The sequence below is a fragment of the Zonotrichia leucophrys genome, chromosome 3 (genome assembly GCF_028769735.1).
Source record: "Zonotrichia leucophrys gambelii isolate GWCS_2022_RI chromosome 3, RI_Zleu_2.0, whole genome shotgun sequence".
Taxonomy (NCBI): Eukaryota; Metazoa; Chordata; class Aves; order Passeriformes; family Passerellidae; genus Zonotrichia; species Zonotrichia leucophrys.
This window is the reverse complement of record NC_088172.1, coordinates 107,800,867-107,945,045: the sequence shown is the minus strand read 5'-3', so window position 1 is coordinate 107,945,045 and position 144,179 is coordinate 107,800,867. Positions and strand designations below refer to the sequence as shown.

The following is a 144,179-nucleotide window of genomic DNA, read 5'->3' as shown; positions in this document are numbered from 1 at the left end:
ATGTCTTTATATACTCCAATGCCCTTTCAATGTTTCATGCATTATATTTGTAGGTATATATCTTCTATGTGTGATATAAAGGGTTCAGGCTAGTTGTGCTAAAGAGAAAACAACTAGATGTTATTGGAATATTGCTTTGTGCCCAAAGCTGTGTGAGAGAAAAAAGCAGGATAGATTTTTAAATGGAGCAGTATCACTTATGAGTGCAATTTGCCTTTTTTAAACTGCTTAACCATCCTAAGAACTCTTGTTCTTCAGAGATAGTGAAATAGGGAAGCACAACACATAGGCACAAACGGTTTAGACAGATAAATTAAGAAAAGCAATTAGCAGGCAGGAAACACTCAACACCAGTTCATCTTCTAAACTCCAGTGTTGCCTTCACCCTCTCACACAGCAGTAAATAGGAACAGAGCCAGACACACTGGGTTTAAAGGTTCAAACACTTCCTCCTCCCCTGCCCAACAAAGAAGAGAGATGTCCAAAATATTTCCAAAGCAAATCACGATGGAGCCAACCACAAGAACATCCTGCCATTTCACAGTGGCTTGTACCAAGCCAGTCTCACTGTTTTCCCGGTGGAACAGGGAGCAGAGTCACAGTGCATTCTTCAACCTCAGCCCAGTCAGCCTTTTACAGCCTCAGGAATCTCTGGATAATTGATGACCAGCTGGCCTCTGTGGCTATCTAGGAGATTAGCAGTGTACTGGCAGGAGGGTGAGAGCCCTTTGGATCACCCTCCATCACAGATCTCTTGTTGTGATCGGTGACAAGGTTGAAGATGGACTTGTCCTCTGCATGGTGCTGCTCCACCATGAAACAGGCCATTGGAAATCCAGGAGGACAACACCAGTGTTTTTTCTTACTTTCTGACAGCTTGGTTTTCTCCAGTGCTTTTCAAGACCTTTCTCTTGGCTTTCTTAAGAGTGTCTTCCAGTTCAAATGCCCCATTTCTAAAGGGGGCTTATTAAAAAGAGGGAAATAAGCTTTTAACAGATGCTGATAGTGATAGGAAATGGAGAAATAATTTTGAACTAAAAAAGAGGATTAGATTAGATCTAAGGAAGAAATTCTTCTCTGTGAGGGCGCCAAGGCCCTGGCACAGGTTGCCCAGAGAAGCTGTGGATTCCCCATCCCTGACAGTGTCCAAGGCCAGGTTGGATGGGGCTTGGAGCAGCCTGGTCTAATGAAAGGTGCCTATGCCCATGGCAGGGAGATTGGAACTGGATGATTTTTAAGGTCTCTTCCAACCCAAACCATTCTGTGATTTTGTGATTATTTACAATACTCTTCATTGCACAGATGCTGGGGCCAAGACCACAAAAAGTCTTGGGTGCTTAACTTGTCCTAATTATCCTTCTAACATCCAAATCCCTGAATTACCTCCCACCTAACTTTGGAGGTGCCTCCAAGGCACCATCAGCTGTATTCTCTACATTTGCCACAAATCCCTCCTCCTGGCACTGCTAAAAAGCAAACAGTCTAACATGTGTGTCATTTCTAAATGCTGCCAATCCCTTTTTAAGGGTACAGCTGTATCTATCCAGGAAACTACTCAACAGTGGGGAGGATGGGTGAATAAGGAAACTCTAGCTCTCCTTCAACACAACTTGGTGTGAGATATCCCTCTGTGACACCACTGGGATGGACCTGGCAGGAGCACAGCCCTCTGCAGAACAGCATGAGACCTTAACTTCATACTATTATTCAGACAACACTGTCCTATATGTGGCTTTCATACCATTATGACACTCCTTTTATACATCTTCATAACTTTGTGAACTTAACCATTCAGGCCGAAATTTTACAAATTTTACAAATGAGGTACACCTGTTTACAAAACAGAGCCCAAGGAAAAACAAGTTCCATTGTCTCACAGTATAAAACTCAACAGAACACAAATAGGTGTTTCATTAAAAAATTCTCCTATCCCTCTTCTCCAGAGCAGGGATTTGGAATTCAGCAAGGGGCTTACCCTACTGTCAGAGACATGCCTTTTCCTGCGAAAACCTTCTCTGCTGAAATTACCCAGTGAAATTATCCTATGAAATGAGCCTTTGGGAACTCTGAGGTCGCACACACTCCACAGAGACTTTTTTTTCAAGTTTAACAGCTTTGGAGTTTCCTTCAGTCCTGAGCCAAATATGAGTTTCTAGATAATTTGCTGCTCTTGGCTGTGGAAGGGGTGCTGGTAATGCTGGGGGAGCACGGAGACGAGGGATGCTTCTCGTGTGCTCCCATTGCTCCTCCTGCTGGAGCTGAGCAGCATGAGGGAGGTTGCTGGGGAGGGAGATGGGTAAAGCACCAGCTGTGTGGGCATAACTAGGGAAAGGGAAAAGGGTTGTCCATTAAGGCTTTTCCCACAATTACTGAAGTTGGCAATTTATATGATCTTTAAAGGAAAAATGTGCTTTCTGTGCAAGCTTTTTAAGCTGTCAGCTGAACAAAAATAAGTAATTCTAATTGCATGGGGAGACGTAAGCACAAGTATTCCCAGCACCAATAGCAGGCATCTCAGCAAGAAAGCAGATGGGGCCTCTTACACCTCTCTTTTCTGTCCATGTAGTCCCTTACTCCATTTCTCCACATCCTTTTGAGAGTTATGGGACTGCCACATTGCATCTCCTGGATCTTGAGGCTTCTGATCCTGAGCACTGGATGAGACCAAGATGGTTTGGAAGACACAGGATTTGATCATTTCATTATAGAGTCACAGAATTGTATAGGTTGTAAAAAGCCTCTAACAACCTTGAATTCAACAATTAACCCAGCAATGCCAAGCCCACCATTTAACCATACCTACATGACTTTTTTATCACTTGCATAGATCTTCTGCACATGGGAAAAAAAACGAAGACTGCAAAAGCTACCTAAACTGTGGCTTTTCCTAATTTCATGCTTGCCTTTGAGACCTAAAGCTCTTGAAGAATAGATAGATGTATTCATGTGTTTATATGTAATATCCATTTTTCCCAGCTCATTTGTGTCTGGAATAACACAGACACCAGACTACCTTGTGCGAAAATGTTCAATATCCCAGGTAAAAATACTGTCAGAAATTGGCATCTGGCTATGGGCTGCAAAGCTGAGAGAAACCCCAAAAAGGAAATCAAGGAGAGTTTCATTAATCCAGTTGCTCAATAACCTAATGCAGTTTCTCAAAGCCTCAGTGGTGGATTCCTGTCTCCAGGCTCTCTTGTGGTCAAGTAAGTGTGAGGAGCCACAAATGACAGCATGTTCTTGGCAGCAGTGTGCTGGCCTTGCAAGTCCTGCAGGACTCTGGTTCTTCAGGTCTTCAGGTTTTCATTCACCACAGAAGTAAAAAGGGCATGCACATGATTTTCTAAATTTTCTTTCCATCTCCTGTACTTCATGCATATCCTCTGGTTCATACGTGTGTGAGTCTGAGAATGAAAGAGGAAACTGACGGATTTATCTATTTCACATCACTTTTCAGTAATGTTATTAGATGGGAAATGAAAAAAAAGAGAAGAAAACCTATCAAGCAATGAAAAAGCATTTTTAGAAATGGAGACAGTAGACAGAACTGAAAAAACCTGTCTGAAATGTCATAAAATTTTATATGGACATAATTGAAATTTCTCAGCAAATCCTGAAGGGTACACATTTGTTATACATAGTTGTGACAGGGTGGCAGATGGCTGGATTCACTTTGAATTTCACTATAGTGGTTTTCTAAGTATCTCTCACCACTAGAAGACACAATGTCTGAAGTCCTTCCTAATTGTAAAGGTAAAAGATTTTGTGTTGGACACCATGTGAGACAGACTTGCTTGTTGAGATTCCTAGTGAAAGGAGGTGTTCAAAAATCACTCCTGGCAATTGGGAGAGGAATAAAGCACCATTGCCTCACCTCAAGAGCAGCTCTTCACCAGGCTGTGCAGGGCTGCTCTTTGAGTTACTGAGTAAAACAAGCTCTTCCACAGCTGGAGAATACCAAAGCTTCCTCTAGAGCTTTAGTGAAGAAAAACAGGTAAAAATGAAATAATACTTAAAGATCAAAGTGAAAATCCCACTCCTTTAAACTGTGTCTTCCCAGACAGGGATACATAACTGAAGTTAAAACTTTTTTGGGAGACAGGAAAATTCTAAACTTTGCTTGGGACAGTTCAAAAGTTTTATGAACTCGGACACAAAAGGTGCAGACAAGGAACAAGGAAGGATAAACAAAAAGTGATAAGCTTGAAATTCAACAAGAACAATTTAGATTTGACTAGAGAAGAAACTTTTTAAAGCTAAGAAAGTATATTGCTTAGTAATTTTAGTTTGTCATTACAGGCTGCTTTTTAGAACATGCAAAAATGTCAAGAACAACATGGATTATGTTCATGTTGTCAACATCATGAAATCTTTTCCAGACTTCCTGATTTAATATTCCTTGAATTCTGATATGTCACGTGCACACATGTAAAACTACCTTTAAAAGACACCAGTAAGGTTACAAAGCACGTTTCAAAACATTCATAGAAATTAGACTTTATGTTTTTCCTATCTTTTGCCTCTGCACAGATATGTGATGAGATGGCAGCACTATCATTGCCTGACTGCCATTTCCATGAGGAGCAATGGCACTGGGGCTGGACTGGACAGGCATGGGGACTAAATACCACGTGTCTTTCTATTCCAGACCTAAGTGATAATTGAAGGGTAAACTGACTTTTGCAGTCCATTACCAACAACTGTTCTGGATGTGCTGTCAAATCAGCTTTTTTTCTGCTGGATGTTACAGTGGGATGGATTGAAGACCAGTTTTGGAGTTGGTACAAGTGAAATTGTGCTGCATCCCTTTGCTGATGATGATGAGACCAGAGGTGTTTAATGAATAAAGAGACTGAAGAGATGCTTCAGATGTAGACCTTTTGCTTAGGTAGTTTTTGATTTGGATCTCCTTCATCAGAGCTTAGGCAGAGATCACCAGGTCTACCATGATTGTCCTTTCTTTGGGACAGGTCAAAAAGACCACTGTGTCCATAACTTGTATTTGTAAGAACACAGATTTGTTCGACTGTCTAAAATAAAATGCCTTCAAAAGGAGAACTTCTAATTTTTTTTTCTTCCAGCAAGAGAAGAATGAATCAGACTACAGAATCTTGAGGGTCTTAACAGTTTGCTGGGCAAAATTTTTGAAAGATTTAATCATGTATCAGTATTGTTTCGGTCAAAACAGTAAAGGTGCAATAGCAATTCTGATATATCTCGATAAATCTTCTAAATTTGAATGTGTGTGAAGATTGCATTTATGGTTTCACAACCAGCTAGAATCTGTAATGCCTCGGAGGAACCACTTTGTCAAAGTGATGACTGCTCAGATGGTTGGTTATAATTTGAATCAACACTTCCCCAGATACAGAGATGAAGAAGACATCATAATAATTGTCAAAAATTTATGATCTCAGAATTAGTGGCTTAATTCCCCTTCTGCAGCTATTAGCTCCTTTTTGTTTGCAACTCCACTTCTGCACTCTGCTTCATTTGATGCAAACTTAATAAGCAAATCCTCCATTTCTTTTTCTGCTCCTTAATGTTACATGTGCAGTACTAGACACAGGAGCCTTGAGGAAAAAAATGCATATTATTAGATAACTAAAGACTATCATATTTTACAGTGCCAGAAGGCAACATTTGGAACTTGATTGACACCCTTAATTCTGCCATTTATTAGCTTTTAAGTGCTTGATTCTACAACTATAAAATGTTCTTTCAGGTTGGTTGGATTGTTTATTTCTTTATTTTGAAATGTAATATCCAAGATCCCAAAAAAAATCCCATTTTCCCTTCCCCTGCATGGCTCATCAGGTGCCACCTTGCCAGCATTCACGTGGGAAGGACTGGGCTCTATTGACGCAGACGGTGGACCAACCTCTATTAAAGATAAAAGAGAAAGCAGCAGTGAGACTAAACTGTCCTCTCCTACCAGAGATTTGTGGAGGTGAGAAAACTTCACCAGCAATTTTCACAGACATTTACTGACTTCAAAGGAATAATGAGCAATAGAAATGCTGGGAGTCATCCAGACTGCAGTGAGCACAAAACCAGGGCTCATTCCTTCTTCCTCTTCCTCTCTTACTTCTCCCAGTCTCCTCCCTACTTCTGAGTATTCCTAATCCTATCCTTCTACGCCAGACAGACTCAAATACAGCTGCTCAACTCACAGCAGAAAAATATCAGGAGTCAAATTAGGCATGTGGGCATTTAATGATTCCCTGGATGGACAGATTGAAGAACAGCAAGACAGAAAAACAAATAGATAAAAACTCCTAAATATGTAGCACAAGCAGAGGTATGCTTTTTCTTGACCTGTAAAATATCTGATCTCAGACTTCATATTCTCACTGTGTCCAAAAACTGCATTAAAATATTTAGGGATGCATTATACTAAATTTACAAAATCTGGAGTCAGCACTTGTTCACACACATCAAAGCCCCATGTAAACATGGGTACATTTGATTCTGTTGTACAGATGTTAATGACTTTTTTTCTGTAGAGGTTTACTTTTTGGTCACTCACGTGGTAGGGAAGATAATTCTCAAGAAGCCCAGTAAGTAAATTCAGGAAGGCCCAAGGAAGTGGGTATTGTCATCTGTTAACTACCATGTTGAGCTTTGAAGTCAGGAGAAGCCACAGTGCTCACCACATGGCCATGGTTAATTTTGAGCGGTAATGTCTTCCTCCAGATGACATTATGTCAACCACTGTAATAATGTGCTCTCTCTAGCTTTGAAGGGTTTTTTTTCTGATCAGTGCCTAGGATTTTATCGGAAGAGTCATGGACCTTGGGGGAACAATTGCCAAAAACTCATTTTGAAATTTTGCAGGATCAGATTACTGTGGTGGAGAGAGGGTGAGAGTCCAAGGCGACTTTAGACAAATCTGTCTAACTCAGTTTATTTGATACAGGTTGTACAATTGCACAAAGCTTTATTTCCCTGTCAATAAGAAAATAATGTTGCTTAATAACAAGAAAATTATATGGTGTTATTTCAGCTCAACAGAATGAATCTTGTAGCAAAATCTTTTTTGCCTTAAGATAGAATATTTCTATTAATATGAAAGAATAGTGTAAAAATGTTTGTGAGAAAGATATTTTATGAATGACTAAACATTTGTCAACTCTTTATTACTCAGGTATCATGTACTGACAATACCAGTGCTCTAATATTTCATATTCTTTACCTTTTTATCCTTTGAGTAAATCCTTTTCAGTAAAAAGAAATTATCTTTCAGATCTGTAACAGTTATGTAATTAAATTAGCTGAATTAGATCCTCATTATCTCAATTAAAATATGATCCAGAGCTAATCAGGCCCCCTGTGTATCATCCATTACTGTATTACTCTTACAATACTACTTACCCATGATCAAACAGCAAAACCATGAGATGACCAGAAACTGAATTTATGTCTCCAATACCGAACTCCAATGCCTTGACCACAACATCATCATTCTCTTAAATTGGTTGCATTTGGTTTTGGTTATCCCAAACCTCATCAATGAGGTTTTGCACAAGCAGAAAAGAATCAGCATTGGGCTAAAAGTAGCAGCCAGTGGGAGTTTTCCAATCCTAATGGTTTCTGTGGGCTTGAACTGGTATTAATGAGGGCAGGACTTGCATTTCTGCTACTTGGCCCACAAAAGGATTTCAGTATGCAGAGCTTGAGAGGTAGGAATAACAGGAAAAAGATGGTCAGGATATGGATTTGTGCATGTCAGCTATTTGGTCTTTTTGTGCATTTCTTTTTCCAGGGAAATGATCAATCATTCCTCAAATGAACTCATCTCACATCACCTTCATTACTATAAGAAGTGTTGCTTATTGTTAAGAGTAATTCACACGTAATTCACGTGTTTCAGCCAAGGCCTGCCTGAGACCCACATACAGAGGCTCTCCTCAAGCTCAGGTGGTTTGTGGGTGCGGAGAGTTTGGATTCCAGCCTAACCGCCTTCAAGACACATGCTCTGGCAATCTGAGGAATTAACAATTTTTAATTTAACAGATCTTGGTAATTTGCACCTAAAAACGACCTGAGAGAGATTTTGGTGGGTTTATACTTATTTTTAATAACCACAGAAGCTCAGAATTCCTGAATATCAAAATTCATGTGCAAGTTTTCCAAGGCAGAAAAGTGAGATGATGCAGATAGCTGACTGAGGTAACTTAATTCATGGCAAAATTAAAGGAATGTAGTAAAGTGATTCAATAAGCAAAGAATTTAGAACTAACATGTAATTGGGGCCACTCAGTAAGTTCAAAATAACCTGATTCTCTTTTGAACCAACACATTTGGTCTATAAAAATATCTTCTGAGACATATGAGGTACATAGGCTTTTGCAAGGTCAGTTGGGTGTGTCGTCATTCTCCTGCAACCATGAACTTTGCACAGTCTCAATAGCACAGAAGTAAAATGAATTAAGAAATTATTAGCTAAGAGATGTCAGAAATAGTAATGTCAACAGGAAATTAGTTTTTAATAGGGTACACCCCCTGGGCTCCTACAGGGGTTGGTATTGTGTCATGTCATCCAGTGCTTTGATCATTGTTCTGAGAACAAGTATAAATATTGCTGTTCATACAGTTTTCAGATTGCACAAAGTTTTCCAGGTGGCTAAATAACAAATGAAGACTAAGCCTCAATACTGAATGAATTGGATCAGTCAGTAACCTCACCCCAATCAAACAAGAGATGTTTTGGCAGGTACAAATGGAAGTATAGCTCCAGAAATAAGTGGTTTAAACAGTGCAAAAGATCTCCAGACCAGCAATGGGTGCTTTTCTAGAAAATACAGATAGTTACATTAAAGGTATGATTTGTCCAGGCAAGATGTAGGTCAGATCACATTATTTCCAAATTTTCAGTTTTAGATCACAAGAACCAAGTTAATCTGACCACAGGTGTACATTTCTCCACAGAAGCAGTCACTCTGGACTCTGTAATCACAGACTCATAGTACCATGGTTTGGGTTGGAAAAGGCCCTCAAAGATCATCCAGACCAACATCCTTTCCCTGTGCTGGGATATCTTCCACTAGAATGGATTGCTCAAAGCCCCATCCAACCTGGCCTTGAATACCTCCAATGATGGAACATCCACAGCTTCTCTAGGCAAGTCATTTCAGGGTCTCACCACCTTCATCACAAAAAAATTCCTCCTTATGCCCAGTCTAAATCTCCTTTCTTTCAATTTAAAACCATTGCCCCTTGTAGACACGGTATACAGACAGTGGTAACAAGTCTTTCTCCATTATTCTTATTATCCCTCTTTACATATTGAAAGGACACGATAAGTTGGAACCTTCTCTTCTCCCAGCTGAACCACCTCAGCTCTCTCAGGGGGAGATGCATTTTAAACCCATGATGATCTCTTCCAAATACAGATAACAAAACCAGACTAGATTAAGCAATCCCCAAGGAATCTTATTTCTTTCCTTTGTTTCTAGTAGATGCCTGGGCTAGAGTCCTCAGTGTTGCTTTCTAAAGTTATACAAGGTAAATCCCACCTCAGGTGAGAACAAAAGAAACAATTCCCTGTAAGTCATGAGACACTAACATATCTTTTACTAAATTATACCTTCAGAACAGCATAAATCAGCAATAGCTCAATTCACTGTTAAAAAAATGACAACTTATATTGGAAGATAGTTTGAGAAATGATAAAAAAGTCCAGTTTTCAAAACCAGTTTCCCAGTTTCACAGTGTGCTTTTTGAATCACAGACTGTGTACCCCTCATATTTCATTTGTATCATGATATTGCAGATTGAGTGCAACGGTGTTTTTGCGGTAGTAATGCCATCAGTTTTCTCTTAGAATCAATTCATAAAAGTAAATTTCAACAATAACATCAATGTTTTCTGGTTGGTGGAGAGTTCAGTGTGTCTTTATCACAAACTCAACCACATCTGTCCTTCAGGCAAGTCTGCTGACATTTCCAATGACGAGGAAGGGAGAAAGGCAGCCCTGCTCACCCCTACGTGTCTGGCTTGCCTCCCTGACGTGACATCATTGCTCATGCCCTACTCCAGCATAATCGAGCAGGTCAGTGGTTATTCCAAGCTTCACCCATTCCAGATTCCACCCTTAACCCTCCAAAACGAGTCTTTTATAGTTAAATGATTCACTTATTAGGTAAAATAAACACGAAACTAATGTCAAATTAAAATAAAGCGAAGTAGCATGAAGTTAAATTCAGGCTGACACTGAGCAAACAGTCTGGCTGGAATCATTATACCCCTTTGGAAACAGGCACGGATATCGGAGCATGGATCCAATTAGTTTCAATTGGGAGGACCCTTCCTGTTCCTGTCTCCCTGAGCTTCAATCTCACAATTTAGATGTTATTTTAGAGCCAGGGACAACTGTCCTGCAGTTGCCATCTACAGGACCTCAAGAAACCTGCAAACTTTCTTCTGGGCTCAAGACAACAAAGTACTGAAGCAAAGCATGTCATTTATCCTTTGAAAAGATCTTCAAGACCTTCAAGAGGCCTTGGCTTCTATGAAAACTTGGAGAGAAAGCAAACCCAAGCCAGGTTCACTAAGTGTAAGCACTGGTCTTCGTGTCTGGAACCAACAGAGGGGCCAATATACAGAGACAAAAAACGAGGGGAAAGGGATGTGCAAGGGCTGCTCTGCAGCTGTCTCAGAGAAGCACTGTACCACTCTTTCTGGCTGACTTTTATTAATTGTGATCCACAAGGGGTTTATTTAGAGGCACTACCAGACCACCTACATCTGCTTCTTGGCTTTTCCGGTACTATCCCTTACCTCAGCCCAGCAGAGGCACAATGACACACAAAGTGATGTGAAAGAGCAAGTCAGCAGCACTGGTCAGACAGCTCTCCCTTGTTGAAGTTGTGGTATCATATAGGGAAAACACAAAACCACAAAATTAACTTGGTGGTGCCAAGTGAAAGTCAGAGAGGAACTTTTTACAAGGATAGGTAGTGATAGGACAAGGGGGAATGGCTTTAAACTGAAAGAGGCCAGGGTTAGATTGGATATTGAGAAGAAATTCTTTATATGAGGGTGGTGGGGCCCTGGTACAGGTTGCCCAGGCAATCTGTGGCTGTGCCATCCCTGGAAGTGTTCAAGTATTGGATGTCACTTGGAGCAATCTGGTCTGGTAGAAAGTGTCCCTGTCCATGGCAGGAGGGTTGGAATGACAGGATCTTTAAGGTCCCTTTGGACCCAAACCATTCTGTGATTCTGATTCCATGCCAGTTCAGGATATGTTGGACACAGGACTCTTTACTGAGTATGGCTGCTGTTGGTACCACTCAAATACAAACCCAGAAGCGGAAGGAAGCACATTTCCCCAAACTGAGCTTCCTTGAGCTCAGTGAAACAACATTTTTCAGGCCGAAATGGGAGAACAATTCCTAGTGGCACTTGTAGATTTTACACCACTACAGAAACCATGCCCAGGGTGTGCACAGTGAAAGGTTCATCCACATTTGTTTGCAAACATTCCACCACCCTGAGAACTGGAAGTTCCTGCCAGCTATGTCACAAGAGGCAACATTTTAATATCCCGACCCAACAGAACCCAGGAACATCTCAGCAGCTACCTGTCACAAGGCAGCTGTGAGCACCCCAGGTATGTGCAGCTCCTGATTCTGCACGCAGTGAGAATCAAAAAGAGTGTCAGGATGTAATTTCAAATACCTAGGTCTTTATTTATATTTTATAAAGAAATGTGGATGTTGAACACCTTTTATTTTATTCAAATTCTTTGTAAAATCTGAAAGAAAATCAGACAATATTTCTACTGTGGGTAAACTCCTATTTTTCTTCTGATTTCTGTGTATTTTGTGGCAAGCAGTTTTCATCTCTCTCTCTCTGCTATATCTGGAATTACCAATGCACATAAGTGTGTTATCTACACACTTAAATTTCCTTTCAGCCCAATAAAAAACATACATATATTTTTTATTAATACACTGTTGAATTTGAAAATTGGGTAACAGTCATTAAAAAATAAAAATCAAAGCTGATATCACCATTTCTGCCAAGTCAGAGTGATCCAATGAAAGCTTGGCATAATCAAGGGGTATGAATTCTTCCAAACATTCATTACAATCTTTAAAACAATCCCTCATCCAAAAAGCTGATACAGCATCAGTCATCACTCCCACAAAGCATTAACAAAAGAGGTATAAGAAAAGGCAAAAGCAAGAAGTTCTTATTAAAATTCATGCAAATGGGGCAAGAAAAATCTTAACCTTCTTTTTGCTATACTTGCTGTTCAAATATGACAGCTGATGTTGTTTACTTAGGCTTGTACAGGTTCAGTATTCTCTGGATGGGGTCATCAGCTTTTCAGCAGGACACTTCCCATCCTGGCAGTGTGTCACAGGGCTCGGGCCATGCAAATAACAGCCATGCCTAGACAATTCTTGAGAAATAAACCCAGTAAGATGGCATTGCTGTAGAATTTCTCCCTTTCTGTCCCTGGAGAAGCTGATGATCTGTCTCAGCGTTTGGCAGCTGCAGGTCAAAACTACAAGCATGAATGAAAAAAGCTGGGAGGTAAGTTTGGCTGGATGTGAAAAAAGACATGAAGATATTACAATTTGTAGATGTCTCCAGTTACTATTTCATGTAATACAGCATTTCATCTCTTAGTACTAAGAATGTTGTAGAAAGAAACATTTAAGACCTCTTTTCATTGTCATCACACTGTAAGCAAGCTGAGCAGACACTCTGGCAGTGTAAATGTGCTCCCATTGACCTCACAGAAATCCGAGATTAATAAGAAATGCTTCTGGAAACACCACCTTGAAGACACCCATGAAGAAAAACACTGCTCATCTTCTTCCCAGTAATGCATTTTTTACATTTGTTGGCCAGAGAAGCTGTGGGTGCTCCATCCATGGAAGTGTCCAAGGCTAGTTTGGATGGGGCTTGGAGCAACCTGGGATAGTGGAAAATGGCCTGCCCATGGCAGGGGGTTGGAACAAGAGGATCTTTTAAATCCTCTCCAACCCAAAGCATTCTGTGATTCCATGACTCTGTGATTTCCACAGCCTTCCCTGGCACAAGGTGAAGTGCACAAATGGGAATCCCTCCTAATGTCTGCTTTGCAGCAACAGATTGTGCCCATTCTGGCCCCTTGAATTTTGTAAACTGTGCAGTCTCAGCACACTGGCTACTGTTTTGTATATTAAATTGTTGGGGGGTGGTATCAATAAACAGCTGCATGGTCAAATTAGTACTGTTTACTGTCAAATTAACAAGGAAAGTGATACTTTCTGCTCTTTGTTTATAACCCTGCACAGTTGGCCCTGGCATCAGAAAGACTAAATGAAAATGGACAGCTCCTGATGGTAGATGGTCTCTGAGATCAAGCAGAAGGGAAATTTTGTTTGTCTTATAAGCTAAACAGTATCTTTTCAGGTTCATGTGCTCAGAATAACAGCTATTCAGCTGCACCAGCTGTTTTGTATTTCACTGCTAATTGTGTGTCTCATTCCTTGCAGGTCATTGTTTGATTGTTGATGTTCACTCAGGATAAAGGAACAGGAGTCCAGAGCACATATGTGTGCATGAGGTAGAAGAACAGGGAGATGTTTAAATTCCTGGATGAAAGTTGTATACAGCTGTAGGTTTTTTTTTGTTGTACTGAGCTTTGGAAGATAGGCCCTGGCCTTTCAGCACAGTCTCTGAGCTCTGCTTTTGGAAAGATGGTGTAAAAACAATGTCAAACACTTGTTTGCAACAGTTATGTGATACTGCACCCACACTGAGGGTGTTTTACTCCAAAAAATGCCTCAAAAAATCTACAAACAGACTTTGAGTCTAAAGAAATCTGAGCTCTTCAGTCAAAATGTAAATTTTGAACAGAACTGAATAATTGCTTTTATTAAAATATCTACTTTAATAAGGAAACTTAATTTATTCCAGCTGACCCTCTCTTTAGGTGTGGTCTATACTATTTGAATCATGAAGATGTCACTTCTTCACACTGCTTCTTGCCATTCACTCCCTCTTCTGCCTTTTCTCCCTTCACCTTGCCAGTTACTGAAATTTCTCCTATAATAGTTTATTTTCTATACTCCTTTCACTCAGACAGAAATATAGAAAGGATGTTGTCACATAGCAAAATAAAAATAAATGGCCATAAAAAGCAGGTACAACCTTTGTTTATGATAGATTTTCCCCTAATTTTACATTATTTGCCTTATTGTCACTTCAAGACAGGTTTATGCAAGACACTTGCTGTTGGTGTACCCTTCTCTTTAATCCAAAAATAATTCTACCATGTATTTTCAAGAGTATAGTTATGAGAGCTGTGTGGACAGCTTTCTAGAGCTGTATTTCTTGCCAGAGGAGACAAAACTTGGAGACAGTAAATATACAGACTGTTTGCATGCTTCTGTTAAATGCTCTGAAACTATGTGAATGAGTGTGGCATAAATGCTTGGATGCATTAAACCCAAAATGCAGCTCTTCGCCATCTCCAGTTAAAAGCCTTTTGTGGTGATATCATGTTGATAAGAACTTTGAAATGCTATAAATAGGTAGATAGGATCTCTAAAGAATGTGTTTGAGGTTATTCTAACTCATCTATCTCAAGAAAAAATTCACTGCAGGCAACATTTGCAGACCACATAATGTTTGGCAAACAGCTAAAACAGTAAGAGGGGTCATTGTTCCAGAGGGGCAGTACCACAGCTAGGCATGAAAGGTGGGATGAATCACATCCAAAGTGCTTTCAGGACACAGTTAGACCTGTGCTGGGAATCTGAGCTGTGTTTTAGTCACTGCAGGTTTCATCCCAACAGTCAGTGAGGCTCATCTGGCCGCAGGCACCCACATCTGGCCAGAAGTTCTTTGCCCAAGGTTCCACTAACCAGAGCAATAAGGTTTTGACTAGAGTGGGAGTCAAGACAAATAGTTCACTGGTGGATATTGACATATGTAGACACCTGAAATAATGAGCTAAGGTGGCATCTAAGTAGCTTTCCTATGTTCCTTGTGCAAGAGATGGAGAGGACTGATCCTCATTCCACCCTGAGACAACTGTAAAGTAACAGGTAGGATGCCATACTCCACTAAATTTTGGATGGATGGATGGATGGATGGATGGATGGATGGATGGATGGATGGATGGAGGAAGGAAGGAAGGAAGGAAGGAAGGAAGGAAGGAAGGAAGGAAGGAAGGAAGGAAGGAAGGAAGGAAGGAAGGAAGGAAGGAAGGAAGGAAGGAAGGAAGGGAGGGAAGGAAGAAGGAAGGAAGGAAGGAAGGAAGGAAGGAAGGAAGGAAGGAAGGAAGGAAGGAAGGAAGTGGCGGAAGGAGAGTGGCGGAAGGAAGTGGCGGAAGGAAGTGGCGGAAGGAAGTGAAGGAAGGAAGGAAGGAAGGAAGGAAGGAAGGGAGGGAAGGAGGAAGGAAGGAAGTGGCGGAAGGAAGGAAGGAAGGAAGGAAGTGGCGGAAGGAAGGAAGTGGCGGAAGGAAGGAAGGAAGTGGCGGAAGGAAGTGGCGGAAGGAAGTGGCGGAAGTGGCGGAAGTGGCGGAAGTGGCGGAAGTGGCGGAAGGAGGAAGGAAGGGTGGAGGAAGGAAGGAAGGAAGGAAGGAAGGAAGGAAGGAAGGAAGGAAGGAAGGAAGGAAGGAAGGAAGGAAGGAAGGAAGGAAGGAAGGAAGGAAGGAAGGAAGGAAGGAAGGAAGGAAGGAAGGAAGGAAGGAAGGAAGGAAGGAAGGAAGGAAGGAAGGAAGGAAGGAAGGAAAGAAAAAATTGATTTTTCTTTTTTATTACAAAACAGCATGATGTATTAAGAAACTATATGGTGATCTTTACTGGCATTCTTAGAGAACAAATGATAATGTGCTATAAAGCAAGATATCAAACCAGGATCCTATAAATTGAATTTTTTCCTGTGCTTTCATCTGGATGTTTAATGATTTACTTCTGAATCAAAAGCCTCTGTAATACTATTCCTTCAGTGTAACACTTCACAAATGGCTAAACTTCAGAGATAACTGAAGCTACTTCTGAAAGTTTCTGGACATTTTTAGGCTGATGAAAATGTGGAAACACAACAGCAAAAGGTGCCCAAATAATATACAACATACTTCTGTTAAACCTTGAACATGGTGTCTACTTTATTTTACTCTAACAGCATTTCTGTTATGTGATGCCAGCTAATGCAGGGCAACTGTAAAGTCAAAGAGGATAAAGGAAATCACTTTTTCAAATTTGTGCCAGACTCTTTCAAAAGACAACTAGGAATGTCGCAGAAGTGATCAAAGGCAAAAGAGCCTGCCAGGCTTTATTTACTCTCTACTCTCTGTCTGTTGGGGATTGACATTTTTTATATTTTTGTTTCTTTTTTAAAAACAATAGTTTAGACAAATGTGTCTAGACTGACGGTAGAGCAAATGTGACATTAATTATGGATTCTTACACAGTGGCTCAGCTCATGTGGGCAGTTGCCAGTTCCCAGGGAAACAAGAACTGCCAGGCTGCCAAACTGGAAATAGCTGCTCATCTTACCATGGCCCCACCTCAGAGGGTGACTGGTATCAGATGTTTGAGAAGAGGCAGCTGGCACATGGACCTGGGCAGCTGCAGGGCAGCAGAAACAGAAATGTTCTGCCATATGTCCAGGTGTTAATGGAGAGGAGCCTGCAAGGAGATGGATTTGTTCTGACAGCTCTGCATGAGGTACCTCAGATCCCATCATGTGCCAGGTGAAAGACAATTGGGCTTGGAGAAGATTTTTGTGCAAATATGGAGAGGCTTTGTTAGCACCCAACCAGGCCCATTTAGTGAAATCCCTGAGTCTGATCCCACAGGATTGGTTTGCTCAGGCTTGACCACACAACAACAGGGACCCAGGCATTAGGCAATATTGCAGATCTTTTGCAACAGTGGAAAACATCTTCCTTGCTGGGGACATCTTCCTTTTTGGGAAGGCTTTTGTGCTATTCTGACTCCATTTCCTTGGTGGCTCTGAATAAATGTGCTGTCAGCTAATAAACTAATGTCTTTCATGTCTCAGTTTCTTCCAGGTGATGGGTCTGATATTCAAGCATTTTTTCAATAATAACAATGATAATTAATAATAATTAATAACAATAATGAAGTAATAACCTTGTGTTTTGCTCTGCTGAAAATTGTACTATTTCAGCTTTTCTCCCTTCATGATAACCCTTCTCTTGGTGACATCAGCAAAATACAGAATTATGAAATCACAGAAGGATTTGGGCTGGAAGGGAACTTAGAGACCATTCAGTTCTGAGCTCCTGACATGGACAGGAGCACATTTCACTGGACCAGGTTGCTCTAAGCCCTGTTCAACACTTCCAGGGATGAGGCATTTGCAGCATGCCTCGGAACCTCTTCCAGAGCCTCACCAAACTCATCATTTCTTCCAAATATCTAATCTAAACACACCCTTCTTCAGCTGAAAGCCATTTTCCCTTGTTCTATTACTCCATGCCCTTGTGAAAAGTCCCTCTCCAGCTCTCTTGTAGGCTCCTTCAGGTACTGGAAGAGGCTCTAATGTTTCTACGGAGCTTTCCCTTCTCCAGGCTGAACAGCCCCAAGCTCTCTCAGTTTGTGTCCATAGAGGAGGAGCTCCAGCCCATTGATCAGCTTAATGGCTTCTTCTGGACTCATTCCAAGAGGTCCCTGTCCCCCTTGTGTTAAGGACTCCAGAACTGGATGCAGCACTCCAGGTGGAATCTCACAAGAGCAGACTGGGAGATCTACAGGCTTTTATGCCAAAATGACCTATGGCCATATTAAATGTGCTCATTCTTAAGAAATGGTTTGTCACAAGCATAATTCTTGGAAAAAATCTGATCCAATAGCCTCCTTCTAGCCAAACACATAACTTTTCTCAAGGCATTCAGTATTTATTTCTGTTGAGCTGATACCTTACAGATCTTTCAGCTGATTCATATTTGATCACTGATGAGCCAGCACATATATTCTGAATTCTTGTGGAATTTTAGGAGCACACAGCAAGATACAAACACATTGTAATAACATGACAATCTCATTTAGTGTGGAACATATTGCTGACCATACTCAGTTTATGCATAAAAGTCTGAGTTGTATTAGTGTCCCAGACCAGGTTCTCAGCGTCTACACAAGTTTATAGGTAATGCGTTATCAAGAAAGGTATTTTTTAATATTTGAGCTCATTAATGAATCTAAAAAACAAATGTAATAAGAGAAAGAGAGAGAGAGAGAGAGAGAGAGAGAGAGAAAGAAAGAAAGAAAGAGAAAGAAAGAAAGAAAGAAAGAAAGAAAGAAAGAAAGAAAGAAAGAAAGAAAGAAAGAAAGAAAGAAAGAAAGAAAGAAAGAAAGAAAGAAAGAAAGAAAGAAAGAAAGAAAGAAAGAAAGAAAGAAAGAAAGAAAGAAAGAAAGAAAGAAAGAAAGAAAGAAAGAAAGAGAAAGAAAGAAAACTATAGGCAAATTTTTCTGTCTTTTAACAAAGACTCAGCATAATAATTTTTAGAACTTGCCAGTGACACAACCCATTATTGGTTTGCCCATATTAAAAACTTCCTGGCTTTATATTTAATCAAAAATAGTTCTGACTGGCAGAAGTGCTGAAGGCTGTAACCTTCTGGTTATCCACAGAACTAGAACAACAAGGGCAGCAGGGCAACCTCTCCTCACCCTGCCTCTTCATGCAGTGTCTGTTCTCCCAGAGGGTCCAACTCTTCCCACTCAGTCCAGGGCTGTTTTGCTGAGTCTGACACCAAAACTGTGCGACTGAGTTTCCTGTAGGGATGCCAAGGATGAAACCAGAGGCAATGTGCAGCCACAAAGAATCCCTTAAAACATAAGACTCAGAAAAATGACTCAGACTGGATGAGGAAGCCAATTCATACAGATAACTACTCTCTGCAACACTCAGGCTAGGGTGAAAGAGGTGGGTGAAAACTCCTGCCCTGTTATTAAAAAAGCAATTTCCCTGAATTCTCCCTGAATTGAATTCTCCATTGCCTTAAGTGATCTGCTGGTAAAAGTGCAGCAGTCAGCTCCCCTGGTGCCAGAACCACAGGCGCTGGGCACGGCCCAGCACCGCGCGCTCTCTGCAGACGGCGCAATTCCCAAAACTTCTAATTCCACACTTTTTGAGAGGTGTAAATACATGGCCACTGAAAGTAGGTGGGGTGGGGACAGACCTTACTCTTCCCTCCTGTGTGTATTCAACATGGAGAGGCAAAGGTTATGGGGAGATCCCGTTGGAGCTTTTCTGTCCTTAAAGGGGGCCCAAAAAAAGAGGGAGACTGGCTTTTAATTGGAAAGATAGAGAGAGGACAAAGGGAGAATGGCTTTAAATTTAAAGAGAAGAGATTTAGTTTAGATGTTAGGCAGATGATCTTCACTGTGAGGCTGGTGAGGCCCTGGCACAGGTTGCCCAGAGAAGCTGTGGCTGCCCCAGCCCTGGAAGAGTTCAAGGCCAGGTTGGACAGGGCTTGGAACAACCTGCGATAGTGGAAGGTGCCCCTGCTACTTCATCTTTAATATCTGTTGGTGTTCATGCTGAACATCAATTCATGGTTCTTTTTTCCCTAACACACACATAAAATCAGGATGCACAACCTTCCATTGGAGGATCCATAGTGCAAAGGCACTAAGCCCATTAAAAGCATTTATTTCATAAAAATAACAAGCTAGTGCCTGGTGTGCAAGGAACTATCAAGAAGGATAGCAAGAAGGTAGGACCCCCTGGGTAGACCAAGATCTACCCAATGACAGTAAAAGACATTGAATGACATGTTGAGCTTCCTGAGTAGCCAGATTCCCTTAAGTGACCAAATCCTCCTAGGTCCACATTTGGACTTACACTGTCCACCTTCCAATTTATTTTTTTTAATTTCTAGGAGAATATTCATTTTCCATTACATCTTGAGTAAAGGCAAAAATCCTCTTTTTCAGCTGAATGCATAAGTAACAACATCACATGGATTAAGGAAATGAAATATCTGCCATGCTGTTCCCACTGTGCACAGTTTTATCCATTTACTTAAACTGGTTCAGCTTCTGCCAGTAGTCAAATACTTACCATGAGTGCACAAAAGGAATACAGTGACTTTCCATCTACCTCCATTTTCAAGATGTTTCCTTAACCATGTACATTTAAGTAGGTGGTATTGTCCCATGGATTCATGGATTTTTCATTGGTGAAGAAGCTGTAGATATATTCTAGATATTCTGTATTTAAGTACTTGTTTTATTAATGTTTCTCTGTGCCTCAGGTCCCTTATTCTTAAGCATTAATGCATCCTAGCACAAGGTAGTACAGTAAAATTAATCAGCTCTGTTTATTTAGCAAATTCCAAAACAGAAGTGATATTCAACATTAATAAATGTGCATGTAAGTCTAACTTGAATTTCCAAGAATGCCCTACAGAACTAAAACACTGCAAAATAGTGGATTGGGTGTTATTTGAAAGGGAATTAAGATTTTTTTTTCTTTTCCCTTTAATTTTAAACAATATTTTTACAGGCTTTTATAAGTTTCTGGTAATTTCCCTGGTTTTGTTCATTCCTAGCTTTTTGTGTTGAACAAGGTCTATGTTTTGGGTTAACATATTTTGCTTTTCCCTTTTCAGTATTTTTTCATTGAATTGGTCACTTGTCATGAAAAGTGCTTATCTTTCCCCATCCTTAATGTGATAAGAAACGTCTATGAGACAGCGGACAACAGGCATTTTCATACCTTTGTATTTTATAAAATTGGTCTTTTGAAACAGAAAATCCCTTAAAATACATAGGATGCAACGTCAGATTTGGGGTTTTTTATTTTATGAAAACTTGGTTTCTTCATGGGGATGAGTCTGAGGCTGTTGCTGTGAATTATATGCTTCAAGCATCCAAAGATTTTGAACACTCACTGCCAAATGCCATAATTTACTATTAATTTCTTTTGCCTTCTTCCTGCTCCATGAATGACTGCTCCTGATACAGAATGGCTCATACTTAGCATGAACAACACATGTGCAAGACTGAACACTCATTGAATACACACATTCCCTGTGAAAACATGGGCAAAGGCACAGCAGAGAACAGCAGGGGGAAGGGAATATTATCTAAGTTGTGAGAGGGAAAAGAGCCAAAACACAACAAAAGGAACCTCTTGGATGGTGAGTCCAGGGGAGGAAGGTGTGCAAGCCTCTGTGTGGGATCTCACCAGCACCAATGGGATACTGACGGCCCAGGCTCAAGGCCCACTGAGACCCTTGGAAATCCCTCCTGTGCTGGATCCCTGCCCTCTCTCCTTGACCCCCCAGCCCTATAGCTCTTGTCCCAGGCCTTCTTTGCTGACTTTTTGCTCAGCTAGCTCAGCTCATTTAATTACCAAAAGATACATCCAACAAAAATGTGTGCAAATTAGCCATTTCCTGCCATTTTATAGTGGTAGCTCAACTCACACAGACATTGGATATGCAGAGGAGCCACCCAAGGGAAGATGCAGGACCCTGGTGCTTGGCTGTCCCATGGATTCCACCCCACTACCTACAAAAATCTGCCAATAGTTGTTTGTGATGGATAAATATTGATGGATAATATGGTTACATATTTTACTTTGTTTTGAAGACAAACAAATTCATGACACCCATATTAGTACATAAACATGGGAGCAATGCTTCCCTGGATGTCCAATGTCCACACTGCTAAATTCTCCCCAAAAGTGAGAAGCTGCATCTGGACAACTGCTGGGAACAGTCTGAGCTCTCTGTTGGCTCCCAGATCACAACTGGGCCCTGCTGGGATCGGGTGAGAAGCATATTGGGGAAAATTCTGGCAATTCAACAGCAGAGACAACAAAGGGGCTGCACATGAAATGCTCCTTGGCACTGGTTAATCTGTCAAAATAGGTGAAGACACTGTGTCTCTTATTAAAACAAACAAAACAAACAAAACCAAGAAACAAACAAACAAAAACCCCACCAACAGCATCAGCAACATAAAAATATGGATCAACCAAACCCACTACTGCTTCTCAAGACACTGTGGGCTCCATCCAATTTTGTTTCCAGAACCCCTCCTAACAGGATGCCTTGAGCCAACAAGGTATTTTCTCACTAATTTGTTCTATATTTATCCCAGCATTGAGTAACCGATCTTTATCGATTTCTTGCCCTTTGTGAGAGTTTTGTTCCATCTCCCCATCTCCTCTTTGTATCAGATGACCCTGCCACATAAACATTTCCCAAACACTCCCAGCATGTGCACTGTAAGTTGTCATTTCTTGAGTTCAGAGCTCAGGACTTATTTTTAATGCATATTCAGGGTGTGGGGGAAGGAGAGAAAAGGGAAATTTTACAAAGAGAATTTATTTCTTTTTCACTAGAACTAGTCCATATTAATTCCAGTTGTGCTGATGACAGAAAAATTTTTCTTGGTGTTGCCCAGGAGGCTCTTGCAGACTGCAGAGTATTCCACTTCTTGGTTGTAGACCAACACAACCTCACAGAACACAGAGATCTCTCTTCACAGCTTTCATCTGGCTCAGCCCTGATTTGCAGAGATATCAATAAGAGCTTTTCTCCAGGCTTCAGTGGGAATGTCTACAGCTCTTGCCCAGTTTGTTTCCTACTCTTCAAATCTTGCGCTGCTGCCTCTGGCACTGGAGGGACAAATGTGTTCTCAGTTATCCCCTAATCACTGGCCTATGGCACTGCAATGAGACGACGTTTTGGGGGACTGGAGCAGAGTTTGTGCCCTTCAGAGGGGTGTTTCAGTGAGTGGAAGCATAGACACTCCTGGGGTTTGGCTGTAACATCTGCTGACTGCCCAATCCAGCCCAGTACTTCAGCTCAGGCCTCCCCTCCCCCCAATTTGTGTGTACCTGAGATAATTCTCACTTGACTCCATCCATCATGAAGCTGAATGTCTAGTCTGAGATGGTCCTGAGATGGTCCTCTGGAAAAGAACAGAGCCTCCCTTCCTAGGGGGATGTGTCTGCAACAAGAAAGGCAAACAGCTTTGTGAGGGGCTCATCTCACAGCACTGATGGCATATACACCTTGGTCTGAGGCAGCCAATGTTAGATGAGGACAAGCCCATCCCAGGGTTTTGGTGTGAGCCCTCGTCTCAACAGGGTCACACCAAGGTGCACTGGGCTCTGTAGAGGCCACACACAGCCCTTACTGATATGGTAGTTCCTAAAGATAAATAAAAACTTTAGTTCCCCTCCAGCTCCACATCTCTCTTAACTAAGTGATTCTCATGGTTCATAGAATCATTCACATTGGAAAAGACCTCTAAGATCATTAAATCCAACCCAGCACTGTCAAATCACCTCTATCAGCACCACACCTACATGTCTTTTAAGCCCCTCCAGGGCTGATGACTCCACCACTTCCCTAGCCAGGCTGTTCCAGGGCTTGATAACAAAGTACTACAAATAAATTAGCAGACTGGTGATTCACAGGTGCAAAAATTCTAAAACAGTTTAATATTTTTCTGCTTTAAGTTTTATGCAGAGTGGAATACCACTGTCCTGGTAGGACACATCCAGTGCTGCTGCCTGAATTAATTGGAAAATCTGTCCCAGCCTGTAGATACCAAATGTAAGAAATTCAGCTCTTGCATCTTTAGAAAAACCAGGCCCTTGCATTTCAAACAATTTGTTGTTTATCTCCTCCACAGCTGTCACCTCTTGCAGTCCTACAGGGAGTCAGAAACAATTCAGTGCTAGAAAGTAGTAAATACAGAAGTACAGAGAATTGCAAAGAAAGGACCAGCAGGCCTTATTTTCAGAGCTCATCTTCACTGGTACTGCAGACATGGCATCAATTTGCAGCTCTCTGAGACCCAACACTTGCTATTCACAAAGCTGCTATTCACCTGCTCCTCTCAGCCACTGCATGTGTGTAACCTACACGGCCAAGAGGTTTTTACTACAAAACACAGCAGCTCCTGGTTTGTACCACTCCAGGCTGCCCTTGTGTGAGAAGCCACACAGCTCCTGAGGATGCTGCTGATGGCAAACACCAGGAAGGGGTTGACCACTGGGTGCCACCCCCAAGCCACGGCCCAGCTGGAGAGGAAGCTGCAGGAACCCAGCAGGGATGGATGTGCAGGGTCAGACATCCGGTCTGAGCCAGGAGCTGGTTTATCCCTGCCTAGAGAGCGTGTGGGCATGCACCACATGCTTAAAACAAGGAGAGGATGCTTTGGAACTGGCATCTCCACCACTGCCTTCGGCGCCCCTCAACTATGTTTGCACAAATATATGAGGGGTATCAAGAATTTTATAATGATACTCCCTCGCCCATGGTTCCAGTTAAAACCGCTGTAATAAACAAAACATACAGAGCACATCACTGGCACCAGAGACTATAATTTTCTCTGAGCAGAAGTATTACCAAAAAGAAAAAGAAAAAAAGAAAAAATGCAGGATTTAATCCAATTTAGGAAGAAATCTCTGCAGACCTTTCATTAAACTTCTCAACCATTATTAAAGGAAAGTCAGTAGCCAAAAATTCTTTGATGATGACATTGAATCATTTGATGACAGAGTATTTTGGGAAAGGCTACAGATGCAGATCATTGGTAAAAGCCTTGAGTCCCAGGAAGAATAATCTTTCAAATGTCACAATACTTTCTCTTTTGTGGGGGAAGATTTTTAACTCTCTTTTAAAGTGAGCTCCACCTTCTTTCTGAAATCCTTTGGTTTTGTAGCTATGAGGAAAACAATGTGCAATATCTTTCCTTCTGAAGTCGTGGAAGATCTTGAGTGATGGCAAAGAGAAAGCAAGCACCAAACAAGGAATCTTGGTACTGCAGGGTATAAAACATGCAACTCTCAACCATACTGGGAGCAGAGGTGTTCACTTTCTTATTTTCCTGCTAAAGACATTTCATAAAACCACAATGAAAACACGGGCTACACAGTGAACAATTCATCATCACATGACTAGTCATTACTCAAAATTCTGTTGTCTACATATCTTTATGTTTCAAATGTCCCAAATTATTTATTTTTCACTAATTTTTAGCACCCAGATGTGGGCATTTTAAAGAAACTGCTTTTGAAGGTGCTGGTCAGTGCTGGTGAAGTTATATGAAAGTGCTTCTCTTGCTGTGTCATTCCTGCCCAGTGACACTGACCTTTTAAGTGATTTTGCCTTTTTTTTTTTTCCATTTATATGAACTTCTCTCTCTAAATTCTGTGGAAATGATCCCACTCAGTAAACCAAATGAGCACCTCTTCAAGCAGATGTTAAACTCTATCCCAGCTCAACAGACCATGTAACCCCTTGACTTCAGTCATGGATTTAAGGGTAAGTATGTGCTCATGCATTTTCCCAGGTGGGAGTCAAAGAAACAAAGGATGTGATCAGAACTGCATCTGGCCAGCTTTGATCACCTGCAAAACAAAGCTATGGGCTACCTGTGCCCACCCCTCTGAGACCAAAACAGTGATCATTTACCACAGAGTCATAGAATAAGTGTTTGTGTTAGAAAAGACCTCACAGGTCATTGAGTCCAGCCACTAACCCAGCACTGCCAAGGCCACCACTAAACCATGTCCCCAAGTGACACATCTACACAACTTTTAAATACCTCCAGGAATGGTTATTCCACCATTGCCCTGGGCAGCCTGTTCCAATGTTTCACAACCCTTTCTGTGAAGAAAATTTTTCCTAATATCTAATCCAAACTGCCCCTGAAACAACTTTCCATATCCCCTTATCTTCTTGCATGTTATTTGGGTGAAGAGACCAACACCCACCTCCACAATCTCTTTACACATGGCTATAGGAGCAAGAAGGTTCCCCCCAAGCCTCCTTTTCTCCAGGCTGAGCCCTTTTCCCTGCTCCCTCAGCTGCTCCTCCTCAAGACCTGTGCACCAGGCCCTTCCCCAGCTCCGTTCCCTTCCCTGGACACGCTCCAGCCCCTCAACATCTTTCTTGTCATGAGTTGCCCCAAACTGAACACAGGATTCAAGGTATGGTCTCGCAGCACAGGGGACAATCACTTTCCTGGTCCTGCTGGACACACCATTGCTGAGACACAAATGAAAATGTTCTCCGAGTCCCCGGAGAACAGCAAATGAGTGAAGCAAGCAAGTGGCAATGACTATCAGCCAAACACAGCCCATTTTGGTGCCCTGGAAGGAGCAATTCCTCTTGAGATGCTATTTCACTTAAAAATGTAATTTAATTTTCAAATGCTGAATTTAAATGAGATATTTAACTTTGGTATCCTGGTTAGTAAATTAAGATTAAATGTTTTGGTGGGGTTTTGCATGCGCATCCAAACCAGAAATTTTAATTGGAAAATTTTGACAAGATTACATTTTTTAGTGAGAATTTCCTTTGGGCTGAAAAATATTTTTCATCTGGGATACACATTGCTGAGAAGATCCTTTAACTGAGAGACCCACACAGAAGGTCTATGAGCTGTGCCTTCAAAATTTTGGGAAGTGATGACAGAATTTAGCTGTGCCCCTGGGAGCTCAAGTCACCTGTGCAGCAAGAGGTTCCTGACTAGGTCTCTGCAGGTGATGAACCACGCTTAGGGAAGGACATCAGGATTTCCCTGGCCTTGTTACATGGCGGATGAAAGGAGGAGAGGAGCAGGCCTGTGATGTCCATCCCTTTGGCTGTGTGTTGGCTTGGGCTGGGACAGAGTTAATTTTCTTCACAGAAGCTGGGATGGGGCTGTGTTTTGGGTTTTGCTGGAAGCAGTGCTGACAACACGGGGTTGTTTTTGTAATTGCTGGGCTGGGCCTGCACAACACCAAGGCCTTTTCTGCTCCTCAGCCCATCCCACCAGTGAGAAGACTGGGGGTGCACAAGGAATTGTGAGGGGACACAGCTGGGACAGCTGACCCCAACTGACCCAGGGGATATCCCAAGTCATAAGGTATCCTGTTTCTGAAGAAGGAAGGAAGGGAGGATGTTTGGAATGATGACATTTGTCTTCTCAAGTCACTGTTACATGTGATGGAGGCCCGCTTTCTGGGGTGGCTGAACACCTGCCTGCCTATGGGGAGTTGTTAATGAATTCCTTGGTTTGTTTTATTTGTGTTTTGCTCTATCAATTAAACTGTCTTTTTCTTAAACCACAACTTTTCTTACTTTTACCCTTCTGATGCTCTCTCCCACGCCACTGGGGGATTGAGCAAATGCCTGCATGGTGCTCAGTGGCTGGCTGGGAAACCACCACAGGCTTCTGCAGAGCTGGTGGCACTGAAGGGATAAGGGCTTCTTGGTCAGTATTATTTATCAATTGAATTTTTTAGCCCCAATGCATGGTGGATCTCAACCCTCTGCATGAGATGGGAGGTCATGAGCTAAAAGGGAACATGGCACAGGGAGATGGGGCAAACAGCAGGAAGGAAGAAATGAGATATCATATTTATTCAATGTGTCCTACATGTTCCTAGAAATATTGGAGCACTTGGAGACTCAGAGAGGAGGGCTTCAGAGCATGGTCTGGCTATTTTTTCCTGTAGGACCACCATATGGCAAAAAGGCCCCAAGGAAACATCTCTTTGGCTCTGACTGTGTCTTCCTAACCCACTGTCCCTGAATTTGCCTTGCCACAGCCACCTCTTGTTCCTCTCCTCTTTCTTTCTGTGGAGCAGAAAACCCTCCTGTGAGTCAGGAATGGGAAGGGAGTGATTGTCCTGTTCTTCATATGGTGTCTGGGAGTCAATTAACCTGACTGTTTGAGTGATGACTGAACGTCTCTGGACAATCCTCTCTCTGCAAATGGAGGCTCCAGCACAAAATCTTCCTTTCATTTGGAATGAAATCTTCATTTCCTTTTGATTGCAAATTCGTGGGAGTAGCACAATGGCTAAAGAACTTATAATAATACAAATATGTATTATTTGCATATAGTGTCATATATTGTCATTATTTTATTGCTATTACTATGACAGGATGTCAGGCGGTGTGGAAAACCTCTTTCAAAGCTTACTGGCATTACCTATTGATGATTTGTCACCATCCTTTATGCTTCCCTGTAGTTTTTTCAGAGGAAAGGATTAACTAAATGCTCTGCCCTCACCTCCTGATAGAGCCAGGCAGATTCTGCTCATCCAAACTACTCTGGATAAACACCATCACTGAATCAAGGAGCCCTCAGGCAACCCCTTAACCATGGAGATAGTTGTCAATGTTGTAGCAAATACCTGGGAAAAGGACATTTTCCAGCAGCTCAGAATTTGCTTAGCAAACCAACCTCCATGGTGTTGGTCACAGCCCCCAGGGGCTCTGTAAGTAAAACAGGACCAAAGTGAAGGAGGATCTCTGCCCTCTGCACTGCCCAGGGCTGTGGGTGCCTCCAAGGTCCCACCTGGCCACTGTGACTTGTGGCACTGGGAAATGCAGTCAGTTTAATTCAGGTTGTTCTCTCCCAAAAAACCAAATCATAAAAGTACATTAAAATGTGATTTGTTGAATGGTGACCAACATAACAAGCCTCCCCAGACAGCTGATTTCCCCAGGCCTTCCCTTCATGACAGGCAGCTGGAACTGATAAAGTCATAATTGCCCCTTCCCCTTCAGAGAGCATCATGGGGAGGGGTGGAGAGAAAGCAGCCTCTGTTCTACCTGGGCATAGGACTCTCATGCAAAGCAGATCTTTGGGTGGAACTGGTGCAAGGGTGTAGAGAAAACTTGTATTTTAATCAACAAGTACCACAGATATTTATAATACCTGTAAACACTGTTGTCCCTCTACTTTTCCCAACCCTGGTGCTGCTGGTCTGTCAGGTGCTGGTGAAGAGGATGGATCAGAGCTCCATGCTGTTCCTCCATGGCACAGATGAGCAATAAGTGGTTTGGCTGCCAGAGGAGCCCTGGGATCAGGCTGGTCTCCTAGGAAACAATGGCATTGTTGCCACTGGAACAAACATGCTGGTGGGCCATTTGTGTTTATCTGGTATTTCCATTCTCTGCTGATTAACCCAGCCAAGTGAGGTCTTCATGTGGTAATTACAGCACAGCTCATTTGTGTGTGTTTTACAATGGTGTTGATATAATCCCACTAGAGCACCCCAAGCATGTGCAAGGAGTTCCCACCAGAAATCCAAATAACGCCCCAGCACTGCTGACAGCTTAATAACATGACAAAGTTCAGTCTCGCTGGATGTCAGGGACAGGAATGCAGCTCAGGCTGCTCTGACCTGGAGCTTTCAAAATACTGTACAGTTGAGGCTGAGTGTTTGACAAATAACCTTTTCTTTGCCTGCTCAAATCCATCAGACGCTACCAGGTGCCATGGAGAGGCCACATGCCACTGTTAAAATGTTAAATTGAGTGGCACAGCCATCGAAAGCTCTGAGGAGGGACATTTATCTTTATTATTATTGTTATTAATAATGCAGATATTGCTGTGTGTTGCATTCCAAGGTATTTTTGCAGCACTAAATCATCCAAACGCCCATCGACGGCCCTGATAAATCACACAATAAACCAAAATTCAATACAGCTGTCAGCCCAGACCCTAAGCAAAATCTCAGTGAGCTTAATTATAAAGTTCAGGCAGAGACTGAGCCTGCTTGTGAGGGGACAAGGGGCAGCCTGGCACTGGGACGAGGGGCAGGCTGGCACTGCCACTCCAGGAGCTCAGAAGGCTGCATCAGCCCTGTCCTCCCATCCACGGCATCCCAGCACTGCCACAAGCAGCAAGGTGGGGATAGCTGCTCATGGCAACACCTTTCACTGTTTTCCTCTTTCTGCTCTTTCTACTCTGCTTTACTTCTTCTGATTTATTTTAAGGTATTTCTCTCTCTTTGTATTATTTTTGCTTTTCCTTTTGCTCCTCTCCTTTCCTTCCATCCCTTTTCTTTCCACCATCACTTGCTTTCTGTCTCACCATCCCTTTCTTGCTCTCTCCCTCTTCCTCCCCTCCCACCGCCCCCCATCAAAGCAAGGAAACCGTAACCCAAAGGAAGAACAAGAGTTGAACCTGTGCCAACACAATGGGCCAAGAGGCTACATATGGAACCAGCAAATCACAAAGCCATGAAGGATGTTAGTGATTTAAAGTTATGTATATTGAAGTCTGGATCTTAAAATGAATCCATAATAGTAGAGGTAACTAATGGAGAGACTTAACTGACAGTAAGCAGAATTTTTTTCTCTGACATTGTTATGTTCCCACAAACTCGTCTTTTCCTGTCCCCACCCTTCCCCTGCTCCCCTTTCTGATTAGTTCAACATCCAGGCTGACAATGAAAAGCTAAAGCTGCTGCTTTATGAATAAAGATTTTACCCTATACACCATAAATATGAGTGCTGGTGGCAGAGCAAGGAATCCAACTGGGTCCAGCATCTGTGGGGCTCTCCCCGGGGAGTTGTGCCAGTGGCAAGCGATGGGGAATATTCCCAGCAGAGCAGGCAGGCAGCACAACTCTGGCTGTGGGTGTGACAAATAACCATCTGAGGACTTGGGATGCTGCAGAGATGTGGTGCCAAAGCCAGCTGGTCCCGTGGTGGCTCAAATCCCAGCTGCACTCATTTTCTGCCATCATTAAGAATGACAAGCGAAAACCAGACTAAAGTGCTGCTCAAAGGGAAGGATGTCACTGCACATGTGTGCATGTATGGATAGGTGTGCATATGTGTACAAAACATTTTGCAAAGCACAACTACAGCAAAACATTACTATAATTGAAAAGTCACTCTAGAGTCAGGAAAGATCAAATATTGATCATCTGCCCCAAATTTGCTACATTTTATATGCAAGCTTCAGGGTGGCACTGGGACCTGAGGCAAAAGCTGAGGGGCAGGAGCTTCTGAGCAGTCACAGCTGCATGTGGAACCTAACCCAAATACCTGCCTTTACTCCTCAGTGGATATACATATAAAAATTTATACATTTTTATACACAAATACATAAATATGCATGTGTATCTTGGCTCAGGCCATCTAGTACCCTCCCAAACTAACCTCTGAAATCAACTAACCTCTGGAAGCTCATTAGTCCAGGGGATGTTTCCAACAAGCCATTTGCAGGCAGCTATTCAGTTGAGGAGAGTAAACCAGTATGGACAGGAGCCAGTTCGTGCCAGTTTGTCCCAGAGGCTGGGAGTGATCCCAGTACATTGAGTTTATTGGTACAGCAGTTCCCTGAAATCACAGCACAGTGTGAAAAATCACATCTTTAATAGGTGAAATGTAGCATCTAAAGTGAAAACTCATCTCTGAAGTTTTCAGTCTTGATTCCCCCCACTGTGAAACATCATCCTCTGCCCCTTGGGGACACAAGAAGTGTGAATCTGGTGAATATTTGTGAAGCAGTCACAAACAACACTGCTACAGAGAGCACATGATACCATGACTGTTTTAAAGAGTTTCCTAACAGGCTGAGCAATAAGAAATAAAGAAGGCCCAGCACCACTCTGTGCCAAGAAAACAAATTGCATCACCCGTTGAGGGCATTGACAGGGCAGGAGCTGTACAGGATGTGGTGCATGAGCTGATGAAAGCTGGTATCACAACCCATCTACACCAGGAGTTGGATGAGGATTACACAGTGACCTGAACACCAGCAGGTTCTTCGAAGTCCTTCCCTTGGTACCAATAATGTTCTTTAATGTTGTTTTAACAAAGGATTGAGGGAAGAGGGGCTTCTTGCAATAAGTTCTTTCTCACACTTCCCAATGAATGTACTTCTGTCCACCTTCTCCCAAAACCTGTGGCTTTCAATGCAAGGGAACCACAAGAAAACCTCTCTGTTATCTCTGTTCTAAAATTCAGGAGCATAAGGGTTACAAGGCTTTCGTGTATGCTAAAGAAAACACCCTTTCTTCTTGTTTCTGGCAGTTTAAACTATTCAAACTGCTGCACCTTCTTCCCTATGGCATTAAATTTCCCTTTTGCATTCTGCAATGCTGATTTAGGGAAAAACTCAAAGAGATTAAAGTCCCTGGGGTGAACACACAACACCCAAGAGAGAAGAGTTTTGTTTCCCTCTAGCTACTGAACAACAGGGTGGGTTGGAAATTGGCCACCAGCCACTGGCATGGCCATGCTGGGCTCTGGGATGGTGCAGGAGCCAGTTCCAGTCCTGCTGAGGAGTGACCAGACTGTGGGTTTTCCTTTTCCTCCAGGCTGCTCCAGAGAAAGGCTAGATCCTGTCAGCAGTGGCTGAATATTGGCCAGATTGTGGGGCATGTGGGTATAGCCTATATTTATTTTTTTAAGTATATATTTGTTTGATGTTTTGCAAGCATCTGCTTAAGATTTCTGTGCTTATCTAACAGGAGGAAAGAGGCCATTCTTCCCAAAGCCAATTCAGTGCAAGAAAATGTCATAACACTGCTGGGCCCCTTTGTTTCATCCTTCGCCAGAGGGACTCCACAGTTCCTCTGCTGCTCCTTGGAAAGCCAAGAAGCGAAGGCTGGCAATTAAAGGCATCTGCTGGGCTCATGAAAGGAAAGGCATGCATGAGATATGAAGGATGGATGACACCTGAAATGTCTAAACTCTTGTCTGGCACAGACTGGACTGATTGCAGCATGTCGAGCAGGACATGTGGAGTGTTACATCAGGTAGTCAGATAAAAAAGAAAACCCAAACTAAACCCTCCTTGACAAAGCTTCCCCCCACCCCATTGCTGAAGGAAGAGGTGCCAGCAGCTCCGTGGAGCCCATCAAGGGCTTTATTTTTTTACATAGCAAGCAGGGAGAGACAGCAGTACAAATCCCCATCAGAGAGAGCGATTACCTGGGTAGAAGTGAATTTTCAGAGACTGAATGACCAAAAAAATGACCAGCAGCAGTGAGACATTTCTGTGGAAAGGGGAAAGCTTTGGCTTTGCTCAGAGCAAATGCATAAGGAATGATAAAATAAAGACAGGAAAAGTCATAAGTGAACCAGGTTGTTACTCACCCCATTTTTCATCATTCAGATCTGCAATCACAATCACTTATGCACAAAAAACACTTATTTTACACAGTGCCTAATAGATCTGAGGCACTCAGTTTTACTACTGTCAAACATCACCCACATCACTGTCCAGAGAGCCTGAGATCTGTGTTAGGTTTGTTTGTACAATGAGAGGGGACAGAACTATAGGGAATAATTTTTAATTAAATAAACTACAACACCACCAGTGTCACACATTTTTTGTGTATGGTCAGTAGGTCAAACGTCAAGGGTTGGGGCTTTTGGCAGCCCTCTGTGAATTATTCAGTACTGACCACTGTCAGAGACACTCAACAGGATGAAGCAGTCTCATATCTGTGGTTTTGACATGACAGTGACATGATGGAGCTGTGCAAGGTGTATGTTTTTACAGCAGGGTCCCCATCAGCCACAGCAGTGCACAGCAACCCTCAGCAGCTGAGTGACTGAACAGTGGAGCTGAACTTCCATTCAGGACTGGCTACAAATTAAGCAAAAAAAAGTATTTATTAATTCTTTGATATGTCTGATGGCATTTTTTTCAGATTCCCTGGTTTTCTTTCATGCTTCCACGACTGGAGAGAAAGGGAAAGATCACATCTGCTATGAAGGTGCACCTGGGTGTTTGTACATTTAGGGCTCAGTCCAAAAGCAATCAGCCAAGGCCCTGGATTTCTACAGAGCTGGACAAGTGAAATGGTATTTCAGCACTAGTTTGAGCAAAAACATTAGGCTGGCACTTACCACCATGGGTCTGGAGAATTTGAAACAGATGCCCATTTTTATATCATGCACAACAGCATGAGAGATGTGGTACCAGAGCAATGCAGGACTAGAGAGATGTGACCCATTGGGTTCAATGTTTGGGACCAGAAGAGAGGTTGATATGTAAATTCAAAGAAATCCTGCTTGTTCCTCTCCAGCTGTAGCTGTTGAATGATGAACTCTTGTTGTTTCAGATGGAGTGTGATTCCCTGTCATTTGCTATGAGAGGGATTCTGAGCTTCTGTATCTAAAGCACCTCTGGAACTGGTTTGCTTTGGGGAAGGTAAATTCAAAGTTCTGTGCTGGAATTCAATTGCAATACTTCACATTTGTGTACTGTAATCCCAGAAAGGACATCCTGGAGCCAAGGCACCTAGCCTGCCTGTGGCTGTGTCTAACTTCTCACAGCAGAACCAATATAAGAAATGAGGCAAATGGAAACCTACTTCCTCAAGGACTTTCCCTCAGCCCTGGTATTTTGGGACTTCTTGACTTGGATATCACTTCCAAAGTTTCGTGTTTAACAACACTTATGGATCTATTCTTCAGGAAGTTGAACCCCATACTCATTTTGATCTGCACAGCATCATCCAGTAAAGGGCTCCACAGTTTAATTACACACTGTGTAAAAAGGCTTTTCTTTCTGATTGCTTTAAACTTACTGCTTCATTCTTTCATTAGGAACACATAATCTCTGATAGGAGAAATAGTGAATTTCACCCCTCCATTATTTTATAGATGTATACTATAATCCCACCAGTTCTCATATCCCAATCTTAGAGTAAGGGATGGCTATAGCTGTATTCAAGCTCTGAGCACACATTTGGTTTTTCTGCAGGCAAAGAAAAGTTGCCTGTTTAAAAAAAAAATTAACAAAATTAAACAAAGTTCCACAATAACCCAATGAGAAAATAAACCACTTTTATTCAAATTATAAGGTGTTAATCACTCTTGGAATATAATTATAAACAGCTCCAATTCAGGAAGGTGGGTTTCTTCATTTAACACATACTCATTTGAAGGATACAAAAGAAGTACTTGCTTATATATTCAAAAGCTTAAAATGGAACAATGAGCAGATACCTTTTTGTGTTTAAAAATTAAATTTAACTCTTTCTTCAATAATAAAATATACTACCTATTATACAAAAAGGACAGCATTTTATTCACAGTTGACAGAGTCTCACAATCATAATATTAAACGTGAACTGCAATGACATTTAAAATATATTTTTCCTATTATTACAGATTATGAGGGTTAGAGCAGCACACAAAGGCCCTAATCAGGGTCCTGTCATGTAAAGAGCTGCACATGCAGAGAACAAATACAGAGTTCCTACCCGAAGAGGTTAGGTAGGTTCTAACCTAAAATTGCACATTAAGAGAGGATGTTCCTTGACTGAAAAACACAAATACACAAAGGGATCCTGCCTTGCTTTCTTATCTGATGGAGACCACTGGATACACAGTTACTTTTCACTGTCAAACACTATAAAATAGTTGTTTACAAATAAATTACTTTCATTTGAAACTTACCAGGTCTGAGTTTAAAGGTAATTCCTGATTTCTCCACATGAGTTTCAGACCTTGCTTTTAGCCCAGTACTTCAGGTGGGAGCCGTGAAGAAGCCATCAGCCATTTCTGTGATTAATAACATTTTGGAGGAGAAAACCCAGTCATGTGAACTCAGGTCTTGACCAGTAGCTAAAAATTTAAGTGTCCTTTCAAATGAGCTCTTTTTCGCCTGTATGATGCCCTGAAGAGGTACCATCTCATGGCTCACTGCCCAAATTTTGCCTTTGAATATCAGTGCAGATCTAAGCAACTATGGGTCTGTTGGGGCACAGGTTGCTCACACACTGATAGGAAACTTGTCCACATATCTATTAAGACTTCCAGACTGGTTCCTGCTATCCTCTCTCAGTGGGCTCCCATTCCTCTCTTTCAACCTCAGACCTCCTCAAAGTAACCAGAGTTGTGCTCCAGATGAGTTAGGATTTGAAAACTATTAGGTTTTGGAGGGGCAAAAAGCACTTCTGCTCACCCCCAAATCTTACTATGCAACTTGGTTTTGATCTTCAGGCTTCAGAACTGAAAATGGGTTACAAAAAGAAATCTATTGATAACAAAATCATAATTTTCTAGGAAATACACAGCAGGACCCTTGATTAAAAAAAAAAAAAAAAAAAAAAAGAAAGGACAAAAGGGAGCAAAGGGGGATTCTCATCATAGCTCTGAGGGTTTGCAGAGATGAGGACCTGTTCTCCAGGAATCAAACCACACAACTGTTGGGAATTTGTTCATTGCCTCTGAAAACACAGTCAGGTGTAAAAACTGTCAGGTTTGCACCAGGAAAGAGGGTTGGGTTGTGGAGTGGGGTTTTTCCTCTCAAATTCTTACAGTCAATAATGCCCACCAATTTCCATCACTAAACAACACAACATACTCCTGGTTTCTTTGAAACACAAGGCTTGGACACACAGCAGCATTGGAAATGAGAAGTGAGGCAGCAGCTCGGCAGCTCAGTGCACTTAAGGGAATATTTTTAAGCCATTTAGCAGGAGTTTATTGCTCCAGCACTGGAGGCTTTGAACATTCAAGCACGACAGGGTGTGCATTGTTGTGCCAGAGCTGCCCGCCCTGGGTGTGTGTGGTGTGGGGCAAGGGGCCAAGGGCTGTGTTTAAACGCACCCGCACGAGAAATGCGATTTAGGCAGAACAAAGCACACTCCTGTTGTGCCTCCCCGTGATTATAAAATAGATCTGTGTCATTATAAATAGAAAATGACTGGTGACAAAGATGCTGCTTTGACTCACTTCTGAGGCCAAGCTCCTTCGCTGCGGTTCCGGGTGTCAGAGCAATTTAGCGGCTGCACTGCAGGCAAACGTGTCTGGTTTGGGGTTAGCCAGTCCACATCTCATGATGGCTTAATCTCATTTTAAAACAGCAGGGGATTCACTGGGGTCCTTTGCAAGCATCACTCCCTCACCCAAGGACAGCTCTGAATGCCTTCAAAACTCGCTGTGCCCACTGCAAGGCTCGGATTGCTAAATACCAAATTACCTTGGCCTCTAAGGGACTGCCAAACTTTCAGGGTCTGTGAAGTTGAGATGCTGCTTCCATACAGCTAATGGTGTGGTTCTTGTTTATTCCAGTGGGAACCAAATCAAAGGCACAGAAATAATAGTGCTGTTTCAAAAGTGTAAGTTTTCCTCCTTATGCCACTTTCCATCCCAACAAACTTCACAGTATTATTAAATTAAATAATGCAGATAAATACTCTGAAAATATATATATGTATATGTGTATATGTAGTTTTTATGTTGTAGAGTAGGTAGTTTCAAAAAAAAAAAAAAACAAAAAACCAAACACAAACCCCAAAAACCCAAACCAGAAACTAGAACTGAATCCTCTATTGCAGTATCTGGAATATTCTGCTCATTTACTTCTAAGCATGCTCCTTAAAAATACCTGCAATCTTTCTGCTTCAATAATTTAATCAGAATCCCACTTACATTTGTATTTTATACCACAGTTTATTCCCAAAACTGGAGATAACCTCTCATTTCCTGAAAGCTCTTAAAAACTTTCTTCATGAAAGAGTAGAGAAATCTGCTGCTTGCAAATTCTACTTACTCATTGCTAACTTCCAAACTAAAGTAGTTAATTTAATGAAGGAGGAAAAAAAAAAGGAGTGAAAAAGAAAACTACTAATTTGGTGCCTGTAGCCATTTCCCAAAATCTTCACAATTTATGGACCTAGAGAGACAGGGAAAGAGCAACTTCTCAGCAGTGCAGCAGAATAGGCCAAAATGACCCTGTGAAACCCAAGCAATTCTGGGAATTAAAGGATGTTCCCTCCTGTTATGGTTCTACACTGCAAACTGCTTTTAGGGCTCCCAGTAGTACCCATTAGCAATAGCCAAGCTTTTCTGTTTTAATTTAATTTAATTTCCACCAACAAATTCCACCCTGTGGTGAGAATTGACAGTATCATGTTGAGAACCATTAAAGCATATTTGGATTGTTTTTACTCCATGTATACATAAAAAAAAAAAAACCCACCCTCCTTAGTTTTCTTCAGAGAAGCCACTTCATAATAAGAGTGAGGCAGACACAATGGAGGCATCGTTGTGCTCTGGGATACCACCACAGGGAGTGTGGCTGGAGATACAGCAGAACAAGCCTTGGCATTGCACTGCCTGCACAGCCTGGGCCGTGCTCCCCTCTGAACCCCCCACGGAACCAGAGCAGAGCCTGGCAGCACTGCTCATGCCCCTGCAGTTACCACCTGGTGTCCTTCTTCTGCACTAAGAACCTTTATACCACTCTGCCTCTTCTCCCTGAGTGTTCTCTGCTCTCTCTGCACTCGAAACATCTTCATGCTTATGCCACCTTTGGCTTTACTGGGAATTCCTATTGGGAATTCCCCCACTGGGAATTCTGCCACCAGATTTCAAAGGGAAGAGAATAATAATGCCCTTCATTAATATAGGTTTTTCTGTCATGGCTTTTAGGCCCCTCTCCAGGCAGGCAGGCAGGCAAGCAAGCACTTGTTTAACATTAAGCACATCAATAGTCCCTGTTCACATGCTGCAAGCTAGAAATGCTCATTAGTGCTGGATCATGGCTCCAGCTGAGCTCCAACACTTCAGCCAGGGAGGCAGGCTGGAGGAAAGGTGGCCCTCAAACCTTTCATCAGAGCTGCACCATCACCAATGGAGCAGTTTTGGCTCCTCCAGAGGCTGGTGGGTCCCCTTGGCAGCAGAGGCATGACCCGCTGAGCTGTGACAATGCCACCATTCAGAGCTGCTCAGCTGATGAGCACAGCTCAAATCCACCACATTCAAACACATCCTTGGGAGTGCTTTCAGGATCAGCATCCCTCCAGTGAATGGTGAAAGGGGAATAAGCTGGGGCAACAGGGGAATAAGATGATTGCTGTGGTCTCTGAGAGGCTGCTGGGTCCTGAGCGGGTTACACAGGATTCTTTGGGCTTTTATGTCACATGTTAAAAAATGGACATATCAAGCTCTGATAAACAGAACTGGATGGGGTTTCTGGGCTTTTCTGGGGCTGAGTGTTGTTTGGAATGTGGGACAAGGGAATAAAGCATCTTAAGACTCTCTGCTTTCCCTGCACATGAGCTGGAAGGGAAGAAAAGGGAGCAGGACTCCTCATTTCACTGCTGAGCACTGAGTGGGCTGTCCTAGCTCAGTGTCCAGGCCAGCAGAGCACTCCTAAAAGGAGGGAATGGGAAATCTGTGACTCAGAGGGAACATGTCTACTACCTGAGAGAAACCCCCAGGTAAAGCCATCTTCAACATGCTGCCTTGCTCATGTCTGTGCTGAAATTCAAAAAGTCCAGACTAAACAGTTACTCAACTCTTGGCTAAAGGATCCCAGATGAAAAGACACAATTTTAAAAATTATTTTAATGCTGTTTGCTCCAAAAAAAAAAAAATCATTACCTCCTTCAACTTCTCATCAAGTATAAACCTCCCAGCTTTCCTGCCTCCTCTGGAATTACTAAGTCATTGCAGACATCAAAATTAATGAAGAGATGAAAGATTCAGCAGAGAGGCAAAATCTTACTGGAAAAATAGTTCTTAATATAAAAACTATTCAAGAATAATGGATATGTTTAGAAAAGTAATAAACAAAGACAAATTTCCTGATGCTTAAAAGAATACATGTGAAGGAGGACACAAGACTGAGGGGTTATTTTTTTTTCCTTAAAACACCAATTCTTTTTTTTTTAAATAATGCTTCAATTTCTTTTAAATAATGCTTCCAACCAGTGTTTCTGGTTTTACAGGAGTGTGATTTCCACTGGCTAAAATTTAGCAGTACTTTCAAGTACTCAGCTTATTAGCCAAACTCAGGTGATGCAGACAGGGGGCTTCATCCCACCAGATGGAAGGGCTACACTAAAATACAGTCTCCCCTGAGCACATCCACAAGAATCCTGAGGAAATGGTTATGGCTAACTTGGAGCTGAATCTGAGCACAGACAAGATAGGGAGAAAGGCATTTAGGGGTTAAAATAAAATAAATATATATTTAAAATAAATAGTATGCGCAATTCAGCTTAACTTTCTTGTAGGAAACAAAATTGTCTATTTTCTTTGTGTTAGAGACTGTCACTTCCCTTGGCAGTGGTTTTTCAGCTGCTGCAACCAGAAGAGTAACCAGTAGTTCTATATTCCACACTAGACCTGATAAAGCAGTATCATTATGTGATTTCTATACGAAAAATTGTTTCTTATAATCCTGGTTTAAACAGACTTTAAAGAGATACTCTTTAGTCCTACCTGTGCTGCAAAATGACCTCTTGGCAATTCAAAGAGTTCTAACAGAGAATAAGGGCAACTAATCATGGGAGCCTCAAGAACTCCCATACCACTGCTAATAGAAGAAAAATCAATATTCCTTCCAATATGAATGGAGTGTTGGATTGACTGAGCAGGGAGCTTTGAAATAAATATCTAAGAAATGTTTGGATGAAATGGACATCTTCACAGACATTTGGTCTGCATTTCTGAAATGTAGATGATTAAATCCACATTGTTGGCTTCTTCCCTCTCTGCACTATGTCTTTCTTTACATCTTACAAAAAAATTTATGAACAAAGTTATTGTAAATCTGCAATGTCTGTCTTGTCACTTAGATTCTTTTCAGAAATGCTGCCTTGCCAATGTAGATATACAATTCTTTATGATTAATATTTATTACTTACAATTCTAAATACAATGGAAGGTCACCAAAAATACTCTGCCTAAAAGAGTCTGGAGCCCTTTACAATCTCATTGGTGATGGATCCTGAGCCTTGAGAACTGAGCTCAAAATCTTAGCAAAACACCTTTCTATGTAGGATTTCCAGTATTTCCTGCTTCTGGCAATGGATAAAGCCAAGAAGCACAAAGGTAAGTGAAAGTTACAGATCTGAAAGCATGAGCTTGGATTTCAAACCCAAACAAAGGTCAGGGAATGCCTGAACCTGTCCATGATCTTGGATCAGCCTATAATAGAGTTATGAGTAAAATGCAAAGTTAGGATTAGAGTGAGACTTGGATTCAGACAGAACTGGCACTGTAGCTGAAAACTGCTCCATTTTCCTCTAATTTCTCATATCCATCATTATAGTTTATCTAAATATTTTGGAATACTGTGTGAAAACTGAATATATTTAAGGATTATTTTTAGCAATTTATTAAAAGGAAATTAGCCTGGGGGCTTTTCAATTTTATTATGAAATCTTAAAAAGTTTTTAAGAACATGCAAATCATCTCAGAAAAAGTTCATTTCATTTATAGATAATTTTCTTTTTGATGTAAGCCCAACCATTTTTAAACATAATTTTTTTAAAAAACAGATGCAATTTGAGGTCACTGAAATCAACTGATTGTGATTTGGCCCTCTTCTATAAAAGATAGAGGCAAACATATAAGAGAATTTCAGAACTGTGAGATTCAGCAAAATTGTGAAGATTCTGAGATGAAAATCGGGGCAGAACTTGGTTCACCTGCCTGAGATCTGCTGCATGTTTGGACAGTCTTCTTTTAGGACATAAATATAATAAACAGAAAGCAAGAATCTGCATCTGCTTCTGTGTCTTTTATTCAAAAGTTCAAAGCAACTGTGACTAAGAAAAGCTACTGACTGAAATGCAAACCTGGGAAAAGGCAAATGAGAAAAATGCAGTTTCTGTTGATTGACAGGATCATATCGAGAGTAAAAAAATCCCCTGGACCATTGATCAGAGAGAAGACTTTTCTCTAGGAACAAACTTGCAGAGCTTTGCTAACAACACTTTTCTAAACTGACCGAGCCATCCTGACCCAAGTGTTGAGTGAAAACAAAAAACCAGAAAGACAGAAAGAAAGGATCAAGTCAATTAAGAGAAATAAATAAATAAATAATTGCCAGAATTTTAAAAAAGAAAAAAATAAGAAAATATAATCACAATAATTTCAATCTCATGAAGAAATGTTTTTAACAAGCCACATGTGCTTGTGCAGATACTTCTAATCTCATCAGATTTTTCTGGCTGCTATTAGTGTTCTCTGAGAAAGCTGATTTCTCAGCAATATTTTAAGGAGTGCCAGCCTTTGCCCTCCAGTCTAGCCACTGCTAAAATAGCCCATTCTAGGAGAAGTCTTGGGAGTTCATGGATTTTCTTCCAAGGTTTTGAAAGCTCAGAACAAATTGACCATTGCATGTGAAACAATAGTCAACCACAAACTCTCTTCAGTCAATGAGCAACATTCTGCTCCCAGCTGGGTTAGTGTGAAAAGTGGAATTATCCCACTAAAGCAAAAAGATGGTTTCAGATTGTCATCAGCATCATACAGCACAGCCTGGCTTTCGATGTTGTTCCACTTTCCCAGCTCTCTCACTGCAAACATTTCTGCTGTGAGGTTCCCCTTGGTCACAGCTCACGAGCTTGGGGTTCCCCTCAAATCAGTGCAGCTTTAGCAGCTCTGATCAGAAGGGGAGCCACATCAGGTTACAGCTCAGCTTTATTTTATTTTTAAAACAGCAATAAATCCCTCCACAAACTGAAACCCATGAACCATGTGCTCTCCTGTACGTACTGGAACACATGAGTTTCAAGTGAAAGAGCTGCCATTCTGAATCTGCTGAAAAAATGTGCAAATAATCACCAGTGTAAGCAGATTTGCCAGGCAGACACTGCAGACAGAGCAAAATAATCTCTTTTAGGAAAAAATGCCTAATTCAGAATTGTGGAACCTGGCTGGGTAAGGCCTGGATGAGTGGGATTGAGGCAACATGCAGGGATTTCTGCTAGCACACTTGCTGAATTCCTGGCTGGAAAGATGCCTCTCACTGTGCCAGCCTGCCCTCTCTGAGGCTCTCACAGCAAGCTCCTCCTGGGGTGAGATGCTGAGCACTTGCAAGTGACCCATCTGGAGCCCAAGGCGACGAAAGCGCTTCCCCTGCCTGGAATCCGAGTGCAGCGACAGCTTCCCACTGCTGATCCAAGCTTCCCAAGATAGCAATTATAGAGGAGCTGGCAACCATACAGCCAAGATGACAATATCCTGCGTGGTTTGGTTTGCTGTGCCAATTCCCTCTGTGGGTGCTGGAGTCAATCTGCTGCCCCTGTTATTGCTGTGTCTGTCTGTATCTACCAACCAACAGATCCACTGGGCATTCTGGCACAGGCCCTGCTCTTCCAAGGGCTGCCTGCTCAATTGCTCTTTCATTCTCTTGCTTTAAACATTCAGATCCAACAACACCATGCAAATTTTATGCAGAGTAGCATCTGCAAGTCTGACATATTCACTCAGGCTTCCCCCTCTTGCACCAAGTTAAAAATAAATACCCTATAAACTCCTGGGCCTGCTAAGACAGAAGATGCATTCAGAGAGTTTATTTAAATATAACTGCTAAGAGCATTTCTGCTTTAGGGTCAAACTCCTATTTTTCCCCTCTCTCTCTCCTAAATTTTGTTATTGCCTCAAGGATCTTAATAGAACTGAAGGAAAAAGCCTCCTTGAAATAATCTAGAGAAGAACCATAATCCAGATAAACCACCAAGTTCTATGCGTTCCTAACTCTCTTACCTGAAATTTCAGCTATTTTTAAAACTCTAAAGGATGCAGGTCATGATGTACCCCCAACACAGAACAAGGAACTAGTCAAGCGGACTCATTTCCAATACTGATTGCAAATAATACTAGTTGGGCCAGATCTTGGGTTAGACTTCAAAGGGTGTCCACCTCTACCCCCACCTCCATTCCCCACCCCCCACCCTACCACAGCTGCCTTCCCTTTTCCCCAGGGAGAGGCAGATTTGTCCCTGCCCAATACACTTGGAACAAGGGAAGTCACAAAGATGCCAACCAGACAGCGTAACGATAAAGTACATCTTAAGGCAACAAGGAGCAGAGTCTGTAAAAGGGGATACTGAGCCATGGCTGGGGGCAGTTAGGACTTGCTGAGCCTCTTGGCCACATCTGCGTAGGCTTGCTCGATTTCTTTGTCTGCTGCACAGGTGTTGGTGAACTCATCCCTGCTGTACGCGTTCTTCAGGTACCGCCACAGCCCCGTCATCTCCGCCGGGAACTCGAAGTTGCGGTATTTCTTTGCAACAATCTAAAGCAAAGATAAAACACCTGAAAAAACCCATCTCACAGGGGATGCATCTCCTTCTCCAAGGGAGCATCTCTTGGTCTCTTCTGTCATATAATTCATAGCAAATGAGAGGAATGTTTGGAGAATCAGGGATTTATCACAGAAAAGGCTTAGATGTGCTGCTGCTTGTCCCATATCTTGCAAGGCTGCTGCTTGGCCTAAGGATACTCTAAAGCTACAACCTGGCTACTGTTACCAAATTTCAACTTTTATGGTACTTGAAGTTCCTTGATTTTATCATATTGGGGTTTTGTTTTATTTTTTTTTCAGAAGTCTTAAGTACATCACTTAAACCTGAGACACCACATAAGAAGGGTCTGAATCATCAAGAGCAAGACAGATTTAAGAGAAAGTCATTAGTAATGATTATAACATATTTTCATATTAATTATTATATTTAACATTATTTTTTATATATATATGGTATTATATTTTAATGTATGTAATATATTTTCCTGGTAAATGGTGTCAGAGGATATAACCACCTACAGCTGTTGGAAGGCTGGATCCATATTCATGAAAAGGAAAAATTCAGGGTGGTATGGGTACCATGATTAGGAAACCAAGATGATTTAGCATATATTAGAAACAGGAGCACTGGGATAAACTGAGGGAGAAAATGGTTATTTCAAGACTTGTTAGACTAGGAAATTGTCTATCAAGGCAAATTTTCCATTTCTAAAAACACTTAGGCCCTTATTCAGGAAAATAGTTAAGTGCATACTTAATTTTAAGCACCTGTACAGTCCCATTGAAGTAAATGGGATTAATCTGCACTTAAAGCTAGTTGGTTGGTTAAGTACCTTGCTGGATTGGGATATTTCAGTTTCCCTGTAGGAATATACCATATAGAATAAGCTTGTGGTGACAGAGTGAACTATCTGATAGGAAAGGATGGATTAGCTAATTTAATGAGTGCTTCCAATCTCTAATTTTTCTGACAGTATAAAATTGTTCCTGGGCATAAATTACACACATATGTGCCACATAGTTCCCCTTTATTCTTAAAGCACATGGTAGAGCTGTTCTCCATCTCAGATTTCTTAGGACAGTCATGTTCTCAGAAACAACTGTGATTTGTTTCTATTACTTGGTATAAGCAAGTCCAAATCCTGTCCTAAACTGCATTTAATTAAGCATTCTTGCCTTCCCTGATGCTTCACACGCATATGGGGAAGATAAAACCTGCTGGGCAACTTAAGTCAACATTTTCAAAACTTCCAGCACACATCTTCCATCAAATGAAAAAATAATTCACCCCTTTCTTCTATCTGTTAAATGCTTTTCAGGCAATAACCTATGGCTACGCTTGTCTGAGAAAAATTTTAATTCTCTTTTTACATCTTTCATTTCATCCCTAGGAGACAAGAACCAGTGAGGGGCCACACATTCATTTTGTATTTCTGACTCCAACGTTGCCAATGAAGACAAGCCAGAATAAGCACTAAACCTGTGAGGATATTATCACATTTCTCACCTGGTGACTTACGTGCTTTTTTAATATTTTTTTTTCTTTTTGCATGTGTGCAGTCAGCTCCCAGGCTCAGTTTATGTTTTGGCTCACAGAGCCAAATTAGATGCATGACTTGGCTTTAATTCCTTGCTCACTCGCTTGCCAAGGTCTGCCAGGTACTTGCGTTATTCTAAAGCAACATGTCATCTGATAAATTAAATAAATGCAACATTTAGAAGTCAAGATGATGTACATGATTTGTACTATACCAGCAACCATAGTACATCTGAAATCCTGGACCTTGGCAATGACTTTGATTTGTTAACTTCTCTGTGTGAAATACCAGATGGAATAAAAATTCCCCAAAGAGATGGACTGCTGCTCTTAAGTTACAAATGGGTGGGAACTGACTAAAGTTTTGACATGTTTCTTAAGAGCATTAGGAACTAATTAATACAAAAGACTGCTGCTACTTGCAGCAGGGTAAAAATAAAGAGACAAGACATCTAGAACTTAGTACTGTCTTCACTGCTAATAAGTGATGGGACAGTTTTCCCATGAACTAAGTATAAAGTTCCTTTATTTAACCTGTAGGAAACAGTGAAGAGCAGAACTGTGTTTCAAACTGCTCTTCTAGGCCTTAAGAACTCTGCTGAAATACAGAGAGTACAAAAACCTCGGCTGTGGCACTCAGCTGTCAGAGCAAGGCACATCATGCCAGATAAGGCTTCTTTGATCATCTCACGACATCTTTTACCTTCACAACGTGGAGTTTGGGCAGAAGGTTGCAGTCAGCAAGCGTCAGGTCATCTCCATCCAGAAACTTGCGTTTAGACACTTTTTCCTCTTCAGTGCTGTCTGCATCAATCTCCTCTGGCAGGGGAGTTCTCAGGTAGTCATCCAGCTTCTTCAGAGCCTTCACTAAGCCCCTTTCAAGTGCTTTGCCAAAAAAAGCAAACAATAAGTGATTAGAATTGTTTAGAAATGCTTATTATCAATGGCTATGGTAGTCTTTAGAAAAAAAAGCCAAGAAACAATTTATTTTTTGTTAATTTGTGCTCCAAAGCCAACACAATCCAATGGCAAAGTAGCCCAGCAAAGTACATCTGCATAAAGCTCTTCCTGCCGTGGGAAAAGGGACACAGGGACCTTGCTGTACCATGTCTTCTCCTGACAAACAACAAAAAGCAGTGAAAGAGATCACAGAAGATAAAAACAGCTTGACAAGGTGATATACCAAAAAAACACATATTGCCTATGATACTCTTCTTCTGGTCTGTTGAAAGCCATCACACACGAACGGGAACCCTGTACACTGCTCCTTCATTTTTCTAACCAGCTGCATAGGACTGCAATGAAGCAGAATTTTCTAGCATTACTTCAGCTCTATCAAGTCTTAATTTTACTTCTTTCAACACCCTTGCAGAGTAATTAAAAGCAATAGCAGTAATTCCAAAGATGCTAACCAGAGCCCCATAGAGCTGAAAGATATGCTACAAATGAGATGAGATATTAGCCAATGTTAAAATTCCCATTTAACTCTAGCTCAACTTGGGTGCAAATGCTCTTTTTGAGAGATCTCAAATAGTCTTGCAATGGAGAGGAGACTCCAGACATCTTAATTCAGTTACTGAAGATCATGTCCCACGCTGCTGCTGGCTCCAACTAATTCCAATGTTCAAATGCCATCTAGACCTCTTCGCCAGAGTACAAATTTTTCACCCAGGCAAGGAATTTGTGTTTTTATGCTTCACTGTCAGGACAATAGAAAAGCTTGCTTGCAATTGCAAGTACAATTTCCACTTACAAAAAACTGGATAACTCTGTGCAAGTTTGTGCATTATTCAAACTGCAAATGCTGGGGGGCAAAGAAGGGTCTTTTGTGTTTCTGTCTGAAGGGTGAAAAGCATGATGGAGTCCTGGTCCCCCACAAGTGCCTCAAAGTGCTAAAGCAACATAAATAAGAAACAGCAAGAATTTACAATGTGAAAAAATAACAACATGACTCATGGGCTTAAGGCCAGAATTTTAGCTGGTGAAAATTACCTGCAGTGATTTATACTTGCAGCAGATGTGGCCTGGAGTCATTATTAATGGCATAATACTGTAAAATCTTATATCTCTGAGTAACTTACTGCCACTGAACTTAGGGGAGAGTTACTCAGGTGGTATAGTACTACAAGACCTAAGGAGATAAGTACAAGGACCTATGGATTCAAACTGAAAGAGAGGTTAATTACATGCAAGAAATCTTTTATGGTTGCCCAGAGAAGCTGTGGCCCCATCCCTGGCAGTATTCAAGGTCAGGGTGGACAGGGCTTGATGCAACCTGGGATAGTGGGAGGTGTCCACAGCAGGAGGTTTGCTGTGGTGACGGTCTTTAAGGTCTTTTCCAACCCAAACTTTCTACAATTCTATGGTCCTAAATATATTTATGGACCACAACAGGCACTCGAAAGGGCTGCAACAATCACCCTTCACAGAGAGCCTTGCTGGCCCAGGTAACCACAGGCTCTGCTGTCAGCTGCCCCCGTGCTTTTGGCACAGGGAGAAAGGCAGCATGTCCAGGGCCACTGAGAGAGCAGGAGCTGAACACCACAGAACATGATTTCCCTGCTGCCCTAACATCCATTAAACCTGTGCCAGCAGTGGAAGTCAGATTCTGCCACTTGATGCCTTGCTCCCACTGAAGTCTCTTGGCCCAGCACCAGGGAACCATACCAGCTCTTTTGTGGCTGACTCTGAGACACAGTGGCAAACCCTGGCTTAATTGATTGACTGGAGAAATGACTGCAATCCAACTGAAAACACCCCCGCAAACATAGCAGGGAGGGAAGGAATTTTATTTCTGAAAGCAGAGCATCTAAAGCGACTGAAGTGCTGCCATGCATAAAACAAAAGTGTTGCCATCCCTCATTTAATCAATTCAAATTGAATTTTGACACTGACATTCTGCTGTCAGATGCTGGCAGTGTTGCCTTTAATTGCCTGCAGCTGTCCTGCCTCACAACTTCCACAGGAGGATAGGAACTGTGGAGTGTGGCAGCACTCAAAGGATTTAGCAATCTCTTTTTGGTTTGACCTGTAACACCTGTTGAATAGACAGTTCTGCTTTCTCTTGGTCAGCCTCAAACTGTGTCTTCTTACAGTGTGTTCATGTAGAGACAGTGGACTGGAATTACTGTGATTTTATTCAGTTTTGTTCATCTGGATTTTAGAGAACTGGCTCAACACAGACCACTTTCCAGTATTCCCTTCACCCAGTAGGATTGTTGGTTCTCCAAGTCATCTGAGCAATATTCCAGTGTCAGGAGGATGTTTGATGTTTTGTGTAGGGGATCAGTCAGGTGTGAGCACAGAGACAGCAGCAGCAGCAGGTGAGGTGTGTTTATGTAACTCTTCTGGAACTTATTAGGTTTTGGGGGATTTTTTTGCTCTCATTGCTCTATCAAAGTGCGTCATGGCTGTCCCAAAAAACAATGCCTGGAGTGCATCCTGTTTGTGACAGCAAGAAAAACAACTGTCTGAATTCATAGTTGGCTCTTGCATGCAGCAGTTTTAGGCCAGAAATAAGTGTGTATGTTCAGGGCTCAATACATCTGTGACCCAATTCACAGGCTCTGCTGGAGCCCACAGGATGCTGACACCTCACATTGAAATCACCACAGAGTCAGGACCTTCTTATATCCTGACAGGCAAGAACTGAACAACTACTTGTGACACCAATGACCCCATTTTTTTTAATCAAAACTGTTCTTAGTAAACTAGATCTTAGATCCTAGTAATTTCTCACAACAGCCTGGAAAATAGGAAAATAGTGAATAAGAGAGAACTGCTCTCCTTCCAATTAAATAGTGAAAAAATTTTGAAAAACTAAGAGAATTAAAATCCATAAATTGCCACATCAAATGGATTTTAGGTGTATGGGGTCAGATTTTTAAAGCCTGTTGATGATTTCCAAGGCATTTTTGAAATCCATATTCAAATATCCATGTTGCAAATCCTACTTTCTAGGTGCCCTAACACACTCAGATCTATCTGTAGGATTTAAAATCTTATGTTCCTTGAGAAGATACTCAGGGAAATCCCCACCTCAAACTGGGAGGATGTGTAAAAGAATCTAATTTTCTCTCTTGCCTGGTAGATATTTATGCATTATTTGAAAGGTGAAAAATTGTGAATGGAGACCAGGAAATGACTTCTTCAGAGTAGCCTACAGCTATGGAACTCTTTCCTGAGGAAAGAACTGTCTGGGTTCACATTACTGACCAAACTCAGCTTGGATTAATTCCTTAAACTTGGACTTAATTCTAAACATCCCATACTGTGGCTATTTCATGAAAATCTGGGTGACTCTCTACATTGTCTCCACTGAGAGCATAGGGGAGAGGATGCACTCACCAAGGCAGGGGCCATGTGAACACCAGTCAGCACCAGACTGGATGAAGACATTTAAAAAGATGTGAAGATCTAAAAGGTTCCTAATTCCCCATTTGTGAGGGTACCACCCACAGTGAATTTCAGAAGTGGCTGAGCACCTAATTTCCTTGGCAACTTGTCCTCTGGGAAACATCATTAAAGAACTAAATAGCTTTGCTGATAACAGCTAATGGGTGGGATTAATCTTCCCCAAAGTGAGTAAAATTAAAAGAATAGGTTTGAATTAAACACCCTGAGAGCTTCCTCTCTGTTCAGTGGAGTTTTCTCTTCTACACTTGGTTTTGGTGACCCCTAAATGAGCTGTGGGAGAACTTCTCCTGAAGTGTCTACTCACATCCCTGCATTGTCTTGGTAATGTCAGGGTGGAGGATTCAACATTACAACACCAAGTAGAGCCAGGCCTGAGTATGTGGCTCTGTGCTGCTTTTGAAACTTCTACCTCCAACTCTTCCCCACCCTGCAGACTTTCAGAAGGACCTCAGAGATCCCAAATGTGATCAGCTTTGAGAGAGAAGCCCTGTCATCAGCTTATCCATGCTACAGCTGAAATGTCTGAACTCTTGGAAACCATTTTTCTGGACAGTGGAATCACCAAGCACAAAGGCACCAGCATCATATTGCCTTCGCTGGGATATATTTAATACAACCTCGAATTCCAAGAAATTCTACCCATGTATAGACAAGATCCATGGTGGAACCATCTCTCTCAGCCTTCTCTACTTCATTCTGGGCTACTTATGCAGCCAAAGACAACTTCTAGCAATGACAGTCCTGCCCTGTCATCCCACCAATAATAAACAATAATATTAGTAAAAAACCTTCATGAGCTTTTTGTGATTTTTCTTCTCCCTTCAAAACTAGGATTTTAAACAACTTTACTTAAGAATTCTGAGTTAGAGGCCAGAAAAATAGCACTTTCCAACCTCAAAGCAACCACAGAACACTTAATGAATGTACTACCATCTGTCAAATGCACAGGGTGAGGTTCAATTTAGCTGATGATACCTAATTCACATTGACATTCTGTTTTCAGCAGAAGGTTACTTGATGTTGAACAATGAGATTAACAAATTCTGACATGCACAGAAATACAAATAATGTAACAAAAGTTAATACTGGGCAAAACTGTGCTCTCAGTTACACTGACATAAAAGAGGAGTAACTGCATTGTCAACAAGCTATTCCATATTTACTCCAGTTCAACCAAGAACAGACTTTGGCTCTGTTATTCAATTCTTCAAGCAAAAACTTCCTTAAACTATTAGTCTGTGCAACTATTTCCAGGGGATGGAGAGAAACCCTTGTGCCTTGAAGTACTTATACTACATCTGAACAAAACATTGGAAAATGTAATGCATGGAGCAATCCTGCAAGTCAAGGAGAGGGCCAGATGACAAAGATTCATTAACAGGTACTCAGGCTGAAATTTTGGCCATCGTGAAGCTCATGGAAGTTTTGCTGTTGACTTTAGTGGGATTAGGATTTCTCCAGAAGCTTTTAAAGCCAAAAGAGACTATTTTAATCAGTTAATCTGACCTCTGAAATAACACCAGCCATAAAACTCCCAGCGTCATCGGTCGTTTCCATCTCTGTTTTCTGTGGGTCAAATAAGGCTGAAGCAAAATGGAAAGTAACTCGAAAGTAGTAAAAGAAAAACGGTTTGGAAAAAGTAGAACTGATTCAGACTGCCCACACCCACAGCATTTGCAGAGGTCAGGCAAGGACTCTTTTTCCCCTTCCTTGAACTCCAAATATTTCCTTCCTTGTTTTATGTTGGGACAAGGAGAAACAGCAAAGCAGACAAAGCACATAAACACCAATCTCTGTGGCCTGAATGAGCCACTGGAAGGCAAATCATTCCATCTTAAAATAGTAGCCTAGGAAAAGCTGAATTACCACCAGAGAAGCCTCAATCTCACTTTCTCTATTTCTCTCACTCTCTCACACAGGCAGACTGGCTACCTAAATTTAAAATAGCTAAAATGAAGTGAGATGACTAATTTTTTATGTGTTTGTGCGGAACCTCTTGCAGGTAGGGATTTCATGTGATAGTTATTATGGAAAAAGATTCAAAGCATAGAGGGCACAATCAGAGTATGAAGAACAATAGATTTTAAAGCAAACTGAACATAAAAACCATTTGATTTATGTGAAAAGAGAGCAAAAATAGTTTTTTAAACAAACTTTAAGCAAAAAAAAAGCAAGATTTCTAAACAAACATGAAAACAAGGAAGTCATGTTTGGGGATGGTTGGTTAAGTAAGTCTTGCCTAGACATCCCATAATTTTTGCATCACTTTTTAAATGGTGACAATCTTCAAAATTAACATATCATTTCCAAATTAAAAGGAGAATAACCTTCTGTTTCAAACAGTTTTACAGAAAATACTTTTACTTTCCAAAGCAAGTTATTATTCACAAAATTCCACCCACATTTGCCAATAAATCAGGTTACTCACACCACCCATGGCATTTTTATTAAATAAACCTTTTGTCACAAAACATTTTCTCCAAGTCAAGGACAAATATATGAGGTCCTTTTTCTAAGTGATTATTCCTGTGACAACAAGGCTTCAAAGTGATTGAAGCCCAGCAACATCTTGTCTTTTGTAGCCAACATCAGAAATTATCTGAGGCTGATCTCGGCACAACTGCAAGGTTCTTAATTGTCAAGCCCAGGCAAGTACAACAAACCGTGATCCATGTACAAAAATGAACAATTCCTGCTGCTACCCTGGATCACTGATTGATGTTTTCCCTTTTTACTGCTTTCTTCCACTGCCCTCCTGTAAGATTTATCCTGTAACACACGCAAATGAACTTGGTGAAATACCAATGAGGGAAAAGGGGGAACAGTGCATAAATATTCACAGTCTCAATCAAACCATCTGAGATTTATTTTTCCTTTAAAAAAACAAACCACCTTTCCTGATCACTTCCAGATTCACAGTTTGATATTATATGAGACCCAATACTGTTTTCTGGTAGGAGAAAGGAACAGGCTAAGAAACAGCAATTTAGGTAAGAAAATAATATCATTCCACTAGTCTGACAGTCTGATTAAAAACAAAGGATCCATATTTTCACTCTCTTTTTTCTCCATCCTGCCCTTTTTTTGGTTTTTTTTTCCCCAGTCTGGCTCAACAGAGTATTGTAACTTTAATCTGTATAGATTAATTCTTCTCCATGGAGGAGCTGTGACTGCAATACACATGACCCTGTACTCCAAATTGAACAGTTTACCTTCCCCCCTGGGATTTCAACAAAACCCTTGAGATCTGAGTGCTGCCTTGACTTCTCCTGTTCAGCCATTTCAGAGTTGGGTGCCCTGTCCAAGCTGGTTCTGTAGGCTCCCTCTCTGCTCAGAGGGACTGAGCATCTCCAGAGGGTAATTCCATCCAGCTGCCCGAGACACCTGATTCAGACCAGTGTGACTCACTGCACACATGCCCTCCTTGCTGCATCAATTACAGATGAAACCTAAAGGACTAGCTCAGACTAGACACCTCACTTTCAGGGAGGTGAAGTCAGGCGAGATGAATCCTATATTCCTTTGAATATAATTTCGCAGTTCACCCAAGTGATCTAGGATAATACCTCCCATTTTTTTTTAAAGTTACTTAAATATTAGGGTTTACTCCCACAGGGTAAATACATTGCCCATTTGAGCATTGCAGCATCCTTTCCAGGCATGTTTCTGCCTCATAAAATCCCCAGCTCTGAGCAGCAAATGAGTGGGAGGTCACTGAGAGAGCCATTGGAAATGCAGAGGAGGGCGAAGGTTGTGTGCTCCCAAGCATCCAAGGCATTTAGATGCCTAAGTCTGGGCCAAAGGGAGTTTCTGGGGTGACTCAGCTCTCCTATTAAAGATGTTCCACTCCAGATAAATAATTCAATATTCACTGGAAAAGAGACTTGTGCATGTTCCCACAATAAAGATGAATGCCCACACAGCCTTGTGAAAAAGCCGTGATCTCTGTCTCTGCCCACTTAATGAATCAACAAATACCTTGTGCACACAGAAGAGAAATAAATTAGTGTCTCTTACTCCTCAAATCCACTTTTTCCTGGTTTGGGGTTCTTTTAGGGGACAGAGGCTTATTTTCATCCTCCAGACAAGTCAGAGCTGGGACTTGAAAAGGGGTTTTTTACTCCCAGTCAGTGCTGGGGTGAGCAAACACCAGGAATGGGGTGAGTCACAAAAACACAGGGGTGCATACAGAAACAGCCCCACAACTCTGTTCCTAAAACACCTTTCAGACACTGTCTGAGCCAGGCATAAACAGGGACACACTCTCCATACATGCAGGCACATATATGTTGGCCCGTGTAATTGCAGTGACAGAAATGGAGGTGCTAAGCACCAGGAACACTTCCTCCAGAACTCAGAGGAACATGGAGCTGACACAACTGAGGGATACCCCAAGCACCCTCAGAAACCTGGACACATCAAAAATCTGTTGATTTGCTTATGGGTAAGATTCCCCTTGCCTGAGTTCTAATTGTAAGGTAATTAGTCTGACCTAATTGTTCAAGTATCCCTTATAAGTGGCAATGAGAGAAAGGCACCTCCAAAGGAAATTCTCCCAACTTTAGACTCATATTTTAAGAAAAAATCAAAATGCCCTTTAGAAATGTCTCACTTCATCGATCAGAAATAAGCCAGGACTTTTGAATTACTAATATATAACTTTTAGACAGATTTAGGTGAGATGATCCCACCCTTATCATCTCTCTTCCTTTCTCACCCCATCTACAGACTGATGATGTGGATTGATTGATTGATTGATTGATTGATTAGAGCTTCACCCAAAAAGTTTTGGGGTATTTTGACAGACATGTCTCAAAACCTCCATAGAAGGAATGAGAAAGACTGAAAGCTCAATTCCCAGCTACCTTTTCTTAAGTCAGAGAACAATGATCCAAGGATTAAGAGGTTACTTGGATTTAGGAGTCTTGAGTCTCTTCTTCTCAAGTTTTCTATACAGCCTTGTAAAAACAATTTAATCATTTGCTTTGCCACCTCCTTAAATACAATATAAAAATAAAAATACTCTTTGGCCATAAACTTTACATTAGTAAAGCAGTAATGCACCAGCTGTGGAAATATGTTTCAGGTTATATGTGATAAACAGTAAATATAACAAAAAGAAGAGGCATCTTGGCATCTTTCTATTTTTGTGATACCATCTGTCCTATTCTCAAATTAAACCTAGCAAAGCAGGTGAATCAATAATACCTTAAATAGTAAATTAGACATGTTTTTCAAGCATCCAGAAAGATTGTTTTCACTTATTTCTATTTTTTTACTGAAAACTCAGGTTTCCTCCCTCCCTTTTCTTATCCATTGTTACAATGGAGGCAAGCAATAAATGCAATACTTGTAACATTATCATGAAGAATGCTGTCAGAGCACCATCAAATGCTGTTTTTTAAGAAGAAAAGCCAGGTGTTCAAATGACACCAAAGAAAAGCTTCATTCTCAAGTCTCTCAGGAGTCCCAGTGACCCTGAGGGCAGGAAGCAAGTGAATGTAAAACTACTGGCCTACAAGTGCCCCAGGAAGAACAGCACCGAACTCGCGTTTCACAAATCATCGTGACCCTGCAGCAGCACATAAGTGAAAAGAATCATTTCTAGGGCACGTCCCCAAGGGCCTCATCCTGACCTCTGCCATGTTAGTCTTGTGCAGGTGTCCCTAAAGCAACTGCAGACAGCAGCAGCTGATTTGCATCAGGAATTTGGAAAAATAAAATAAAATAAAATTAAGCCCTGCAGATTTTATACACACATTATTTTATAGTATGAGGTTATCCTACCGCTGTCTCAATTCTTAAGTTGTTCACTCAGAGTTTAAACTTTTGTTTTACTACTGAAGAGCAAATAAGACGATTCTGGGACTAACAAAGGAAAACTAACTTCATGTATCTGTGTTCAAGTAAAAGTGAGATTTTGGTAGCGAGTGTAGCTGGGCTTTAGCAGCAGTGCTCTGGGGACCCCTTGTGTTACAAGACTTAAGTGAAGGAATTTCTTCCTGTACAGGCTGTTGGTGTTTGAATCTTCAATACTAATTTCTTCCAATTCCAGGCATGTAAAAGAATAAAGTCTGCTTCTGTTTACACCAGGATAATCCCAATTGCATCCCACTGTTTTGAAATATGTTATTTAATTTCAGCATTGGTGAAGACACGAGAGGGAGACAAAGCAGCGCCTAGCTAGCAGAACCTGATGATGAAATTTTAAGTTCAATTTTAAGTTAAAGCTATTAAGTTTCCAAATCCCTTAGTTCACTTGGAAAAACCTCAAATAGATTTATTATTTCCAGAATTTTCTGTGTTCAATTTTCCAGAATTTTTGTGTTCAAAAATTGTTACTGAGACAGAAAAGGCCATGAGACTATGAGATTTACAAATGAGTCACATCTTAATTCTTTCCCATTGTTTCTCTGCTTTTGAGATTTTTTTGCTTCAAGCCCCTTGAAATGACTTAGGGATCATCATGATTATGCCTCAACCTCCCTGAAAGGAGCAGAAGCAAAATCAGTTATAATTAAGTCTGGATGTATGAAAACAATCCAAGAATTAGTAGGGAGGTCACACTGCCTCTGTTGCAACTGAGCTGTTGTGGCAAATGTTAAAAACATTTTTCCCAGTTCTGGTGTCCGCAATTAAAAAAAGGAAAAAGGCACTGGGAATTCCAGCAAGAGGTCAAGGGAAAACAGTAAGACAAGGACTGGAAAAAAGCCTCAAAGACCAAAGACACTTCAGTGTACCAAGGACACTTCAGTTTCTCCTGTTGTCTGCTCAATCAAACCAAATCCTTTTAAGGATAGAACATTAACATACTTGCTCAATGGGCAAAACTCATTGGGATGTGATTTGTAGGAAATAATAGTTAATAACACAAAGATTCTTCTGGCCTCAAAGTTCATGAAATTCAGATTACCTTTTTCTGCAATCACAAAACCCAGGATATTTTTACAAGAATTATTTCTCTAATTCCCATTTTGTGACCTCATTTCTAGCAGTGTTTTCAAGCTGAAAGTCAATGACTTAAGATATATATAATAAAGAAAAGTACCAACATTGATTTTCATTTACATCTCATTCTTCTTTTCCCTGTTATTTTATGAAGAACATTTTCATGCTTTAAAAAAATAATAACTGAAAAAATTCTTTAAAAATCTGTTTAGGGGAAAACAGATTTTTTGTGTTTTTCTGGGCCAATTCTTTTCCCTTTGAAGTCATCAACAGTTTTGCAAACTGATTTGCAGGAGCCAGTCACTGGGCTATCTACCATTTGATAGCTTGCAATGGCTAAATGTAAACCTGTGAACAATCCTGTCAGGACATCAAGACCAGCTGGGTGTTTAAACCCAAATATTTGGTTATATAAGATTTGGACACTGAACTGAGCAAGGCCATAACTTCATTTAGGTCTTTGCTGTGGGGAACACACTTAAGATACACCAAGTCTATCACAACAAAGGGAGTTATCCACCAGGGCAAAACCATAAAGCAATGAAGTTAAAACTCAATTCTAAATAATAATGCCATTTAGGCCTCCCATTCCAGCAGCAAGGCGCTTAATTCCTCCCAGGACTGCTGCTGCCAGATTGCTCCAATCCACTTCCAGCTGTGCTACTGCTCCTGTGTGTGAGATGGGAGCTCAGCTGGGAAACAGAACAAAGCATCCCAGCAAAGCCAGCAGCGCTTGGAGGAATATTCCAACACACAGGGGAAATAATTCCCTCTTAAAGGAGAGTGTCTGCCAACTGCTGCTCCCATTGCAAGTGTTTCACTCTAGGCCTGGCCATGCATACAGGCCCTGACTCAGCAAAGGCTTAAGAAAGTGCCTTAATTTCATCATGCCATTAACCTTGTTGACTTCAGCATGTTCTATAACTTTAAAGTATATAAATACATATATTCTTTCTTTTTTTTTCTCTCTCTCTCTTCCTCCCTATGGTATGCTATGTCTTCAAAGTAGCTTTGGCACAGACATGTCAGAAAATTTTGTCTGTTAGTAAATTTATTGCAAATATTTACAATTCCCAAAAAGGCTGCATCTAAGACTGTTAACCAGGCATATCAAGTCCCTGCCTTGGAGAGCCTGCAGTCTGATCACGTCTGGACTTACATAAAATGTTCCTTTTGTGTTGTTTTCAAATAACGTTTTTCACATTGCCACCAGGAAATTTTTGTTCCTCAATTAGCAAGGTATTAGAAGATGGAAAGTTCAGAAATATTCCCTTGTAAGGTACAGATTTCTCAGATTAATGTGATGGTGTGATATCATTTTAGAAAACTGAAAACCTCTTCCTTTTAATGACATAACATTTAAGTTCTCAGTTTTGGCAGGTAAAAAGATATTGGTCCTTAAAGCTGTCACTGGGACCAGACAGAATATTGATGGCTCTGGGCCTCCAGCCAGCACCATTTTGCGAACTTTCAAAGTTATTTCTCAAGAAAACTTATTTTGCAAACTGCTGTTCCTGGGCATTTTAGACTTTGATTACTGGGCAGAAAGCAGATAAGGCAATTTGGGACAGGTGATAAATGCAACTTGCAGCAGTTCTTAAGAAGTTAGCACAAAGCTACACCACAGTTTAGTGATCTTTATATGTGTGTTTTTATAAGGAGACAGAATGAACAGTTTTATTAGCATATCATGAGTGAATTATGTGGGTCATCCCAAATGAATGGCAATAAAAGCTTTATATCACACTCACCAACATGTATTTCATACTTTATGTGCCACAAATGTTGCAGAAAAGCTATTTTACATATGTTTTAAAGACTGAGTATTTTTTATATTAGGGCTGGTTTTGTAAAGCAGCCAAGCACTTTAGCTACCATGAGCCCAACGTTATTCAGCTCAGGGGGAGTAATAAAAACTTGTTTAAAATGTTCTGAAATAGCTTTTTTTTGGGGGGGGGGGGGGAGGGCTTCAAAAGGCCAAAATTAAAGAATCATGGAATCAGCATGGAATAATGGAATGGCCTGGGTGGAAGGGACATTAAAAGTCATCTATTTCCAACCTTCCTGCCAGGGACAGTGACACCTTCCACTAGAAGAACTGTCATCCTGACATGTTCCATCACTAAGCAAGTCCTTTTCTCTAAAACAATTTTAAAAGCTCTTTTTAGTCCTTCCTGGTTGTTTGCCAGAGAAAACTTGGTACTGTCACACCACAGGGCAAATTGTGGCTTGTTCTGGGCCTTGGACCGTTGTGGGGTTTGTAGTGGAAAATGGAAATTCTTCAACTAAAGAGAAAGAATAAAAAAATGTAATGGCAAGTTGATGCACAGACATCACACACATATTTATATTTTTACCTATATATTTCTATGGCACCTTGAAAATCTGCTCCAAAATCATAAAGCTTAATGTTGGTCCCAAATTAGAGTCTGATCCAAGATCCCTGTCACAGGAAACTTTCCATCAGTACAAGAGCATTCAAACAGATTTTTAAACTTGCTCTGGCAAACTCAAGAGCAGCTTTGCCAGGAACTTTTCTGGGCACAGGGGGAAGCCTTCAGGCATGGAACAGGTCAGAAGGACCAAAGACTCAGGAGAAGCCATATCCCAGTTACCGCTGCTTTATGACCCCTTTGTCTGAGAGAAGCCAGGCTGGAAGAAGAGGGGTGACTCCCCGTCCTTCCCCACCAGGGGTGGAGATGCTCTGGGCACAGATGTTTTGCTCTCCTGCTGCTGGAGCCAGATCACACCACACTTGTCAGGATGTCCCAGGCTGCCCCACCACATCAAGGAGCTCCTGCCCCTGGCTCAGGTGCACAGAGGGTCTGGTATTACTGTGAATAGTCTAAGCTGTGTTTGGAATGAACAGATTTTCTGCTTATGACAAGAGGCATGTGATGGCTTCTAGGAAGGATCAGTGTGCACAGTTCAGCCTGTGCACATACCTGTGCTATGGGTCTGACCCTCTGCTTAGCAGGAGTAACTCCACAGTGGAAAACTGATGTAGGGCAGTCTTAATTGCAGGCCTGTATGTGTGTGTGCATTTCTGCTGCACGTGTACACACACAGAGCACTGAGAGAGACATTTCCCACCTCACACACCAAACCACAAAGTGTGATGGAGCTACTGAAAGAGGTGAACAGCACTTAATCACATGTGAGTTAATGATTTAAATGCGCTTTTATTTTTGGCCTCTTGATGTAAATCCAAACCAGACAAGCAGAGTCCTCTGGTCAGACTGCTGGAAATTCCTCTGCACGAAATCATGTTGGTGGTCTCCCAGCTCAGCGCCTTCTGAGGAGCCCTACAGTGAAATATCCTTCCGTACCACTAATGAATGCGCCCACCCACACTGGAGCTGGTGCCCCCGAAGAACTCAATTCAAGAACAACTTTTTAAACTCCTACATGAAATCAAAGGGCTCATTCTGTGAGCCAAAGAACTCACAATTTTGGGCGGGACAGTTAATGGGTGGTTACCCCAGGTTGTCCCCTTGGTTTGCAGCACACAGTCTCGCAAGTAAAAATAACAAGCAGGATGCTGACTGTGTACACGGCATTCCAATTAATTAGATTTCATCCTCCTCCAATGAATGCATAAATTGTTGCTTCCCTGGTGACCATACAGAGCATGAGTGACTTGCTCAGCATCAACCAGAGGAACCAAAGTAAACATATAAGACCTCAGTTTACTCTCCTGTGCTCAGACAAGACTTCCTTCTCAATATTAAACAATCACTAACAATCAAAAACCCTCAAATTTGCCATGAAAACTTGAGCAAGAGCATCCAATAATTTTCAAGACTACTGCACTGAGCCCTCCCAAGGACTCCTGTCCATGTGTGAATGAGCCTTTGTCACTTCAGGCACAAGGGGTGAAGCCTGGTGACAACAGCCAGAATAATCCAGTGGTGCTACTGAAACAGATCTAATCCCACAATGAGGAGATGACTCCCTCGTACAGGCCTGTTTTAAAATTATCAAGTGGCACAGGGGGTGGAAGGAATCAAGTTCTGATTGAACTGACTTGAAATAATAAATGCACACACTTTCTTTAAACACAGCTTGCCACATCCTGAGAATCTGGAATCAATTCCTTCCCTTTCAAGAAGCTTAAAAGTGGTGGGACTTTGATATGGCATTAGTATGTTTGCTTCTGGGCTTACAGCCCTCACCAGCCTGTTCCAAAACTTTCAACGTTTTTATATTATAAGACAGAAAAGTTAGGAAAACAAAGATGGAAAAAAAGAATCAGAAATTCAGGGAACTATTAAATCAGGGCAGCCTTGCTGCCAAATACCTTTGGTAAGTAAATGAATCACAATCAATAACATACTGCCATGTAGACTTACAGGAGAAGGTTATCACCTGCTTCTGTGCCAGGCATAAAACATAACTGTGTGTGGTTAATGAAGTACTGCATGAGTCCAGAAAAAAAATCACTATTTTTCTCTGCAATGTTAAAACATTTTTGCTTCAAAGTAAATTTAACTCATCCAGAAAAAACATATTTTTTTCCATGAAAACTTTGTCAAAATTGATAGGTTACTATGAAAGACTTCTCTTTTGACAAGGTTACATTTCTAAGAGGAAAGTGTCTTGACAGAAAGAACCCTGTTTTGGTAAGGGGATGTTTCCGCCCTGATTGTACAGCTGCTTGTGCAGAGCTGCTTTATACATTCATTTATTTGCCAGCAGAGGGTGTCACAATCTCAGGAACAGACGTACAAATGTCTCCTTGCATCTGCTCACCCAGCTACAAGGACTCAGACACACACTAAAACAAGGATTTACCAATCTCTTGTTGTGCTCACTATCAGGGGAAAAAAAAAATCACTTATCTATGTAAAGGCTGTGCTAGCAGTGCCATCCTGCCAGTGCTCCCAGGACAGGAAATACCACAGTGACACAGCCAGCAGTGGCATCACCTGAACTGTGACACTTCTCCACGCCCTGGCTGCAAACTCTGCTAAGAGTGACAACAGCTTGGACTTCTCTTTGGTGTGCATCAGATTCCCAACAATTCTCACTTCCAGTACCCTCATGCTGCACAAATATCATTAATTATCCCAAGCACTTCATGAAACTTTTCCACAGAACTGTAACAGCCCCAGGCTGGGGTGAGGGCTCACATTGCACACACCACGAGACCTGTCCTAAAACAGGACCCTACAAGGAATGGTCACACACAATGACACCTAACCCACACCCCTCACAGCCAGAGACAGGTTGATGCCTCAAATTCCCAGCCTGACATCCGACACGTTATTGAATTCACTTCCCTGACTCCTGAGTTAACAGAACATAATTTAAACAACTTGATGTTTGGTGCTTCAGCCACTTTGCTGTCCTGCCCCCTGCATCCCACCTCCCAGCCTCTATTGCCAATTAAAAGAAATGAAAATTATTGTTTATATAGCAATCTGGGTTCTATAATCTATTTTTAATTCACTAAACAACTCTTCTTCTATTTGTGTTTTGATCACGTGCAACTGATGTTCCAGTCACTGGTGTGGTTTTCCAGATTAACCCAAGCGCTGGAATCAGCTGGAACAGATATAGAGGATGACTGTGAGACACATATAACCTTTATCTCAGAGCTGGGAGCTACAGAAAACATTTATGATAACCACAAGCAGCAATCTCTGTTCTTTTTGGATCTCACCTGCTCGTGTGGAGACAGGGAAAGGGACCTCACCTAAGTAATTCTATTTTATGTTTATAAAATGTGGTGGTTTTTTGTCACAGAACTATATACAACTACTCCTGCTGTTATATAGGAAACATTAATATAATATAATATAATATAATATAATATAATATAATATAATATAATATAATATAATATAATATAATATGTATAATGTAATGCCAATATAATATAACAATACATAGAAATGAATGTACAAAATGTATTAAACATATAATTAGAATAGAATATATTATTAATACCATGTATAAACTATTTACTTCAATAGAAAGCCTCAAGCTGTACTAGGCAAAGGCCAGGCTGGACATCAAGAAGAATTTAGTCAGTGAGAGAGTTGTTAAGCACTGGAATGGGCTTTCCAGGGAGGCGCTGGAGTCACCATCCCTGGAAGTATTCAAGAAGTGACTGGATGTAGCACTCAGTGTTATGGTTTAATTGACAGAGTCATGATCAAAGGCTGGACTTGATGATTTCAGGATCTTTTCCAGATTCCAGATTTCCAGACTCCAGGTCTTTTGGGATTCTGTGATTCTATTCTATTATTTTAAATAATGCTGTAAAATGATATTCACCAGATGAGAACTAGAGCCCCAGATCCCTTTTAAATCAGTGTTGCAATTTTACAAAAAATTATGAAATACAAATCAAAAATAAGTAGGTTCATTAGGAAATATGTACACAGTGTTGCTCTCCTTTCCTCTTTGCACACAGTCTTTTTACTGCTCAAGAAATGTAAGACAGCTACTTTTTGACTAACTCATTCTCCTCCATCCAAACCAGTCTTCAGAAAAACTGCTGTTGTTCAGATGAACCAGACAGAAGGTGAATAAAACATCCCTGGGATTAGGGAGAAACTATTCTTCCTTAGCCCTTGAAAACTGACAGTCAATTACTCTGCTGAAATTGAGGTCTGCACTGACAGTCCCAGCGACCTTACTTCATTGACAGAAAGAACATAGTTATAGATAGAAAGATCCAGTTCCACTCTGCCCGTGTCTGCTTTATTCTCCTTGCAGTGCAGCACTCCAGCTGTAATAAAATTAAGCTAAAAGCTTTTCTCTACTTTGAAGAGGAAAGTTGAACATCAGTACATTCAGAGACTGCAGTGTCTGGATAAGACAGAAGCAGGAACCAGGTAACAAAAATGGAGCGAGGATGTTTGCAGGGAGCAAAGATTGTGTCTCTCCTGCAGCTTAACAGCTCTGGTCTCTAAAACTTTGGTGTGCTTATCTGTCATTTACAAGAGTACCTAAACCAAGAGTCTGTTATGCAGAACTAGGGAAAGCTCTCTCTAATCATACTGCAGCTTCTGAAAATGTGAGTGCTTTGAGGGGTTAGATTCCTTATTAGATTCCTTAACTCACCATGGTGGGTATCTTGAATTCCAGCTCTGCTTATGGGCAGATACAGACACCTCTAGGACACCCATTTATTCCTGGCTGGAGATGCCAGCCATTGTGAGCCCAGAGATTTAATATTGTAGCCACAGAGAAGCAAGAACTGGGACTGTGCATGTGGGGTAGCTCAGCTGAAGATTTACGGTTGCCCAGCAGACCATAAAACTTCCTTGTAAATGGCCAGGATATTTTACTTTCATTGTTACATCTATTTAGTCTAACTCTTAATTTATCTTCCTTTTATAACTCCCTATAAAGGTTAGCTGAGCATCCCATTAGCATTAGACAAAATGTTTTTAGCATCACCGAGAAGAGAAGCACTTTAATTATTTCCTTCTGTTAACAACACAAAAAATATTACAGAGGAGATTGTTATCTGACATAAATCATCTTTTACCCTCTTTTATCTCATAGGTCAGCCCCAGGCAATGAAATATAATTGCACAGATGAAGTGTGTGGCAGAGATGGAACCTGCAAAATTCGGTGTTTTCTGAATGATATAAGCCCATGGTATTCAACCTGCCTTATGTCTCTGTGAAAGCAGTAATACAAGGGAGGAGGTACATCAGTGAATGACTGCAAATATTGTACTAGATCATCTCAAGGGACAGGGATGTGTAAATTCACAGCTTTATAGAGCAACAGGAGCTCAGACTAGCTGGAGCTTTGCCTCTCTGAGGGGAAAGGAATGTGGAGGAGAACAGCAATTTCACTAAGAAGACAGTGTGGGATGCATATAAATATGAATGGCATCTGGCTTCTGGGGGACTCTTTCTTTTCATAAACAAACGAGAAGGAAAATCTGGAGCTTACAGAGTGCAATTACATTTCTCAAATTCACTTCTGTCTTTTAATTATTTTATATGGAATGTCTCAATATAACTCAGTTTATATGAGCAGATTAGCTATAACAGCATAACATAATCATAAGATAAGAGTGCCAAGAGCCTGATGGCAACATCTAACAAAGCATGAGCTGCTCTCACAGGTTTGGGTCCCACCAACACACCCTCCTCTAAGCAGTGCTGAGGCAGAGGAGGAGGTGGCACAGGCCACCAGTCTCTTCAGTAAGCAGGGATCCTGTTCTGGTGAGGGAACTGGGCTGTATGGACAGGAGTCATGCCATGGCTGTTGGTAAAGAGGCTACCCAACACTCTGAGCTCTTTTATTTATTACTACAGATGTAGTTAATTCAGCTGTGGACATGTGAGTTGAGTCCACCTAACCAACCACCTCAAGCTGTTCAACAGCAGTGCCTGATGTCATCTGAACACAGTTTACAAAAAAAATGATGAGAGAATGGCAAAAATGCTTCCACTTCTAAGCACACAAACTCCCTGGCACATTTGGCAATGGTCATACTCACCAGCATTATCCTGCTGCTTGGTGTTTTTGATGTATGCAGAAAATTTGGAAAAGATATCGATTCCAGCAGTGTTTGATTCCCGGTGCTTAGCAGCCAGCTTGGGGTACCTGAACAGGCAAAAGCAGTGGGGAGAGCAACATCTTGTTACCAACATCACAGCCATGGCCACAAATATAATTTACAAGAAGAGAGAAAAACCTCCTGTGTGAAGAACTGTAATTAACACTCATTATCTCAAAACAACAGCTTGGCAAGACCCTGTTAACCCTACCTGCTATCTGTCTGTGGAGGCAGGCATGTGGGGACTTACACAGGGATGGTGTCAATACAAAGGTAATTGCACTCATGCTGTATGTAACCACAATCTAAAATCAGGCTTAAATCAGAAGGAAACACAAATTTCCAGAAAGTTGCAGGGGAGTTTGGCAGCCAGATCTCTCCATTATGAATGGCAGCCGTGTCTAATCCTCTACTCTGAAAATGTACTCCAGGATGGAATAGCAAAGGGTGTCAGGATTAACCAGGTGAAAGAACATAAATGTTCCAGTCTCTGCATTGCTTTTTACAGATATTTGGTGAAAAGGAATATATTGATTTGAAAGATAAACACAAACTAATGACTCCTACTGACTTCTTGGTAGGAGCAGCATATAGAAAATGGTCTTGGAACAGCGTGTAGAAAATTTAAATGCCTGATCTCTTGCCTCAGGACTGGCCTATAGCTGCTGATTCACTTGGAGGTAAAATGCTTCATAAGGAACCAAGCCAAATTTGATGGATTCATTGATTCTAAGGCCCAACTCACAAGCCAACTATTTATTTTTTCCATTATCCTTGCATTAAGTCCAAAATGTTTGACTTAGTAAGCCATATCTGGTAAATCTAAACCTTTCATTGGTACCTTTTTCATACTGAAAAAATCTGGGCCTTATTCCTAACGTGAATTAGTTCAGTTATAACTTCCAGTTATGGGCTCTTGTCATTTCTTGACTAGAATAATGGGCACTTTTCTGCCTCCCGAGCCTCTCGTCCTCTGTAATCAGTTCCCTTTCCAACCTTCCTAACACACCATACAGCTCAGAAACCTCTAGTTTTTCACTGTAAAATGCTTTTCCTGGCACAGATATTTTGTGTGGCAATTCTCAGCATCTATTCCAAGTTATTTTTAGCTTTGCAAAATGTGGCCACCAGACCCCTACAATTTTTTTCTAGTACTGGTCTCCTTAATTCTGCATACAAGGGCATCCTGAAATGTGTACAGAGAAAACATTCTGCAGTTATTAGTCACATAAGTAACCTTCACACATGGAAGTCATCTCACTGAAGCCAGCAAGTTTCATAAATAAATATTACTCCTGTAAGTAAAGGTTGTAGGAAGGAGTGCTTTTTAGGAACTCTTAGGACATCTTTCATTCCTAGGAAATGGAATCTTGACTGAAAAAAATATCTAAAGGTCTCACTTTGGAGGTGCAAGAATCTCTTCCAAGAATTCCTCAATCTTGTTAACATCTGTCTTGACTTCCCCATTAAATGTCAGGAAAGGTGGGTGGGTCCCAGGAGCCAGATTGTGCAGGTCAGCTGGCTTTCTGCAAGCAGAGAAAAAGTCGTGAAATCACTAATTTTTATGGTCAGGTAGTTGCACAGATATTTATAGTTCCTACAAAATCAGTCTGCCTTTTTTTTCCCCTCTCCAGTAATTTGTGGTTGGAAGACTTTGAAACTACCCCAAGCACCCTGTTTAATATAAAAACATTCCACAAGTGAGAAAAAAATAAAAACAACAGCCAAACCTGAATCCCAACTATTTTGTTGTGCACCACAGGCTCTCTCAGCCAGATAAAAATCTGATTTAACTTGGAGGGGTCTTTCTATAGTGCAAACACTGGGCCATACACCTATTTTCAATTAAACAGAACAATTTTTACCTTTTCAGATCAACAGTGGTGACATTGAACACAACTCCTTTGAGCCACAGGATCATGAAGAGACGCTGGGAGAATGGGCAATTCCCAATGCTTTCTCCATCTATACCAGCCTGGGAGGGGGAAAGGAAAAATGGATTTCAGATTTTTTACTCATTTACCTCCCTCAAGATGGAAAACTGGATGGTGAAAGAAAAATGAGCATTTTAAAAATAACCAGTAGTGCTTGTTATTTAAGACAGTTCATCATCAACACAAGAATGGAGTTATTGCAGGATTCAGCCTTTGTCAGGAGCTCAAGGATGCAACAATGCAACATGGAGCCTCTCCTGAGGACATCCCTAAGGAGATGAGTCCCTTGCTGATGGCAAGCAACATCCAGGGTGTTCTTTCAATGACTCCCATCCCTACAGGACTGCCTGTCTCATGGACAGGATGGACACACATTTCTGCTTTATTTAAGTCTGTAGGCTACAGTTTATATCAGTTCAATATCTGCTTCACTGTTTTGCTATCTAAAACATGTACTTTAGAGTCAAACCCAAAAACTCTGGACATTGACTCATTCTTGTTCACATCAACAACTGCCTCAGACACAAACAGCCAGGTCCAGACAGAAATCTCCATCTGAATCCTTCTGAGGTTCAAGGCAGGCTTCAGCCACCACAGTCAGTCTGTTCCTATCTCTAGTATCTAATGAATTGCCTACAAACCACTCCACAACAACACAAAACTGCTAGTGTTAGCATTGGGGAGCAGCCTACTTTTCCCTCTAAAAATGTATGGTCCTTAGCCATGCAAATTCTAACTTTGAGCCATGGAGGGATACAAATAACAGCAGCTGAACTGAGCCAAAGCTGTGGCCAAGGACAACATCCTTCTACAATAATCATGCTTGTGGCCAAAGCTTTCAGGACGATAATTGTTTTGATAGATTTCCATTTTAATTTGTGGTACCATTGTGTTTAAAAGATTCTTATAATCCTGGTGAAGCAACCAACCTTCCGTTGTTGACCCACATGGATTGCATAACTGTATTTTAAGCACAGTGTGTGTCCGAAAATGGCTGATGAAAGAGCTAAGCAGATAAATGTCCTTTTCCTTTGGAGACAATATTACTTATTATAATTATTACATTACTTTGTTGGCTGTCATAAATTTTCTTTACTCATATTCAAGCTGTGAGGTAGCATTTCTCTGTCTTAAAGAATGAGCCCCTTCTAATTATTGCAGGTCTGTGAAACATCCCCAGCACAACTAGAAACATTTTGAGATATGTCCAGTTGGTACAAATTCAGGCCTTGCCTGTGAAATGTTCAGCCAAAAGATTTTCCTGTGAACGTCAAGAGTCTTTCTCATGTCTTGAATGCAGCTTTTGACAGTTCTGGGTTTAAAAACAAATTCCACATTTCCTGTCACCAAACTATGGGGAGAGTGTGAATTCAAGGCTTGGAGACAACCTGACATGAAGTTCAGAGCTGTGTAAAGAGATTTGATCTGGGTTCAGATTCAGTTTCAAGCACTCAGACTCTAGAGGTACTTGGATATAGGGGGGAACAGTCTGGCTGCAGTTTTACTTGAAATTATGGATCTGCAATATGTCTGGCACGTGGCATATGCAAGGATCAACAAACAATGTGGGTGAAAGAGTGGTAATGCATGAGGATGAGTAAGAAGGGATGCATTTCCCATCTACCTGAGGTGTGAGTAGTCTGGTTTTGCAAAATGTCATGGATTTAATCGTTAGCTCTGTTCTGCAAATTTCACGGCAACAGCAACAATGTCACCATGGGAATACCAGGGACCACCATAGTGCATGCCATAATTACTGCAAAGTCACATTTTCTGATTTGGATTTTGGTTGTTAAACCTTTGCCAGAAGCTTTTGACTTCTTACCCTTCCTGAAAGGAGGGAAATGCTATGGGAGAAAACAGCAATATGACACCAAACTTCCCCTTGATTTTTTCACCATCTTAGTCATAAATCACAATTTCATCTTTTTCAGAAAAAGATGAACATTCCCTGCTCTCTCCATTTGTTTATTCTCATGCAAAGATTAAGGATTATCCAGACTTGTATCTTATATGTTCTCTGTCTTCAATGGAATGGTGAAAAACTATCTCCAGACCAGAGGACTAAAGGAGGGACAAAGCAGCTGAATCACACAATCATAGAATCAGCTGAATCACAGAATCACAGAATCTGCTGAGTTGGAAGGGACCCACAAGGATCACCGAGTCCAACTCTTAGCAAAGGACATCCCCAAGAGTTACACCATGTGCCTGGAAGAATGATAATGACAAGGGAGAAACAGAAGTGATGGGTTGTGTGGGGCTAAGGGATGTAGAAGTCATAGGGAAAATGAAGAAGATGTGAAATTTGGAAGAAAGAAGATTGATTTGGTGATCAAAAATAAAATTAATTGTGTAGGTCAAATGAGGCCTCCAACAGTCCCAATGGTCAAAATTCCTTCTCAACACTTCCAAAGCAATGGGAAACATTTTTTTGCCAGAGACACATTGGGAATAGGCAGAGGAAATTCCAAAAACAAAAGATAAACTAAAGAAAAAGTACAGTATGATCTCTGTTCAAAGCTCTGGGATCTGGAAGCCAGGCTCATGATTTGGGTGGAGACTGACTCATGGGTTTTGATCTCATGTGACTGGCATAACTGAAAATGCTACCACAAATCACAAGGCCAGCTGGTGACAGAGGAGGGAACAGAATCAAAATCTCCCCAGCAACACAATTTATCTATTATATTCAGCTCTTTTTCCGTGGAAATTATAGGCAAAGCACTCTTGGTTTTGTGAATCCTTTCTCATTGCCTCTAACAGCAGTCAGTAATTCAACGTTCAGCACTCAGAAAGAGCAAAACCTTAGCAGGTAACAACTTCAAAGGCTTATCAGAGTGTTTTGAGATCCCTTGTGAAGTCTATTAACTACCAGGAGGAGATGAGAAAGAAAACTTTCCAGGCTTAGTCACTCTGAGCTTCAAAGAAAAAAAGCTTTCTTAAAGCACCCCAGTAGTGCCTAAATAAAAACCTGTTACATATTTGTCCAAGGGTAAGGGCTCAGAAAGGCAGGAATTAAATAATGCCTTCATCAAGATCAAGAACTCAAGCAGTGGTTGGAAAGAAAGGAACATATAATTGACAAGCTGGAGAACCACCATTAATCCCTGCTGTTTTTCACAAAAGCTTTCTCATGCAGCTTCCCTGAAACACAGTAAAAGTGTTGAAGCACTTATAAAACAGAGCAAGTTGGTGACATATGCACCCTCCCTGCCAGTAATATTGGATATTTCTGATACAATGATTGCAACTAAGGACAGCCTGACAATTCTGAATAAAAGACTGCAGCTAGGGACAGATTTGAGGCTTTGTGGGCACTGGGATAAAGGAGATAGAGTTGTTAAAGTGCACTCCTGACTGAAAAGAGACTCACCTGAAAAGGCAAATTCCCATAGTGACCACATAAAAGTATGGAAAAGTATAATAGATTTGAGGATTTGCTGGGTGAGACTCTTTGGCCAAGCACTACTCACCCCACTGAAGTTTAACTGAGGTGCCCAAGGGAAGGTCTCCTGTGTGAGCAAGGCCAAGATGCACATCTGAAAGATGAATCTGTCCACCTTTCACTTTGACTGAATCCACTGAGTGCCTTAGTTTTAGGTGGGATGAATGTGGACCCCAGCAATAGCAAAGCCTGGAGTTAGTGGAGGCAGAATTTCTGGAGTCTTACATTTCTCCATCTTGGAAACAGCACTTTCTGCTCCCATTGCTTCCCACAAACATAATTTCATTAGTTTTCCTACCCAAAATGTATGCTTTTCTACTTAGTCTCCAGCTGTTTCAGTCCTTCACACTAAGCAATGCCAGGTCCTGCCCTGGAACTCCGTACAATCTCATCAGAACAGCCTCCTGTCAAGACCAGCTGCTTCCCTCCATCTGAGCAACGGCAAGAATGAACAACATGTTCTCCTTTATTAATTATAAGGTGCTTCCCCTTAAACAGTTCAGCTATTTTTAGTGAATTAATTAAACCTTAAAAACATTTGTGTGCGTGCGTGGGGGCTGCATGAACTCATTATCAATTAACAAAATTTAGGTGGTTTAAGGAGGGAGAAAAAATAGTCTCAGTGATTTTATGAACTTGTGTCAAGTATTTTTTGTGAAGTCATGGCAGTATCAAAAGCCTCCAGCCACTGCATAGCACAGCTGAACAATGTGAACAAGGAGCTCTTCTCAAGTTCAAGCTAATGCTTTGCTATAAATGAAATAACTGGAATAAATTTCCTCACATATTCCAAAAAAATACACCAACTGGTACATGCAATACACACAGACAACTGTATATTATTTTAACTAACCTTAATGGAGGAAAAAAAGACAAGTTGCAGGTTTTTCCCCAAAATACAGAATTTCAAAGAAATACACCATCATTAATAATGACTAAGCATCTAGCTTAAAAATGGCAGCACTGGAAAGAACTGCATATGGCAAAGCACTGCAGTTTTTCCAGGCAAGAAATGTATTTGAGTTTATCTATCCTCCTTCTTTCATTTTTCACTGCATTGAGGTCACTCTGCACGTGGTCCAGAGGTATGTTAGACTGTGGGGTAAAGCAAGGAGGTATTTTTGATTGCATTAAAACACTTTTTTTTAAAGGATTTTAACAAGTTAACAAAAACAAGCAGGCTAATTCACCTAAATGTTTCCCAGTAAAGATTAAGGAGGGATTTGATTTCATCATCCCTACAATCAAACTCAAGGCTCACATTACACATGGTTACATCCTCTCTGTTTTAAAACTGGGAAAGCTCCTGCCTTTTGACACTTACTCTCCTTACACCCAGAGCCCAAATGGGAAGTGAAAATCCTATTGGAAACGCAAAGCTGGCCAGGAAATATCCTATTTATTGTGCAATTAAGGAGAAAAAAAATCTGTCTTAGTAATTATACCACACACACAATAGCACAAATCTCCATTGTAGGGGAAAAAACATGGGTTGCAACATGAGATCAGACATGCCAAGGTATTGCTTTAGTAAGGGTTATTTTTTTTTCCATTTTCTTGTCCTTTTTTTCCTTCCCAATTTCTCATCCAAATGCAAAAGCCAGTGAGCTTTCTGGAGTGCCACCAACCAAGAGGCAAGCTAAGAACTGCACATTCATAGAGCAGCACTGGTAGGTCTTAGGTAAGAAGTAAATCTTGTCTCACAAGCCCAGTGTATCACAGGACACTCTTGTTGACTGTGGCTCTGATTCAGGAAAGCATTTAAGCATGTGCTGAAATACATCCCAATTCAGAGGAAGTATATGCTTGACTTTAAGCATGTTCTTAAGTCCTGTTGGTTTCAATAGGACTTAAGCACATACTTAAGTACTTTCCTGAACAGGGGCCTATAAAAACAAGAATAAATTTTCTCTGCAGCATTTCAACTTCATTGGACTTTTCCTGAGATTTCCTTTTGCTAGGAGAAGCTGTGGGCAGCAGCCTTCCAAAGGAGGACAAGATAGAGCAGGAACATGTCCCTAAGCACACACACATGGAAATGGACCATGTGCACATATGTCAAACAAAAATAGAGCCTTGCCTGAAGGGCTGTCAGGGCAGTAAGAAAACAAAAAGGAAGTGGTGAGACTCTTTAGCCAGCTCCCCAAAAGCCAGCCAAGATGCTGTCCAAGCTTGGCATTACACACAGGCATATATTTCAGATGCACATAAGCTGAACTGGCCTGTGCTGCTGGCCAATTTGAGGGGAGCTGCTTCTCACACTGAGTTCCAAGCAGCTGAGCAGGGCTGAGCATCTCCAAGAGAACTGCTCTCTCAGATCTCTGCAGCTTTGGAAGAGATGCATTTGTACTCTTGAGGCATTCAGGACTTTCAGGAGATGGAATTGCAGGTCAGGGACCCCATGGGCATCATGCAGTTAGGACAAGACAAATACTATCTATAGGTTTGGTAAATCCTGATTTTTCAACTTTTTATTTCCACATGAGGGGCAGCATGGGCAGGAAGGGATCAGTCCTATAGGTTGGCTTCTTCCAGAGAATCCTTTCATGATGGTTTAGGATATTCACAGTTGAAGATCAGATTCATCTGCCACATCAGCTGAGGTCCTGCTAGCAGAGCAGCTGCATGCAGAGGCATCAACCTGCACAAATAGGTCCCAGTTGCCTCAAGGGCTTTGTTGGAGCCACTGGCCACTGTGTTTGCTCTTGCATGAAATATTTTTTGCTCTGAAATAAAGCTTGTGATGTCTGAGAACTTCAATCAGTCATGTGCAGTTTAGATTTAGAAAACTACAGACTAGACATGGGTGAATGGTCTGATCACATGGAAAGGATTCCATGTTATTCCACCACCTCTTCTGCTTTCTTCTAAAGCTCCATGACTTGACAAATATCAGTAGAGTAGAAGAGCATAGACTAGTCTGACACCCTAGAACATGATATTATTTTCATTTCATTTATATTTGTGGATCTGTTACTCAGCTTTGCATGCAGTCAACCTAATGAGAATTTAATATCAGATAATCAGAAGTCGTGGGAACTATAATAAAACTTCCTACACCAAATATATATATATATATATATATATATATATATATACACACATAAAGCTTGGTACCAATTTTTTTTTCCAAGAGACCATATTGCAGCCTGCTCTGCTGTGAGGAACTTCTGAGCACCATGACTGACTTTCAGAGGGTGATGTGTAAAGGAAAAGCCCCCAGAAGAGTGAGAGTCATTAAGTAACACCAGCAGTACTGTAGAAAGAAATCACATAGAGCATGTATTTATATTCTTTTAATGTCAGCAAAGTACAAGCTAAAGGATGGGTGCTAAATGCAGGCTGACATTTTCAGAGTGGCTAACAGTTTTAGATCTTGTGAGACAATTTGAAGGCAGCTGACTTCTCACAAGTCTCAACTCTCTGCACTTGGCAAATCATGCCACAAGCAACCCAAAATGAAAAGCTGATTTTAAAAGCCTCAGTAAAAGGGAAGTATCACTGACTGTGAGTTTCTTGAGCAACTACACAAAAAATTCAGTGTTCAAAAACAAAATCTCCATTGGATGAATATTCTTCGAGGAGCTCACTTGGAATTTGACAAATACCTGATGGAGATGCATGAAAGCTTTGGCCATATCACCTTGGGGAATACACCTGGAGTTGTGGTCTTTGGCCAGCCCCCAAGGATGGGAAAGGTGCTGGGACCACACAAAGCTGGGTGGTCACAACATGCAGGACTCTCAGGGCTCCTGGCTGCCCAGCAGCCCACCCAGCAGACAAAATTTCCTTCTAAAATTCCTATTGCAGTTTCCCTCCTCACAGAAACCCCACCACAGCCTCTGTTCAGTAATGCTGTGAATGTTTTAAAATGGGCTTTTTAGACTTAGTGCAATTTGGAGCAAAATCTGGAAATTCTTCATAACCAAAAACTCCCATTCTTGTCATAGCAGATTGCACACCAAGTTCCTGTGTTTCAGAACATAGAAGACTGAAAATACAGGTGTTTCATTCTTGGTTTGATGGACAAACAACAATCATCCTTTACACTTCTTCCTGAGCCTTTTCCAATTTAATAAAGCAACTGAGCTCCCATCACTCACCAGGATCCTGGCACAGGATCCTGGGTACCCACATCAGCCACTGGATGCAACCTCAGGAAACAGCTTTTAAAAGCTTTGCTTTTTGGGGACCCATCAATAATTCACTGTGAGTCAGACATCACAGGAACAAGAAAATAACTCAAGAAATGTCAGCTGTATAAGTTTAACATATAGAAAGATACCGGAAAAAATGAGTAACAGTAACTCACAAGTGAATGTGGAAATCTAAAGTTGATAAGAAAAGACAACATTGACATACCAGGAACAAATAACATGAATTAACCCAAGTACATTTTGTTCTCTGCCAGGTTTCCCAGCACTTTGGGTAAGAAAGAAGAAGCATGAACCTAGAGCTGACCTCTGTAAGGTTTACGACAGCAAATCCAGACCATATTTTCATTAACAAAATCAGGAAACAAGACCAGTATGAAACCTCTGCAAAGTGCTTGTACAAGTAGTTGAAAAAATACTTATGGAGCAGCAACAACCAAGTTTTCTGTTAGCACATAAACACATAACAAATAGAGATGCCATAAAGGTCTGTGACAAGATGAGTCATATTTAATGTTTCCATTAGCAAAATGGAGGAAGGAACAGACAGAACTTTACAAAATTTCCTGGCAACAACAAGCACAGAGAGGTTACTGGGATTTCCCAGGAGAGGAGTAGACTCAAAGTGATGCTAAGAAGTTGGAACAAAGTGCCTGAAATCACTTAAATGAAATCCAGCAAAATAAACTCCAAGGTGTAAGATGTCAGAAAAACAAAATGTGATGTACAAAATGCAGGATGGGGAATAGCTGGTGAGGGAAAAGTGAAGGAGGTTTTACGTAAATCACAATGTGAATCATCTCTCTGTGCCTCTACAGGAAACAGCAACAAGTTAATGAGATGTACACGTGTTGCTCTACTACAACAAAACAGTCTCCTCAAGCATGCATGAGACTTCTTCATGATGATCTATTGTTGTTCATGCCCACAGAGGAGGGGATTAACTATTTTGCTCAATTTGCAACACCAAAGATTTAGGAGGGGAAAAAACTAGTGTAATTATAGGACTAATGAAACACAAAGCAGGCTTTCTAAGGAGATTGTGTAATCTGCATCTAGTGGAGGCTTTGAAGAAAACCAAAAGAAGCTGGTAAAACTGGTCTTGATTTATTTCATCCTGCTGCAGAGCAAAGAGGGGGCATATAATGTTTTAAAAATCCTTTTTAACAGTATATATTAGTGACTCTGACAGTAAAGCTGCTCCTGCTGCTGGATGCTTGGTGGCACAGACTTTTGCCTCCCTCTGACCTGCACAGGATGAAGTCTGGCCCCAGTGAAATCAATGACAGTTTTGCCCAGGACTTTGACAGTACCAGAATTTCACTCAGAGGTTTCATGGCCAGAGGGAACAATTATCATAATCTTTCCTGACCTTTTGCATCATACAAACATAGATTTTGCTCAGCCTGTAGCCAATATTTTGTGGCTGAACTATAATATGTATCTTGGAAGGGTTTTTGGGAGAGGCACAGGCCTCACATAGAGTGGTAGTAAAATCCCCTCTAGCGTTGCCTGCTTGCATTGCAGGGAGCAGCTCCTGCTCCCAAGGAAGCCAACATCCCTTTTCTGGGGTTTTCCAAAAGGTACCTAACCTGTCACATCAGTTATACATGCAATATTTTTCTTATCTATCAGTTGCATTTATGCACGTGGGTTCAAGAACTGGAAGGAACTTTAGTGACAAGATCTGAGGAGTCAGGACATAGCAGTATTTAGAAAATTATCACAATTTTTTTTGGTAAAATTCAATAGAGATGCTGAAGCATCAGCTACTGTTGGTTGCTTTGGATACAATGGTGTATCTCACAGGAAGAAGTAAGGGCTTTGAACAAGGAAGTCACAAATCCCTTTTATTAAGATAAATAAACTTAGAATCATAGTGGTTTGGGTTGGAAGAGATATTAAAGATCATCTATTCCCAACCCCCCTGCCATGGGCAGGGACACCTTCCCCCATCCCAGGTTGCTCCAAGTCCCACCCACCCTGGCCTTGAACACTTCCAGGGATCCAGGGGCAGCCACAGCTTCTCTGAGCACCCTGTGCCAGGGCCTCACCACCCTTACTGGGAAGAATTTCTTCCTAATATCCAATCCAAACCTGCTCTCTTTCAGTTTGATGCCATTTCCCCTTGTCCTGTTACTCCAGACTCTTGTAAATATTTTCTCTCCATCTTTCCCGTTGGCTCCCTTCACGCACTGGAAGGATCTTGTCCTGCAAGATTTTGATAGCATTGCCTGTTCAGCTCCGCATATCCATAATGCAGCTCCTTCATTTTGGAAGCTCAAGCCTGCAGGATCTTGTTGGGGTTTTTGCCTTTAGGTGCCACATCCATTGATGGGTTATATCCTAATGGAGTTGGTGGAGGATGCTCCATCCCTGGAAACGTTCAAGGTCAGGCTGGACAAGGCTCTCAGCAAACTGAGCTAGTTAAAGATGTTCCTGATTACTGGAGGAGAATCATACTAGATGACCTTTAAAATGTCCCTTCCAACTCATAAAATGCTATGATTCAGTGATAATGTACCTTATCTAATTCCATAACAGTCAGTACTCACACTAAATATTCCCACTACATTTTCCACTGACTTCAGTGAAAGCAGAGTCATACTTTGGATTCACTAGTTTCTTCCTAATAAATGATTAAAACCACAAGTGCTCTGAAGAAAGAATTTGTGAATAACTCTCATCTAGCTATTCACAAAGCACCAATTTTAATACTTTCAGATATTGATGATTCTATATCCCGAGAGATAATTAGATACCAAAAAAAAAATCATTTCCCCTTGGGGAAGCTGCTGAAAATAAAATGAGAGATCAGTGCCAAAATGTGTCATAGGCAATGCAAATTCTAGCCAAATTATTCCTGTTTGTAGTGGAGATCAGGTGCAAATCAGGTGTTTCTCCACAACAGGATCTGTGCAGAGCTCCCATTACAGTACCAGAATCCTCCATGCATTTTTTCTTGTAAGAATTAAATCTGGCACATCTTAAATTTGGATGTCTGTTAAAAATCTCTGAGCCAGGGGTAGTAATCTGGCCACACAGCATATTCTGCAAATGTTGGTGAATAGCAGCCAAATTTCCATGCCTCTAAGCAGCATATCAGACTAACAAATAATAACAGCAGCCAGGTGCTGAAAGTCAACGCTGAACCTGAAATAAGATCCAGGGCTGAATTATTTATTGAAATTCCATGACTTTATTTGCAGTCTTAGGAAAGAGAGTCACTTGCAGGCACTGCAAATAAAGGTCTGGATGCTGGGTGTTGCTGATAAGGGCATTTACCATACCAGCTGATCCCATAAAGTGTCCTGGGGGGGTCTTGTTTTGTACCTTATTAACATCATAAAAATACTGAATGGGTTAAAAGAGCAATTGGCCATCCACAGGACATGTCCCAGAGTGGGCAGGACCAGACCTTCCTCTCTCCTTTTGCATCTCCAAAGTTCACAGCCCTGCAGAGGGCAGGGGGAAGCTCCATCCTGAGATGTGATGGGTGTTTCTGACTTCCCCTGAAAGCACATCAAACTGTGCTGCCAAGGACCAGCAAACCACAGAACCAAAGCAGGCTTTGGTTTGATGTTTGCACCACGTGTGACTTCCAAGCACAACCCACGATCACTCCAATAAACTAATTGTCAATACAATATTACTGGTATTTGGGCCAAGCCTTAATGCCCTGAGAATAAAAATGCCTTATAAATAATATTCTGGTTTCCAGCTACTCACACAGAAATAATTACAGAGTTCAGTATCAAGGGGATTTTTTTTTACTTTTCATATTTTGTTCCTTACTGTATTTGTTTATCTGATCATCTACACAGACAGGCAGTCATATTTAGCCATTAGAGGGACATTGCACTACAAGGCAGTTTTTTCTGATGCCATTCCCTCTGAATATTTCCTTAAACAAGAAACAGAGAGCAAGTTCTGAGTTTATAAGTAGAAATACCTGCAGTGAAAGCAAGAGTCTAAGATATACACACAAACAGCAAGTAAACGTTCCTTGGGATCCACCTAAAAGCAAAACAATGTGTGTGTTCAGTATCAAATGATGGAGAAAAGAAACAGTGGTGCTTTCCAAAAGCTACTGAGAAATTCTGAATACGTGTGTGTATTAGTAAAAGTAGAATTTACAAATATTTTTTTGCACAATGGGCTTCTGAATTTAATGTATGATAAATATTGTAAACAGAAAAGAACAGATCAAAGAGAGAAGTCTGGAACACATTTCTTGTTTGCTCAGTATCCCAGTGCAGGATGATTTCTTAAATTCCTTTGTCTGTAACGTTTGAGCCAGTTTGAAATGCTTTAAAAAGAAACAGTTTTGATAATTTTCTCAAAACAAATTTTTACCTGATGCTGAGAGTGAATTTCCTCTGATTTCATTTTATCCTGTTATACAGCATGAAAAACAAAAACAACCAAACCCAAAACCAAAGCTTAATTAAGTTTAATTCAATGCTATTCATCAAAATAATCAACTGCACTTTCCTAAGCACCTCATCCCCTCTTACTGTCTGTCCTTTTCTTTCTGGGATCCTTGATGACGCTGTTAATTCCAAATATAATCTTTTTTTTTTATTCTTATCACTCCTAAGTTCCCCATGCTGCAAGTGGAGCGCCCTCCAAAAGGCCCAGCAGTGACTCCAGCGTGGCTGAGCAGCAGAACTCTTCTCCAGCCTGTTCTTTCCTCCCACAGCCTCCTCAGAAGCAATCAGTAGCCTTCTTCCCAAAATGTCTCTTGCTTGCGCTCTTCCCCCACAAGAAAATAATCACCTTGTTGATTTTATTTCACTTTATGCCCCTCACCTTTCAGCCCCATTCCCCACTCCCTGGCTTCACCCCTGATTTGGTGACAGCAGCCAAGGATCTGTCCCCAGCTCCCATCCCTTCCTCTGGCTCTCCACTCTGCTTCTCTGCCATTGTTACCCAGCTGCTTTATTCAAATCAAACAAATCCTTTTTGATATGGTGGAAATGGAGTGTGACACAAGGGTCATGCTCTCTAAATCTCCTCATCCATTTATTGTTAAGTTCACAAGAAGGTGCCACCTTCTCTGGAGACAATCCAGGTTAATCAGGTAATTGAGAAACCAGGATTTGGCAAGAGAATTTCTGAACATTTTCTATACATTTGTGTACAGCTGGGCCTAATTCCCTCAAATACCTGAATAAGATCTGAAAAATAAGCTATTTTTTTAATCTTTACTTACAATTCTCTCTAAAATGGAGACTGTTTTTCCCCCTATTATTGTAAAATGTCAAGCACACATGGGTGGTCTTCAAAAAATAAGTAAGAGAAATCCTATAATTTCACACTTCCAATGCAGAGCTAAACATCTGTTAGTACAAAATCTCTTTTTTTTTGTGGCAGAATGGCACAAGGTGATTAGTACCAATGCTGCACTCACTTTCAAAGATCCTGCATATGGCTTTAAATAAATGTTAAATAAATATTCAAATAATTTTAGTAAGTTAAAAATTATTAATCCTTGGTGACCAGAGTGAAAGAGATGTCATGGGACTAATTATAACTTTATAAAGATGACAATATTTATATAACTTCATAAAAGTATATATAGCTTTCTATAAAAGTTACATAACTTCTTCATGGCTCCCATCTTGGCCACATCCTTCCCCAGCTCTTCAAGGCTGGACATGAGGAGCTGTCTACAGTCAGCATTTCTACGATATATTATTATTGTTGAATCATCTGTTTTGAGATAAACTCTGAATCACGGGGGCATCGAGCAGAGATTCTGCTCAGCCAGAGAACGAGGCGTTCCCACAAGCACAGGTCACAGGGCGGCTGGAGCCAAGGATGGGCAGGGGATGCTTCCCACTCTGAAACAAGGCTTCCCACACCCATGTTCACCTGCCTTTAGTAGAGACTGAATAGCAGGAAGACTCATGGAATGTTTAGAGAAAGAAGTAATGGAAGATTTGTAAGTATGGAATTGAAGCATGTAATAGAAGATCACATTTGTGCACTCTGAGGAGCTCCTTGTGGCTCTGTCTTGGACCAAGCTGAGTACAGAATGTTTAATGCAGAGGAAACATCATTTTTGAACCTCAAGCAAGACCCAGTCCTAGGACTGAATCCAGAGCTAAATTGTGAGACTCAGAGATATTGCTATAAAAAAGAAAACAAAAACAAAAATTCAAATTTAGCACATCTTGGTACAGGAAAGGGCAAAATAGAATTCCTTGTCAAACTGCATGGGTGAGTTAACACTCAGAATAAAAAGTGAATTAAAATGAACCAAATTCCAATTGAAGACTGAAAATAGACTTAATAATTAAGGGCATTGCTGCACTGAATCCTCTTGGCATGTCTGGGCATTGGAAAGAACTAAGCACAGAAAAACAACTAAAACTGCCATTCTGAGAGAACCTAGAACCTGCAAGAATATTCCATGATTCAATTCCTCTTCATTCAGGAAGAGCTTTTTTAAAAAATACGACAAATAAAATAAACAAGCAAAACAGGTCTCCAGTTGGACACTGAATCAGCAGCAATGGCTCATCACAAAACACAGGGCAGTGAAAGAAGATAATTTCCCCCATGATATGCATTTGCATCTGTTTGAAGTTGCCCGTTCAGCAGCTAAAAGCAAAAGGAAAGCAGGAACACAACGTGCCTGTTGACCCACACAAATTGAGGCACAATCTAGAAAAACACCAGCAACAATAGCAATGATCCATCAGGGCTGGTTTCTCTGATTTCCACTTGTTTGGGACAATACACAGGTACAGGCACGCACCAGCAGGCAGAACAACAACAGCTACAGGCCCTAGATGTCAAGGTTCAGGGTGTTTATTTGGGTGTTAAAATGTCATGAAGAGGACAAGCTTGGCAATCCATACAGAGCCAGCCATTCAGATACCAGCCCAACCTGAAAATTAATTCAGTATTTTGTCAGGAGTTAATCCACAATGATTGGGTAGCCTTTACAGTCACTCATCTGTGTAAAGGGAAAAGAGGGGAAATTTTACGTGGACATGCTACTGGACTACAGAGATATGAAAATGAATGTTGGGGCAGACATTTCATAGGGGATGAAGCCAAGGCACAGTATTGTGGCATGACTTAGGCAATGACAGACAGAAACAGAAAAGGCATTCCACTCTTCTCTCTCCCATTTTTGCTCTTCCTCATCTCATCTTCAAGGTCTGACCTGTACTGGCACAGCAATCATCAGCTCAGCCTTTGGAGGCCCTTCCAAAGTCTGGCCCTGGCATAACCAGGTTTGATAAACAAAGGTAAGATAAGCAATTCCATATTTAACCAGCACTTGAATTAATCACATTCCATTATCACACCCAGGACACGTAAGCAGCCTCTCAGCATCATTTCTGTCAGACTAGCCTCAACCAGATTTGTGCTGCCATTCAGAGACACAGAAAGCAAAGATTACTTCTGTGCCTCAACCAAGCCCTGTTCTGTTTTGTCAAGACCTGCTCCATAGCAATGCCCTGCTGGTTTCCAGATTTTCTGATGTGTTTATTCCTTTCTTGTCCCTTGCTATGTATGCTTCATTACAGCATATCTAGTCTTGGTCTGAACCAGAGGCAGACAGGGCATGGCTTCTTTGGTGGCTCATTCCAACAGGTAATCACCTTTACAATTACTATTAAGCCTACTCCTACTCTGACATTACATTTCACCTTAACTATTAATATGTTGCACAGAGAACTTGCGAATTCCCCATCCCTGGAAGGGATCAAGGCCAGGTTGGATGGGGCTTGGAGCAACCTGGCCTAGTGGAAGGTGTCCCTGTCCATGGCAGAGGGATTAGAAACAGACAGTCTGTATGCCCATTCCAACTCAAACCATTCTGTGATTCTCTGTCTTGTTACACCTCTTACCACTGTACTAAAAAGACCCCACAGATACATTTAATATTGCAGTCAAGTGATGCTTGCTCTTTTAATTAAAGGAGAAAGGCTTCCTTCAGGATGGCAATCTTAAGCAATATTTTACCTTAAAATTATTCTTCTCGACTTCTTTTCCAATGTCCTAACACACATAAGCTCTGTGTTATTTAAAATACCCAGTCAAAAGATAATCTCAACCTTGACCCCTCCCTACTAATAGCAGTGGTAAAAAGAGAAAGTAAAAATGCATAGCTGTGATTAGTATGATTGTGTGTTTGTTATTGGGCTATTCACTGTGAATTACTGAGCCTGAATCAGGAACACTGAATCAGCCATGCTAATGCTGAACAAAACCCAAAGGACACAAGAGCTATTGCCTAAAGGACAGAGCATAGGTGAAGTTCTTGCTGGCCCTCCTTGCACAAGGTCATGGCTTCTCAGCTTCTGCACCTGTAAAGTACTGACCAGTACTGTACAATGCTTTGGAAATGCTATAAAAAGGCATCTGGGTTTATTTTTTACCTCAGGGAATGGGTTTTGCAAAGAGAGTCATGCACAGAGGTGGCTGCCAAAGCACAGAGCAGCCTGCACAGCCTCCTTTGCAGAACTGGGATCTGAGGATGCTTAATTGCTATCAACATCTAGGAAGTTTGGAGAATTGCTAGTATTACCCTGTGTTTTACTACTAAGAATTAAAAAAAACAAAATCTAACACTCACAAAAAAATCCATCTTCTAAACATTTAAAACTGATGCTAAACAGTCTTTTCTCAATAGAGACAGTTGTTGAACTCAGCTGTCAGATTTCTGAGATGGAGAACACAAGGATCAGCTCCTCATACTTTGAACTCCACTGTGAGCCTGCAGCAGCACAGTCTCTTTGGAGGTGATGAGCCCTTCTCCAAGAAGTAGAGCATTACATTTATGTCCTTACCAGCAGCAGAAGTTATAAAAAATATTATGTCTCCTTTGGCATCTTCTTGGTTAAATGAAACAGAAAATAAAGCCACACCTAAATCAAGCAAATTTCCTCTGTGCATAAATCCCATTCCCAGAATCATGAACAGGTTTTAACACCTGAGATATTGGCGAACAGTGACCTGAGTGAGATGTTTTTCTTAGACCAGAAGAAACAAAAAAATTGGCCAGAGAAGTTGTGGATGCTTCATTTCTGAAAATATTAAAGGTTAGGCTGGATGAGACTCTGCGCAACCTGGTATTGTAGAAGGTGTACTTGCCCAGGGCAGCGGAGAAGGAATTACACGATCTTTAAGGTCCCTTCCAGCTCAAACAATTCTATGATTCTATGAAATGCAAGAGAAGCAACAGAAATAGTTAAGAAATGGTTTCTTTATAGCAGGATTTACATAATACAAGGGGAGGGGGGGAAATTTACTACTCCCATATAATATCCTTGCAAGTTTTATAGAATTTAAAGTAAATGAAAATCAGTTTCAGCCTTGAACATTAGGCCTTGAGCATTTTAACTAACTTTTGCAGCAAGCACATACAGGTGAATGCCATGGGCTTCTGTCATCTGCACTGCACACAAAATTAGCATCTATCAAGATGAGGATTTAGAAGAGCAAATTGTCACTATCTGAGCACCTTTATCCTCCTTAATAGAATGTCCTTTACACCAGAGTAGCTACAGCAGGGGCAGTTTCAACTCCTACTGTCCCACAGATGCATTAACACAACACAGCCCTCCTGAAATGCATTTCAATTAGTGCTTTATTTCAGTTTTATGAAGGGTTGGCAGAAATACATAAAAAGGAGTTATTTTAATGTCTTTTGGAAATCAGGTGCACAGGGGAAAAAAAATGGAGAAGCCTTGAGTTCCAGATACACAACATCTTTTAAGAAGTAACCAGGCTGATTTGGGGACCAACACAGAAATCATGGGGACTACAAGACTGATATAAATTTAGGAGTCTGTTTGTGTGTGAGAACAAGCAGGAAAAGCAGAGAAGATGAAACACATGTGCACAAACTTGGCACAAAAGAAGGACTGGTATCAGCATTTTATCAAGGTGAGGAGAGCCTGAAACACTTGCTTTGGGTCACTGAAGGAGGCAGAAAAGCACAAAAGTAAACAAGTTCTGTGAAGAATTTGGGTCAAAACCTGGAAATATTACTGAGCTTAGCATGTAAAATTCACATTGCAGGACCTTTTCACAGTTTGATCAGAAAAATAATAAAAATCAGAGGGCTTGAATGATGGGAGCTGTGCTGTTGCTTTCTATTAAGATAAAGTGCTGAAGTGCTCATTTGTTCATAGACTGGAAAGTAAAAAAAAAAGTTGTTGATTTGGATTTTGACAACACTGGGGACATTTTAACATGGCAAAGCTTTGCTAAGGTGTGTTAGAGAACTGCAGCTCAGGGGGCTTTGTGATCAAATCTCTTTTCTGAGCACATCTCTCATGACACTGTACCCATGACGATTTCTGTGGTGCATCAGAGTCACCGAATCAAAGAAGAACACATGTTAAATCATGGAAGATGACTTCAGCCAGTGAACACCACCATTATTAAAATATAGATACACACAGAAGAGTGAAATCATAAACACTTCAAAAAATAAGTAATGAAATTATTCTTGAGAGAGACTCTCAATAATACTCATTTACAAAGAATCTTTAAGAGCGAAAAAAGTCCTATCAACTCATCATTCTACATTTATGTGTGTAGTGGCAATCAAGTTATGCAACAAACAGCAATGACATGTTGTAAATGCAATCAGTTAGATTAAGTTCTACCCTTAGGTATTATGAGATAAAATTACTGGCTTTGGAACTGCAAAACACAGCTGGATGCACTTTGAATTACTTCTGTTCCAGTGTAATAATTTCCAACTCTTAAGTTTAATATAAAAATCATGCCAGGAATACATGATGCTGATTAAATGCCTCAGATATACAAAAACCAGATTTTTTAAACTCATAGCTCCAGATGTACATATATACTCCTGCTACCCCATCTAGATGAGTTGTATTTCATGTCAGCAACACAGACGAGCAAAAAAATGGGGAGAACAAGAGACAAGGAAGGAAAAGGAATAAGGAAATTACCACATGAAACTTTACTGTGCCAAACAAATCATTTCAAGCTACTTACAAAGAACCTACTACAGCACTTCAGGTACTGGCTCTCATTTCCTATGTCATGTAAGATTTATAGACTGAATCCAGCACAAAACCAAACCCTTCCTTATCCCAACAGATTCTCCCTGACTTTAAGTCAACCTTGGCTTATAAAAAAGTTTATCACTGAAACCTTTTATTATTCATGTACAAAACTAACACATAAAGTCACAGCCCTTTAACATCTGCCTAACTCTGTTAAAAAGGAGTGATTTGAAAAATCTACCAGAGCTCCTTGCTGAACAATGGAAACACTACTAACAAAATAATGTTTCTGTTACCTCTGCAGCACTGCTGGGATTATTTTGCTCATATCTGCCACATTTTGAAGAATTATGTGCCACACAAGAACTTCATGATACTGTTGCTGTGATGATCAATGTGCTCTCCTAAACAACCCTTACACAGCCTTCCATTAAACCCTATTTAACAGGCAGGAGGATTTGATAGCAACATGAAACCCTGGAGCAGGGCAGACGTACTTCCTGCTGCTCTCCTGGAAAGGGTCCCTGTGTATTTTTGGGGTGTTATGTCAAACGATCCCGGTGACATTTGCTGGTCTGGATTAGTCCCAGCAGAGCCATGTATTGCCAATAAAAGTTTCCTGAGGACACTGGAGCTTCACTGTCATTGCTGAACCACGACACAGCAACCTGGGAGCCTGACTGGATGGGAGCTGCTAGAGATGGAAAAAGAGCAACCTGCAGCTAAACATATAGCACCCAGGGCACACTGGGGGCTAATTCTAAGTACCAGCAATAATAATTGCAAGTATCACCAGTTCTTAATGGTTAAATTAAAACACAGGATTTACCCAATTTGTGTGGCTTAGAAAAGCCAGAAAAAAGGAAGGAGCTAGCAAGTGGAGTTTAAACAAGATCTCAAATACACTTAGGCCTAATTGTGCTGCCACTGAACTCAGCAGTACAAAACTGACTTGCTTTTGTGGCTATGACCCAAGTTGAATGTTTATGAATTCTTATTTATTCTAACGGATCCCATTTAAAGAAAGTATGCATATTCAACAAAGCATTGAAATATGTTTCCTTTTAATCAGATGTTTTGATCATAAGTAACATGTATGTCAATACCATCAAGTTTAATAAAAAGCAAGTAGTCACAACTGTTTACAGAGGAAAACTCCCAAACCATGGCAGATCAGGGTATCACTCACCTTTAACCATAAACTAAGGATGAGACTGAACTTAGGTAGGACACACAGCTGGAAATCCCTTCTTAACTTGAGAACTAGTTTCCCAGGCAATCCTAACAACATTCCAGACCAAGTTCAAGGTGGCTGGGATAGTGAATATATCCCTGCCAAGTCACTTTATAAACTTGGCCTGCTTAAACAATTTACTGCCTGTCTCTAATATTCCCACCAACGAGGCCCTTGTCCTGACGCAAAACAAAACCTCCAAAAGCTCAGAGACAAAACAGACACACAGACACAGAGACGCTGGGTTGTATAACTCAGGCTAAAGCTTCTTTAAAGTATTGTCTTTCTTCATCACAAGGAAAAACAAGCAACTTGTAATTTTAAAACATTTGCTAGGTGGTTAAATGGCAATTTATTGAATTATTTTTTAAATATGTAATTTTAAAGCAAAGATAATTCTTGCCAAGATGGATGTTTTTCCTCTGACTATTTTTTAATTATTTTATTGAAAATGCTTAACAAAAAAAATCTGAGAAGCAAAAATAACAGCAGTCCAGATGGCACTTCCCTGATTTAAGCAGGTCGGAAGTGGAGTTGTTACTGATTTGTCACTGTGGTCACTCCTGATTTGACAAGATCTTAGCAGAACCACTACACTGAAATACTCAAGTCCCCCTGCATGGAACTTTCAAAACTCCTTTACAGATGTTTAAACAAACCTAATAAAAATTATTTTCCTCCCTGGTGTCCAGGCTACTGGAAAACCCTGTAAATTTTGTAACCTTAATAGCAAAGCACAAGGCCAGGATGCTTGAGGAGGAGACAGGCTGCTGATCATGAACTGCCTCACCAAAAGCAGTTTGAAGACACAAACCATGGTGCCCAACACTTGCTTGGCAGCTCCAAAAGGTAAAAATTCAAGATACACAGCAAACCCTGTGCTGCCACCACGTCCAGGGTGACAGCTGAAGTGTCAGAGACTGCACACACTGTACACATCTGCTTTGTAGGGTGGTTGTAGCTTTTTCAAAATGTGAAAGGCTTGGCAACAAAAAAATGTTATGGTCAGTCCTGGAGCACCAGACAGGTCGGGCCAGATGTTTCAGTGTCATTATTCTTCCTTGTGCTTTTTTTATCTTTGTTATTTCCTTTTTATCTAGAAAGTTGAGCTAAACATAGGAATAATTTTGTATTAAAGCCAAGCTGAGCTCAGGAAATACCCACACTTCTCAGGAAACAGAAATTAACTTAGAGCCCTCCATTTCTGATTCTGATTTCTAATCATCAGCAAAACCAACTTTTTGAGGGCAGTCTGTGAATCAAACACACTGCAGAGCTTGTCTTGTTATAAAGGGTTAAAAGGCTCCTACCAAGTTATCTTTCCCTGTTTGCAAAGCCAGTACTGGTTGTGATAACCCTGAAATTCTGAAACTGAAATCAGTTTTCTTATCAGAGTGACTCTCTCATATTAAAACCACAAAAGCCTTAACAGTGGGGAATTATTGCTTGTAACAGGTGTAACACTTTTTTTTATATCTTCCTTTCAGGCTATGTGACAACACTTCACCAAAATCCAAACCAAGGTTGGTTTGAAATCGCCTTTCAAGCAGAAATAACTTAAAACAAAACAAAACAAAACAAAACCCCACCCATCTTGCTGCTCCCTGAGATAATTTCTGGGATAACTGTGTCCACAAGAAGGGCAGCAACACCTTCCTGAGAGCAGCAGCTCCCGGGGCTTTGCTGGAGCACACTGCTGTGGGTGACTGCTCTGTCCTGGCTCTCTGACTGACCCATTCACTCAGAGCAGTAAGCTTGGTACTAAATCTTGCCATCACTTTTGGACATAATCCTAACAGGCCCAGTCAGCTGTAGATGGGGAATGTCAAATGTCTGAAGTAGAGACTGTGGAAGTTCAAGGCCTCCGAGTTCTCTTTTGATTTCTACACTTGCAGCACCTTCACATTCCCTAGAAGGGTGTTCAGTACGACTGTGGGTGAACACTGAGAAGTAAAGCCTTGCACATTTAAGCAAAAGCTCTTGCTCAGCTAATCCTAGATTGGTTCGGGTTGCAAGGGACATTAAAGGTGATGTCATTCCAACTTTCCTGCCAAGGGCAGGGACACCCTCTACAATACCAGGCTGCTCAGAGCTCCAGCCAGCCTGGTCTTGAACACTGTCAGGGATTCACAACTTCAGGCAGCCAGTCCCAGGACCTCACCACCCTTAAATACAGAACTTCTTCCTAAAATCTAATATAAACCTAGCCCCCTTTAGCTTAAAGCCATCCCCCTTTATCCTGTTTGCCCTTGTGGAAGGTGTCTCTCTATCCCCTTTAGGTACTGGAAGGTTCTATAAGGTTTTCCTGGAGCTTTCTCTTCTCCAAGCTGTTTTCATAGCAGAGGTGTTCCAGCCCTCTGATCTCATTTGTGGCCTCTTCTGGGCTCATTCCTGTGGGTTCACATCTTCCTTGTGCTGAGGAGCCCCGAGCTGGATGCAGCAGTGCAGGTGGGGTCTCAAAAGAGTGGAGCAGAGGGGCAGAATCACCTCCCTTGACTGACTGGTCCCTCTGATTTGAGTTCAGCCCAGGACACCAACGAACATACCCATAATATTAATCCATCAGTGCCACAGCAATGACTCCTTCTGCCTGCCAGCTTACCACACATTCTCCTACCCCCATGATATCATCATCTTTTCTCTATCAGAAACAGGGGTTAAGATATATCTTGTTATAGAATGTTTCAAAAGCAGGAAGATTTTTAAAATTAAATTTACTTTGGTTCACTTGTGGGTTTGTTTGCTTTCTAAACTGCATTCTGAGCATGCAGTCCTCTCTGCATCATGTTTTGTTTTCCATGGGTACAATGTATCTCCCTTCAAATTAATTTTTGATATTAGGTACTACTCTAATCCTGAAAGACAAGGAATGCACATCGAAACACCTGTTTCCACTGCAAACAAAAAGAAGCCACAAAAGTCCTGCGGTCCTCCCTCATGGGTTTTAATTGTATTACTTCATGTAATAAGAGCACTATTTCAATTTTGCCATTATGTTCACGCATACAGGTGCAAGATTGCCAGGAAAAGCTAAATATACCTTCCAGCAGGGTGTCACTGTTGTTTATACAGAAGCATTTTGCTTCTCCAGCACACAGAGGACTGAAATCAGCCTGAGTTGCAACAAGCTGGGTTAAGCACAGAGCAGCCCGACCTCCCGAGGTTCCCTTCCCCACGTCTCACAGCACCCCGCATCAAACCCTCCTCTGTGGCAGCCTCCCCCAATTCCCTGCCAAACAAGTTTAGAGAGGGAATTGCTGCTGGAGAGTTTCAGTGCTCAGCAAAGGCCTGCTCATACAAGCTGCACATCTGATCAAGGCAGCACCACCTCCCTGGCAGAGCTCACCCTCCCACCATCCTCGTGTCCTGCCCCAGATTTGGGGGGTTTGCTCTCAAACACGCACCTTGCAAGAACAAACACTTGTTCACGAAAAAATCTCACAGGTGCAGGCTGGGGCACCGTTAGAAAACAAGTGAAATCAATGGGGATGGTAACAAATAGGTGTGATAACCACCTAACCCGTGCCTGCCACAGCAGCTCAGCCGTGTCCTGGCGGTGCCCAGCCCGTCTGTGCAGCCCAGGAGCTCCCGAGCCAGCCTGCATTAGGTTACAGAGCAGCTCTTTTGGTTACAGCCCTGCTCCCTGCTTGTCTGCCTGACTCCTGCTTGACAAACACCAAAGGGAAATAGAGCAATTGTGTAACACCTTTCTTTTTTTAACCTGAGACAGAAAATGCTTTTATTGGGGACACTGTGGCTGGTGAAAAACAGCCCTTTCTGGTTTTTTTGGGCTTGTGGAAGATACAGTTTCCAGCAGGCCACGTCTACTGCCCTACATTTTCTCACTTGTTGCTGCCTTTTCTGTGTGCTCCTTCAGGGATGCAGCACAGAACTCTTCCTTGGGTGAAGTATCACCTCTATGAAACTCAAATGAGGAATTGCTCATTGATCTTAACATCCTCTGCTGTCAGAACTTGCCTCAAGTGTGGTCCAGTATATTTACATTTGCCACTTGTCCCAGTATCTCATGGTCCTCCAGAAGTTCCCACTTTTCTGTTCTTTCCTGCCTTAAAACTGGCAGAATAATTCTTTTCTTTTGCAGAGTATCTCCTGGATCAGCCTTCCTGTTTACCTTACCAATATTCTATTCTTTGCAGTCATCCTCCAGAAACGTTTTCACCTGTTCATGACTCTCTTACATTCTCATATTTTTCAGCTTGTCTCTCCTTTGGATGTTCTCTTTTTATTTTTGAACTTCTGAGGTGTATAATTTAATACTCTGGTCACATGCTTTACTATAGAACCTTTTAAACTTTTAATTAAATTAATGGCACCTTTCCAAAACATCAAGAATTGCAATTTTTTAACCTAAATGGAAAGTCTCCAGGAAGATACCAATTAATTCTTCTGTTCCAGCTCTGAGTTTTATGTGAGTCTCTATGCAATTCTGTAATATGCATTATGCAGGAAGTCACTTTACTAAAAATGTTCTTTCTGGAGCTATAAATCTTCAGGTAGTGGCATGGCCTGGTTTAATGCAGTACTCATTTTCCCCAGTATCTTATAGATCCAGAGCTTCACACAATGAATCTGAGCAATGACCTTCACTTTAACAACTGATGCAGTCAAAGAACCACATATCACAAACATCCATGTCAGCCTCAGTGAAATAGTGTGAGCACTAAAACAAATCAGTAGCTGCATATTTCCATTCCAGCACACATTTGACTGATGACAGAGTACCAAACAACACCACAAACCTATTTTTTAGCCCATAAACATCTCCATTAAACACAATTTGGTAGAAACAACTTGTAAGAGGTGAGGTGTCTGGTTGTATGGAGTCATGCTGGTCCATTTTATTACATTAAGCTCTCTGTAAAAAGTATCTATGGGGCTCTTATGAACCTGAAATTCTTGTCAAATCTGTTTGCTGTGGAAAAAGACCTCACTGCAGTCTCACTCACAGCACCTGCACCTGAACTGACTGGTTTTGGAAGATGTGTGAAGAGGCTGTGTATACACATCATGGATGTGGCTGACATTTCAACTTACAGCCCAAAATATCCATCAGGGAGTACAAAGCAATTACACACTCTCATCTTGACAGAAGGGAGGGGTTGGAATTTGCTTTCCTAATCATTCAGGGCTCTGTTTGCTAAGGGTCTGAGGTAACTCCCACATATTAGTAATAATCCAATGGATTTACAGGAATGGATTAGGCTCAGAGAGACCAAACACCTGCAAGTGTTCCAGACCAGACTGGACAAGATTTTAAGCAATCTGGTCTAGTGGAAGATGCCCTTACCCATGGCAAGAGGATTGGAACAAGATGATCTTTGAGGTCCCTTCCAAACCAAGCCATTCCATGATTTTACGTGGGCATAGGGTATCTCAGCCTCAATGTGTGTAGAGGCCTTAAAACATTATGAACATCAAAAAATCTGAGCTCTTCACTGAGAAGAGTTTGCATGAAGTTTGCTATTAATAAGATTGTATGTGTCACAGGTTTCAACCGTGCCACTGATTTTAGTGGTAAGGTTTTTACAGCCCAAGACTAATTGTCATACACAACTTGAAACATTCTGAAACCCTACCACATAAAAGGTGTGGTATTTTTTCTATATTTTCATTAAATTGCTTTCTGTTCTCAGTTACTCTTCTATAAAATCAGAATGAGCTTCAGTCTGAGGAAACTGACAGTAAAAACTGATTAAGTTTTTATTGGTTTAGGGAAAAAAAGGGAAGCATTGCAATAAATAATCAAAAGACTGACAGCTTATCTGAGTCCTTATTGTTTTATGGTTCATCAGCATTTCAGACCCGACAGCCTCTGCTGAGATACCAAATCCTGGTACCCCCCAGCTCTTCCCAAAAATGGAAAAGAAAGTCAGGATTTCATAGAGCAAAACCTGAAGCCTACAGCCTCAAGTCTAAAGTTAGGACACAGTACATTGCAGGCAGCAGGCTAAGAATAACAGAACAAACTCAGGAGGAGAGAATTAACAATAAAACACAGGAACTCTGACTCTCCCTCCACAACATTACCTAATTCTAATGTCACGAAGAAGAAAGCAGAGTGAGCGTGTGTGCAGGAGATAACAGGCTGCCACAGCACCGCTTCTGGTCAGCACCACAAAATTAAAGTTTGATTATTCAGTAGAAGCTGAGCCGATCTGAGAGTCACACCAGTGTCCAGTTCACAGCGCAACTTACCTTCACAAAGAGCTCAATTTCAGGGTCCTTTCCTTCCCCATTAGCAGCAATAGAGTCTGTCATTTTTCACCTCTAAGGCTACCAGCTGATCTCTTGATATTAAGTGGCAAAAGGAGGTTTCCACTGCACCGGCGTGCGAGTTTCCCTTGTGAACCGCTCCCACAAAGCTGTTAAAACATCACTTGTAGTGATAAAGCTCGAAAGCACTGGAGTAAACAAGTTTGCAGGCAATTAAATTAATAAGAATTAAGAGAAGGCAGGCAGCAGAGGAGCAGTCCCTGTTACGGTAGTTCTTCAGAGCAACAAGTGCTGCTGTGCTCTGGTACAGTATCCTCATCTGTCAGAACTGCAGCCCTGCTGCCTGCCCAAAATAGCCCCGAGCATAAAAAAACAGAGGGTGGGGTTAAACTCAGAGGGGAGGAGACAAGCTCCTGGTACCTACGGCAGGATCGGTCTCTGAACAAATAATTCTGCTCTTCCCTGTTTTCAGCGTTTCTGTTGTTCCCTCCCTCATTCTACAGCAGGGAGCACCAGGGACAGGGAAGAAGGAAGTCCTGCAGCCGGGCTGGTTTCGGTGCTTTAAGCAACAGTGATGTTTTTTCTGCTTTTCTGAAGGATGTTTGTCCTGCCTGTAGCTGTTCAAAGTCCTAACATTGTTATTGCTAAGAAAGGTAAGAGAAAAAGAGCCTGTGCACTGGCTGTTGGATCAGTCAAGGAATGGGAAGAAAAGCAGAGCTTTGCCACCATGTGTGGGGTACAAAGTGGTGCAGGAGCCAAAACTGAGTGAGAGAAGCACCTGTGATGTGACCACTGCTGATGGAGCTCAGGAGCAGAGGAATGGCGATGTTTGGGTCCCATAACAATTTCTCAGCATGTCCCTCGGGGTGCTGGTTGTAGAGGGGGGCAGGAGGGCAATGATTTGCTGGATGGAGCATGGGAGGACAGTTCCAAGGACCTCAGCCTGCTGCTGACATGCTGGTGTCATCCCTACTCCCTTTCCTTCGCCCTGCATTCCTGGCGTGACTCACAGGGCACCACACAGCAGCGCCGAATGAGGTGGCACCTATAGAAAGTCCTGACACAGCCAAAAGGCACGAAGGGAGGGAGTGCTGGCACAGGTGGGGATAGCAGGCAGAGGTGAAGGGGTCAATGGCACCTCCTCCTCATCCCATCCCTGCCTGGAGGGACTTTGTGTCCTCCTGCCTTCGGGAAGTCTCTCCCTACACTTCTGCCCCGATCCTGTTTCAGGACTGCCAAAGCTCTGGCTCACAGGTTGTTGGCAGCTCGAGCTGCCAGACATGAGCAGTTTTATCTTCCCCTTCTGACACAGAGATGCCTTTTGGGGAGGGTTTTGACATGATCAAACTCTCGCCCTTCCTGAAGGTGCTCTTAGCTGTGTGCTTCTGTGGTGACCTCCAGTTCTCTCTGTAGGCATTTGACACAGCTCCAGAGCAGTCACAGCCAACACCTCCATGGCCCTTTGGGTAAGTTTTATGGAAATTTTCCCACAGCAGCTGCTTCATGTGCACTACATGAAGGACTGAAATGGTTAACAACTAAATCTCATTATGCTGTTGCAACTGTAATTACAACATAATCATCATTATAATTACTGTAAAAGTATGCTTATGGTTTTTAGATCTAATTAGCACTCATTCAAATAACTGGAAGGTTAACTATAAGAGAATTAAATGTTATTACTCCTTTGATTTCAAATTTTTACATGTAATTTTTGGACTAGGCACATTAATTACCAAACATTTAGAGTACAATTATTCTTAAGCCTACCGGCAAGTTTCCAAGGACATGGGCTAAGTGTACTTACATGTGGCAGAAAGAATCATTGCATTGTAATTATGCATTACAGTTATAAAAGTCTGCCAAAAACTTGAGAATAATCACTGTATCTCCAAAATGCATACCAAAATAATGCATTATTAACTATACAATTATAAGCTTTTGGGATTTGCAGAAAAAATGTTTTGCTCTAGCACCTTGTGGTGACATAATTTCCCTTTAATAAGGGTTCTTGGGAACAATAGGAAATGGATCATCTTGACTGAGGTTACCTGTAGCTCACTAAAAACATTGTTTTTCAGCCTCACTGAAAACATTGTTTTGATATAGGCAAGTGGTTTAAACAAGTTCTATCCCAGGACCATTGGCTCTGGAAGAGAAGATACTGCCAGCTATGAGCACAGTAATGAGGTAATGCTGCTAATGCTAAACCAAAGGGTAGAAATAAAATCAGCTTTCCAAACATCAGCACTTACAAGTTGTGATGCATGTGACCTATTTAGATGTCTATTTTAGAATGAAAAAATATGCCCTAGAAGTGTCTAATTTTTTCCACTGAGCCCAGGGTAATGAGATAAACATGTAATGGTCAGACAAATCCTGCAGTAATTTTTAAGTAGAAGAAATCTATGGCTTTAGAGACTGATTTCTGTGCTTGTGCCATCCCTCACTCCAGAAGTTGTGTGTGCCTTGTGCTTCTGAAAGTCAAACTCTAGATGTAGCAATTTCAGTAGAGCCTCAATGTGTTAAAGCATTCAAATCCTTCCCTCCCAATTACTGTCTGGGTTTAGTGGTGTGTTATAATTAGTAATTAGTTTGCAGATGAAGATTATTGTGCTGAGGCTCAGCAAAGCAGAAGGGAAACTTTGCAATACAAAGGGAGCAAAGGTGTCCTGCAGCCATTTCCATCCTAACCCAGATAAAAACTACTGCAGGGATGGGCCAGATCCCACCTGGCTCAGGTGCTCTGGGCAGCCACTGGGAGGTGCCTTCCCCATCTCCTTCCACCTCACCCCTGCCCCAGGACCTGATATGGGGTGCTCAGAGGCTACAGAAGTTGAGGAGTAAATACCACACATCTGGTGTTCCAGCTCTGCTTTTAGGTATCCATGGAAAGAATAAGCTAGCCCGCCTGAAATAAAAAAAATCCCTCTGCTTTACAAAAATACCCCCATGGGATCCCTAGAAGGGACCAAACAACAGACAACATAACTTGTTCATATAATGCTGTTTTTTTTAAAAAAAAGAGATTCTGGGAGCTGAATTTAGGATAAAGATTGTAGAAGGCAGTGAGTAGGAGGAAATATATATAGATGCATATATATATATATATATATATTTATATATTTTTATATGCACTGCTTTAGAAATCTATTCATGCATTTACTGTTTTCTGTCATATAAAACTGACTTATCACTTACATCTGGGTGGAACCTTTCTGGCTATAATGGTTTTTAGTGTCTACACAGCTCTTTTGTGTATTATGAAATCAGCTCTTTCTTCAGCCAAATTAAGGGTAAGATACTGATAAATAATTAGTACACTCTCATTTTACTGCAGAGAATGAGTCACTTAGTTTGGCCTATCATTTTCTCACAAGTCAGAAGTAGCAGAGGCTTTGAGTTACACACAAGAACATTAGACACTGAATTATGAACTCCTCATAAGCCAAGTCATTATGGTTTGAGGTTTATGAGATATAGAAATGAATATGAGCACATCATCCCATTAATAAAAGAAGAGATGGCTTCAGAAAAGGAGCAGCCACGTCCCTACGTAAGGCTCTATTGTAGGTGAGCCCTGGTGCACTATCAGCTTTCATAGGCCTGATCCAAGCTTCACTTCCAGCAAAGATTTGTCCCGAGGGGGTGAAGCAGAGGCCAAGCATCCAGAATGTAACTCTATCAGTTCTCCAGCACACTGCTACCTTACCAAGAAGGATCAGAGCACAAAGCACATCCATCCCCCAGTGCTTCCATCCAGTTCCTTCCATCAAAGCAGGTATTGCAAGTTTTGTACGACACAGGAAATATTTTTCATTGCTCTGATGAAAAGATGTAAAAGCTTGGTGCAGCTGCAGTAAATACAGTAAATGGTATTCAGGCCTATGATTTTACCAGGGAATTATTTAACTGCTTAGTTGTCAAAAAACTCCACACCTAAGCAGCAGCCAGGGTAGTTTGAATGGGTTATGGAAACATCTCTTCCAGAGGCAGTTCTCAATTACTGGCAATTTCCAACTGCATTTATTGGATGCTGGTAGTTTTGATATGCAACACATTTAACAAGTTAAAAACTGCGAAGAATCAGTCCAGTAATTTCTATTTTATTTTGAGTTACAATGTGTTACTATAGGTTTCTTGTCTGAATTTCAGAAAAATCAGAAGATTTTTCTCAGATATTTGGGGCCAGACAGCAGATCTGTTCCCATTCCCAAATGTACAAGCCGTGCAAGGACATACAAAGCTCTTATCATTAGCCTCATGCCAGCACTCAGTGACCAGATACTTTCCCTTGACTCTAAAGATGTACAGTACCTCAAAAAGTGTTGGTTTGATGGAAGAACTGTGATTTTTTTCCTTTGTGTAAATTTTCCCACACACAAGGTAATGGAAGAAAAGACATCAAGAGATACAAAAACAGCTGTGCAGCCTGAATGTTCCAATAAATGGGATGGGATGGAAAAGCCTAGAGCAGAAAACTTTGCACTCCATTAACTGGCCAGTTTGAGGTAACCCACTCCTTACCCACCCCCAGATATTATGAATCCATCACAGCCATGAGTTACAGCAGCTCTCCTTTATCTTTTTATTAAAAATCATTATTTTTGCTCTAAAATGATCTTGCTGAAACTCTTCTGTTTAGCAGATTGAATCAGTTCAGACTGGACTTTTGCAAAGTTCTAGTCCAAAACCATGGAATTATTTTTATATATAATTATGTTTTCACATGGATGCAGCATCAAACTTTGCTGTAACATTAAAAAGCATTAACACCTTCAAGAGAAAACCTGAAGAGGAAAACTGAACCTGCTGTTCAGCGTGAAGAGGGATTGCATTATGGATTATGATCTCAGTGCTCACACAGAAACAGCCTCAGGTACCCATTTGTAAGGAAGTGGCTCTGAAAAGGTACAAAATCATCTCCTAATGCTGCATTCAGTACAGTGGCTTCTAGAGGGCAGTGGTTTATTTCACTATCATTCCAAAACTGACATTTCAATTAAAAACAAAAGATACTCCCAACCAGGACTGGGACTGCTCTGGAAAGTGGTATTGTAGGAGATACAATGGAGAGCATGACAGATTGTCCCAAACTGTGGCCCTATGGATAATGTAGCTGATAAAAGGAGAAATGTAGAAATCCTCAGCTTCTGCTTTTCAAAATGAATCCTCCATGCTATCAAGTGTGGTGGAGAAAAACAGCACCAGGTAATTGTGATGTACCCATTGTTGTTGACTCACTACTGTCATAGAACTAAAATTACATTCTTTTACTTCCAAGTCTATAACGGAGTAAGTAATGCATATTCCTGTCTTGTTTTACAGGAGTTCAGCATGCAAGTCCCTTTTTATATTATTTGAGTTCGCTTCTTTGTATGCTTCTTATCATAAAGTCTATCATAAAGTCTTCTTATCATTAAGTCTAAATTAATTAAGATTTGAAGTATGAACATGCAAACTAGGATTAAATCCCTTCCCAAATAAAAGACCAGCACACAACACACTACTTTAATCCTGATTTACGAATTATTATTTACAGAAAGTATTTAAAATGGCATGTACAACTCACACACATCTCAGGCTAGGCTTCAATTGCTCCCAGGAATTAAGGCTCAAAGAATGCACAGTTGCTGCTGATTTCATTGGACACATTAGTGTTTCACATTGTTGTTTAGAAAACAATTTGGCTGAGAGCTGAAATTACTTTCTGTGTTCTGATGCACATTATTTCTAAAAGTTGAAGCCTTCAGCAGCTGAGTTTGAAATTATTCATGACTCAGTCTGGTCCCCATGGGTTTACTCACTGGCATCAGTACCTGCAGGGCAGGTAATGTGCATGGATCTGCCCTGTGGATTTCAGAATCCTCTGCAGTGTAGATACTGTTTGTCTTAAGAAAAGGGCCTCTGGATTTTTGCTCCCTGAAAAACTCACACTGGATCAGTGTGAAATAGCAGGGCTCAAAATCCTTACCTCCCTCTGTGGCAGCAAAGTTTAACCTCTGCAATGGTGATGCCTCTGGTCAGTGGCAGTGCTGCTAGCCTGGGTTAATGGAGCTGGCTGACCTTGAGCCTCTCTGTGACCTGAAGAACTCTTCCATTCTCCTTAATAAATTGCCTTCATTCATTTTTCATTTCACCTTTTGGTACTTCTGTGATAAACTTTCCACAAAATTTGCCAGCTCACTTGCCTTAGTGCATCACCTTAAGCTGTCATGAAATGAATGGCAGGTTCTTTGTTCTTTTTTCCCTTCCTAAGAACTTTAAAGTAAGAGTTCCACATCTTGCAGCACCTAAAGTTGACTTGGTGATACTTCATTTTAGGTTTGGTTGGATTTTTTTTTGCTTGAGGACCCTTTTCACTGCAGAGTTAATGCCAACAACCAGGATGAATTGAAGCAAGGTGGCGAGTTAAGCACAGATGTGAACTTCTCTTCTGCTAATACTCTTTTTACATTAACAGAATTTTGCTGGTAACCATCACATTAACAGCTTTTAGATGGTGACCAGCAAACCCAACTCATTAGGACTTCAAAGAACATATCCCACATCCTTAAGTGAAAGATGGTGGTGATAATTCTTGAAAAGGTGGTTGGCTTAAGGCCAACAGTACATTTTTAGTGAAATTCAGCACTGAGCACAGTCTAAATAACAGTGGTGCCTTATTTAAGTCTGTCAGAACTGGGAATACTGGGTAGTCTAACTAAAAAGACATGAGGGGGTTCTTTGCCTCTAAAATTGAAGATTTTCCAAAAAAATTCCATCTTTTGCCAAAAGCACAAATTTTCACAGAATATGTAGCAAGTATCACTTTTATAAGAAAAGTGTGGACCCTTGGCCACTGGCTGCAACACCTGGCAGCAACCTCACAGACCACCAGAATGTCAAAGCCAGTTTGTCTTTGCAGTCTCACTGCTCTGACACAACTCTGATGCAATTCTGTAGAAAATGGACTAGGCTTTCCTGTGAGACCCCCATCAGCTGGAAAAGTTCTAATGAGAAATTATATCTATGAGATATAATTAGCAACTTCTACCCATTTCTAGTCAAGCAGCAAGTCACAGTTGATACCAGACTAATTAATAAATATATATAAACGTGTCTATGATGTTGAGAGAAAACTAGATTCACCTGCAGAGGGTGGCAGCAAACAGACTCTCCAGTTAAGCCTTGCCTACAGGTTCATGCAGAAAATTGACTTTCAGAGAAGAAAAACAGAATTCAGAAAGGTGAAGTTGTGTGTGTTGTGAGGTTTGACTCCTCTCAGCTCTGGATATTGACTAGAGGGAGTTTCTGTCATCTCTGACCATGCTGGGTCTCCTGACCACAAAAAGATGACTTTAGGGTACAGAATTATCAAACCAACAAGCTCTACAATTCTCTCATATGCCATGAGAGATCTAGCAATTAAACAACAAATTAAAAGGTAATTCATAGCCCTTTTTAGAGAACTAAGTATATAGAATCAAAACTGAAAGTAAGTTAGCCAGGTCATCTGTCACTGTTCCAAGATATTATAAACCTTGCACTTTATTATTGTAAACCAGAAAAAAAATTTAAAATGCTGTAATGAAAATGAAGGGGAATCCACACATAAAAACTTAGTGCAAAGCTTCATAAAATCAAAGAGGAGGACTCAGAGCCACTGGAAGTAATACACGTGGGAATAGTTTACTATTGATAGGGCTGATAGTGCCACTGATTTTTAATGCATTCTAATTCTTTCCCCATTTACACCCTGTTTTCAAGTCAGTGTAACTTTTGCCAAACTTTAAAATGGGAGCTTTTCAACACTGATATCTTCTTTATTCATCCAAAGGACTTCAGGCACCCAAAGATTTATATTGCAATGCACTCAGCCACTGAACTCTCTTGATTCCCCAGGCTACATCTTAAAACAAAAGCTTGAAAGTGAACAAAAATTCAAGGAAATGACCGAATTTCCCCAGAATCAACAGCAAGCTAAGAATAGACTCCTGAACTCCTCAATGCCAGCTTAGTCAAACCATTGTCAAATGAAAATACATCTGTTTTCCCAAGTGTTCAGAACTCCATAGTAATGGAGTACACTCTCCATACAGGTGATTATGTGAATATATATACAATACAACATTCTTGTACACAGTATTCTATGGGCACATTTCCAAAGACATTTCACCTGTCATGCTCTGCTTGAAAAAATCTCCTTGGAAAACCTGGCCTTCAGTCTGGTGTTTTTTTTTTTTTTTTTTGGGGGGGGGGGGGGTTGCTTTTTTTTTTGTTAATTAACATAAGATGTACTTGGTTACCATCCCCATGAGTCACACAGTCCATTCCTGACAAGTTAATTGTTAAGTGGAATGGGCAGCAGAGCGTTCTTTGGTCGCATCCTTGCAGGGCCTGGGAGAGCGCGGTCTCCTCCCTGGCTGGCGGTCACAGGGAATGCCAGGCTGGCGGAGCTGCCGCTGGGCTTTTATAGCCGGGCTATTTTTAGCTGTTATCAGCCCCGGGTGCGGGGCCAATCCGCGCCTGGGGCCGCACACAAACTCTGCCCTGGCCAAACTTCACTCGCAGCAATCTCCCAGGGAGGGGCCAAGCGACTGAATTTGCTGCTCTGAACTTGGGCTGTTCTTTATTCGGGCTCCTGCAAGGCGCCAGCGCACCAAGGACGCGCGTTAGGGCCGTGAACAAGTTACTGATTCAACAGATAAGCATCCTGCCTATATTTGGTGAAAATGAGTGAATTTAAGGTGCCTCATGAAGTCCAATAAGTGATGCAATCGTTCAGTATGATATGCATATAAATCAATCTCTGGTGTTTTTACAAAGGAGGTGATTTTTATGTCACTGTGTAACTATGTACTGTGTAACTGGAAACTACTTACTGCGGTTATTTACAAATCCATGTGCTCACCAAAGGAAGGGAAGACAGATTGATGCCTCTTCAAAACAGGGCACATGGTGCATAATAAACTCTTGACACTGCACCTTTGTCCAACTTATTCTTTTAGTAACTTTTTGGGGAAATATGACCTTGTAATAACTTTAGGCTTTAAGAAATTAATTTGAAATGGTGAGAAAAATGTGTATTAAAATTAGGAAGAATTTGTAATGACATTATAAAATGTCATTAAAATGTCATAGAAACATTACACATTACATTAAACATATAAAATGTCATAGAAAAATAAAAATTTTATATGTTTAAATTAGTTGTCCTAGTATTTCTGTTTACTGAGGACTTGCCAGTATTGTTTGGGCACCTCACTGACTATTTCTGGCTAACAGAGACCCTCTTGTAATGAGGGGCCACCCAAAATATCAATGTTACAGCTAAGGATGAACATATTTATAGAACAAGTATAGATGTGGGCAAATATAAAACATTTCTGCTGGTCAGATTTTTAATCAAATAGATTTTAAATTAATGCAAAAGTTGTACAAATAGATGTGAGCAGAGGTCTGAAGAGTGATTAAATACCTATATTTTCATATGCAAAACTTCCACTCCTTCAATTTGCTTCTCAAACAGCCTTCAAGTTACAGGGACACAGTGCTGAGATCTCCCAAAGCACAGCAACATAGACATTTCACCTCAAATAGAATTTGTTTACTCAAACAATCACAGGTATCTTTAAACAGGAGGTTATTAAAAGAATCTTTTTGCTGCTTGTTTAGTTTAGCTATAAAAGAAGAAGCAACCTGAGACAAGATGCAGCTGTGAAAAAAAAGGCACCTTTGTGGAAAGAAAATATGTGCAGAAGGGGATTACTATGACAACTGGCAGGAACAGAGACAAAAAGGATTGGCTGGTTTAGCCCCAAAACATCTGAGATTGTCTAAGCCTAAACTGATTTTTAAAAGAGCTAAGTGCATGAATGACTACTAATGGACCATGCTGGCACAAGAGCAAGGATGTTTTAACTGCACATAAATAAAGGTAATTTGGAAATTAAAGTGTCAAACCTTTAGAGCAGTGACATTCTGAAACAGATTTCCAAAATTAATAATAATAGTAATAGTTTCTAAATAGACTTTGATCACTTTATGAATTAAGTATTGCATGATGAGGCTGTCTGTAACAGGATACTCGATTTCATGTCCCAAAAAGTCACATCCAGTCGTATGAATTTCTTTTTCAGATTACCTAGAATCCTCAAAGAAATCATCTTGGTCAGTGTGCAGATTATTTCTACCTTTCTGTGCCTCATCTTTTATAAACATATAAGCAGGAAGATAATGGTTTTCTCTCAGAAGATGTGTTCTCAAGTTTTACTTCATTAACACCTGCATGGAGCCTGCAACAGAAAATCAATTAACTTGTAAATGAAAATCCTGGTTTTGAACACTGCTGGTGTACTGAAACCAGACCTGTGCACTGACAAATTCCCTTCCCAGCTATCCCTGAGCACGTCATCGTAATGTCATGAATGTCACTGACGTCTTGCATTATCAGAGACGTACAAATTCACCTACAATTGTTTCACTAATTGATATGAAAAAGATCATCTAGAGATCTAAATATAAAAATCATACCTGCAGATGACAAATAAATGACTCATTTTAGAGTGACACACTTCCTCCTTTTCTTCTGCTACAGAAGTCAGTTTCATACAGGTTCATAACATTTTCCACAAAGAAGTAAATATTTTTATATTGCCACATATACATAAAAGTATTTATATGTCTTTTTTCAGCCACAAACAAAGTTATGAGAGGACATTGAGTAATTCTAAATGAACTAGTAAATACAGTGGCACAACAGTGGAAAATTTGTCTGCAATGCAGGGTCTTATGACCTAAAGAAACAAAGAATTTTTTTTTTCCCAATTAAAATCTTAAGCTGTGTTTGAAGCAGTATCTAGGAATTCAAATTCAGTATGTTCAGTTAGCTTTTCTCTTCTACTGTGGTGTCTAAAATAAAATGTGATTCTAAGACGAATACAGTTGAAAGACACATATATGGGGAATGCTGTTTAAAAAAAGGATAAGATTTAACTAAAGTTAAAGGAAGAATGCTGGATCTCAGTCTTGGAAAGATGATAAAATGAATTAGATAATTTTATCTGATTCATTTAGACAGTAAGTGAACAGCAGAAGTGTCCAACATCACACTGTTTGATCACTATTGCACTTCAGTTTTTGCTGAGCGGGGACACTGAAACAAAAAGGGAAATTAAATGGCCTGAAAAAAGAAATTCATCGATCCAAAGTTTGTTTCCAGATGTCCATTACCAGAATTCACTTCTAGTCCAAGATTTGTATTTAAACTGTCACTGGTAGAAATCAGTTTATTTAACTACAGGTGAACAAGCTGTTGTTTTCAGTGAAAGTTTATGGCTTGATGCAGTTGCCTAAGCTTAGATATCCAGGATCATTTGATAGGATAGCTGAAGAAATCCATAAACATATATGAGACAGGATCTATGGGACACTCCAGAGGCAGCTGGAGGCCAGGAAAGAAGCCTTTAGACATCTAAACCAGCAGGGGATGCCCGTGGTTGGAAAACTGAATTAGGCCCTGCTCCATACAATGAACAGAGTCGACCCAACAAGGAATCTCCCTCTATGGGTGGTGCTTGCACTTGGCCACAGGAATTAACATCCCACCATGCTATTTCAGATAAGTTTTTGTTGCAGAAAGAGCCTAGATATTCTGCAGAGGTGTAGTTAATGGCTTACAGACACACCTTCAGTTGGATGAACCAAATCCAACCCTTGATATCTAAAGAAAGCAAAGAGCAGAGCAGAAATGCTGCTTTCCTTTTGCAGACTCCAAAATAGGTGATATATTATCATCACTTGTTGCTCTGCAGGGATTATACATTACTTTGCATTTGTAAAATCTTAGTCTCAGTAGAGCTGCTCTATAGGTACTTCTAAAATAAGCAATTCAAAATAATACAAATTGCTCTATTTTGGACAGGATCCTTTTAACAGTTGACAATACTGCTACACAGATAAGTTTTCAAGGCCAGGAAAAAAATCAATCCACAAATCCAAACATTTTTCACTCCAAAAATGTAGGTGCTGAGAATTTAAAAAAAAACAAAAAACATGCTGGGATAAGAGCCTTGATAAGAGCCTTGTTTTCAGAACATCAAAGAGGGAATCACAAGATGAAATATATATAAGAAAAACAAATGAGTAAATAAATCCTGGTTTAATTTTCTCTCGGTGTGACCTCCATTATTTACATTGTGTTTGCCATTGCTGCAATCACTGTGCAGGGACAATTTCCTATCCTAGATAATCCAGGTCTGTATTTTGAAGCTGTTGCTACGCTGTGCCCGGACACCGCTGTGGCTGGAGCCGCGCACTGAGGGGGGCACAGAGCACCAGCTCAAAATGGATTCACAAACCTTTCCACAGGTGCCTGAGTGAGGCACACACTCAGCAAGGGTTGGAAGCAAGACCTTTTTCCCTTTGTATCCAAAAGATTAAGCAAACTGCTCTGCCCTGCTGCTGAAACACACGTTCTGCTCGTGACTGATAGTTGGGGGACTGGGTGTTATCTGCAGCAGAACGGCTGTCACTAATCTTTTCACACACAGACACACACACACACACAGAGTAATTTGAATAGGCATAAATCCAGCTGTGAAGAGACCTACAGCACAGTTTTCCCCCTCAGAAATAAGGGTTAGTAGCTATTAGGTTTATTGTGTACACTTCAGAGATTACCAGTCTGCTGTACATGACAGGGTGGAGGAGGGAGCCATAAAGCCACACCGGGTCTGCACAGTGATGTGGAAGTGTTAAAGGTGTATCTTATTTTTTGAGTTGGCAGAGCAAAAGCACTGGTGAGGGTGTCTTTCACACTGGATTTATGTCAGAGCAGTTCTCTGACTCCAAAACCATGCTGTTTTCAGTGAGGGGTGATCAGAGACTGATCACACCACTAAGAGAAACCTAAATTCTCACAGAAGAGAAACCTAACGCTCTACAAGTTAAATGGCAGCTGCAAACTGTGCAGTACTACTGGTTACACCTGCTTGCAAATGGGCAAGACTGTTACTGAAGCATTTATTGGGAAAACATCAGGGCTGGAGGAACCATACAAATGTTAAAGGATTCAAAAATACATTAAAATAGAGCAGATAGAGAGCTGGATAAATGATGAATTAAAGAGGTGCTTGCTGTAGTAATTTTTATTAGCATTGCTATTTGTGCTACCTGTACCTCCAAACTGGAGCTTAAGAATTACATAAATTAACTGGAGAAAGACTGCAAAAGGTCATAAAAATGACCCCTAAAACAAAAAAAAACCCAAACCACAACACACCAAACCACTCAATATTTAGAAATGACTCAAGTTTGAAGGGAAGCTAAAGGACTTGTTTAGTTCAAGAAAGCAAGACTGAAGGAAATTTTGATATTTGTCTTCTATATACATAAAGCTATTGTATAACAAAAAGAAAACTAGCATAATTCAGAGCAATAGAATTTTACTAAAGGAAAATATTGTCTCAGGACAATAATTAAGCATTGACAGAGACTAATTGGTGCAGGTGCTAATGGGCATCACTGAATGTTCCCAAAGAAGCATCTGTTAGGGATAGTCTAGATAAGACTGAGAGCAGAAGAACACATTACTTGGTATTCCAGACTTGTATTTCTATACTTAATTGTACTTATAAGCTATTTCAAGCTATTTGCAGGAATAAACAACCATGAATTTCATTTTAATTATCAAAACAGGCATCACGTTAGGGTACCGGCTCCCCATGAGTAATTTCCTGCTGTGTACATGTTAACTTCAGCATCTTGGTCTGTAAATCTGCCAAGACTGGAGGATTCTGAAAATAGTTCTTGGATCTTTTCCTTTCTCAGATTGCTCAGTTAATGCTGTTTAAAAGGTGGATTATGAATCACTCAACCTTTTTCTAAGCTTATTATTAAGACCAAAATAATAGTTGCATATTTCCGTTAGATTTATTATTTATAATATTTTAAAGGCTAAAATGCTATAAAAAGATAAACTATAATTTTGTGTACATATGTGTACCTGGCTTCAGCCTGAATTTACCTTTCTACCTGCAAACCTGGTGGAGAAAATATGGCTGAACACCAGCCTCATGTGCTGCATTGGAGTCAATCAGAGGACTAACTGGTTTCCATTGCTAGGAGGTATCTGGACACTCAGTTATGTTTACAAATATCTAACAGCCCACAACTGCAAATACAGCTGTTTTCCTTTGTAGATTATGAGTGTAGTAAGAAATGCTCAGTTTTGCTCAGCAAAACATAAGTTTAACCACTAATTTCTCACTGTGGTTCTGCTCTCTTCAAATTATACATCCTTAAAGTTAGATTTGTCCTGTGAGTTCGTGTACTCAACTATTAATACACATTCCTAAACAGAATTTTCTCAACAGATTCCAGAATGCTTCATAAAATAAAGAAAAGGCAACTCATTAGGAAGAAGTGTGATTTTCCCACACAGTGGGAACACAATGAGTCTCACTGTCCCTGTGAGCAACATGGTCTGTCATTCACAACAGTTCAGCTCAGCTTGGGGAGTCAGTAGGGAACTAGCACAGAGTCAGTTGTGCCACCAAGTTGGAGTCCTTGGATAATCCTGGCTTAGAAATCAAAGAACCATAGAATCACAGAATTGGTAAGGTTTGGAATAACATCAAGTCCAACTGTCAACCAGCACCACCATTATGTTCACCATTAAACCAGGTCCTCAAGTGCCACATCCACATGTTTTTGGATCCCCAGGTATGGTGGGCACTCCACTTCCCTGAGTGGCCTGTTCCAGTGCCTGACAACCCTCTCCATGAAAAAAAAAAAATATAAAATTCCAAATACCAACCTAAACCTCCACTGGCACAACTTGAGGAATTTTCTCTCATCCTGTCACTTGTTATGTGGGAGCAGAACCTGATCCCCACCTGGCTGCATTCTCCTTTTAGGGAGTTTGGAAAGCAAGATTCCCCCAGCTCCCTCAGCTGCTCCTCATCAGACCTGTGCTCCAGACCCTTCCCCAGCTCCATTCCCTTCTCTGGACATGCTCCAGACCCTCAATTTCTTTTTTGCCATGAGGGGCCTAGAACTGAACCCAGGATTTGAGGTGTGGCCTCAGCAGTGCCCAGCACAGGGGACAGTCACTGCTCTGGCCCTGCTGCCACACCATGGCTGGTGCAAGCCAGGTGCCTTTGGCCATCTTGCCCACCTGGGCACACCTGGGTCACGCTCAGCTGATGTCACCAGCAACCCCAGCTCCTTTTCCAGCTTTCCAGCCACTCTGGCCCAGCCTGTAGTGCTTCAGGGGTTGTTGTGACCCAAGTGCAGGACTCAGCACTTCAAATGAGGGAGTGGGAAACATCTTGTTGGAAAAACAAAAATGTCCTTTATTTTCCAGCTCCTGGCTTAATGAAATGTTATAGAAGGCTCCCATAATTCCAAGCAGCCAAATGCATAGGTTCTGATTCTTAAATATAAACATTGGTATCTACTAAAAGGACAGGAGGCAACAAGCACAAATCTAGATACACAAAATTCCATTTAAAACAGTTTTCCCATGATGGTAGGGCATTAGAATGGTTGCACAGAGAAGTTGTGGTTTCCTCATCTTTGGAAACATTGAAAACCAAACATGACCCTCAGCAAGCTGTTGTAGGTGATCCTGCTCTAAGAAAGGAATTGGACAAGGTGATCTCCAAAGATGCTCTCCAGCATCCATTACTCTCTTACTCCAGTGCAGTGATCCAACAGGTGCAGGCTGATGATGCTAAACCACAGCACAGCATTGGTATTTTTGCCTGACACAAGGTGTTTATTGCTTGGGGTAAAGAATTGCCTTCCTTCTTTTGGAAACCATGTTCCTATGGCACAAATGAGTACAGAGAGACTATAATCTGCAGTCAGTCTTAGGTCATCAAAAAAACAGAAGGGCAATAATTTTCTTCTGAAAAGAAAATTGGAGGACTGCTCTTTAAATAACAACTTAAGCTTCAGGAAAACAAAAAAGTTAAAATTTTCAAAGAAACCCAAACCTTCAGAACAAACATCCTGCTCAATAGGAAAATACAGTGTACAGAGGAGAAGGCTGGACCCTGGAGCTACCCTGGGTCAGGCTGTTCTGTGCACTCAGTAACACAGCCTCTGTGCCAATCATATTTCTGTTCAAATTGCAAAGGCTTTTGTTTGAATAAATTACAGAGTTATTGAAAGGGCATTAAGGAGGCTGTGACAAGCCTGGACGTGCTGGATTCACACAAACAGATTCATGTTGTTACATGCTGCATTCTGCTGTTAAAGGCACAGGGAATTCCTTTTTTACCTTAGGGCACATCCTGAAATAGCCCACTGACATGACCAAGCACTGATAATCAGTGAAAAATGAGTTAAAGTGATGTAAACATTTTCTTGGTGTCTAATGAATGGATTACTGCAAACATTATCCATCCAGCTGCACTGTGAGTTAGATACCATTTAATTTTCCCACTTTCTCTGGTGTTCAGTCCTCTGACACTCACGTTTCCAGTCATTCACAGAGATTTATTAGGTCTGCAAGCAAAGGGAGGAATAAATAATGGCAGAACTGTCATGATCACTATTGTCCTACAGCACCAGGTCCTGCTGTCACTGTTAGTGTCTGCAGAAAAGTGCAAACCCAGATGAACCCAATTTCAGAGCAACACTGGCCCAGGTGGACTAGAGACCATTTGAGAAGGGAACCATCTATGAGTAATATTTATTGACACAACTGAGATACTAGCTCCATGTGCAAGAAGCCACAGAGCTCAGGGATTTCACTACTCTTGTTATATATTATTCTGTGACCTTCCATTTTACAGGCTGACTTTTGCTATCTAGATAATTAACGAGAGCAAAGCTGGATCTGCACTCCATGGAGTTACTGCTTTATTACTTTGACCCCAGAAAGACAGAAAAACAAAAAGCCAAAAACTAAACATCAGCACGTTCTCAAGGAGTAAAACACTGTAACAGGGGTTCAGTTCAGTCACCTACCCAGTGCCCTGCCCACCAGGCACAGCATGGATCACCTGAGAGCCTTTCAGCCAGGTAGGGATCTCCTGGGGCTCAAGGACATGTCAAAGACACCGAGCAGTCACGTTTCCAAAGTGAAGAGAGCACAGTTTGCCTTTCTCTCTGGAGTAGCTGATAAGAACCTTTATGGGATAATCAACTACTCTGCACAACAAAAGCAAGGAAAAGGACTTCCTCAGACCTTGTCCCTGACAGTTCTATTCAAAATGCCTCTCTTCTCACTTTTTCAAATTAACTGCTTGAATGGGAACATCTGCACACATTTCTTATTTTATCCATAGAAAAATGAGAGGAATGAGAAAGAATAAGGAAAATAAAGAGATGATTTTAAAGCCCAAATACAGGTTGCTAACACCATGTAGTTGCTAACCAACAAAATGTACTCAATTACTGCAACTTTTAACACATACACAGGACAACATGCAGAAATATAAAATAGAACTAATGTCCCAGCTCTTACTTTGACCATATAACCAATAGATATTTTAGTAATGACCGTGATTCAGTAACAGAAATAGGACAGGTGCTGTTTCAGGGAGTCATTTACCCAAATAATGACTGCTGAAAATACTTCTCATTATGTGTTGTGACAAAATCTCTTCTCCAGTTCCAAAGCCCCCATGGAACTGAGAAACAGATTTTGATAATATTATTTACGTTGAAAAGTGACAACTTCATGAGGCTTCTCTTGAAATGACAGAATATTATAATCATGGTGTATTGTTCTATTCAAGGTATACAAGATCTTGAACATTTTTATATAGTTAAAAAGAAGGAACTGTCAGGCCTGTGTTTCAGCCTAATAAATGTTGAGAAAGATTAATACAAGTGTGTTTATGAAGGGAATCATAGTGTTTATTCAAGAACACAGATGTTTACAGTTTTGAAAGCTAAGTAATCCTTTATAAGGTGAGAGAAGGTATGAAAGCCCTCTCAGTAATTTATACCTAACTGGAAATTAATGAAAATACGTGTTTAAATAGTTACAGAAATCTAAATATTGAAAGAAAGGAAAGAAAAATTTCTTTCAGGGATAAGAATTATTTAAACTATATATTCAGTTTTCTTCATAGGATTCACAGCTATTACTTTTGAGCTCTCAGCTACTCGATAGTGAAGTGCAGGGATAGCTTAACTAGCTCAACTAAGTAGTAGCAGCCTAGCTGTAACAGCAGAGAGATATCCCAGAATAAATTAATTGCAGCAACAATCAGAATACTTGCACCATACTGCCATTTGAATGAAGAAATCCCAGGCACTTCCACACAACACAAATCACCTCTTTCTCTTCTTACAGATGCAAGAGTTAAATGAAGAGATTGGCTCCCTGCAGCAGAGTTGAGAGCAAAGCAGTGGGTAGCTGTATTTCACTGATTTGGAGGATACACATATTGATTTGTGGATTTAAAGCAGGGTATGCTTAGGAGCACCCAGGTTCTTACCTTTACAAAAACAGAAATCTCAAAATCTTCCTGGAAGTTGTTAGTTTCTCCAGAGTTATTGTTAAGGGGAAACTTGAGGGAAGTTGAAGAGTTGGTAAAAGTGCTCTGTCTCTGACGAAACTGGAAATCTGGAGGAAAATGCTGGTTGCTCTCAAACATTGAGCCCTCTTCATCTTTGTCTTCCAGAATTGGGCTCATCAGATCCATCTGCTGCTGTGGGTAGTCTTCTTCAGCACCATGGTGAGATGAAGAATCATCTTCTCCATCACTTCCATGCTGAGAGGCCACAGAATCATTACAGCTATCTTCTGAATTCTCCTTACTACCATCCATGTTTTCTGGGGTATTAGTAATGGAAAAAGGGGATGCTGAATCTTCATGGACATGATCAAAAAGATCACCCCCTTTATTTTCCTCAGAATCTGAAACCTCAGAGACAGTGGTGCTGTTAGCATTTTCACTGATGTCAGTGAAGACTGGATCTTCCATGGCTGCTGGCTGGTGAGCTTTGCCTGCCTGCTGGTACCTTACAGACTACAATTAAAGTAAGATGTTGACAGACAAGGCTCCTCAGGAGGAAACAGAGTCTGTGGTGTACTTTCTGAATGCTCAGCTACACATGGCAGATCTCCAACAATCATTTACTGAGAGCCTTGAATCAGCAACTGCACTTCCACCAAGTAAAAGGCTGTCTCACTTTTAACCCCTTTGTCGATCTGACTCCTGGGAACTGTATCTCAAGAGCTGTAATCAGCTTTTCTTCCAGGTATTGCCTGGATAAGTATAGCAAAAACCAGCTAAAGAATCTATCAGTACTAGAAAGCTACAGTAAAAAAATAAGTGTTCTTACATAGGAAGTTGAAAATAGTTCTACTGGAAATCTATTTCTTGTAAAGAGGTAGAAATGCAGACTTCACCCACTCACGCTATTTTCACAAAATAGGAGTGAGTTTTTTCACAAAAACTTCAAGGAAAAGCAAGGCAAAACTGCCTCCATAACACAAACAATCATCTACAACATTTTAGTGGTTACTTACAAAATCATCAACTGAAGATCATTTATGAAAAAACTACAAAAAAATTATAAAGGGATAAATTTTAACTCTTTCTAACATTGCCACTCATTCACTTTGGGGACCACACATTTCACATTTGCCATTGTCCTCCTCTGAACTATAAACTAGGGCCAAAACTGTAAAAACTCTCATGAGTTGCCCTGGGAATATAGGAAAAGAAAGCAATGAAGAAGTATTAATCATGACTACATATACATAATGCATCAATTATAATCACATTTAGGCTATGTATCTCCATGTTGTAAGACATACACTGTCGAAATCTTGTTTGCCACCTTGTGTATACAGTTCCTTTTCTCTAATGAATGGAGAGACACACCAAACTGCACAGAACCTAAAGTGGGTGAATACTGCCAGCTTTAGCAAAGAATTAACTGCCCTTATAGAGACAGATACACATTCCAGAGCAACTGAATGCAACAGAGCTGAAACTTCTGGAATATCCAAACCTGCAGTTATCAGATTATTATAAAGTTACCAATTTATTAAAGTCATGAGAACTTCAAGTCTTATTGACTAAAGACTTTTGATCTCCATGTTTATTGCACCTGGATTACATAGATTATTACATGAATTCTTATAAACGAATTACATTTAATCTTTTGAAGCTGAGTCAAAAGGAAAATTAAGGTGTACTCTTGACCCATCCTTGTAACTTCCTGAGTGGTAACTGCCACAGCCAGGTTAGATTTCTTAAAGAAATAAAGAAGAGAAGTGAAAGGGAAAGATGGTAATTCAAGCCATTCCAGGCAGAACAAGAAGGGAACACAAGCTGTTTCACAGTGCAGGACAGTAGGTGCAGCCTGCCTGGGATTTATGACTGTAGTTAACTGCCATTACCCTAATATTAACTTTAGAGTACTACTAAAGTTAAATATCAAAAGCAAAGCAATATTTCATCTTACTTAAACTTAGAGTTCCTAGATAAGCAGAAGAGTGCCAAGATCATGGTCACAACCAAGTTTAATCACTGTGATTGTTCAGTACAAAGATGCAGGTCAGTATCAGAGATCAATGAGATCATTTAGCTCATGAGGGCATTTCTGGCCTGCTGCAACTCAAGGACTTCATGGATACATTGCCAAGGCCTAATTTCAACTCTTACTATCCCCACATTCCTGCCTGGCACAAGTGGTCCATCACCAAACAGGACAAAGCACTTCTCTTTACATTAGCTGTATGTAACTCAGCCACAATTCCTCACTAAATCCTGGAAATGCTAACTCAGAGATCCTGAAATGGGTGCTGTGTAATCTGTCTTGCAAACTTCTAGCACTCAAGACCAAGGCTAATGATAAGACCAATTTAAAATCATGAACTTAAATTACTGAACTTCCAGAAACTTCAGAAAAGCAATAAAAGAGCTGGTAAGTTTTATAAATTCAACTTCTTTTAGGACTACTTTTCACTTCTAAGAAAACACTTGGATTTCTTCATATTTTGTAGAAATACAAATGTATTTCTGCCTGGGTCTGTTCAGCTTTCTCTCAGCATGACTTTGATCAGCAGCTCCCACTGATCTTCAACCCCTTCTTACAGAGTGCTTGCAGGATTAAACTTGCTGCGATCATAAAAACTCTCCTTAATAACTTACCTGGCAAACAGTTTGAGGGGAAAAAAAGAACACAGAAATATGCATGACACAAAGAACAAAGTCCAATTGTAGTCCAGTCCATGACTTTTTTTTTTTCCCCTCCACGAAGACAACATTTGCAGGATGCAGCAGCACCTGCTGGAGGGTTTAAAATACCACAAGTAAAACAAGGAGTAAGAGCATAAGGTATTATTTAAAAATAAGTACAGTCTGTGGGTTTCTTTACTGTGAGTTATCCAAGTTCTTCTTTCCTCTACCACCCTCCAAGAGCAACGAAAATTATCACTGTGTCTAGTGAAATGGGAATTCTCTCCTGCACAGAAGTGAGAGGGAAGAGGTTGTATGAGACAGGAGAGCAAAAAAAAGGTCTCAGCACAACTAAAGCCCTCTGAGTAACAGTCCCACCCTAAAGCCATGAGAATGCAAGATTACAAAACAGAGATCACCAATTTGATCCATTCCCTAAATTCCTCTGCTCCCAAATCTAGGTGTTGAGTTATTGTGGAAATTAGTAACACAATACTTTCTGCTGCTAATTCTGTAATCCAGCTTGTGTCACTGACCATCTGGACCCACATGAGCCACTGGTAATGCTGGTCACCAGCTCTGCAGAAACACAAAGAAGCACAAAAACCATAAGCAGAAAAGTTCATAAAACGACAAAGAACATAAGCAATAGAACTCCTTACTTTCAAGAGAAGCTTGTTTTTTACTTTATGACTGAATTTCTGATTTTACTTCAACTTTATTCTTTTTAAAGGAAGACATACCAGAATCAACATGACTACAGTCCAGTTAGCATACTTAGACACAAGTTACAGTTTTGTTAGTGTTCAGCACCTGGAATAAGCAATCACTGATTCTTTCTACAGTCCAGTGGACACTGATGAGCATCTCAAAGTACATATAGAAAAAGATGGAAATAATTATATCAAAAGGATATAAAGATGGTCTTTAATACAGCCCAGTTATCAGCACTCCCTACAACAGATGTGTCTGTTTAGACAGCAAAGCTGGTATTCATCTACATTTAGAAGCCCACAAATGGACATCAAAACTGAGCCTAGGAACCCAAATCACTGCCTGGTTCACTCTGCAGAGACACACAGAGCTCAGTTCAGCAGCTCAAACACACACAGACATTTACTGGTATTTAAGTTGTTTGCTTAGAGCAGCTTGATTTATCTGAAGGATAAGGGCAATGGCACACTCAGACTGCTGAAGCTACTACTGAAACTTCAGCAGTTCACCCTGAAACCCCAACAGAAATCAGCACCTCCACCTTGCACTTATTTTAAAATGAAAGCAGAAGACTGACTGACTGAGTTGTAAAGAAATTCCTGCATTGCTAGAGTCAGTTATCCCTCACCTCCAGAGTGGAAGAGAAGGGCGGAAAGAACAAAGAGTAACAAGAATATCAGATCCCTAAAGAGAACACCTCACATATTCTCAGAGATTAAGAATCAGAGGCAAAAACTCACATGACACTATTTAGTACAGATTCTGAAGACTTCTACCTGGGTACACCTTTATTGAAGCAATAATTTGCATATACTCTAGACATTCCATAATATTGTAAACTTCAACTCATCCATCAGTGCCACAAGTATCTTCAGTGGTTCTGTTTGGAAATAGCACCCTGCTTTTACAGGAATTTCTCTGGTCATTTCCAGTTGGATATTCCTATAGTTTTAATGGTTTAATAAAAGAGTCCTTCAGTTTTATCTGTTCTCGATGAAGATACTTGCACAATTTAAGCAAAGAGCCTGTAAATCATTCCACATAAACTAAAGAAATTAAGGCCCTTCAGTTGCTTGCTCTAAAGTATCTTTTTCCAGACAAAGAGTTGCAAAAAAAAAAATCCTGAATGGTTAAAACACTCAGAGTTCTTGGAAACAGCTGAACCTGAATGATGGTAAACAAAGTTTACTGTCCCTCAGTTTCTGAGGGATCTTAGCATCTCAGAGGATCAGACCCTTCATTTGCACTTAACTGCACTCAATGCAAAATCATGAATGTTCCTGGCCATTCAGGATGTTGGTTTTACAGAAAGAAAAAAACAACAACCTTTTTCCTTCATAAATATCCAAAATTTCCAAAGCTTTGCAACATGTAGTTCAAGGACATGATCAGAACTACACTGTGGGCTCAAGGAGACAGACTGGTCATACTTTACAGACATACTACAGGGGACTTGCAATAAATTCATACCACTTTGTTTTCACTCCTGGCTGCACTCAATACCTGGAGGAAATCAACCACAAACAAACTCCTGCACCGTTTCCAGCCTCAGCTTTTACTTGTGTTGCTAGCAGCACCTCATCTCTACACAGTTCATCGACAGTAATCCTCTATCCACTGCCAATCCTGCACTAAACAGCATGAGGACAAGACTTTATCCCACATTTTGTTCCTTTATCTGTATTCTATTTGTACTGCAGTAAGGAAACAAACACACCAAAGAATTATTTCAGAAGACAGTGGTTTGGAAAATGTTCAGGATGGCACATTTCACACAGGAGTCAACACATCCTTGAAGCAGGCATCCGGAAATCCATCTGTTGTTCTGCTGAAACTGACCTGGATTCTGCAGTCTTGAGGGGCTGGTTCACCAATCCAGGACCGCACTGTAGTAAATGGTGATTCACCTTCACCCAGATTTCCTTGGCTACTGGCTGCATAAAAGGCATATTTAAAGCAAACACACTCATAAATTTCACTCTGCATATGACAGACATTTCTCCACTTGGAACCAGACAAACAATGGAAAACCACTTTGCACAGGACACTCAATTCAATGGTATCAACAGCTTTCAGTTGTTAGAAATACCAGGAGTCATTGTCAACATACATTTGAAAAACTGCTTTACCTGCTGCAGCACCTAATTGTTCCCAATTTTCATGTTTCAAAGCCCTTTATTTTTGGTCTCCAGTTCATTTTGTAAAACTTTATTGATTTGGTCTTTAAGTCCGTGTTTAGAAACCTCATTGGAATACCTGAGAGCCTAAGAAATACCAACATTTTATCTGCCTAACTGCTCCAAGAAAAACATTTTTGTTTGCCTTTAAAATCTGGCATAATTTCAACAGCCTTGTTTATCTCTGAAACTAAGCACCCTTGAAAAGCTCAGCAACCCAGTTTCAAGCCTGTTTGAAGTGGAGGCTCTGGTAACTGAAATAAAGAAGGCAGAGACACTACAGTTCTCTGTATCACCCTGTCATAGAGCCTTAGGGATCTCCTTCCACATAGTTTGAGAAACAGAAAGGTTAAGAGCCCTTTTTCTTTATAGCCTCCATATACAGGCAATGCTTTGGATTAAATGGGCACTAAAAGCTTAAGGTCTAATAAAGTTTAACAGCTGTTACTTACCCAGCTCTTTTTATGGTTTCATGAAATGTCTATTTTTTGGTCTCAATTTTATAAAGATGCATCAAAACACAGTAAATTACAGGTTAAATGACAGATTAAAAAAACTACTGAGCAAAAATGGAAAAATGGTGACAGAGGTCTCCATCACATGGATAAAATTGAGAATAAAACTGGAAATATAGGAAATAGTTCTTGTTCAGGAAAGATATCTCTGCAGTACAGGGCAGGGATATCTTCCATTATGCCCAGGTTGCTCCAAGCCCCTTCCAGCCTGGCCTTGGACACTTCCAGGGATGGGGCACCCACAGCTTCTCTGGGCAACCTGTGCCAGGGCTTCACCACCCTCACAGGGAGGACTTTTTTCCTAATATCCAATCTTAACCTGCTCTCTTTTAGTTGGAAGCCATTTCCCCTTGTCTTGTCACTCCATGCTCTTGTAAAAAGTCCCTCTCCATCTTTCTTGCAGGCACCCTTCAGGTGATGGAAGGCCAGAGTTAGGTCACCCCTAAGCCTTCTCTTCTCCAGGCTGAAAAATCCAAATTAAATTAGTCCAAGTTAACCCCAAATTTCATTAATCCGAGTAAATTCAATTGCTTCACCTCTACAACACTGCCGACTAGGGGGCATGGTTTCTCATCTAAGCATTGTACTAAACCTATCAACCCCTGAGAATATTTTGAGATTGCCTGCTCTTTTCTTCCTGGCATTGACCAATGTTTTTTGAGCTGCAAATGCTCAATTGTACTCCAGCAGTAAATCTGGACAGCTCTGGCAGCATCCAGTGCTTAGAACTGCAGCCTCTAAAGGCAAACATGGGCTAAAATACAACAGAGAGATGAAGGTGAAGAAAGGCAAACATCTCAATTTTACTCCTCTTAATATCAGTATACATGTAACTCAGCCATTTCTTGTAGGCAAACACTGTAAATGGAACCAAGAGCTGTATTAAACACATTAGGTACATATTGGCCAGACCAGCTCAGAGTTCAGAGCTGCTGTGGTGTGCTGCCTGTGTGATGTGTCAAACTGGGCACAACACATTAGGCTGGGCTCGTGAATAAGTGAACACTGCAAATGGTTTTCAAAGCATGTGGGCAAGGGTAAACAAGAAATTACTCACACCTTTCAGGACTGAATAACTGAGTGAGTATGCTGCAAAAGTAGGCTGGTAAAACAGCCTCGGTACTTAAAAGTTGCCTGCATCTGTACATAAAGTTTTGTTAAAAGTTTCTCGTTAAAGAACTCAATAGTAACTTAATGAAATTGGTTCAAAATATTGCACCTGATCTGTTATACATTCCCTGCAGCTCTAGCTCACTCTGTGTAAAAAAATATTTTTTAAGGGAATACAACAAAGTAATTTATAAAGGACATATCCCTCCTCCACATGATCAGCTGTCATGTGCATGTTCACAAAGCTGAATTTGTGCAATCAAAAAGAGACTCAGAGAAAAAAAAAACCACAAGGACCATGACTTGAACTTGACACATAACCACTGAGTAGATGGAGATGTTTTTCCCTCTTTTACAGGCCTGTGTTTTGCCACACCTGCTACATTCCATAAATCAAGGTGAATCAGAGGTGTGTCACTTTATTCAGCCTATTGTACCACATTTTAGAGCCACTCCACAGCTGGCACACACAGGTAGCAAAACCTGCTTAACTCATACATATGTGAAAGCCATTACGAAGAAACAAATTGAAATCTACACCACCTGCAAACAAACATCAAGCAGGGTACACAGAATGAAATTCAGATCCACTTCAATCAGTTATGAAGCCACAACCATGTCTTTTTCTCAGTTTTTAGGATGAAATTTAAAATAGTGATGATTTGTGGTCTGTGTTATTAAAGGATGCTTCATTCCTCTATTTACACAGAGCTGGTCTCATTGTTTTTCAGCACCAGTAACTTAACAGGTTTTGCAGAATTACTAATACCTTCTTATAATAAAAAGGAAAACCATGGGAATGTAAACTATTTGCCTTAATTTATGTAGCAAACTTACACCAGGACTCAAAACAAATCTCAACTCATTGTAGTACACACTGCTGCATGGCACTCAGAGTACATTCAGCAACACCTGACCATTTCCTGCCTGTATTCTGAGTTTTAGGGTAAACAATTTTATTTTTTTTTTCCCACAAGAGATCACAAAAAGGTAATGTGCATGAAAGAATATGAACAGCCAGCTTACAGAGCTGGGTGACCAAAAGGGAGATGGAGTCATGGAGGAGTCATGGAGGCGTCATGCTGACAAGCAGCACTGCCTCGGAAAGGTGACAGCCTGGGGCTGCCGGGCACCTGCAAAGGAGGCGGGAGGCAAATTATGGGCGTGCTGGGAAAACACCGGGACACTCCCAAGGACGTGTCCCATCGCAGCCTCACCTCACGGTGCCCTTCTGCAACAATGGGAAAGGCAGCCAACAGCCCCGAAGTGAGCTGCATCCCGCTCCGGGGGTACAACACACATCCCTGACAAACCCCTGAGCTCCCTGGAAACACCGCATTGCTCTGCTTGGGAGGGTTCATCCCACAGCTCCCATGGCTCCCCTCAGCTCTGCCCCTTCATCCCGGTGGGTGGCAGCAGGGCCAGCAGGGCAGTGACTGTCCCCTGTGCTGGGCACTGCTGAGGCCACCTCCAGGGCTGGGCGCAGTTCTGGGCGCCTCAGTTCGGGAAGGACATTGAGGGGCTCTGGAGCACAGGTCTGAGGAGGAGCAGATGAGGGAGCTGGAAAGGGGCTCAGCCTGGAGAAAAGGAGGCTCAGGAGGGACCTTCTGGCTCTGCCCCCTCTGCAGGAGGGGACAGCCAGGGGAGGTCGGGCTCTGCTCCCAGGGAACAAGGACAGGACGGTCATAGTCTCAAGCTGCACCACGGGAGGTTTTTAGTTGGACATTAAGAATAATTTCTTCACAAAAAGGATCCTCCAACAGTTAGACACTAGAATGGGGCTGCCGTGGAGTCCCTGTCCCTGGAGGTGTTTAAAGGAAGACTGGACGCGGCACTGACAGACATGGTCTAGTTGACAGTGGTTAAGGGCCATAGTTTGGACTCGACAGTCTCAGAGCTCTTTTCCATCTGACTGACTCTGTGACATTAAGTCACAGGAATTCCCCGCTGCTCCCATAACGCGCACCCCCCCTCCCCAAAGCCCTCACAACCCCTCTCACTTCCCGCTCCCCCCCCTCCCACGCCGTTCATCCCAGCGCCACGCCCCCCACGCCGCAGCCAATCGGATCTCCCGCCAGCGGGCCCGCAGCCAATCACAGCGGGCGGAGGCCGCGCTCACCGACGGGCTCCTGCGCCCCCCCTTCAAGGCCCGTCAGTTGCCGGTTGGGGCTGCGCGGGCGGCGGGTGCGCAGGCGCTGAACCCCCACCCCCGCTGCCCCCGGTCACCTCCGGTGCCGCCCTCGCGTCCCGGCCCGAGCAGAGCCGGAGCTCTGCGGGACCTCACGGTGGGGCCCCGGCGGGGACCGGGGTGTCCCGCGGCGGAAGGCTGTGGGGACGGTGAGCCCGGTCCGAGTGCGGGTGAGGGACAGGCGCGGGGGAAACCGACCCGGAGCGCCCGGTTGGTCGGCGGTGCCGCGTGTGGGCGCTTTGCAGGCGAAATAACCTGCGTTCTGACCGAGCCGAGCCACTCCAAAACCTGGCCGGGAGGTCCGGGAGCAGGTGGACTGGTGTCGGTGGTATTTCACAGCTGGCTTGCTTTGCTGGGTTTGCCTGGGGCAGAGTTAGTTTTTGGTTAGAACATGTCTCTTGTGTATACAAACAGCAGTGCTGAGCAGCTGAGGAGCATTTCCAGGGGAATCCGCGCGTTTGCCTCTTGCTGCGCTGTGGAAAACTCTGGTTCTGCTTTCTAAAGCACCTGACAGCATCGGAGGGGTGACCTCGCCTCTGCTTTGCGCTTCCCGTTTCTTTTCTCCTTTTAATTCTTTAAAAGGTGTGTGTCCTCCAAGTCCTCTGTGCTAAGAGATGCCTTAATGCCGTTTTTGGCAATCCTTGTAACTTCTGTATCTTCTGCAGACAATTTAACTCTTGGAGACCAGGGCAGGGGGTGGCTTCCCGTGCTTTGAATTCCCGTCACTGCTAAAGCTGCAGCTAACATTAAAGCTCCTTAGGCCTTTAAAATAACCCTGCCACTTTAAGGAGCTTGCGGGAAGGATTGATGTTAAAAATGCTGGGAAGGCAGCTGCTGTGCCTCCTAGAATCACAGTTTGTCTGCACAGAAAGGAGGATAAAGGATAAAAGAAATATAAAGGGAAAAATTCCTGGAATGGGGCTCTTCTTGAGAAGCAAATACACTGCCTAACAACATTGCAGAAGGTTTTGGAAACCTGGAGCTTCACTTCCTCTTTTTTAAAGACAGAGAATCGTTCTGTAGCTTCCTAAACAAAGTGCTTAAGTCACGCATAATACATTAAGAGAGGGTCAAAGCTTACAGATTGTACCTGGCACTCATAATCATTAATTCCTCGTAGCTAAGGTTATTAATTTTGTTTTTTTTTTATAGAGGGAAAAGTGTGGTATAAGAAGGACAGGTTTAAATGCTGTTGTGGTAGATGTAGAACAGCTTAGAAGGAAAGGAGAAGTTATTCTTTAGAGTTCTGTGTGTGGAATGAGCAATGAGTAAATGGGACTGTTGAAAGGCTGAAAAGTCTTGCAACAACTCTAGAGAGTGAAAACCGTAAAATGAAAAGTGAGATAAAAAGGGAAAACTCCAATTATAGTAGGAAAAAGGCTTCTGACCTGAACAGTGATGTGTAATAAGAATTTAGGGCTGCAGAGGATTCTTAAATGTGGGTCTGGAGCTGTTCAAGTGCTTGTGCCTGTGCTTGAACATGAGGAAAAATACTGATTTTCTGTCTTGGAATGTAGAATTGGAATAGGACACACACAACAATGGAGTAACTGATCAAAAGAAAACAAGTCTTCCTTTCATTTAGTCTTCAGTGGAAAAAAACCTCAATGCACATTTATTTTAATATATGAAAAACTGACAATATTTGAGAAACCTCTGAAGTCAGTAGGAAAATCCACTGTTGACTCAAGTGGTTGTTTAGACTGGGTGTTTTGAAATTACCCTCTGGAAAGAAGATGTATATAATGTATAGCTAGTTAAACTGGTCACAGTAGAATTGTTTTGGTTACATCCTTATCTGTTTAAATTTTTCAGGTGCATCTGATTACCTGCTGGAAGCCCTTCAAAGTCCCCACGATGGGCTCGGTCCTGGTGTTGTTTTTTGCTGGAATCCTCCTCTGTTGTGCTCACTCAGCTGCTGACTCGGTACCCAAGCTGCTCCTTGTGTCCTTTGATGGCTTCAGGGCTGACTACTTGGAAACCTACAAACTTCCTCATCTCCAGGAATTCATTGAGGATGGTGTGCTTGTCAGAGAAGTCAAGAATACTTTCATCACCAAGACCTTCCCAAACCATTACACCATAGTGACAGGTTTATATGAGGAAAGCCATGGCATTGTGGCTAATGACATGTACGATGCAGATGCCAAGAAAAATTTTTCACAGTTCAACGATTCAGATCCCTTCTGGTGGAATGATGCAGTTCCAATTTGGGTAACAAACCAACAACAGGGAAAGGGAGCAAGTGCTGCTGCAATGTGGCCTGGTAGTGATGTTAAAATCAACAACACAACCCCTCATTTCTTTATGAAGTACAACTTCTCTGTGAAGTTTGAGGAGAGAGTGGAGAGAATTGTGGAGTGGCTGAACAGCTCTGACCCAGTGGTCAATTTTGCTGTGCTCTACTGGGAAGAGCCAGATGCAAGCGGGCACAAGTACGGCCCAAGTGACACCCAGAACATGCAGAGAGTGTTGGAAGAAGTGGATAATCACATTGGTTTCCTTATGAACAAGCTGAAGGCATCGGGCCTGTGGGACACTGTAAATGTCATCATAACAAGTGACCATGGAATGGCCTCCTGCTCTGCAGAGAAGCTGATTGTGCTGGACAAATGCCTCGGGCGCAATAACTACACCCTGATAGACAGGACTCCTGTTGCTGCAGTGCTGCCAAGGCAGAGTATGTTTGGCTTTGGTTATTTTTTAAGGCATATACTGAGAATTAAATCTTGTTTGTCTTGCCTCTAAAAAGTACACAGTGTGCTAGGCTGTTCTAATCTTTTGCAAAACCTATGGAGTTCATGTTGCAAAACTTTGACATAAGGAGTAAGCTAAAGAATGATGGTTTAATTTATTTGCAAGTTGGTTTTGGCAATCAGTGGGACAAGGAGAGTTTCTTGTCAAATTGCTGTGGCTGATAAGGATGATCCTTATCAGGTGGTTGAGAAAGTATGTAGGTACTTAGTTTGCCTGCTCACTTAGTCTGTGCAGCTGTGATTCACAGTGAGCATGAAATAAGCTCATGTGTTTATTCAGAATAAAAAACGTCACTGTGTAAATTTCCAAGCATCTGTTTCCAACTTTGATCATTTTACCACTTCTGTTTTTGGGAGTCAAACCTAAGATTTTGTACCATAAATTCCATTTTTGTACCATGAATTCCATTTTTGTGTCTCAGAGTAGTCCCCAGCAGGCATGTCTGAAATCATGACATTGCTGGCCTCTCTGTGGCCAGACTAATGAACAAAGTGACAAAGTGACTCCTACAGTAAAAAAAAAAAAAAAAAAAATTACTGCATTGGATAAAATATTGACTGCTTGAGGGGGTGATTGCTTTCTCTTGATTTCTCTGCTTGAATTTTGCCCTTCAAGCCCGGATGATAAGTTGAGTTGTAGGCCCAAACCCACATCTGGGAGGAGTCTGATTTAAAACGAAAGCAAATTTTGAAATTCACCTCAACCATTTTAACATTTCATAAGGGATGGGAAAAAATCCTTTTCTATGTGTTTTTTAAAAATTATTATTAATTATTTTGAAATAATAGATCTTAGGTTTAATGACAGATAATTGTAGTAAACAGGAGTTAATTTCCAGCTGTTTCACGAGCAATGTTTTCCTTGGCAGACAAAGAAGATGTGTATAACTTACTCAAAAATTGCAACAGCCACATGAGGGTTTACCTGAAAGAAGAAATTCCAGAGAGATTCCATTATTGCCATCACAAGAGAATCCAGCCCATAATCCTGATTGCAGATGAAGGCTGGACAATCGTACAGAATGAGTCCCTTTCCAAGTGTAAGTGTGTGTTCCTCTGTGGTTTGTGTGGGTAAACTGCCTTGTTTCTGTTCCAGCCAGCTGCAGGATGCTTCTCATTTAGCAAGGGGAGTCCTAGCACTGTGCAGGTTTAGGAATAATGCAGCATTTTCTGGAAGGTTCTCAGCCTGAGCCTGGAGTGTTTAACAGATGAGGAGGTTTCTGTTGGCTGAAACACTTTGACATGTTCAACTTAATAGTCTGAGTTATCTTAGGCAGGTTAGCAGTCTGTCTCAAGCTTTCCCTGGAGTGGGGTTTCACTTTTTATTGTATATAAAATACATATGTAGGGGTGCACAAATCAAAGCATGCAACACACAACATTTAATATTACAGTATGTGTTCTAGGGAATGAAAGTAAATGGCAGGAAATACTAAAAATAGTAGGAACACAGCAGCATGTTTGAAAGACAGAACTCAACAGGTGTCACTTCTCAGTGTCTTGCTATGCTGTGCACTTTCTTCCTGCTAGAATGTCAAATTACACATACATATGTATGTTTTTGTATGTCTGTGTATATATTTCCAGGTGTTCCACACCCAGGGGTTTTTTTGGCAGACAATAGGCATGGATAATTTATAGAAAAAATGCAACAGTCACATGAAAGTGTATCTCAAAGAAGAAATTCCAGATAGATTTCCTTGTTTTAATAGTATGAAAATTCAACCTGTAATTCTGGTTGTAGATGAAGGCTCAGTTTGTGTGTGTGTATATGTGTGTTCAGAAAGTGGTTAGAGAGATTCTTGGTAGGAAAATCCATTAATAAAAATTAAATACAGAATACCAACTTCTGGGAAGTTTCTGAGCAGCCAACAGCTCAGGCTGGCTCGTAGGGTCAGGGATTTCCCTCCTGGATACTTCCCTGTACAACTGCTGTTAGACACAGGGTGTTGAGTGGTGTGAAATCCTGGTTGCACCCAATTTGGCTGATCTTACTGTCTGCCCTTTGCAGAATTAAGTTCAGGTTTTTTCAGTATTTGTGCAGAAGTACTACTTTTTAATATAGGATGCATTTATATTTTAATTTCCCCACAGATTTGCTACAATTATCTTCAATTTGGCAACATGTAGCACAGGTGTTCTCTGATCAGAGTTCTCTTTTTCTTGTTTCTGCTTAGATTCAATTTCATGTACCTAAAAATAGTTAGTAAGGGAATATTTATAAGGAACAGCATTGTATCAGTTGAAGTAAATAGCTTTTCAAATCAATTTTATTTGTGAAGGCTTCCCAGAATCAGGCAGGTGAGGTTTTAGCCTAAAAGCCTGTTCAAGGTTGTCTTCATGGACAAAGTGGCAGCAGAGTGATTGCCAAGTGTACCAGTAACTCCTCACACCAGAATCCTACTTCAGAGGTGAAAAAATGGGAACTTCACTGGAGTAGCTCTGTTCAGAACAAACAAGTAGTAAAAGGCAGGGAAAACAATCTAGCAACATGAGTCAAAACAAACAAGATGTGGTAACAAACAGAATGGTGGGAAACATTAAAAAGGGCTAGAGGAAGCTCACTTGAAGTGGTGAGTGTGACATAATCAGTTGAATCTGGATGTTTTGCATCAGAAGCTTCAGGGATGCAAGGAAACAGTTCTCAGGGATATTCCTCCACTGTTACTAAGAAATGGACTCAAACTTAATGCAGTCACTCAGATACTGTGCTGTGAGAGACTTCTGGCACCTTGGACAGGTTTTTCAGGAATGCTGTTAGGAAATTTGACAATGGCTGCTCTTTAGCTGTTTATAGTCTTAAAAACCTACCAGATGTCCAAGTTCTCCTGACATTTTAGCCACAAAGGTTTTGCTGTGTGCCTGCCAGAGGCACATTGATCCTTTGTCTTTTGGTTTTGACTCTGTGGGTGTCCCTTCAGCTGAAGTACTCTATCTGATAAGCATGAATTGAGGGTATTTAATATGCTCAAACTGAGCACTATCAAGGGAAAGCTGCCTGATTTTTAATAAGTAATTAAAGTGTCCACTCTGCAAGGAGAGATGACTTTCCAAAATCTGAGGAGTAAAAATTGGCATTCTATCTACTGACTCATTGTGGAATGGCAACCTCCTTTTCAATTCTGGCATGAAGAATGGAAAGGGGAACATGGAAATGTTAAGCACTGAAAGGAAATGAGATTAATAGGAGGGAGAGCCATGGGGAAAGGCCAGTTTGGGAAAAGACTTGGTGGGTTTGGGAGAAGAGGGAAGGAACTCTGCATCAACTGCAGAAGGAAGACAACAGCTGCTTTTATGCTGTGCATTAACCTTTGATGAGCACACTGGGGAAAGGCCAGTATGGAAAAAGACTTGTGGGGTTTGGGGGAAGAGGGAAGGAACTCTGGCTTCCTTCTGCGGTTGATCCAAAGCTGCTTTTATGTTGTCCGTTAACCTTTGGTGAACACACGTGCTTTGGGGGAGCTGGGGAGGGGAGCAGAGGCTGTGACAGTGACTGTGTGCTCTGCCCCGCTGCAGTGGGTGACCACGGCTATGACAACGCCCTGCCCAGCATGCACCCGTTCCTGGCGGCGCGCGGCCCGGCCTTCCGGCGCGGCTCCAGCCACGGCAGCCTGGCCAACGTGGACATCTACCCCATGATGTGCCACGTGCTGGGGCTGGTCCCGCGGGCCCACAACGGCACCTTCGCCAACAGCAAGTGCCTGCTGGCTGACCAGTGGTGCATCAGCGTGCCTGAGGCCATTGGGATCGTCATCGGGGTGTTCATGGTGCTGAGCACCTTCACCTGCATCATCATCATCTCCAAGAACAGAGTGGCTCCCTCGCGGCCCTTTGCCCGGCTCCAGCTGCAGAGCGATGACGATGATCCTTTGATTGGATAGCGCGAGGGAGCCTCGCCTCGCTTCCTGCCTTGGGATTTCAGGAGAACAGTTTCAATTTGCACTGGATGGCATTCTTTGTTTATGCACTTTATCTGTGTAAAATACTGTACAGCCAGGCCCTGCTGATTTGTGTGACTAGTGTAATATAAAAATATTTTCATAACCAAATGGTGAACAGGTGGCTTTTTACTGGAAGAGATGCTTAACAAAATAAGGATGCTTAGTTTTTCATTCAAGCCTCTGAACACTTTCAGAAGGAGACTCCAGAGTGTGACTAGCCAGAATAGACAAAGTGAATTTTAATATTTGTAAATGATAATTGCTTTTTTGTATTAAATTAATATTGACTACTTTTATTATTCTTGCAGCTGTGTTGGAAAGAAAAACTTTATTGAGAGTTAGGAGTTAGTGTTGTTTAGAGAGTATATTGTGATGTGCCCTTAAATTTGGGGAAAGGGAAGATCCAAGACTTCTGTTTCTACCCTAAGTCAGCAATGTGACAAGAAATTTCTGAGAAAGAAAACAGAAGTCAGTGATTGAAGAACTGGTGCATATCTCTTGTATTTGAGCAATAAACTATGTGGTTCAGCACTTACAAGCCTGGACACATGGCTCTGGTATTTCTGGATATGTCTCTGTATGACTTAGATCCACAGGTCCAGCTGGGATGGCACTACTGCCTTATCTCAAGAAAGTCAGTTTTACCTGGGAGTCTTTGAATTACCCATTTTCATCAGCTGTAGTGTAAAATCACTGCTCCTGAACCCTATCAAAAATTTCTCAGGAGTAAATTGTGCTGAAGGTCATCCTGAGATAAAGCTGGTTCTGCCCTGTGTACCAGCTCGTAATTGTTTCTTGAAGGCTGTTGTGCCAAAAAGCAACAACTGAAAGTTTGATGTGCATGTCATCAAGCAAGAATTTCAAACTTATATTTTAAACCCAGGAAATTAAAAGGAGGAAGTTAACAGATGTTAATTTAAAAATAAATTTTCTATAATGCTTGAGGTACATAGACGCAAATTCCTGCTGAAGACCAGAGCTAACTATTCTCTTAACTGAAACTCTTGATTCTCTGTTAATGGTCATCTAGTAACTTGCTATAAAAAAATAGTTTGATTGAGAAAGCCTTAAATGGTACCTTATCTTTCAGTGAGATAAAATTGTTATTGCTAACCCAGAAAGAGAACTACAGTTATCAGGTCCTTCTCCTACAAGTCTGATGGCTTTAAAAAATAAAGTGACAGAGATACCTGGTAGCAATGGGGTTTCTCTTTCACAGCTTCAGATTCATTGCAGTTTGGTGTTGGCACAGCCTTTTACTGATCCAGCAGGGAGGGAGCAGGAACTTTGGAGGGAAGGGGTTACTATGAACTGCCCACTGGAAAAAATAAACTTGGGTTTTACAAATGTGTGGAAGTTTTAGTAATGTGTGTCTTCCTCTCTAGGGATTCCATTGTACTTGATTAAAAACACAATCCAAAACCTAACCACTTGTGGGTTTTTTTTATAACTACTAATTATTACTTACTAATGCTTTACTCTGAATTAATCTGAACTTGAAAGAATTTAGATTAATTGAAAAAGGCTCAGGCCCCTTGAAAAATCTGTGCTGTTACTGACAGGGTATTGGATTTTAACCTGTTGATATTCTAGAGCAGGAGCTGGACTGAACACAGAGTCACTTCCTCATCCTGCCATATTTAAATTAATTAATTACATGCACCAAGAGGTCAGGTTAATGAGTAACTACAAAGGGAATGTGCTGCAGGGAATGTGTCTATGCCTAGAACCTAGGCTTAGATATGCTGTAGAAGGGAGGATGCTTGAATTCCTATGTTGGATAGAGTTTTGTTAGGTTCTGGTAATTCTGCTAATCCTGAGTGGGATCCTCAGAGGGTCTGTCAGAGAATTACTGGAGATGCTTTGCATCACCTGTGTTTGGAAAGGCTTGACTGACTTTGCCTTTCTGGCAAACATCCTGTCCTCTAGCTAAAACTGATCAGGACAGTATTTTCTCCACTCTGTTCCTTGCCCCCAGCAGCTGTCACACAGAGTGGTTGATGTGCTCTCAGTTCCTCTGTGCATCCCCTCCCAGGCAGGTGGCAAAGCTACAGCAAGGCTTTGGTGACCAGAGCTGTAAATGCTGACTGAAGCAGGATGGCAGAACTCTGACCTGAAACAGGAATGTTGCTACAGCTGGGAAATCAAAGTCTAAATGCAATTCTACTCCTGGCTCTAAGGCAGCCCCTTCTGATGGGAACTGCTACAGGCACTGAGCTGCTGTGACACCAGTGAATGCCTGTGTCTGGTGGAAATCCTTATCACCCTCTTTTCCTTCTCCCTTTAGCAGGAAGATGAGAAAGTGCTACTGTGGAAAGGGTTTAAAGAGGAAATTTTAGTGTTAAGTAAGATAAACTATATTCCAGTTGCACTGCTGATTATTTTCATTTTCAAAGATGTGGTGTGGTGTTTAAAGGTGCTGAGTGTTCTTCTGGCACAAAGGGTTTCACAGTAGCTCTTGTACATCCAGTTTCACACAGATCATGTAAAAAGCTAGAAAAAATATCTTTCTGTCTTTAAGACATGCAATTGACTTATTTGAGGATGATTATTTTTAACAACAGAGCCCTAAACACGACAAAACATTTCCACTTCCACTGCCTCATTCTGTTTGTTTCACTTCTCATGAAAGCCACTGGCTGATTTCCTTCTGGGCAGCCAGTTCAGAGCAAGAACAGCAAAGCTGTGGCTTGTGCTTCCTCAAGGCTGTGATAAAGGGACAGTAGTGTGTGACAACATTTCATGACTTGCTAAATAGACACAGCTCAGCAATGGTCACACAGGGCAGGTTAATTCAAGGGAAGTTCCTAACCCTTAGCTGGCTTTGCAGTTTAGGGGATATTTAGTGACACTTGTAGCACTGAAAGCAGATGTCTCATTACACTGACTGCCTCCACACAGAGACACTCCACACTGGGTACAACAGCCCTAAAACAAACCCCTCTGGGGTTCTGTGATTTTTGGGCATTGGCATCACAGAAACAATTCCAGAATTGAGCTGATTTCACCTGACTACAGCTCTTAAACACTGCTTTTAGTAACTCCCTGCCTACACACTGCCTGTGAAAATAAACAAATAAACCAACCTTGTGTACCTCCAAGGACCAGACCACAGGGACAGATGTTTGCTGTAACATGCATGGTAGCATCTTTTATTGCAAAAAAACAGTAATAGAGGTTTGTTAATAGGATTCAGATAAGGATTTCATTATGGAAAGGCTGGTACCACTACTGAATTTATAATTTTCATGTGCTTGCAACAATTTTTGTAGTTTACTATCTAATAAATGCTATATCACCTTTACTGTAGGGCAAACATGCCATGAAAGGTTTAAACAGCAGCACAGATATGGCCAACACAGCATCCATGGCATTAATTAAGAAGGGAAGGAGACTGGGAAGTAAGCCTGGTAAATTTCCATTTTACAGAACAACAGGACCCAACCACTGCACATTTGTCCTTCTGCCACATGCAGGTCAAGATTGTGCTGTTCACACTTGTGACAGAGGTCAGGGGAGCAGGGGGGTTGAAATGAGCTGATCTTTAAAGTCCCCTCCAACCCAAAGTATTCTATGATTGTGTGAAAAGTCAGTTTGTGCAACATTTCATCTTATAACAGACTTGGCAGTTCTGGGTTAATGGTTGGACTAGATGATCTTAAAGGTCTTTTCCAACTTAAGTGACTTTATGAATCTAATTTTTCTGCTTTTAATTTTTTTTATTTTATTTTGAGACTGCATCTCTTGTAGCAGTGTTACTGCAGCTCTTGACCAAGAAAGTCTGGAAGATTTTGTTTTAGTAAAAGAAACTGGATTCCCACTATTGGTAAGCCATAGCTGTTTTGTCCATATATGGGAGCAAGGTGGGAAACAAGAAGTCTGTTACATAAGAACTGTGACCTAAAATTTCAAACTTCTATCACACTTCCAGTTATTTTTAACAAAGGCACACACTTTGCAGAGTCCAGGGAATATTTGGGATGCATACAAGTTGAAACCATTTCTCCCCAGTTATCTCCCCCCAGTTCAAGTTTGTTTTCCAGAAGTGTTTTCAATTAAGCCAGCACTCCATGCTTGACAGCATTATTACAAAGATGTATTTTAACTTCAGCATTTCCAAACAAGAAGAAACAAAGAAAACATTTGACATCTGTATGCTCCACAGGTCAGTAATAAACACATCATGCATCATTCTTGGTTTCCAAGTTTAAGTTACAAGCAGTACACAGTGTACTCAAATTCTCTTTCCAATAAACTTGTTTGTACATCATAGAAAGTATCAGATACACAGAAACCAAATCCCACATCCCCCCCATCCAAAAAGGTGTCTGAAAAAATGTCACATCAGAGAAAAAGTCTCTGGTTTTCTCCAGTGGCATCATTTGTGCTTTCAATTTCATTAAGTGACACCCAGTAACTTAAAACAGGGCAAATGTCCTAACAAGGAACTACCCAAGAGGTACCTGCAAATACACCTAAGAATAAAGGAAATGTTTGACGCTAATCTGAAATTCCCAAATGCTACAAGATTCCCTTCATTTTTTACAAAGTTTTATTTTGCCCTCCTCAGAGAAAGGTCTCACAGTGCAATACAGAACAATGACATCAACAATTCTCACATTTGTGTCCCCAGCCTATTCTGGCATTATTGTTACCAAACCCTTTGTTGGGGGAAACCTACTGCTCTGTCCTCGCTGCATATCTGGGCAAGTAAATCTAAGTCCCAAATGACTGATCAACACTGACAAACTTTTCCCCCTCCTTAAAATCAAGGGTCACTTTGGCTGGTGACAGAACTACACTTGCCACAATTAAAGTGGGGTTTAAGGAAAAGCTCTGAGATTACAACCCAGTTATTGTTACATCTGCCATGATCACTGCTATGAAATTACTGCAATGAGAAGAATTTCTACTAAAGCAACATGTTCCAAAGCAGAAGCAAGAGGTGAGGGTTATGGTGTTGTTATGACAATTGTCACTGTTACTGCCTTATCAAAGTCTGCAGATCTTCCTTTAAACACACAATACCATTGTGCTATAACTCATTTTTAAGCTGTAAATAAGCAAGAAAAGGTGGACTCAGTGCATCAGTTTGCTGTGTGCCATCCACTTTTTGGGAGGTGGGTGTGGAAGGTATCAGTTACAACTCAGAGGTTTGGGTTTTGTGCTGACTTCCCTGGCCTCTGAAAAGTGCTGTGAACACCTTACTGGTGTTGTGGTTCAGCTGGAGCCCCTGCAGCACTCAGGTTCACCTGTGCCAGCAAATTCAACTTCAGGCACAGCTAAGGGCCAGCTGCACTAAGAATCAGCCCGCAGACCTTTTCCTTCAGTGTTTCCTTAAGAATATGGCAATGCAGGAAAACAAGGCAGTTCACAGCACAGTAACAGCACTGAGTCAGCTGGAGTTCACAGGATTATCACATACATCCCCCAAATCAAGGGCTGTCTTCCAGCAGAGCTGCATTTTTCCTGCCTTCAAAGGAAAGCTACAATTACAGCTGAACTTTCAGCACAACCCTTAAGTTGGGCTATTTCATTGCCTTCTCTCTGAAGCATTCCCTACACCCAAAGGTGGCCTCAGGAAATGTCTGCATCCGTCTGCAGGACAGCTTGGTGCTAAGCAAGTGTCCCTGCCATCACAGACAACCACAACAGATCTTCATTAAGTCTGGAATTTACCCCAGCAAAAGGAGTTTTGTACTCCAGCCCTCCCTTGCAGAACTGACTGTCGTGCCCTTGGTTTGGCAGAGCACAACCAAAGCCCAGGAGTTCCCATCCTTGCCCTCTGCTGGGGGCTGTGGATACAGACATAAACTGAATTAAAAATACCCAGTCTGCTACTTCTGCACTAATTTTGAAAGCTTCTTTCTCCTTCAGGCATCGTGCTCAGCAACAAAGTGCTGAGAAATACTCTCTCATCTCACAGGGAGAAGAGGAGGAGTCTGACAATAGACAACTTTTCTCACTTCAGAATGTTTTTCACACAAAATTTAGTCAGCAGATTCTCACCATTTAACTGAGCTCACAAAAAACCTCACAGCTACACTAGCAACAAGATTTATTGCCACACACAATAAGAATATGCACCTTTGTTGACTCAGAATTAATATTTTTCCCTGACAGAGGTTTTCCTCTGGAAGATTAAACTCCAGTCTTACACCTTTTTTTTAATTATTAAAGTGTGCTTTTTCAGATTTGAGAACATTTATGGCTTAAGATTTATACAGCTGCCCCTTAAACTGCATGTGAAATCCTGATCATCCCATTCCAAGGCCTACCCAGACAGAGCAGATAAAACACAAGTCACAAGTCAAACTCAGAATCTCCAGTAGCAGACCAGGGACAAGCCTGACAACACTCTGAAACCAGCCTGAGCAACCTTGTTCCTAACTTATTCACCTCCCTTAGTACCACAGAAATACCAAAGACTCCATTTGGATATACAGGTGTGGTGCTTGTACATGTCTTTATCCTGCCAGCTGCATGGAACTAGAAAATTTAGTGCAGTGTACAGAAAATTAAAAAAAGTAAAGACCTACATTTACCTGAAATCATATCTAAATTGGTAAAAACCTCTATTTACTTAAATAAATTTTTAAAACGTTAAGTATCAAGCAGTTCAATGCTGATTGCTAAAGGCAATACCACCTAAGATTTTTATTTTGGGGCTGCAGTTAACACAGTAATTTGAAGAAATATATGTAACTAAACTTAGACACCTAGCACTGCATGACCTAGCTGAATAATCATGTTCTTTCCTGCAGGATTTAACCCACCAAGTTATCTGGAATGGTGATCTGTGCAAAAGCTTCCTTGGGCAGGGAAGGAAAATACTAACAAAGAGGTTTAGTACCATTCAGTGACTTGTTAAAATCAAAGAGACTCAAAAAAACCCTCAAAGAACAAAACAAGAAAGAGGGTGAGAAATGAAATCACCTTTAATAGTCTGTGAAGTGCACCCCAGTTGATGTTATTTCCCTAAAAATAGCCATAATAAGGTACTTGAGGTCTATTGTCACTACAGGTCTACATACACACACAGCTTCCCAGGTTTACCCAGGATATCTTCAAGCCCTGGAAGTTGAAGTGGCTGCAGTGTGAAACAGGAACGTGCTCTCTCTCCATCCCTGGTTGCAATGGATCAGCATCCACCTCCTTTCACTCCACATATTCATGCTAATCCCCCTCCATTGTTTATTTTCTTTGTATAGGCTTATTTTAAGCCTCAAAGAGGAAATAATCCCAGCTGTTATTAATCTTGCAGCAGTGGCTGGGCAGCTTCAGTGTGTCGGATTTGCATGGAATTTGGTTGGGCAAGGACAAAATGCTTAACAAAAACTGCAGTAAAAACAAAAACAAGCAAGCTGCCCAGGAAGACTCCTACCACAGTGGAGTAGGAATCTGCACTACGGCCTCCAGGAACTTTCTCAGCAAGTATATCCTTCACAGCACTGAAGGAACCATTGTTGGGCAGTGGGCTGATGCCCAGCAGGTGGCACAGTAAGGGGTACAAGTCTGTAGCATTCATGAATTGCTTGGTGGCATTCTTTCTGAAAGCAGGCCCAACTGCCAAAAAAATGGGATGCATTTCTGGTACAGTGTTGTCATATCCATGATTACCAACTAGAAATAAAAGATAGATAAAGGTCAGTATTCCCAAGTTGCAGAACAGGCATTGAACATTTTCCTAGAATTAGCAGAAAGCAGAAAAGGCACAGCATCTTTAGAGAGGGTTGTTTTGACAGCACAAATGTCTCCTAGCAAATACCAAGTCTCAGAACTACAAAGAGAAAATACCTAAAAACCCTCAACAGAGAGCACTGTTTAACAAAGGGGGGGAAAAGTGAGCTCATTGTCAATGGCACACTGTGTACACCCACACTTCCTTGATTTTCCTCAAGGAAAAAATACCAACTTTGCAAATGGTCCAGATCTCTCAGCGAAAAAAACAAACATGTAGAGTCAGACTGTCCATGTGATTCCAAGGAGACACTTTGAAATTTTGTCCAATTTTGGGCACCATCAACTCCTCAACAAGAAAGAAGAACTCACTGGTGGATGTCCAGTGCCCACTCCTGACAGGGGCATTAAAAACTGGGAACATGTCAAAGACACAGGCACAAGAAGGTGCTTTCAGCAGCTACTGAAAATCTTGTTCAGTCTTGCTGATAACACACTTCAGGTTCACAACCAGCAGCAAAGTTCAAAAGGTTCTCAATTAGAAATGTAAGAACTGAGCATGTAACACCTGTATTTTAGGTTACCAAGAAGTTACAGTTCACTGCCTCCATGCTACCTATAATAAACTGCAAGGTGAGGAGCTTCAAAATGTTGGGGGTTTTATTCCTCCAAATCACCTAAAATGCATTTTTTTCCTCCAAGGCAAATGAAAATCACCGGTGTGCAGTAACTCAATATCCAAAGACTCTTTGTAGCAATAGAATGAGATTACTCCAAGTGTAGCATTCAGACGAGCTGAGAACTTTCAGAAAATGTTCTTCTATCTTCCAACCCAACCCTTCTCCAGTAAATAACTAAAACATGATAAAACAACCCTATTCACTCTCTACTCAACATATTAAGTTGCAACTTTCCTTTTTAATCTCTCAGGAAGTGCTTGTTGGTTTGCTACATCCTGAAAGACCTCAAGTATGGGGCCACTAAAACATGTGTGATTGATCTCATCTCAGCAAGTTTCATGTTTAAAGAAACAGTAAGTGCAGATCCTCCTCCCCTAACAGTAGGTGCTTCCCATCCCATCAGGGAAAAAAATTATAGATTTTACACACTTTAGTTTTACCTTCAGTCTTAAAAAAAAAAAAAAAAAAAAAAAAAAAAGAACATTGGTTGCTGATACTGGGAGATAAAGTACCACATAAGGTCCCTGCCTTGGAAGATACAGCAGAACACTATAAAGCCAGAATACTTACGTAGAAAACCATCAGTCTTGTTCTGGACAATTTCCCATCCTTTATCAGCCACTGCTAAGATGGGCTGGATTTTACGGTTGTGTTTGTAATGAAATCTATCTGGAATCTGCTCCTTTTTATACAAAGTCATGTTGGGATGAGCATTGGCCAAAGCTTCATATACTTCATCTAGTTTGCCTTCAAACAAACAAAAGAGACAAAAGACAAAAATTAAACATATCAGTGTGTTTGCTGAACTCATCAGTAGTTGAAATACAGTTGAAAGAAGAGGGCAAAATGTACTTTCCCAGAAATGAATTGTAACTGTAAGAGACAACAGTGTGTGCACAGAAGTTCCTGTGAGAAACCTGGAGCCTCAGTCACAGTAAGATCCCCCTCAGCACCAGACTTCACAGGCTGTTCCCAAGCAATAACTGCCTTGCTAATTTTAGAAAAATCCCTCATTTCACAGTTATCAGAATGTAAGCTTCTCACAGGAGTGAGTTAGGAAGCATTCAGCTGACTCCTGGAAAAGGAACCAAACCCTTCTGGCTTTGTGCAATGCCTGAAAGCAAGAAGGCACCTCCTAAACCTGTTTGTGAGGTAATGGCTGCATTCAGGCCAAATTCTGTCACCTAGCTGGCTGTGACAACAAGTGACACTTTTCATCTATTTTAAAGCAGTTTGTTGCTTTCCTTTATTATTCAGTAACAGCCAACAGCATGAGCTACTCCTCTGCATTCCCAGTGCCTGCTCCTTTCCCTTCCCTAGTCACAGTGAGCACACACACTCAAGAGCTCTACTGACACTGAATAAATAGGCATTTCCCACCCCCAATTCTTTATTTGCTTATTTCCAGTTTCTGAGCTTGCCTTTCCAGTAAAAGCCACTGGAGAGCCACAACCAGTTGGTCAAGCTGGCTGGAACACCAGTGCACAGAATGGAGGAACCAGAACAAACAGCCAGGCACACCAAAGCAAGAGCAGGAATTGACATCTGACCAAATTTCTTCATTCCCCACCTCCACTGAAGGCCAGATTCCTATTGAGAGCCATGGAGTGCACACAACAGACTCCTGTGACACACCAAATCCTCAGCTCTCTGACTTGGGTCAGTATTTGTGTGACATGAGCAGCTGAATGCACTGTGTGTCTGCAGGCCCCTTTCAGACTGCCATTCCAGTATCCATGGAGTTTTGAATGGGTAACAGTGAAAAAAATCTGGGAGAAAGTGGCCAATGTTTCTAAAGAAACCATTTTCCTTTTCCCCCTCACTTCCTAGAATCCAGTATAGAAATTCTGAAGGAATATACATTAATATATACATTCTGAAGGAAACACATTAATGTTTCTTATGTCAAACTGGCACAAAAAATATCACTAAATTAAGAAACAAAACAAAGGTCAAGATGAGACAGCAAAAGTGAAGGTATCAGAGATAGTTACAGCAACAAGAGGGGCTCTAATGCAGCATTTCTAGGACTATATTAGTAATAAAGTGAATTTTGCTCTGCCAGCTTTCTGTATGGGCTGGCAGGGAGGAGAAGCCCCAGATAATGCAAATTTGATTTTACCCTAATGATCTGAATTAATATATTTATATTAAATGCAAGAAAAAGGCCAGCATCACCAGCAGTGGTCCAGCTTCTTTGTGAACATCCAGTTCCCCACACACACTAATGCACCAGCATGGTTAAATAATGGCTTTAATCCATCTCTTGGGGAAGCAATAGAAAGCCAAACAGTTAAAAGAAATTGCTGCATTTTTAAGCATTCAAACTCTTCCTCAATCTCACTAAGTTTTACCATTGCCTTGGTTTAAGAAAGACAAATTGAATAGCAGGTGAAGAATCAGTGTTATGTACTTAAGCACATATTAGTTCATACCTGAACTGACAGTGACACTCATTGTTTAATGATAAAAATCACATCTGGTACCACTGAAGGAAAGAATTTTAGCTGTGCTCAAAACTAATTCTTGTTTATTGGCAGTTTAATAAACACCTGAATCTCTGGGCAAAATCAAATCCAAGCTGTTCCTGAAATCCACTGAAATGGCTTTTTTACTGTTCTGTCATCTAATTGCAGCAGAGATGCTGTTTCTTTTCAGCATTTAGCAGACAGGAGAATCAAGTTACGCATCTTAAAGTTCTCCTTTACTGCATTAAGGAGATGTCAGCACTGAAGTTTACTTTTACAGCTTCTTTATTTGCCAGTGAGAACATCTCGGGCAACCTCTGTGGGGATGAAACTTCCAAACTTGGCTCTTTTATCCCCACAGAGAGAAACAGCACCCAGCGACAGGGCCTGACTGCTCAGGCAGCAGAGACCTCAGTTTGGAGGTCAAATTCATATTCATATTTGAATCTGGAGTAGTCTTCACATAAAAAATGACAAGACACATTTGTTCATGCTTTAATTAAGTGACTTACAGGTCACTTAATTCTGAAAATAGTCTCCCTGCTTAGGCATTAAATACAGAGTACTATCTATCCATTACTCATGCAAATGTTACAGAATTCTTAAAAAACACCTTTTCAGAAGGTCACCTTGAAATTCAACTTCCAAATTAGCACTTTTTTTGTGTGGGCAGGGGTGTTATTTTCCAGGTTTACACTTTTGCACCAAGTAGTTTACAGTAGTTGATCATCAAAATAAAAAGCAGATGCATTAGTGACACTAAACATACACCTGACACTTCAGAACCCTTCAGTGACTGCAACCAGATTTCAGATTTCGATTCCAACATTGTTCTTGCCCACCTTTATCTTAATAAAAATGGTATAAATGTAACTGGCTGGCTGTTCAGCGTGATGGGGAAAAAAACTCAGTGAACTACAATAGCTGGCAGCCAATCAAATAGCCAACACAGGCTTTCTTTTTATCAAAGATCCCCATCTGTTCTCAGTTTACTGTTTGAATTAGAAATATAATTCTTCAACTATGGCTTCAGCATCTTGATGAAAGGCAAGATATGTAACATTCAGGTGTTATCTATCTAGAGCACCATTCAGCCTTGATAATGCCATTAGATTATCTTACTTCTCACAAGGACTAAAGGATCCTTGGCAATATTAGCCAACAGCAGATTTGCTCCCTTTTATTTTCTGCAAGTTCACCCAGGCTTTTGGCAGAGCCCACAAAAGGAATAAAGGGGTCCTGCAAGTACTCCTTGTTCAAGGCTGATGTCCTACTGCCACCAGTGCTGCTACCACCAATTCAGTCTATGAAGTTTGGATACTCAAGCATCTCCTCAGGAAGATTACTGCTGTAGCTCCTACCTTCTTTTGGCAAAATGGCAACTGCAGGGGAGTGGTCGATGACTGCATAGAGCTCTCTGCTCACGTACTGGTCAAGCTCAATGAGCCTTTCTGAGGATGACTGTGACATTCCGTGATCACTCGTGACTATGACATTGATCACATCCCACAGCTTTGCTTTCTTCAGTTCAGAAATGAGATATCCCAGCTTTCTGTCAATGTCACGGATTACTGCTCCCATAAATGGGCTGTCTGGGCCCAGAAAGTGTCCAGACTCATCAGGCTGTTCCCAGTACAGGAGACCAAAGTTGATGGGATCTTCTGATGTAAACCACTTGATGAGCTTTGCTACCCTGTCTTCAAAGGGAACAGATTCATTGTAGGGCATGTAATGTGTAGGCAAGACTCCATGTATCTTCACATCTGTTCCAGGCCACATAGCAGCACCAGATTTATGTCCTTCCCTCTGGTTTGTCACCCATATTGGACTGGCCTCTTCCCAGAACTTGGAGTTGTGGGTGTTCATTTTGTTCAGGGAGAAGGTTTCGTTCAGGACAGGGTCATACATCTCGTTGGCCACGATGCCGTGGCTCTCAGCATAGAGCCCTGTCACCAGGGTGTAGTGGTTGGGGTAGGTCTTGGTGATGAACACGTTTGTCACCTGCCTGACGTGCACCCCGCTCTCCATGGCGTAGTGGAAGTTGGGAGTGGGCACCCTGTAGATGTAATCCCAGCGAAAGCCATCGAACGACACCAGCAGCACCCCGGGCTGCGCTGCCTGCAGACACGGCACACTCGGAACAGAGAGTAGGAAAATCCCCAGGACTTTCCAGTAACTGCTCATGGCTGTTCTGGAAGGCATCTGTCCCCTCCTCTGAGGCAACATGGCATCTGTTGAGCAGAGGCAGAAGTTGTCAAAGTTGTAACTTAGTTTTAACAATGAGTGGCTAAAATACTCCTCATGTATTTATATACTCTAAGATATATTTTACAAAAGCATGCAGTGACAGGACAAGGGGCTGCCAGAAGGCAGGGTTAGATTAGATATTAGGAAGAGATTATTTACTGTGAGGGGGTGAGGCCCTGGAACAGGTCCAGAGAAGCTGTGGCTGCCCCATCCATGGAAGTGCTCAAGGCCAGGCTGGACAGAGCTCTGAGCAACCTGGTCTGGTGGAAGGTGTCCCTGTCCATGCCAGGGGCTTGGGGCAAGATGACATTATTAAGGTCCCTTCCAACAAGCCATTCTGTGATTCTAATTCTGATCATAAGACTCAAGGATATTGACTCCTCCAAGCTATGACAGGCATTCCTCATCTAAGTCCTTATTATGTCCTTATCTGACAAAATATGACACATAATTTCACTTTGTATTGGTTTGTGCTCCCTTGCCCCAGTTTCCTCCTGTTCTTCTCAAACAATTTCTTGTTTAAAACTCAGATAATTACTCAAAGCAAGATCCGTGTAAGAACCCTCACACAGAACTTCCCTGTCTGTAACTGACCTAAAATTTCATGCTAATATTTCTCACTTCTTTTTCAACAGCATCATTTAACCACAAGACCAGATATTGCTCAATCCAATCCTGCATATGGGTGGTATCAATTTCGTTACAGTTCCATTTAGGTTCCCATTTTTCAGCAATCCTCTGGGACTCAATCACCTCTGAAATTCAGCTGAAAAACAGTGAATTTGCAATCAATAAACTCATCTTAATACTCAGAGTACATAAATATCCTAGTGAATATAAGAAGTTATGGTATAACAAGCATCTGAATACCACTGCAACAATGGAATGGGATCTGTGTCTGCCCCATCCCTGGAAGTGTCCGAGGCCAGGTCGGACAGGGCTTGGAACAACCTGGGCTGGTGAAAGGTGTCCCTGTCCATGGCAGGGGATGGGAATGAGATGAACTTTAAGGTCCCTTCCAACCCAACCTACTCTGTGATTATAGGATTCTGTGACTTGCAGGCAGTAAAATGTTACACCAAACTTGTGTGTCTCTCAAAATTAAAATCCAGGCCTTTAGTTCTGCTAAGAACAATCTGACATTCCAGAGACTTAATTCCCCTTTCAGCAAACAACACAAACCCAAAGGCTACAGATTACCTTAGATCCACCTGATGGGGGATTTCTTCCAGCTAAACCTGAAGGACGAAGGGACAACACAATGTTGTGTTCATCGGAATCCCAGCTGCCAAATTAGACATAGCCCATAAATCCCCCTTCTGGGGAGGGACATGTATAGATTGAAGTGAAATCAAGTCTCGGCTTCTGAATTTACACTACTAATGATCTCATCATGATCTATAATTCTTTTATTCTAATTCCTTCACTGCATGCTCTCAATAAATAATAAATGACAACTGGTTTGTTTTTTTTCCAAGGCCTTCTCATACTGCTCTTCTGCGGATACAGCCTAAGCACATCCCCTGACCCGGCTCTCTGCAGAACTCTGGGCACCCGAGGGGCTCTGTGGGGACGAACCCACCGCACTGCCAAGGGCAGGAGCTGCCACACGGACACATGGACGGACAAGACAGAGAAGCGCCCCGGGCCCCGCTCGGCGGCCGCCGGAGCCCAGCCCACGCGAATGCCGAGCCCAGGCCGCCATTCCCCACACGCAGCGCCCACACACCCACCAACCCGGGCCGGGGGAGGCCGCGCACCCCTCGAGCCCCGGAGCCGCCGCCGTTACCTGTGGGGCCGCGGAGCAGCGGGTCCGGCCCGGCCCCGCCCGGGAGCGGCCCCGGCGCCGTCACTCAGAGCGTGCGGGGCGGGCCCGGCGGGAGGGGGACGCGGAATTACGGAGGCACGGCGTCTTTTGGGTCGGGAGAGAGCTCTGGGAGCACCGATCCAGCTTGTGGCCGAGCACCACCGCGTCAGCTGAACCGCGGCCCTCAGTGCCATGTCCAGTCTTTCCTTGAACGCCTCCAGGGACGGTGACTCCACGGGCTTGCTCGGCAGCCAGTTCCAGTGCCGAATCCTCATTTCTGTGAAGACATTGTTCCTAATGTCCAGCCGAAAGCTCCCTTAATTCAGCTTGAGGCCATGTCCTCTTGTCTTGTCCTTGTTCCCTGGGAGCAGAGCGCGACCCCCACCTGGCTGTCCCCTCCTGTCAGGAGCTGTGCAGAGCCAGAAGGTCCCCCCTGAGCCTCCTTTTCTCCAGGCTGAGCCCCTTTCCAGCTCCCCCAGCTGGTGCTCCTGATGCTCCAGACCTTTCCCCAGCTCTGTTCCCTTCCCTGACACGCTCCAGCCCCTGAATGTCCGTCCTGAACTGAGGGGCCCAGAACTGGGCACAGCCCTGTAGGTGACCTGAGCAGTGCCCAGCGCAGGGGACAGTCCCTGCCCTGGCCCTGCTGCCACATCGTTCCTGGTACAGCCCAGGTGCCTTTGGCCTTCTTGGCCACCTGGGCACAGCTGGGCCATGTTCAGCTGCTGTCCCCAGCACACCAGGTCACAGGTGAGGTGACCTCGGGTGGTTTTCCCCGGTACAGCCCTGGCACAGATGTCACAAGGGTTGTAAGGGCGTTGCTGCATGTCATAGAGCTTGGGCAGGGCTGGCTCTGCTGACTGAAAAACAAGGAGTAAAATTCATTCTCTGGATATCTGGAAGTGCTTCTTCAGTTACAAATAATAATCATTTTAAAATTGCTGTTTTTCTATCAGCCTTTTTTCTCCTCTTGTGTTCTGAAGCTCCAAATTTTCCATTTGCTTCCCAGAAGATGCTTTTCCCCACCTTTTGTTGTCCAGACCCACAGCTATGTCCTGGAATGAAAATGAATTTATCCTTCCCCATCTCACTAGAATCTAAACTGCTGAACTGGACAAAAATCCAAGCTAGGTTTCCCACCTTTCCTAGTTGAGGATCTGTGCTACATATGAGTCCAAAGTCTATGTCCTGTGTATGTACACAAACCCCACCCCAATTCATGGCAGTGTACAAAACCTCTTCTTACTGGTGCATGGGAACACAGAATCATAGAATTGTCAAGGTTGCACACAGGCACTGCCTACTGACTGAATAAATTAATAATTATTTATATATTTATATTTCTAATTTTCTATTTTTATATGTATATCTATATACATATATGTGATACCTTTCTCCCTTTCACCATACCACCAGGGATGGTACTGGGGAACAAGGCTCTTCTAATTGTTTACTTAATGTCTTTTTTCCCCCTCCTTCATTACTGCTGTCCTGTTACAGGTGTGAGGCTGAGCTAGTCCAAGCCCTGAGAATCACATTGCTGCTGTGCCTGGT

At 41.5% G+C, this 144,179-nt stretch overlaps 3 protein-coding genes and 1 long non-coding RNA gene across 7 annotated transcripts; 2 read left to right on the top strand and 2 right to left on the bottom strand.

Annotated features, from left to right (window-relative positions):
* Window positions 1-41,642: 41,642 nt before the first annotated feature.
* Window positions 41,643-112,137, bottom strand: CLIC5 (chloride intracellular channel 5). 2 transcript variants are annotated; one of them, XM_064707115.1, is made up of 6 exons: window positions 111,649-112,137; window positions 67,058-67,167; window positions 66,593-66,718; window positions 65,133-65,239; window positions 45,998-46,179; window positions 41,643-43,748 (listed from the first exon to the last, which is right to left on the bottom strand). In XM_064707115.1, the coding sequence occupies exons 1-6, from the start codon at window positions 112,135-112,137 to the stop codon at window positions 43,581-43,583; spliced, it is 1,182 nt and encodes a 393-aa protein (XP_064563185.1). In that variant the 3' UTR covers window positions 41,643-43,580. The 2 variants fall into 2 exon arrangements, with proteins under 2 accessions (XP_064563185.1, XP_064563186.1); XM_064707116.1 differs by lacking the exon at window positions 111,649-112,137 and adding an exon at window positions 93,188-93,517.
* Window positions 93,721-97,716, top strand: LOC135445085 (uncharacterized). Its single transcript, XR_010439462.1, has 4 exons — window positions 93,721-93,858; window positions 94,619-94,671; window positions 95,315-95,395; window positions 97,592-97,716. It is a non-coding gene; the product is annotated as an uncharacterized LOC135445085 (long non-coding RNA).
* An 8,923-nt stretch (window positions 112,138-121,060) lies between the features above and the next one.
* ENPP4 (ectonucleotide pyrophosphatase/phosphodiesterase 4) lies at window positions 121,061-129,102 on the top strand. Of its 3 annotated transcripts, XM_064709897.1 has the most exons (5): window positions 121,091-121,198; window positions 121,464-121,631; window positions 122,865-123,729; window positions 124,675-124,845; window positions 127,322-129,102. In XM_064709897.1, the coding sequence occupies exons 3-5, from the start codon at window positions 122,907-122,909 to the stop codon at window positions 127,684-127,686; spliced, it is 1,359 nt and encodes a 452-aa protein (XP_064565967.1). In that variant the 5' UTR covers window positions 121,091-121,198; window positions 121,464-121,631; window positions 122,865-122,906; the 3' UTR covers window positions 127,687-129,102. The 3 variants fall into 3 exon arrangements, with proteins under 3 accessions (XP_064565968.1, XP_064565966.1, XP_064565967.1); XM_064709898.1 differs by lacking the exon at window positions 121,464-121,631 and having other exon boundaries at window positions 121,061-121,219; XM_064709896.1 differs by lacking the exon at window positions 121,464-121,631 and having other exon boundaries at window positions 121,068-121,198.
* A 2,718-nt stretch (window positions 129,103-131,820) lies between these two features.
* Window positions 131,821-142,754, bottom strand: ENPP5 (ectonucleotide pyrophosphatase/phosphodiesterase family member 5). The gene is made up of 4 exons (XM_064709892.1): window positions 142,611-142,754; window positions 139,936-140,805; window positions 136,677-136,853; window positions 131,821-135,369 (listed from the first exon to the last, which is right to left on the bottom strand). The coding sequence occupies exons 2-4, from the start codon at window positions 140,798-140,800 to the stop codon at window positions 134,999-135,001; spliced, it is 1,413 nt and encodes a 470-aa protein (XP_064565962.1). The 5' UTR covers window positions 140,801-140,805; window positions 142,611-142,754; the 3' UTR covers window positions 131,821-134,998.
* Window positions 142,755-144,179: the final 1,425 nt, after the last annotated feature.

Excerpts from the sequence above, each read along its gene's own strand:
- CLIC5 (XM_064707115.1), bottom strand. The coding sequence starts at position 112,137 with ATGGAAGATCCAGTCTTCACTGACATCAGTGAAAATGCTAACAGCACC. Across the intron at positions 46,180-65,132 it reads CAAGCAGCAGGATAATGCTG|CACTTGAAAGGGGCTTAGTG; the intron begins GTGAGTATGACC and ends TTTTTGGCAAAG. Across the intron at positions 43,749-45,997 it reads CCAAACTCCACGTTGTGAAG|ATTGTTGCAAAGAAATACCG; the intron begins GTAAAAGATGTC and ends TCTTTGCTTTAG.
- ENPP4 (XM_064709898.1), top strand. The coding sequence starts at position 122,907 with ATGGGCTCGGTCCTGGTGTTGTTTTTTGCTGGAATCCTCCTCTGTTGT. Across the intron at positions 123,730-124,674 it reads TGCAGTGCTGCCAAGGCAGA|ACAAAGAAGATGTGTATAAC; the intron begins GTATGTTTGGCT and ends TTTCCTTGGCAG. Across the intron at positions 124,846-127,321 it reads GAATGAGTCCCTTTCCAAGT|TGGGTGACCACGGCTATGAC; the intron begins GTAAGTGTGTGT and ends GCCCCGCTGCAG.
- ENPP5 (XM_064709892.1), bottom strand. The coding sequence starts at position 140,800 with ATGTTGCCTCAGAGGAGGGGACAGATGCCTTCCAGAACAGCCATGAGC. Across the intron at positions 136,854-139,935 it reads TGCCATTTTGCCAAAAGAAG|GCAAACTAGATGAAGTATAT; the intron begins GTAGGAGCTACA and ends GTTTGTTTGAAG. Across the intron at positions 135,370-136,676 it reads CAAGACTGATGGTTTTCTAC|TTGGTAATCATGGATATGAC; the intron begins GTAAGTATTCTG and ends TTTTATTTCTAG.